The 144,179-nt window shown below is 39.3% G+C and overlaps 1 protein-coding gene across 1 annotated transcript; it reads right to left on the bottom strand.

Annotated features, from left to right (window-relative positions):
* Positions 1–45,440: 45,440 nt before the first annotated feature.
* Positions 45,441–107,153, bottom strand: LOC124711865 (DNA-directed RNA polymerases I, II, and III subunit RPABC2). Its single transcript, XM_047242102.1, has 4 exons — positions 107,019–107,153; positions 92,043–92,106; positions 75,999–76,090; positions 45,441–45,721 (listed from the first exon to the last, which is right to left on the bottom strand). The coding sequence occupies exons 1-4, from the start codon at positions 107,045–107,047 to the stop codon at positions 45,511–45,513; spliced, it is 396 nt and encodes a 131-aa protein (XP_047098058.1). The 5' UTR covers positions 107,048–107,153; the 3' UTR covers positions 45,441–45,510.
* Positions 107,154–144,179: the final 37,026 nt, after the last annotated feature.

Here is a 144,179-nt window from a genome sequence, read left to right as displayed (position 1 = left end):
TCCAACAACACTGCAAAGAGAACTTAGAACGTTTTCACCATTGCAGGCACACGCAAGTTTGATCATGCTTCACATGAGTGTGTATTCCTAATTCAGTACATGCTAAATATGTTATATGTGGACAGTTCTTCTTGAAATCCCTTTTCATTTCACATATGTTAAACACCCTACTCCATACATGTCTTTGTACAAGTGTGTGAAATTTTACATGACTTACTTAAAGAAATTAAAACATGACATACATTTGCTCTTTATACCACACATAAATGTTATTTTAATATTAGCTGAGAAGTAAGGTCTAATACATTTCACATCATTTTCAATGTTTGCATAACAATATTTAGATAGAAGTGAATAACATTTAAGAAATTGTTTTCACCTTCAAAATTCATAAGGCAACATTTCAGTGAGAAGTTGTTTCATCTTAATTCTCATCATTAATGAATCATTTATGTTTATAACTTTTATGATGAGCTAGTAATTTCTTTAACTTTTAAACTAATGATGTAATCCTTGTTTGCATGAATAATTTGGAAAAAATGTTACATGTCAGAAATGAAAAACTAGTATACCTGTATGCAATCTGATGATATGCATGAACTCATCATCTCATTTAACTTAAGTGTTTGTACTTTCATGCTGCTAGCAAAAGAAATGGAGAACTTCATGCTCATATTTCCAACACAAGCAAGCATAACTACACTTTGCCACCTCTCTTTCAATTTTATAAGGAGGTGGTCTAGTAACAAACAGAGAGTTATGATAAGAAACGGAAAGAAACATTTATCATCTCCTGCTAAAATCCATCATTTACACATCACATAATAATTGAGCAAATTCTGAGTGAATGCTTCTTTGTGTTTTGTGGCAAACTGTTTAGTCACTGTTTGCAGTACTATAAATAAAATTCTAACATCATTGTGTCATAAAAGTTTATAAATGTCATTTGCCTAAAAGTATCTGTAATGATTGTACTTCAGGGTACTTAATTTATACTTTTCACTCTGGGATACAGCACCTATTGACTATAATATATGTAAATACTTTGCTACAAAGATTGTGTCAAAACTAATGGTCAAGGAAGGACATTCAGGTAAGCCATTATCATGTGTAATTGTGTCTTGAACACAGCGTTCATATGTGACTTGCATTCTTCAATGTATGGTCTGAACCCCTTTTTTATCCTTTGCAGTAAAGGACCTTGACTTCATTTCACAACATTTTACATACTATAACTTCTTTATATTCACATATAACATTCACCCTATCACATTCATACAGATATTTCAGATATTTATACACACATCAAAAAAAGTTTTGCATCACCCCTGTTCCCAGAACTCCTGAAGAGAGACATTGACTATGGATATTATATCACAGACCCCTTGCCTTGTCACTAAACCTGCCCAAAGGTGTAAACAACCTTGCCTGAGCAGCACCTATTAGACGGAGGCAGTCCAACACCCAATCAGTTCCAGTCATATCACCAAGAAGAAGGTACATGGATTGTGTTGTCTGTAGTTCAACCATGCCTAGACGGTCAATACCGTGGTTCGATCATGTCCGCATTGTTACTTTGTGCCAGGAAGGGCTCTCAACAAGGGAACTGTCCAGGAATCTTGGAGTGAACCAAAGTGATGTTGTTCGGATATTGAGGAGATGCAGAGAGACAGGAAGAGTCAATGACCTGCCTCACTCAGGCCACCCAAGGGCTGCTATTCCAGTGGATGATAGCTACCTACAGATTATTGATCAGTGGAACCACCATGTTGAATAATGCTTTTCATGCAGCCACAGGATGTCGGGTTATGACTCAAACTGGGCGCAATAGGCTGCATGATGTGCAACTTCACTCCCGACGTCCATGGTGAGGTCCATCTTTGTAACCACGACATCATGCAGCATGGTACAGATGGACCCAAAAACATGCCGAATGGACTGCTCAGGATTGGCATCATGTTCTCTTCACCAATAAGTATTGCATATGCCTTCAACCAGATAATTGTTGGCGATGTGTTTGAAGGCAACCCGGTCAGGATGAACACCTTAGACACACTGTCCAGAGAGGGCAGCAAAGTGGAGATTCCCTGATGTTTTGGGGTAGCAATATGTGGGGCAGACATACACCACCTGTGGTCATTGAAGGCACCGTAATGGCTGTATGATATGCGAATGCCATTCTCCAACCGATAGTGCAACCATATCGGCAGCATATTGACGAGGCATTCGTCTACATGGAAGACAATTCATGCCCCCTTCATGCACATCTTGTTAATTACTTCCCTCAGGATAACAACATCACTCATCTAGAGTGGCCAGCATGTTCTCCAGACATGAACCCTATCGACATTGCATGGGATAGATTGAAAAGGGCTGTTTATGGACGACATGACCCACCACCACTCTAAAGGATCCACACCAAATTGCCATTGAGGAGTGGGACAATCTGGGCCAATAGTGCCTTGAGGATTATGGAAATGAAGGAGGTAAAGTAAGGACAACTCCCATCTAAGTAGTTCAGAGAGGCTGGTGTTGGGGAGAAGGATCCATATGGCAGGAGTTATGGAGTAGCAATTGAAATGAGTATGTTGTGCCAGCAGTATGTTCTGTCACTGGTCTGTCAGGTCAGTGCTTGGCCACAGCTGGGAATGGCCATTCTTTCAGGTGGCCAATTAGTTGATGGTCCTACACACATACATTCCACAGAAACTGCAACAGAGCTGGTGTATTACTGAATTGCTTCAACAATTGACCCCACTGCTGATGGAAAAGAATAATCCTGTCAGAGGACTGGAACAGGATGTGCTGGGTGGATGTATCAGAGAGGTCAGGCACCTGTGTCTTCCAAAATCTTTATTATCTACCCACCAATATGACATGCATGATAAGTAATCACATTACATGAATCTTAACACTCCAGTGCAGCAGCTGCAGGAACACTGATACAAGTTTCACAAAGGCAACAGTAAACCAACCATTACCATCGCTAGAAGTATCATTATTAACAATACTAAAATTAAAGTTACATCCTACAAATACATATGGATAATACATCCCTCATTTCTAAGCACAATGATAAATAGCCGAAGCTCTGGAAAAGGATATGGTTCATTTATACCAGTCCAGGAGTATAGTGGGTGATGAGGGAGGGTCAGGGGTATGTAAGCATATGAGATGGAGAATTCGTCTGTAGACTAAGTTTGAGTTTGGAGATATTTCTCTCTCTCTCTCTCTCTCTCTCTCTCTCTCTCTCAGGTACACACACACACACACACACACACACACACACACACACACACACACACACACACACACAGCACCCAGTTAACATCATTCCAAAGTACATCAGTAAAGATATAGTCATACTAAGATCAAAACACAGAACATTAAATTGAACGTAATTTACAAAAAATGAAATTCACTCAACAGTACAATACAACAATTATGATAATACACACTCATGCTCATAAATTAAGGATAATGCTGATTTATGGTGAAACAACACTCTGGTGGGCAGTTTGCAGGTTTAAATCACCTCGGGGTATGACCATGTGGTGCATTTGACCTGTGGTCATCTCACAGTGACGCCGGCAGTAGTCCACATACGCAGAGGTGTGTTGGTGCATGTCAGAGTATGGTGCAGTGAGTAAGTGTGCAGATGTTTTCAGACATGCTAATGGTGACTGTGTGTTGAAAATGGCTCAAAGAACACATATTGATGACATTATGAGGTGTAGAATACTAAGGTGACTGGGGGCTGGTCAAACACAGCAGGTTGTAGCATGGACCCTCCATGTGCCACAAAGTGTAATCTCAAGATTATGGCAGCAATTCCAGCAGACAGGAAATGTGTCCAGGTGCTACAGTATGGGATGTCCCCAGTGTGCACCACCACAAGAAGACCGATATCTCACCATCAATGCCTGAAGATGGCCACGGAGTACTGTAGGTAGCCTTGCTCGGGACCTTACCGCAGCCACCAGAACAGTTGTCTCCAGACACACAGTCTACAGACGACTGAACATACATGGTTTATTTGCCTGGAGACCTGCAAGGTGCATTCCACTGACCCCTGGTCACAGGAGAGCCCTTAAAACCTGATGTCAAGAACACTGTACATGGTAATTGGAACAGTGGTCCCAGGATATGTTCACAGACGAATCCAGGTATAGTCTGAACAGTGATTCTTGCTGGGTTTTCATCTGGCGTGAACCAGGAACCAGATACCAACCCCTTAATGTCCTTGAAAGGGACCTGTATGGAGGTCGTGGTTTGATGGTGTGGGGTGGGATTACGACTGGTGCATGTACACACCTGCATGTCTTTGACAGAGGAACCGTAACAGGTCGGTGTATCGGGATGTCATTTTGCACCAGTATGTCAGCCTTTTCAGGGGTGCAGTGGGTCCCACCTTTCTCCTGATGGATGATAACGCATGGCCCCACTGAGCTGCCATCATGGAGGAGTACCTTGAAACAGAAGATATCAGGCAAATGTAATGGCCTGCCTGTTCTCCAGACCTAAATCCCATTGAGCACATCTGGGATGCTCTCAGTTGATGTATCGTTGCACTTCTTCAAACCCCTAGGACACTTCAGGAACTCCAACAGACACTGGTGCAAGAATGGGAATCTATACCCCAGCAGTTGCTCAACCACCTGATCCAGAGTATGCCAACCCACTGTGCAGCCTGAGTATGTGTGCATTGTGATCATATTCCATATTGACGTTGGGGTACATGCGCAGGAAACAGTGGCGGTTTGTAGCACATGTGTTTCGGGATGGTTTTCTTAACTTGTCACCAATACCGTGGACTTACAGCTCTATGTCGTGTGTGTTCCATATGTGCCTATGCTATTAGTGCCAGTTTTGTGTAGTGTCACATTGTGTGGCACCAGATTCTGCAATTATCCTTAATTTATGAGCATGAGTGTATATCATACAAACAAAAATATATATCCTTTGTAGTGCAGTAATTTTATGAAATTTGTTTTTTAAGCACTGGTATTAATTGTGTTAGCACAACATATGCTACTATGTAATCAGAGTTTAAAACATTTCAAATAGGATTGAAAAAAGGATAAGATCATAAATTTGAGAATATACATGGTCCACATGGCTTATTGCACATCACCCCCACCCCCTCCCAGTGCGAGAGTTTCACTCACATTCCACTGTGAAAGAAAGTCTCACAGAAATGCACAATGTTACAAATTTGAAAAGTAGAACATGCAGTAACACGAGTGTTTACAAAATGATAGGTTTCTGCGATCTGAATAGTTGAAGGTTGGTAAAAAGAGGTGTCCAGTGTGCGCTGAATTGGAGGGTGGTGTCCAATGGTTTTTCACGATCTTTTTTAAGACACAGATCCCGGGGTATTTCCTACAACATTTTACATGTGTCAGCTTCAGAATCCAATGTTCCCTAATTAATTATATGATATATCTCATGAAAAAATTTCAAGATAAACAAGGCTCTCAGAATCTTGATTCCAAAAAAATTTGAAAAGGGTTACTTCTAGCAAAAAAAAAATATTTTAGATTTTGTCAGATGTAGTTATGCTGTTGAATTTGTACAAATACTAATTAGCAATATTAAAAAAAGTACTTATACTAAGACAAAATTGTAAAGCAAATATTAATGTATTAGGGATAGTAGACTAAAACTAGTATTCAAAAATCAGTAAATTTAAACTTGGATGCAGAAAATTATAAGAAAATGATTTGTTCTCTTATACACTTGTCTTCCTAAAGTTACACATTTTTTTAAAAAAGTTAATAGTATTTTGAAAACAGTCTTTTCTGTAACTTTCATCATAACTGTAGAATACAATACCACTTGCAATATTGCAGATTACATACCACTTTCACTACCGAAAAATGTGATACCATATCTCAGAAGCAAATCCTCTGTGCCTTTTTGGCACTACCATGGCTTACAATATCATTTTGCGCTATCAAAAGTTCATGAAATATTGTGTGCAGCATACACACTATGAAAACGTCAAAGCATTTGATAAAATTCTGTGCGCTACATAAGCACTACTCTGTTCCAGCATACTAGATCATGCATATAGTAATTTCAAATATAAGTCCGGTATGCTAACATGGTACAACTTCAATTGGGGATACCAAATGCTAAAATCTGTCACACAACTAAAAGTTCTTTATGACAATTTAAGTTCAAGTCCAGTTGATACTACGTGTTTAAGTGCACACCCAAGTTCACTGTCAATATGGTTCAATTCATGGTTTAGGATACTATACAACATCAATTAAATAACATATATTTATAAGCACTAGTGTCCATATGACATGTCATGTAACTAACACTTAAAGCACAAAAATGAAAATGTCCTCTCCAGATCATTGTGTTGTCTGATATTTACATATCATTTCTGCTTGAAAATTCACTTTAAGTTAGATAAAATTTGGAAATGTCCACTTAGGTAATATACAAAGTTATACACTGTACACAGATAATATTATGTATCAATTTTTTGGGAAACAAGTGCTCACAGATTTCAACAGCTCTCCTGATATCTTTTACACACTTCAGTGAAGATAAGATTTATTTGTTTCAGAGTTCTGTGTATAGACATCTACATAAAATCGCATGGTGCCTTTTGCCTCGTTTACAAGGCAGTCTTTATGGGGTATGGGTATAGTATTCAATGGCAAAATAGACTTGTACCTGTTAGTATCATTCAAGAATCACCCCCATACTCATAGTTGGTTACATAAATAACAAAACTTCAAAGAAAATATGTAATAGCACTAAGATATTTACAAGTCATTGTGTGGGATATGGTTGTATTGAAACACTTAACAATTAGAATTTCTGTACAGATAATTGTTGATCACCATAAGTTTCAATAAGTCACTATATGGTTGTAACACTTGATGCACATCAAGTACAAGACAAATTCAATATAAAGTCTCCCATCTGAGGTAAAATGTTTCAAAAACTTAGTACATACCTCATCATTCCAGCAACAATAAATACATCCCTGCCAAAAGGAGGGAAAAGAACTACAGCAGAAGAAGTCGTATCAAGTGTTGTGGGTAAGCGGAAAACAGTGCCTCCTCTCTGTCTACATGATTTTTTAGTGGAACACAGAAAGACGAAGAAGCCCATGAAACAGGTAGTGTAACAAGTATTATAGCTCCTAACCAAACTGTTCATTCTAAAGACAATAACAATTCTGATCTTAAAATTTGCTACCTGAATATTCAAGGAGTAAAAGACAAAGAATTTATTGTAAATAATTTTGGACTAGAGAACAAATTTGATATTTTTTGTCCGAGTGAACAATGGACACCAGAGAGTGAACTTACAGCCATCAAATTTGATAACTATAAGATAGCAAATTGTTACTGTAGAAAAGTGCATAAAAGGGGTGGTGTGGCATTGTATACTAACTAGTCACTCATCTACTCCATTAATAGGTTGGATCTAGACTATTTGTGTGATGAACAGAATTTTGAGGCCACTGGTATAGTTAGTGACAATTTTAAGTTAGTGACAATAGCCTTATACAGATCACCTAAGGGTAACATTAGTGTATTTTTAGAAAAACTGGACATGCTGTTAGATGTATTTAGAAAGACAAAATGGTTACATTATGACATTGCAATAGGTGGAGATCTGAATGCAGATTTTGATGTAACAACAGCCAAACATAGTGTCACTGAGCTCAAAAATCTTCTGAGACAGTACAATCTGCACTTTGTCAATAATAGACCCACAAGAGATGAAACATGTCTTGACAATATATTTGTCGGTTTCAATACTACAGAAGAATCATGTGATGTGACAGTATTACCATTCTCAGATCATGATTCTGTACCATTACGATTATAAGAGTAGGTTCTGTGCTGGTAAGAGTAACATTGATAAATCTGTCACAAAAATGGTAAACACTAGATCGGTCACAAATGATAAAATTAACAGAGTTTGCAAGTCTCTTACTAACAGAGACTGGTTTGGCCAATGGTCTGGTGACACAAATTATAGTCTATGTAAAGATCTGTCAGCAAAACTAATATTTGAAAGGATTTTCAAAGCATTTTGGACACAATTTAATGACTGCATTCCAATAAAGAAATGCAAAATAATCAACACAGGCTCCAAAGGCAAGGGTATAAACAAACAAAACCCATGGTGCACTGCACAACTAACAAATCTGAAAAACTAAGTTATGTTGATGCACAGTATACATAAAAATCTGAAGCTCGACCATGCCAGATCAGCCTATGTTCAACATAGGAATAAGTATAAAAAAGCCATCATGGAAACCAAAAGAGCACACAAATTCAGCAGTATTGAGAATTCCACGAATAAATGCAAAGCTGCATGGAAACTAATAAGTAATGTTACTAAAGATGAAAGAAATAAAAAAATCAGTATATGCCCTCAGAAATTCAATGATTTCTTTATTAAATCAGTACAAGAAGTAGGAAATGCTATCACCAAACCTGTCATTAGCTCATCTGAGATTCTTTCAAAAAATGTCTGTAAACCACTAGCAAATACAAGTATGTTTACCTTCTCTGAGGTCCCACCTAGTCTCATCCTAAAAATAGTTAAACATCTGAAATCATCTGAGAGTGTAGACATATATGACATTTCTTGTAACATTCTAAAAAAATGTAGTAGATGAATACATGTATATCTGAGGGATATTTTCCTGATGAGCTAAAAGTGTCTAGGGTAGTCACAGTATAAAAAAAGGAGATATTGACTCACCTTCAAGTCACAGACCAGTTTCCATAGTCTCAGCTCTCTCTAAAGTGTTTGAATGTGTAATATACCAACAGTTATCCATGTACTTTGAAAATGTAGGAATAATTAGCGAATCACATTATGGTTTTAGGAAAAACTTGTCAACTGTTGATGCTACAGACTCAGAAGTCAAACACATACATCATGTGTTTGAGGATAAAAGATTTGCTCAAGTTACCTTTGTGATCTAAGTATGGCTTTTGACTGTGTAGAGCATAAAATACTCCTAGAAAAAATAGAGTACTACAGCATTGGAGGTAACAGCCTCAAACTATTAAAATCATACCTACAGGAACGCAAGCAAGCTGTTTTTGTAGGTAAAGAAAACTCCAGTATTGAATTGGTTAAAACAGGTGTATCACACGGATCTGTACTGGGGCCTTTTATGTTCCTAATAACGATTGATGATCTGCCATCATTCATCGAGTCCATGACAGTACTATACGCAGATGATACAACTTTCCTTCATTGTAGTAATGATTTCAGTAGCCTCAAAGCTTGTGTTGCAGAGACAATGGCTCAAGTATCCTGTTGGTTTAAATCAAATGGCTACCTACTGAATGATAACAAAGTGCAGAAAATGGTTTTTAGTCTAAAAGACAAGCCTCCATCAGATGATCCTAGTTGCATTAAGTTTTTAGGGGTATGTATAGATGAAAAATTATCCTGGGGTCAACATGTCAACACATTAGTGGTAAATTGTCTAGAGTGATGTATTTGCTACAGCAACTTATGGACTGTGTACCTTAAAATTATTTTAGAACATCGTATTTTGCATTTTTCCGAAGAATCCTAATATAAGGTATTATTTTATGGGGGAACTCGAGTTCAGTGTGTGACATCCTAATACCACAAAAGAAAACCATTAGGATAATTACTGGTTCTCCATATAAAGCACACTGCAAACCATTGTTCTGTGAACAAAAAATCATGACTGTAATAAACATATATATTTGCTATGTTTCACTCCATACAAAAAAGAAGTTACTGGAAGCAAAATGTAGAGAAAATATACATTTCTACAACAAGAGAAGGAACAGATGCATTTATACTCCTTACCACAGACTTTCAAAGTCACTCAACAGCTATGAACAAATGGGGCACAAATTATTTAATAAGCTTCCACAATATGTACAAGAACTACCTGGACAAGCATTCAAACAAAAACTGTACGAATGGCTAGTTGCTCATGCATTCTATGACATAAATGATTATTTCAAATGTAATATAATTTTGTAGTATTAATGACATGCCTCTTGTTTTCTTTGAATTAACAGTTATATTGTATTATATGTATTATATGTCTGATGTTGTCTTTTGCTGTAATGGCTGAATGACAATAAAACTACTATTATTATTACTATTATTATTATCATGTTTTCAGAAAAGTAACAAAATAACTCCCATCTCTCATCGGATTTTCAGAAAAAGTAACGAAACAGTTATATGTTTCAAGTATATAGTCTGATACAATAAGTAGTTCAATTCATATAGCCTTTTGAGTACTGAATACATCAACCATCAAGTGTTCAGATGTGTCATTCTGACTTACCTTGCATGATTCAATGTAAGTACAAAAAATTTCATAAGATCAGAAGTAAACAATTTTCACTTCTCATTTCCTTTCAACAGTCTATAGTTGTTAATTCACTAAAAACATTCTCCAGTTTACTTCCTACTTTCAAGTGTCAAGTCCTTCACATTAGTTACTAACAAGGTGCTTAATCACTTTTCAGTGTACAGATTACTAGCAAGGTGCCTAATTACAAAATACATCACACTTCACATAGAATCAACCTTTCTGCATAAATAGAACTGAGTATTTACTTGCATCTGTTACTTCAAATTAAAAACAACTTGTATTACAAACCTTGCTGACTGCGTGTATTTCATAAACTTTCTCCACAGTAAGAAAAGACAGGTTCCCTAACAAGTCCATACCTAACATCATTCTCCTCATTACATCAGTAATACATCAATACTTCATTAAATACATCAAATATCTTCTCATTGCATCTACATAATTACTTCACCTCATATCCTCATAATATCACCTCATTACTCCACTAAATACTCCATAATAGCAGTCACCTAAGAAAAATCACCTGTTTCATCTTACACAATAGATCAACCTCACAAAATAACACCACATAGCAGCAGACCTCACAACTGGTATAGCTTTTCTTCTAAGAATAGAAACAGACATTACACTATTTACATTTTATTATTTTACTGTATGTAATCATTGCATTCCTTGCGCAACTCATTAATGTATACTATCAAATTACTTCACTTAAGGGTCAGAAAGGTAACACTCCCTACAATCAATTCATTACTTTCAAATACACTTCACTACGCAACTGTACTTTCACTTGTTATATTATACGAACACTTTGAAAACTAAAGCATTACACTAAATATCTCAGGTGTACTCTTCCACTAATAGCTATATATACCATATACTTCCTCAAAACTCACCAAAAATTGCATATACACTGTGTACTAATCTCATTACTCCTTCAGTTATATAATCTTTGCACTTAAATGTTTACTGATTACTCACAGTTTTCAACATAATTTGATATAATTGAATATATTGTAAAATTCCATTCCTTACCTTTTTGGTATAATCAAAAAACTTTTCCTTTTTTTTTCACTATCTAACTTTTTACAAACTAATGACAGGATAGGAAGAAGAATAGGTGACATTGCCTCTGAAGTGTCCCAGACAGATCTTAGGACCCCCTACTTATCTTCTGCAAATTCTGAAAACTAGGTTTTTTGGTTGTAAGGTTTCAAGACGGTAATATTTCGCAAACCTAGGAGTTTTCTAGACTTAGGTTATACCAGTCTGTATGCACTGGGGTGGGGGATTTGAACTACTTCAAAGGGTCCAATGTAAATATGGAAGAATTTCTTAAGTGCAGAAGTGAGTAATTTTGATCTTTTGTGAGTCTTAACAAGGGCCAAGTCACCAAGATTTATCTGAGTGGTTTTTACTTTGTTGTCATGTGTCTTTTTCCTAGCGTCACCTTGTTTCTTCATCATGTTTCTAACAATTTTTTCTCTTTCCTGGGCCAAAATGAGCATACAAGTTGGGAAATCTATGGATTCATTTATGAGATTTGGTGGCTTCCTATTAAACATAACTTCAAAAGGAAAAATCCCGTACTTGAGTTCTGTGAACTATTTATAACATCTTCAAAATTTGCAGTGTGTTCAATCCAGAATGTATGTTTATGGCTACAGTATGTTCTATACAATCTCCCAATCTGTCGCATGCTTCTCTCTTCTGGGTTACTGGACAGATTATAGGCAGATATTAAAATGTGTTTGATTTTTGTTCTTTGAATCATATATCTCCAATTATTTGCAACTGTAGGGATATTACTGCAATTGCATGGCTAGTGGCTTTCTTAAGAGGGTAGAGTTTAATAAATTTTGAGAAAATGTCTACCATCACCATAATGTAATTTTATCCTCCTTTTGATGTGGGAAGGGGTCCATAAAGATCAACAGGCATGAGACTTAATGGTTTTTCAGGTAAAATATTCTGCATTAAACCTTGACTAGTTTGGTTACTCACCTTTACTCTTTGGCATTTATCACAACTAGCAATAATTTCCTTAACATGTTTTGTCATACTATAAAAATAAACATTTTCATGTAATTTTTGTGGACATTATTGTGCACCAAAATGTCCATAGCTCTGATGAGTATAAGTAACTAATTTTTCAATAAATTGTTCTGGCCAGCATAATTTCCAAACATCTGATTCTTCTTGGGTTCTACAAAACAGTATACCTTTGTGTACTTTGTAAAATTTTGCAACTTTATCTTCACCTGGCTTTCCTAATAGGCTCTAATTAGATTCCATTTATCATTATTTTGGTTCCTTCTGATGTCATCACAAATAGCTTTAATAGTTTTCTCACCTTTTACTCCTTTCATGTACATAAGTGTAAACTCTTTCTCTTCCTCTTGGTCATAAATTATTTGGTCATTACTTCAGGTAATCAGATAATGCATCTGTAATTTTGTTATCTGAACCTTTGATGTGGCTTATTTCATAATCAAATTGTTGGAGAAACATAGCCCATTTGATTAACCACCTGTGGTACAACCTACATTCTTGCAAGTAACGCAGTGACTTATGGTCAGAAAACACTATTATTTTGTGGCCTAGAAGGTAAGTCAGTTACTGTGTATTTACGCTCATGTTTTAATAGGATTCTACTTGCAAACGCTATTGCAAAACACTTCCTTATTCCATTTTCTTCGTGCATTTGAAATAAATGAGCTACTAAGCCATAGTCACTTGAGTCAGAATATAAACAAAATGATAGAGAAGTCTGATCTAATTAGGATTCTATCGTTGCATCGGGTTGGTTTGATCTTTTCAAAAGCTACCTGACAATTTTGATCCCATTTCCAAATTACATTTTTCTTAAGTAGGCTACTGAGACAGCATGTGTTTAATACTTGGTTGTCTAAAAATTTTCAGTAAAATCATACTAAACCAAAAAAAGATTTCAATTGCTTCCTATTCCTTGGGGCTGGTAACTTAGCAATGGCTTCCATCTCTTCAGGATCAGGCAGAATACCTTCTTCAGAAATGTAATGACCTAAAAATTTTATTCCCTTCATTCCAAAATTACATTTAAAGCGATACCCCCTTCCCTTAATTTTGAAAAAAAATTCTTTCAACAATCAGTAATGATCATTCCAATTTGAGTTACATACCAAAATGTTCTGGCGTTCTACGGATCAGAGGTAGGTTAGAAAATTTAAAAAGGGAAATGGATAGGTTAAAGTTAGATATAGTGGCACTTAGTGAAGTTCGGCGGCAGGAGAAACAAGACTTTTGGTCAGGTGAATACAGGGTTATAAACACAAAATAAAATAGGGGTAATGCAGGAGTAGGTCTAATAATGAATAAAAAAATAGGACTGCGGGTAAGCTACTACAAACAGCATAGTGAACACACTATTGTGGCCAAGATAGACATGAAGTCCACGCCTACTACAGTAGTACACGTTTATATGCCAACTAGCTCTGCAGATGATGAATAAATTGAAGAAATGTATGATGAAATAAAAGAAATTATTCAGATAGTGAAGGGAGATGAAAATTTAATAGTCATGGGTGACTGGAATTCGGTAGTAAGAAAAGGGAGAGAAGGAAATGTAGTAGGTGAATATGGATTGGGGCTAAGAAATGAAAGAGAAAGCTGCCTGGTAGAATTTTGCACAGAGCGTAACTTAATCATAGCTAAAACTTGGTTCAAGAATCTTGAAAGACCGTTGTATACATGGAAGAATTCTGGAGATTCTAGAAGGTTTCAAATAGATTATATAATGGTAAGACAGAGATTTAGGAACCAGGATTTAAATTGTAAGACATTTCCAGGGGCAGATGTGGACTCTGACCACAATCTATTGGTTATAAACTGTAGATTAAAACTGAAGAAACTGCACAAAGGTGGGAATTTAAGGAGATGGGACCTGGATAAACTGAAAGAACCAGAGGTTGTACACAGTTTCAGGGAGAGCATAAGGGAACAATTGACAAGAATGAGGGAAAGAAATACAGTAGAAGAAGAATGGGTAGCTTTGAGGGATGAAATAGTGAAGGTAGCAGAGGATCAAATAGGTGAAGAGATGAGGGCTAGTAGAAATCCTTGGGTAACAGAAGAGATTCTGAATTTAATTGATGAAAGGAGAAAATATAAAAACGCAGAAAACGAGGCAGGTAAAAAGGAATACAAACGTCTCAAAAATGAGATCGACAGGAAGTGCAAAATGGCTAAGCAGGGATGGCTAGAGGACAAATATAAGGATGTAGAGGCTTATCTCACAGGGGGTAAGATAGATACTGCCTACAGGAAAATTAAAGAGACCTTTGGAGAAGAGAGAACCACTTGCATGAATATCAAGAGCTCAGATGGAATCTCAGTTCTAAGCAAAGAAGGGAAAGCAGAAAGGTGGAAGGAGTATACAGAAGGTCTATACAGGGGTGATGTACTTGAAGACAATATTATAGCAATGGAAGAGGATGTAGATGAAGATGAAATGGGAGATATGATACTGCATGAAGAGATTGACAGAGCACTGAAAGACCTAAGTCAAAAGAAGGCCCCGGGAGTAGACAACATTCCATTAGAACTACAGATAGCCTTAGGAGAACCAGCCCTGACAAAACTCTACCATCTGGTGAGCAAGATGTATGAGACAGGCAAAATTCCCTCAGACTTCAAGAAGAACATAATAATTCCAATCCCAAAGAAAGCAGGTGTTGACAGATGTGAAAATTACTGAACAATCAGTTTAATAAGTCATGGATGCAAAATACTAATGCGAATTCTTTACAGACAAATGGAAAAACTGGTAAAAGCCGACCTCGGGGAAGATCAGTTTGGATTCCGTAGAATTGTTGGAACACGTGGGGCAATACTGACCATACAACTTATCTTAGAAGAAAGATTAAGGAAAGGCAAACCTATATTTCTAGCATTTGTAGACTTAGAGAAAGCTTTTGACAATGTTGACTGGAATACTCTCTTTCAAATTCTAAAGGTGGCAGGGGTAAAATACAGGGAGCGAAAGGCTATTTACAATTTGTATTGCAACCAGATGGCAGTTATGAGTCGAGGGGCATGAAAGGGAAGCAGCGGTTGGGAAGGGAGTGAGGGTTGTAGCCTCTCCCCGATGCTATTCAATTTGTATATTGAGCAAGCAGTAAAGGAAACAAAAGAAAAGTTTGGAGTAGGCATTAAAATCTATGGAGACGAAATAAAAACTTTGAGGTTCGCCAATGACATTGTAATTCTGTCAGAGACAGCAAAGGTCTTGCAAGAGCAGTTGAACGGAATGGACAGTGTCTTGAAAGGAGGGTATAAGATGAACATCAACAAAAGCTAAAATGAGGATAATGGAATGTAGTCAAATTAAGTTGGGTGATGCTGAGGGAATTGGATTAGGAAATGAGACACTTAAAGTAGTAAAGGAGTTTTGCTATTTGGGGAGCAAAATAACTGATGATGGTTGAAGGAGAGAGGATATGAAATGTAGACTGGCAATGGCAAGAAAAGCATTTCTGAAGAAGAGAAATTTGTTAACATCAAGTATTGATTTAAGTGTCAGGAGGTCATTTCTGAAAGTATTTGTATGGAGTGTAGCCATATATCGAAGTGAAACATGGACGATAAATAGTTTAGACAAGAAGAGAATAGAAGCTTTTGAAATGTGGTGCTATAGAAGAATGCTGACAATTAGATGGGTAGATCACATAACTAAGGAATAGAATTGGGGAGAAGAGGAGTTTGTGGCACAACTTGACTATAAGAAGGGATCAGTTGGTAGGACATGTTCTGAGGCATCAAGGGATCACCAATTTAGTACTGGAGGGCAGTGTGGAGGGTAAAAATCGTAGAGGGAGACCAAGAGATGAATACACTAAGCAGATTCAGAAGGATGTACGCTGCAGTAGGTACTGAGAGATGAAGAAGCTTGCACAGGATAGAGTAGCATGGAGAGCTGCATCAAACCAGTCTCAGGACTGAAGACCACCACCACAACAACAACAACAACAACCAAAATGTCATCTCCATAGATAGCTAATTTAGATCTCAGTTCTTCATCCTGTACACTGTCCAATGCCCTAACGAATTCAGCCAATGACACAGTTAAACCAAATGGTACAACCTTTTACTGATAACACTTACCATTGTACAAGAAGGCAGTATATTTTCTAGATTCTGGTGACAGAGGTATTTGATGAAAACCTGATGTTAAATCTAGGGTACTCATCAGCTTTGCACACTTGAATTTATATAAGAGTTCATTCCTATTTTCAGGGTGGCCATTTTCTCTTTGTATGTACTTGTTCAACAGCCAAGAGTCCAGAACAATTCTAACACCCCACATCTTTTAGAAATAATGACTATCAGGTTGTTGTATTCAATTTTACTCGTTTCTATAATCACAAATCTTTCAAGTTTTTGTAACCCTTTTTCTACTGCTTTTCTCTTAGAAATTGGATCATCATATGGTTTTTGAAAAAATGGGGTATGACGTTTCATCATTAAGTTCACATTCAAAATTCTTAACTGTGCCTGGTACATCACTAAAACATCATAATACTCGTAAAGTAAGGATTTAGTTTCACTTTTCTGTCTGTCATCTAAATTGTTTGCATTTGTGACTTTTTCATTAATAGTCTGTCTGAAGTCGTCATATATACCTCCTTCCTCCACATACACTGTTATAAAAACTCCCTCTTCAATGCCAGTTAATCTATTTGCCTTACATTTTAATGGCGAGTCCCCTTCCTGCAAGAAAAGTACTTGTATGATTTTATCATTATGGCCTAAAATAAACAAAGATTTCTCCTTCCAGTTAATTACTGCATTTGTTTTATGTAACTAATCAACCCCGAAAATTCCATGCTCATTCAAATCCCGTATGAAAAGAAACTCATGAATAAATGTAGTGTCTCTAATTTGGAAAGATAAGTAAGCCTGGACTTTAATTTGTATACAATGTCTGCCAATTGCTCCTCTAACCTTGACCCCCACAACAGGTGCTTCTAAACAGTTAGGATTTTGGCTGAGTTCTTTACTCAAAGTTATTATCCAAAAGGCACCTCCCTTCCCAGTTCCCAGTTCCAAATTTTTAGATTAATATAAGGAGTTTTGATCTGATCATGGGTATTATGCTCAACAGGTTCAGTAAGTAAGTCTTGTTCTGTTTCATCAAAGCTATTCATGTCAACCTCGTTATTTATTAGCTGTGTAGCTGTCCGATTGCTAAGTTTACTTACTTTTTTTACTGTTACTATCTACTTCACATAAATCTAGGATTCCTGCTCTAGATTCCTTATCATAACAGTGTGTTTTGTTCTGTACTTTAGTTGCATTTTCCCTCAGCATCACTTAAGTCTTGAACATGGCTGAGCAATTCTAATACTTTAGTTTTTAAACAACTTAAATGTTCTAGAAAAACCCCTTTTTTACCATTAAGTTCAATTGATTCTGAAAATTCTCCATCATTATCATCACAACACAACTTCACTTCTTCCTTTAAACCAACAAAATATTTCACATCTCCAGCACTATCATCATTAGCTTTTAACTCATTATAATCACTAAGATCACAATCAGCATCATCAACATCTGCATCATTCAGAACATTATTGTCAATAACACCATCATTTTCAGAACTATAAGTTACACCATTACCCTTGGTATTATTACTCTCTTTGGGCTCAAATAGATTTTCGAGAATATTATTTTCACTACAGCTAGTATGCTCATTCACAAGCTACTGATTAAACAGACAAAACTCATTGTTTACCTCCTTTGAATTAGTCTGATTCATTTTATGATCTTGCCGAAACTTGTACCAATACCTCTCATCTACTGGTATTTTATTTACCTGAAAAATATTCCTATTTTGAACCTGTCTTATTTTCACATTGGTTATATTTGGTCCTTACCTTGTCTTATTGGGTATCTCTCAGATTGTGCACTGCCAATTGAGAGGATTTCAGTTTAACCTGTCACCCCTACTATAATTAGATCTTACATGTGGGAAGGGAGGGGGGGGGGGGGGGGACTGGTATTATTTGTCCGCTGTCCACCTCTATTTTCAAAATTCCTATCACCATTTCTGTTCCCATAAACCTGTTGGTCCCCATGGTTTGGTCTTACGTCCTGATAATTTCTCAAGTTATTTGGTTTCCTGTCATTCCTCCCCATGGTGTTGTTGTTATGTCATTGGTTAAAATTGTCATTATTGTTTGTATTTCTATTATGATTGAGATTACTCCAGTTTGGCATCCTGAAATCAGTACTATGTTGGCCAAACCTGTTATCACCCTGTCCAACTTTTCTACATATTTCAGGAACTGGTCTATGGAATCATCAAGCCAATAAACTAACCCCATTTGAATTCTTTCTACTAGCCTTCTCTTAAGTGCATCTATTTGAGTTAATTCATCAAAAGGTTGGTCTAAGTGAGCAAGTTTCATGATCTGGTCTTTGCAAACTTCTTTCATACCCCCTCTCTGTTCCCTGTACATCAGACCATTTAAAAATATAATAGATGGAAACATTCCACGTGGGAAAAATATATCTAAAAACAAAGATGATGAGACTTACTAAACAAAAGCGCTGGCAGGTCGATAGACACACAAACATACACACAAAATTCTAGCTTTCGCAACCAATGGTTGCTTCGTCAGGAAAGAGGGAAGGAGAGGGAAAGACGAAAGGATGTGGGTTTTAAGGGAGAGGGTAAGGAGTCATTTCAATCCCGGGAGCGGAAAGACTTACCTTATGGGGAAAAAAGGATGGGTATACACTCGCACACACACACATATCCATCCGCACATACACAGACACAAGCAGACATTTGTAAAGGCAAAGAGTTTGGGCAGAGATGTCAGTCCAAAAGGATGGGTATACACTCGCACACACACACATATCCATCCGCACATACACAGACACAAGCAGACATTTGTAAAGGCAAAGAGTTTGGGCAGAGATGTCAGTCCAACTGACTGACATCTCTGCCCAAAGTCTTTGCCTTTACAAATGTCTGCTTGTGTCTGTGTATGTGCGGATGGATATGTGTGTGTGTGCGAGTGTATACCTGTCCTTTTTTCCCCATAAGGTAAGTCTTTCCGCTCCCGGGATTGAAATGACTCCTTACCCTCTCCCTTAAAACCCACATCCTTTTGTCTTTCCCTCTCCTTCCCTCTTTCCTGACGAAGCAACTGTTGGTTGCGAAAGCTAGAATTTTGTGTGTATGTTTGTGTTTGTTTGTGTGTCTATCGACCTGCCAGCCCTTTTGTTTGGTAAGTCTCATCATCTTTGTTTTTAGATATAGACCATTTAAAAACTTACTCTTTATCCTTGCCTGTTCAGTGTCAGACTAACACTTTTTCAAGAAGCACTTTTCAAATTCATTTATGGATAAATTGCTTCAGTCAAGTTGGTTGGCCCATGGCAAGGCTTCCCTTTCTAATAATCTTTTAATAAACTTAATTTTTAATTCATCACTCATACCAGGGAGAAAACTATCAAGGCAATGTTGTATAAAATCAACTTGATGAAAATGTTTGTCACCAGGGAAATGCTTTAGTGGCATAGTAGGATATCTTGGGTGTCCTACATTACAAAGTGTTTTTAGATAAGCCCCTTCTTGTAAATGTTGTACTTGTTTTTTGATAATGGTGACATCACTATGTAAGTCTGACACATCTGAGTCTGTTATCTCAGCTATTTTCTGAACCTTTTCATCTACATCTGAGGCAACACTGTCTATTTTTTCATTTAGCTTATTTATAAAGGTTACAGCTTGTTTACTAGTGTTTCCAACAGCATCTTTACATCTAACTTCAGCAGCACCTATATCAAATCTGAGATCCTTGTCCACTTCCCCTATTTTTGTCTCTAATGATTGTATTTTGGATTCGGTAGCCTCTACCTCCTCCCCTAGTTTTTTCACACGTTCATCTGTAGCTTCCACTTGAGAAAATGCACTAAGTAAGCCCTTTTTAATATCTAAAATTTTTGCATTAAGCTCTGCTCTAATGAGATTAGATTCTGAGACTACTGATTTTTCAAGTTTTTTCACTATTTTTTTCTATTGATGACAGTTTTTCACTATTTTTTCCATTGATAACATTAATGCAATAAACATGTTGCTCAGCATTGTTTCACTTATGTGCGACTGTACTCGTTTCTCATGGTCTGGACTTGAATATAACATGCTACTGTCTAAAAATCCTGAGTGTGCACTGATTTCATTTAACTATTTAGCTTGACTATTGTCTAATATGTCCTGAAATATGTCTTTATCCGCTATGTCCTGTTTAAAGTAACTAGTTGAAGCTGGTAGGTTCGGCATATTTATTTCATTGTTCTGATCATGATACATTTTTTGTAAATTTGTTCATAAATTATCAGTGCAAGAAAAAACTTGTCTAAATGTTCACACAACAGTGCACTGCACTGAACCTCCAGAAAACTTTACATTTCTCCTTCCTTCCTTCCCAACACACACACATGCAAACCAACCGCACCCAGTTAACACTGTTCCAAAGTTATCAGTAAAGATATAGTCAAACTAAGATCAAAATGTAGAACATAATTTACAAAAAATGAAATTCACTCAACAGTACAGTACAACAATTATGATAATATATATCACATAAACAAAAAATATATATCTTTCTATAGTACAGCAATTTTATGAAATTTGTTTTTTTATCACTGGGGTTAATTGTGTTAGCATGAAATATACGCCTATATAGTCAGAGTTTAAAACATTTCAGATAAGATTGAAAAAAGGATAAGATCATAAATTTGAGAATATATATGGTCCGAACGGCTTATTGCACGTTACGATGTGCATACAGAAGTTTTAAATGCTGTAGCTCCTCTTTCTGGTCTTCTAACAAACACTCTGATTCACTTAACTTTGCTTGTACTAGTGGCAGCTCCATATTTCTTTCATGGAACTGTTCGTCTTTTTGTACATTGCTGAACAACATACCTGAATAAGGCAAATGTACTCTAATGTCTGTACTTGGCAGAGGTCTGTTTTCTATTGTACTGGTTCTGATTAAATCTACTGATAACCTTGCTCATTAACTACAGAGAAACACTTTCCCTATCCTGTGTCAATCTGAACCTCATACTGTCGGAAGATACCCATAACAATCAGACAATTAACTAAAAGTTTTTTCACCACTAGAAAAATGCATTTTAAAGAAAAATTTTTGATAATAAAAGCTTGATGTTTCAACCATTTAGATTTGCTCCCTAGTGCAATCAAGATTCAACAGCTTTGCACAGGGAACATTTGTGTGTGTGTTCACTTTTGTAACTCCTTAAATAAATCTTGTGAGATAAAGTTTGTCACTGCACCTGTGTCATCCTCGATCTGTGAATGGGGCCCTATTGCAACCTGTTTTGGGTTTCCTGTTTAGTCAGAAGTTGGGGGGGGGGGGGGGGGGGGGTGAAGATGGGGAGTAATCTCTTCATTCTGGGTAACCTCTGTTATATGCACAGTATGGTCTTGACTTCACCAATTTGTCTCTTTTGATGCCTGTGAACTGAATTCTCTTTGACCTTGACCCCCAACCTGCACATAATCGTCATTCCACCAGTTGTAGCTACCAGGAGGGGGCAGCCTGGCTGTCTACCACCAGTCAAACCTTGCCAGTTATTATATTGGTTACTACTGCCTCCCAGGGTTACATTTTGAATCTTTTGTCCAAAACACCTATGTTCGGTATATGCTACTCCATTGTAATTAGGGTTTTGGTTTCCTTTAAAACCTCGTTTGTGTCCTTGGCTTCCCCTATTACCATAGTTACCTCTTGTGTGATAATTATTACACAGGTGCTATGTGCATCCACCATATTGATTGCTTCCACTCTTATTACTTTGCAGGTCACTATTTCACAGATGTTCACTTTGTACATTTTTGTTCTGGAGTTGTGATTGCCCTCTTTATATATCAGGCCAATCAAATCAAGAATGGATAAATCCTCATTCTCGGGTACTGTGTTTAATTTTTCCTTGATATGTACTGGTAAGCAAATTCTGAGTATTTTTAATACATCCTTGTGAGAGACTGGATCTGTCTAAGACCTTGTTTTGTTCAGTAATTTTTCCAAATACTTCTGTAGTCTCCCATGGTTACTACTGAATGGTGCTGGGCTACCTCTCACTATTGCCTCTCTTGGATTGCTATGGACCAGAATTTGTACAAGAAGGCATGCTCCAACTGTTCGTAAGTATGGCACCACTCTGCCATATCAGTTGCCCATAATAAAGCATCGTCTTGAGAGTACCTCGCAATGAACTTGATCCTCTGAACCTCAGTCCACTTGGTTAGTAATACATTACAGAAGGCTGTGATGAATACCACAGGAGTTCATTATTATTGATTTAATGTGAAAGGGGCTTCTGACATTTAGGGACTCTAGGTGGTGGGATCCAAGACTCTACCATAGCACAAAAATTGGAACGATCATTTACCTCAAGATCAGAGATCCCAGCCGAATCTGAGTCTTTTAGTACTTCATTAAGCCACAAGCTTCCAGTCTTGTAGCTTTTAACCAATGAGAAGATCTTCGTAAGCCTATTGTTGTTCATTCTTTGTAGGTGCCCTTAGAACTTGAGCCGCCCACGTCACATACTGGTGTTGGCTGGCTCTAACTGTTGATACAGTTCAGAATTAGACTTCAATTGGTAGGTTCCACCTGGGAGCAATCTTGGGCCATGAATTTTTCTGAGAATATGTCTTTCAGCTTTCTCCAGGTCATCTGCCGTGCCTTTCCTGTTCATCAAATGGGTCTCTGTGGCATACGGAAACTGTGGTTTGACAGTAGTTCTGTAATGACAGACCTTAGCATTCTTCGAAATGTATTTCTTGTTGTACAGATTGTGGATCAGATGGTATGCTACACTGAGTTTGTTACACCTTTCTAAGATGGAGGCACCATCTCTACCATGGGGGTGGACCCATTCACCAAGGTAATGAAAGTGACTGACCCTCCCAATCGTTCCATGTATAGTCGTCAAAGGTGTGTTACTGGAGTGCCAGTTATCAAAGTATTTGGTCTTGTCATAAGATATTTGTAACCATGACTTCACCACTGTCTCTTGAAGGGCTTGGACAGCAAGCCTTCATGCCTAGTAAATCCCTTTACTAGTTCACACACAATGATAAACAATGATGCAGATGTCACAGGAGTTCATTCTTTTACCCTCTGTAGTAAAAATCAGAAACTGACTATTCCGGAGTAACCCTACACCAACTAAAAGAGTAGACAGGCACGACGTACTGTCTGCTACTGCCGTTGCATTGTTCAGCTGCATATCGGTATACTACATGTATGCTGGTGCAACTGGTATTGACATTGGCAGCGCCTGTTGTGTTTTATACTCCCCTTCCTCTCTGCCTAAAGGACTAGTGGTAAATAGCAGATAGGTATTGTAGCTCTCTATTCTGTCTTACTGCACCTGATTGCTAGCGATTTGTGGCTCCTTTGTGATACCAGTACCCCTAGTTAAACTGTTCCATAACTTTTCTTCAACTGCCTTTAAACCCGATTCAATCCTGGCAGTTAGTTCATTTTCCTTCTTCTTAATTAGCTCTTCGACCTCTTTTACATAGGTCTTATGCTCTTTTGCTACCTTCTGTGCTGGTGTTGTACCCGTATCTTTGAATTATTCAACTCTACGGGTAGTTTCTGTCCTTCCACAGGCAGATCTTTACATATAGTTGGCTACACAGTAGTAGAATCTTGCATCTCCTTTACACTTATATTAAATTCTGATTTCGTTCTCTGCATTTTAATGTGTGTGTGTTGCTCGCATTTTTCAGCTTATCTGCCATTTCCTCCTGTGCCTTGTCAACATCCAACACCTTTTTGTCTAGCTTATCTATTTTCAGAGACAGATCTTTGAATAACTGCACCTTTAATTTTTTTTTTTTTTTTTTCTCTTTATGGACAACTTACATGTTAAATCATTTGACAAGTCGGTACGCAACTTTTTACTTAGCTCATCAAATTTTTGCATTCACTCATTTGTAATTCCTGAAAATTTTGTCACATGATTCCTAATATTAAATGTTTATGTTTGTTGTTTTGAAGACTCTTCAACTTTTTGTGTTAAACTATTAAATTTTTGTGTTAGATCATTAAAGTTTTGTGTCTGTTAACCCTTCAAGCCGGTAGTTTCCGGGCACTTGCCTAGCCTACTGGCGGTAGTTTATATGGCTGGCTGGCCCCAGAATGCAGTGTTTCAGTGAAACTGCTCTAGGATGGGAATTACTTGTTCAAATGTTACAAAAATTTTAGGAATTGGTATCAATAAATATTTATTACGATAAAAACATACATTGGCACTTAAAATGAATTCTGAGTGTGGTATATTTTGAAACAATCCTCGAAACAAAGTCCTACACCACAGTCCTTGCACCTGAACGATGTTTCCTTACGTTTCCCCGTCTTCTTGCAGCAGACTGCACAACTCTTTGTAGGCTTACTTTTCTTCTCTGTGGGTGGGATCTTCTCAATAAAATGCCTTGCTGTGAGCTATTCAGGCACAGGAATTTTTGAAGGTCGCCCATATCGAAGTGAAGTTACATTCTTCCCGTGAATTTCCAGAAACTGTATTATGAGCAGAAGACTGAAATTTATATGCGTTTCTTCTGTTGTTTTTTCGCTAGCATTGTAAACAATACAAGCATTGTGCACTGTAACATTCATCATCCTTCTAAACATTTTCTTATACCACTTTACACCTTCCTTCCTTTCCATGAGAAAAGGTTGTAGTTACTGATTCTTCAAATCTACACCACCCATAAAACTATTGTACTCTTTTATGCACTGATGCTTTCTTACCTTGTTGCCCCTTTTGGTTGCTGTAACAACTGCATCATTATGAAATGTAGAAATTAAGGCAGCTTGCTTTTTATCCATCCATTTCAGTACCATTACACTGTGTGAATGATATGCTATGAGGTCTCAAGGCATTAGATACATTCTTCCTGTTCAGTCGAAGTGTGCCAGCTACATTCATACCTCTTTCCTACAAAAAGTGGCACAAAAGGATGCTGTTATAATAACAGTCCATCCAGGGCATATGGCCTAAGTTGAAAAGAGGCTCAACAAGCTTCACTACAATCTGACTGGTTTTCAGGGTATCTGCAGAAAGAAATTTAGTTTCTATTTCTGTGGAACTTCCTGCATAAATAATAAATTGCCATAAATAACCTGTGGAAGATTCGCAGATCTCACAGGACTTTAAACCAAACTTTGCTGATTTTAGAGGTAGACAGGTTTTTATTGCCAGCCTTCCTTTCCATAGCGTAAGAGATTCATCAACAGAAATGTTTTCTCCCATGTTGTATGTATTTCTAAATGTATCATTCAAGTGCTGAATGATGGAACCCAACTTGAACAATCTCTTATTGCCTTCAAATGTATTCAGTTCTTCATTGCTTACAAAATGAAGGAATCTGCAAAGTAGCTCAAACCCGTCTTGTTGCATACTCTAGTAAAAAATCGGTGTGTTCAAATGCGGATGCTTGCTGAAATATGACTTTATGGATGGCTTCTGAATAATTCCCATCACCATCTGCAGTGCTTACGTAGCCTGGAATGAGGTTGTAGAACAGTCTGTTTTTGTGTGCAGTCTGCAGCATAACTGTTAGTTTCACACACGATTGTTTCTGCGATGGTTTCACCGAAATACAGATTGAAAGCTTCAGCTGCAGAATTTACCTGTATCACAAGTCCATATTTACCAATGAATGGTGTTTTCAAAGAGACATAAGAGCTATCAACTTCTTGCCATTTCCAGTCTTCTTCATTCCGTGCACGTTTCACTACTGCACCTTGTTTGATGTCATCATCACTGTTCGCCATTTCTTCTTCACTTCTTTTGGGTGTTTCTTCCAAACAGTCAAAATCATTTTCATCGTCAACATCTAGATCAATCCCGCTGTCATTTATACAGTCTAAACCATTTGTCGGTTCATTGAGAATTGCGAGAATTTGCTCTGAAGTAAGACTGCACGAAGTGTTTGGCTGCATCGTTTTGCATTCGAGAGTGTCGCTAGTGACAAAGATCTTCGAAGCAGAGCAGCCCAGATATGTCTGTAGTTAGCTGACGAAGTAGTATCGGCTGTCATCAACAGATTGCAGAACAATACAGTTTTACTTCTGAGACTGCAACTGGCGAGTACTTGGTTGGGATACCGCCAGTGCGGACATTCGCAGCACACAAGTATGTACTCGGGCTCCCGGCTTGAGGGGTTAATTAAATTTTTGTGTTGGTTCATTCCTAAAACAATTAAGAGTTTTCATCATCCCTTGCAAATGCAATGTTGGGATATCATTCTGAACACATACTGAGTTGCATCAGATTACATTTGGGTCCATTTCACCTAATGTGCTACTGCACCTTTCACTAGCCTCATGTGAAAAAATGCTTCCCAGTGATATTGATGAAAGTAGTCATATCATTAATCACAACATTGCTTTCTTCAGTTATAGTTGAGCTTAAGTAATACTCACGGTTGCTGTCTGACTCACCATCATGTTGACACTCACTATCATTTGTCGTTGCGTTAGTTGTGATAACATTTTGTGCTTATACAATATTTACTGAATTGTCAACAATGGTTTTATGTGCTGTATCCATTTCTGTCCTTGTGATTTACTAATTGCAAAATTTTAAAATCAATGTCCTTTTCTTAAACACTGTGAGAAAATCTTCTAAATTATCTTGTGACATGTTGCGAACATATACTGCAACTCATTGTAGTTGCACTTACATTCACTCAAGATTCATAGCCAAAAAATTATTTTTAATAAATACACTATTTTACAACACTTTAAAATGCTCCAATTTTTACTACTACAACTACTACTAGTACAACTACAACTAAAACTACTACTACTATTAGATACGAGTGAGATGCTACCACGCACAGCCATGCAAGCTATAAGTTAGAATTTTCCTAACTTCTTGATGGGTTTCACAATTTTTTTTCTGGTAGTTTCCATACATTTTATTCTGTGTCCATGCATATCCTTCTTTTGTGATCCTTCCTCTCTTTCTCTTTGCAATATTATTTGTTCATGTAACAAAGAAAAAGGATAATTAATACAATGGAAAATTTTTACAACAGGTATTATTAATTACTTCAGTTATCTATACCTGGCACCGTCCTGTCACAATCACCAGTTATACTGGTATTTAACTACTGGTTCCATAAGGAGGTGGGAATAACATGGATTATTTCGAGGTGTATGCCTGGTGGATACTTTCACTAGCAAGAATTCACATGTCCAAGTTCACACCTCCATTCTCCCCCTGCAATTACCATTGAAACATTCTAAATTGATTGCTATATTCACTCTTCTTTGAACAGAGTGATAGTTACCTCTTCTTTCTTGAAGAAAGGGAAGCACTGACCATCACTGTGACCAAGAATGCAATGTAATACAGTCATAGATAATGTCACCTTGTATATCTGAAGATCACAGGCTGTGGTGCATCCAGGTATCATTTTCAGGATGAAGAATTTAGAAATTGAAAGAAACTACCTCCCTTTTCAGAAGCCACACACACACGTCCATCGAGAATCACAGATGGAAAGAGACAGACAGTTGAAGAGTGAAAAACACACACACACACACACACACACACACACACACACACACACACACACACACACACACACGTCCATCGAGAATCACAGATGGAAAGAGACAGACAGTTGAAGAGTGAAAAACTTGATATCAGCTTAAGGAAACATGAGAATATAGATATGTGTTTGTCTTTCTTTTTGCACATATCTCTTTTGGCACGGGCATGCTTATATAATATCCACTCATTAATTCTCCCATGGTAAGTCTCTATTCCTTCAAAAGTTGTATGGTTTTCACTAGTGCTGGATCCCTCTGTTCAGTAGCTGTGTGACAAAGGCTGAAATTTTATCCGTGCTGTCGTGTTCTGCCAAAGGATTCCTTGAAAGACAGTTGGCATCCTTGGGTTGTGTGTCCACTTCTATATACCACTGTGATGATATACTCCTGAAACCTCAATTCCCATCTTGCCAGTTAACCCAGTGGACCCTTCAGCCAGCACAGAGAATGGTGATCCATCACAACAGGGAATTATTTGCCAAATATGTACGACTGGAACTTGCTGATGGCGGAAATAACTGCAAGAAACTCTTTCTCAGTTGTAGAGTAGTTCATTTTGAACTTGGACAGTATACTGTAAACATAAGCTACCACATTTACAGCACCATACTGAGTTTGCACTAGAACTGTAACTATCCCATAACCACTAGCGTCGGTGTGAAGTTCTGTGTTGGCATGAGTTTTATTTCATAACAGTGTTAATTTCTAATGAATTTCTTGAATGTACATAATTTCCATAAAACAGAGTTTAAAAAATGCTGCTATAGAGCATTTTTACATGGTACATGTTTCTGCTTACAGTCACTCTCTTCAGGCACTTGCTATGGCAACTGCAGCTTGGCATGAAGAATGTCATTCACTGCCTAGGGAACTCAGAGCTGGCATTTGTCTGCTGGCAATATCTCTTCATGTAAAAGTTACTTGTGTGACAGTGAACTGACACCCACTCTTTGTGTGCTCTCCATTTGAATAAATGTCCTGTCTGTCTGCAACTGGTCTTCATATTATGTTTATGACATACTGCATGTTATAAACTAATGTCAAATTCAATGTTGCAATTATTTTTGTGACTCTTTCTTAATTTACAGAAACCAGTGTGTTACAACCATTTTATTGAAGGGTTACACATAAATTGTGATGACTGCAGGATTTTAGAAAACATTATTATACGAAAAACTACAAAGGTTAATTTTCCTAGGTATCTGATACCAGACACACACATCATTATGTTGTGCAGTGTTTAGCACTGTATGTCATGCAGACAGTCACACAATAATAAAAAATTCATTCAGTGTTGCATTACACAAAATCATCAAATAGATGCATTTGACGCTTTTTATAAAAAGTGCTTTCAATCACCTACTATTGACTCATCTGTTAAAAGATAAGCACAGAAGCTTTCAGCACTGGCTATTCTACTCAATACACCTGCAGATTTTCTTGGAGCAAATGACCGAATGCATTGTCTCAAGACTGACATCCTCTTCTTACAAAGTACTTGCAGAACTGCTCTAGTTCTGCCACTATAAGAAGCTTATCTTCATAATTAATTAGATAAATCTACTATTTGAATGTATGTTTTATTTATGTGCATGTATCATGAAATGGATAGACGCAGCGTATCTGCAAGCTAAGATGACAATAAACAACATAACATGTTCACAGTACCTGCTGGTTGAGCGGTTTATTCCATGACGTCAGTTCCTGTCTCATAGACATAGTGCTTGGCATCGAGGAATAGTGGCTGTGTCAGTGCCTACGATGTCACGGGGACAAGGGAAAACTTTGTTATATACTCACAAAGATGGAATCTGTTAATAAGACAGACCATTTCTGAACTGGTAATTCATATCAACGTATTGTGATGTTCCGCATGACAAAGCAGTTTTGTATCACACAGTCATGTAAACGAGAGTACAACATATGATATGATGTTTGTCAGAAGCATCACATTTATTTTTAGAATTTGATGTTTGATTTGTATACTTCACTTCTAACAGTAGTGTGCAAACAGAATATGGTGGCCAGTGGGTGTGCATTCAACGGGGCACACTTAGGGAGAGTGGTAGTGATGGGGAATGCGGGCAGGTGCTGTAGGAGAAATGCCAAGTGCTGGAGGGAAAGTGCTGTTCAAAATTGAAGCCTACAAACATATTTTTTGCAAATATTAAGTGGAGCCCCTCCAGGTCCACATTTGAATCGTGACCATTCAAAAAGATCCACTGTCACCTCTGCTTTGGTTAGTATCTAAAAAGAACTCCATTGAAAATGTAACACAAGCAACAATTGATTTTTGTCTGGCTTGTTAACCATTTGTAACTTTCAGACAAACATCATGAGATCGGAATTTTCAGTGAAAGGTACATTTCTCTTGATGCTATGTTAAAATTTTTGTTTCTTTTGCCAAAACACAGTGGAGTTTATACAATGTCACCTCACTAACACATTGTGCAGATGCAATTGCGAGAGAATTCTGAAACAGTGGTTTATTATGCGAGGAACTGAGGAAAAGTAAGATCAATAGCTTATAAAGAGGTAGATACATGTCTTCACTTACACTGTTCCAAAATCCACAGCACTACTTGTTTCACCAGCTATCGGTAGCCTTTAAAAATTACATAATTTTATCAAAAAAGTCTGTAGTTAGTGAATAACACAGTAAATAATGACACTGTGCCTAATAACCAAACATCAAAATACTCTCCTCGTTGTTTGCTATCATTTGTCAAAGTCTCATTTCGAATCTGAAACTGTTCATGAAATATGAGGAGTGTTGTGGATATTTTATCCTTGCTTTATAGTTGGTGCATGCAATCGCATTTGAGTATGTTCCATTTTCTCGAGACTGGTGACAGACAGAGACCTCCAACCAAGTCTAAAGAAAAATTTAATATGTTAGCTAAATTTCATAAGCAGCAACATAATAAATATAATATCCATCAGACTCAAAATTATAGCGACCCATATTTTTCATTGCAAACGTTTTTAAATTTTGCGTTGTTGTTGTTGTTGTTGTGGTCTTCAGTCCTGAGACTGGTTTGATGCAGCTCTCCATGGTACTCTATCCTGTGCAAGCTTCATCATCTCCCAGTACCTACTGCAACTTACATCCTTCTGTATCTGTTTAGTGTATTTATCTTTTGGTCTCCCTCTACGATTTTTACCCTCCACGCTGCCCTCCAATGCTAAATTTGGGATCCCTTGATGCCTCAGAACATGTCCTACCAACCAGTCCCTTCTTTATGCCAAGTTGTGCCACAAACTCCTCTTCTCCCCAATTCTATTCAATACTTCTTCATTAATTATGTGATCTACCCATCTAATCTTCAGCATTCTTCTGTAGCACCATATTTTGAAAGGTTCTATTCTCTTCTTGTCCAAACTATTTATCGCCCATGTTTCACTTCCATACATGGCTACACTCTTACAAATACTTCCAGAAACAACTTCCTGAGACTTAAATCTATACTCGATGTCAACAAATTTCTGTTCTTCAGAAACGCTTTCCTTGCCATTGCTAGTCTACATTTTATATCTACTCTACTTCAACCATCATCAGTTATTTTGCTCCCCAAATAGCAAAACTCCTTTACTACTTTAAGTGTCTCATTTCCTAATCTAATTCCCTCAGCATCATCCAACTTAATTCGCCTACATTCCATTATCCTCGTTTTGCCTTTGTTGATGTTTATCTTATATCCTCCTTTCAAGACTCTGTCCATTCCGTTCAACTGCTCTTCAGAGTCCTTTGCTGTCTCTGACAGAATTACAATGACATCGGCGAACCTCAAAGTTTTTATTTCTTCACCCTGGATTTTAATACCTACTCCAAATTTTTCTTTTGTTTCCTTTACTGCTTGCTCAATATACAGATTGAATAACATCGGGGAGAGGCTACAACCCTCACTCCCTTCCCAACCGCTGCTTCCCTTTCATGCCCCTCGACTCATAACTGCCATCTGGTTGCAATACAAATTGTAAATAGCCTTTCGCTCCCTGTATTTTACCCCTGCCACCTTTAGAATTTGAAAGAGAGTATTCCAGTCAACATTGTCAAAAGCTTTCTCTAAGTCTACAAATGCTAGAAATATAGGTTTGCCTTTCCTTAATCTTTCTTCTAAGGTGAGTCGTAAGGTCAGTATTGCCTCACGTGTTCCAATATTTCTACGGAATCCAAACTGATCTTCCCCGAGGTCGGCTTCTACCAGTTTTTCCATTCGTCTGTAAAGAATTCGCATTAGTATTTTGCAGCTGTGACATATTAAACTGATAGTTCGGTAATTTTCACATCTATCAACACCTGCTTTCTTTGGGATTGGAATTATTATATTCTTCTTGAAGTCTAAAGGTATTTCGCCTGTCTCATACATTTTGCTCACAAGATGGTAGAGTTTTGTCAGGACTGGCTCTCCCAAGGCCGTCAGTAGTTCTAATGGAATGTTGTCTACTCCCGGGGCGTTGTTTCGACTCATTTCTTTCAGCGCTCTGTCAAACTCTTCACGCAGTATCATATCTCCCATTTCTTCTTCATCTACATCCTCTTCCATTTCCATAATATTGTCCTCAAATACATCGCCCTTGTATAGACCCTCTATATACAGGGTGATTCAAAAAGAATACCACAACTTTAAAAATGTGTATTTAATGAAAGAAACATAATATAACCTTCTGTTATACATCATTACAAAGAGTATTTAAAAAAGTTTTTTTTTCATTCAAAAACAAGTTCAGAGATGTTCAATATGGCCCCCTACTGACACTCGAGCAATATCAACCCGATACTCCAACTCGTTCCACACTCTCTGTAGCATATCAGGCGTAACAGTTTGGATAGCTGCTGTTATTTCTCATTTCAAATCATCAATGGTGGCTGGGAGAGGTGGCCGAAACACCATATCCTTAACATACCCCCATAAGAAAAATTCGCAGGGGGTAAGATCAGGGCTTCTTGGAGGCCAGTGATGAAGTGCTCTGTCACGGGCTGCCTGGCGGCCGATCCATCGCCTCGGGTAGTTGACGTTCAGGTAGTTACGGACAGATAAGTGCCAATGTGGTGGTGCTCCATCCTGCTGAAATATGAATTGTTGTGCTTCTTGTTCGAGCTGAGGGAACAGCCAATTCTCTAACATCTCCAGATACTGTAGTCCAGTTACAGTAGCACCTTCGAAGAAAAAGGGACCAAAAACTTTATTGGCTGAAATGGCACAGAAAACGTTCACCTTAGGCGAGTCACGTTCATACTGAGTTGTTTCCCGCGGATTCTCAGTGCCCCATATACAGACATTGTGACGGTTGACTTTCCCGTTAGTGTGGAAAGTTGCTTCATTACTAAACACAATCTTTGAAACAAAAGATTCATCTGTTTCCATTTGAGCAAGGATAAAATCATAGAAATCGATTCTTTTAATCTTATCAGCTGCAGACAGTGCTTGAACCAATTTCAGACGATAAGGTTTCATAACTAACCTTTTTCGTAGGACTCTCCGTACAGTTGATTGTGGAATTTGCAGCTCTCTGCTAGCTCTGCGAGTCGATTATCCTGGGCTGCGAACAAATGCTTGCTGGATGCGTGCTACATTTTCATCACTCGTTCTCGGCCGTCCAGAACTTTTCCCTTTGCACAAACACCCATTCTCTGTAAACTGTTTATACCAACGTTTAATACACCACCTATCAGGAGGTTTAACACCCTACTTCGTTTGAAATGCACGCTAAACAACTGTCGTCGAATCACTTCTGCCGTACTCGATAACACAAAAAGCTTTCTGTTGAGCGGTCGCCATCTTAGCATCAATTGACACTGACGCCTAGTCAACAGCGCCTCAAGCGAACAAATGTACAACTAAATGAAACTTTATAGCTCCCTTAATTCGGCGACAGATAGTGCTTAGCTCTGCCTTTTGTCGTTGCAGAGTTTTAAATTCCTATAGTTGTGGTATTCTTTTTGAATCACCCTGTACTTCTTCCACCTTTCTGCTTTCCCTTCTTTGCTTAGAACTGGGTTTCCATCTGAGCTCTTGATATTCATACAAGTGGTTCTCTTTTCTCCAAAGATCTCTCTAATTTTCCTGTAGGCAGTATCTATCTTACCCCTAGTGAGATAAGCCTCTACATCCTTACATTTGTCCTCTAGTCATGCCTGCTTAGCCATTTTGCACTTCCTGTCGATCTCATTTTTGAGACCTTTGTATTCCTTTTTGCCTGCTTCATTTACTGCACTTTTATATTTTCTCCTTTCATCAATTAAATTCAATATCTCTTCTGTTACCTAAGGATTTCTACTAGCCCTCGTCTTTTTACCTACTTGATACTCTGCTGCCTTCACTACTTCATTCCTCACAGCTACCCATTCTTCTTCTACTGTACTTCTTTCCCCCATTCCTGTCAATTGTTCCCTTATGCTCTCCCTGAAACTCTGTACAACCTCTGGTTTAGTCAGTTTATCCAGATCCCATTTCCTTAAATTCCCACCTTTGTGCAGTTTCTTCAGTTTTAATCTACAGTTCATAACCAATAGATTGTGGTCAGAGTCCACATCTGCCCCTGGAAATGTCTTACAATTTAGAATCTGGTTCCTAAATCTCTGTCTTACCATTATATAATCTATCTTGTACCTTCTAGAATCTCCAGGCTTCTTCCATGTATACAACCGTCTTTCATGATTCTTGAACCAAGTGTTAGCTATGATTAAGTTATGCTCTGAGCAAATCTCTACCAGGCGGCTTCCTCTTTCATTTCTTAGCCCCAATCCATATTCATCTACTATGTTTCCTTCTCTTTCTTGGCCACAATAATGCGTTCACTATGCTGTTTGTAGTAGCTTACCCGCATTCCTATTTTTTTATTCATTATTAAACCTACTCCTGCATTACTCCTATTTGGTTTTGTATTTATAACCCTGTATTCACCTGACCAAAAGTCTTGTTCCTCCTGCCACTGAACTTCACTAATTCCCACTATATCTAACTTTAACCTACCCATTTCCCTTTTCAAATTTTCTAACCTACCTGCCCGATTAAGGGATCTGACATTCCACGCTCCGATCTATAGAACACCAGTTTTCTTTCTCCTGATAATGACATCCTGTTGAGTAGTCCCCGCCCGAAGATCCGAATGGGGGACTATTTTACCTCCGGAATATTTTACCCAAGAGGATGCATTCATCATTTAACCATACAGTAAAGCTGCATGCCCTCAGGAAAAATTACAGCTGTAGTTTCCTCTTGCTTTCAGCCGTTCGCAGTACCAGCACAGCAAGGCCGTTTTGGTTAGTGTTACAAGGCCAGATCAGTCAATCATCCAGACTGTTGCCCCTGCAACTACTGAAAAGGCTGCTGACCCTCTTCAGGAATTTTGCGTAGTGCTCTTAAATATATATATCACAATAACTAAGACCTTTAATGAAAATGAATTTTTTTTTTCAGAACAGTTTTTGTAAAATTGTTTTAGGAAGATTGCGGGGTATGGACCTCAATTCTGTCATCGCAGCACATAACCAACCTGCCAAAAGTGGGCAAACATTGTCGGCCTCCCCCTCTAAAAAAATGAACGAACCTGCCCAGCGCTTTAGACGAAAACTGGTCGCTGAGTGTTGGCCACTGTATCCTGCACAGGCTCTAACTGCAAAACTTTGAGAAAAGAAGTTTGCTCAGGACCAAGATTAAATAACAGGAAGTCCTAGTTGCCAGTCAGATTTTATTTCACCACCTGGTAGCATGGTAAAAAAACACTGAAAATCACAGCCTCGAGCCAATCTGATATTTACAAAATACACCACATGGCTAATCTTGCTCAGTGGACAACAACGTGATGAGTGTCAAACAACTTTTGTAAATCTCAAAAGACAGGATCTGACTTGTCACCTTCATTCATTATTTGCAAAATGTTGTGAATGAATAAAGCAGCCTGTATCTCACATGATTACTATTCCTGAATCTGTGGCAGTTCTTTGAGAGAATCTTTGTTTCCTCATGAGAAATCAAAATGTTTTTAGCTTAGAATATTCTCTAGGATTCAACAATTGACCGACATCAATATATTGGGCTGAAATTCTGTGTGTGCACTCTTTTAACCATTTTGTAGATAATAGAGACCTACAGTCTTTTCTAGACTATTTGGTGCACAGGAGTTTCTCGATACATATGAGCTAAAAGGGGAGTTATTTCTGCACTGTATTCAGTCACAATTTTAACTTTTTCATCGACAATATCAATGTGGAAGTATGAGGATGGGGGAAGAAACTATCCATATTATTTTCAAAGAAATCATTCCAGCATTTACCACAAAAAATTTAGAGAAACTATGGAAAACCAAAACTTAGATGACCAAACACAGATTGAACCTCAATCCTCTCGACAGAGTCCAGTTGTTTATCCAGTGTGCTACCTGACCTCACTCGATATATTGTTAGACTAACATGGGCATCTCCAGTTAGAATGATATGGACATCACTATGTGCTTCAAAACAACAAACTTTACACTTTTATGAAAAGGAAAGTTGCTACTCACCAAATAGCGGAGATGCTGAGTTGCAGATAATCACAATAAAAAGACTGTCACAAATAAAGCTTTCGGCCAGTAAGGCCTTCGTCAACAATAGACGACAGACGCACGCACACACGCACGCACGCACACACACACACACACACACACACGACTGCAGGCTCAGGCAACTGAAACCACACTGCGAGCAACAGCACCAGTGACCAGTGCAGTGCATGACGGGAGTGGCGACTGAGTGGGGGATGCCACTAGCAAACTGTGGCTGAGAAACAGGTGGACCACTCAGTTACTAAGTACACTGCGAAACATGATATCCTTCATTCCAATGACTGCTTCACAGTCTGTGCTATATTAATCCTTCCCACCAACACCAGCTTTTCTGAACTGTGCAGGTGGGAACTTTCCCTGCAATACATCCTACGTTCCCGTAACCCCCTGGCCCCAACCTTTGTTAGTCACTGTCCTCACCCATCCAGCCCCTTCCCTGTTCCCATTCCAGCACTACAGCACTACACAGCCATCACTCCACCATCATACCCAGTCTTTTTACTTCTCTCCTTTTCTGTTACATCCCCCCCCCCCCCCCCAGCCCCCTGCAAGCTAGCCTATAGTGGCGGTAGTTCTTCATCAAGCAAACGACTAAAGAGTCGTAACCGCCATACCCGAGAGGTGCCACAGGTTACATAAACAATTTGAGAGAGATTCTGAGACAATATTTTCCAGTGCAAAGTATTTCCACAGGCAGATACGGTAAAGAACTAAATCTAAGCAATGCCATTGGAGTAGACAGCATTGTCCCAAAATTGAGACTCATAGAAGAGATAGCCATGACAAAACTATTCTGACTGGTGTGTATGACATATGAGGAAGGCAAAATGTCATCAGACTCCAAAAGAATATAGTAACCCCAGCGCCAAATAAGGTAGGTTCTTATAGGTGTGAATATTAGCAAGCCATCAAATTGAGAGGCTTTCGATAAGCAGTGCAACACAGCTTCTTTTTCAGCCAGTTTCAGTCAAAAAAATGTGGAATTTGTTGTGGGACATTGTGGAATATTCTCACTCCAGTCCTTTTAGTTTCATGAAGTTGCAGCCCTATATGTCACCTTCAAATCGGCAACTGTAATGGAGGTGCCTTCCAAGCAAAGAGCTGTCACTGAATTTCTTTCAGCATAAAACCAAAGCATCATAGATATCCATAGGCACTTGTAGAATGTCTATGGAGAGTTGGCAGTGAACAAAGCAGTGCGAGTCGCTGGGTGAGGTGTCTGTCTTTGCAAAGAAGCCGCATAAACCTGTCTGACCTCCTACATGCCAGCAGGCTGCATGCAGCTGTGACTCCTGTGATGTTGGAATGTGTGGACATTCTCATTCAAGATGGTTGATGGATCACAATCAGACACTTCACTGCCCAACTGGACATCTCTGTTGGTAGTGCCAACACACACGTCCACCAATTTGGGTACTCAAAGGTGCACTCCAAGCGGAAAACTATCACCGACTTTCTTTTGTCATAAACTCAGAGCATCATAGATATGCATAGGCACGGAGACCTGGCAATGAACAAAAGCACACTGAATCATTGGGCGAGGCATCTGCATTATCACAGCGCTGTCGTGCAAACATACCCGATCTCCCACATGGCAGTAGGCTGCACACAGCTGTGACTATTGCAGTGCTGGAACACGCTGACACTCTCATTTGAGGCTATTGACGAATCACAATCAAACACCTCGTTGCACAACTGAAATATCTGTTTTGGTAGTGCTTACACACTCATCCACCGGTTGGGGTTCTCAAAGATGTGTGCCCACTGGGTTACTTGCTGCCCAATAGAAAATCATAAGAACAACAAAGGACCACCTGCGCGCAGTTGCTTGTGCCTTACAAGGTTGACTGTGACTTCTTTTGTAGGACACTGTCACAGGTGATGAAACATGGGTTCATCACTTCGAACTGGAAACAAAATTGCAATCTATGGAGTGGCTCCACACCACCTCTCCTCTGAAGAAAAAGTTCAAGGCCACACCCTCAGCTGGTAAAGTCATGGCGATGGTCTCCTGGGACTCTGAAAGGGGTTATTCTGTTTGATGCCCTCCCTCATGGTGCAACCATCACCTCTTTAGCGTATTGTGCTACACTCAGGAGAAGTAATTTGACCACATTCATCACCATAATAATACAAACAAACTTCTCCCTCTCCATGACAATGCAAGGCCTCACACAATTCTGTGGACCTGAGAGCAGTTCACAAAACTTCATTGCGCTGTTCTTCCTACAGCCCGGATCTCGCAACTTCCCACTTCCTCCTGTTTGGCCCAATGAAGGATGTACTCTGTGGGAAGCAGTATATGGATGATGGGGAAGTTTTTAATGCAGCAAGACATTGGCTCTGATGTCAACCAGTAGACTGGTACTCCGTAGGTATAGAGGCCCTCCAAATAAGCTGGCATAAGGCCATCACACTGAATTGAGATTGTGCTGAAAAACAGGGTTTTGTAGCCAAAAAATTGGGGATAATACGGTGAACTGGAATCCTAAATAAAACCAAACTGCTTTCAAAAAAAGGATGTGTTGTATTACTTGTTGAATGCCCCTCGTAATAAATCCTGGTTGCAAAATACTAACACACATTATTTATAGATGAACGGAAAGACAGGTACAAACCAACTTCGAGGAAGAACAGTTTGGATTCTGAAGAACTACAGGAATCAGTGCAGCACTACTGACGCTATAAATCTCAGAAGACAGGATGAAAGAAGGCAAACCAATATTTATAGATTTGTGCATTTACAGAAAACTTTTAACACTGTTGACTGGAATAACTGCTTGAAATTCGGAAGGTAGCAGTGATAAAATACTGGGAGCAAAAGGTTATCCATAACTTTTACAGAGAACAGACTGCAGTTATGACGTGAAGGACACAAGTAAAGAAGGAAAATGAAATTATGAGTAGTCTGAGAACTTTCAGGCCATGTCAAAAGTATTACTTTTGATCAGTTGAATAGTGAACCAAATGATAGCACTAACCTGTGGATGGATAGCAAGAGAAACTTATAAAATACATTGAATTAAATAAGTTACAAATTTTTTATGTGAATAAAATTAACTATGTATTGTATTTCCTACTTGATTCAATTTGTGAAAGATGATAAATGTTACAGCAAATATTTTCTGAGTGCACTTTTTCTGTATATCTTCTTTAGTCAGTTTTTGAATTCTTTGACACTATTCTGCAACTGTTTCCATCTCATGCCTTTTTTTTTCTCATACCTACTCCATTCAGTATCCCCAATAGATGGTTTACTAAATGTACTACAAACCTGCTCCTTCATCTGACAACAATCTTGTAGAGACTTTTTTCCCTCCTTAGTTCTCTTCAATTCATTCTTCAACTTCGAACTTATTATTTAACACAATTCTGCAGCAATGCATTTAAAATTATTCCAGTTGTTCTTCCTCCAGTTTTTTAGAGTGTACATATTTCTGAACTAGCTATCCAGAGGGCAACATTCTTGTCAAGCTACTGATACCAGTAGATTTCATCTCCTCCTATCTGCTTCATGTCTCATTGTTCCATCTTTCTTGTATAGATTAGTTTCTTAGACAGCAAAAGTCTTCTGCCATTTTACTGTTGTCTCTCACCCAATTTTGCCACAGTAAAGCTTGTGTTCTATTATAGATAATAATTTTAACCTTTATTTTGCTACAATAATGGAAAATCTAGGCTCTACTAAGAAAACCTGTAGCCTACTGATGTTTGAAACATTTAAACACAACAGGATAACAACATAATAAGCTATTTAACTGCCACATATTTTTGTGTGTAATTCACTTTCTCACTCACACAGCCAACGAAATGCATCCATCCGCAGAAATACTGACTGGGTAAAAGTTCAGATATAATGAAAGGCACAACAAAGTGAGAAAGTTGATTCTCAAAGGAAATATTAATATGAGGACTGCTGGTTAGTTGTCACTTCTATACAGAATGCTAAATATAAATTGCAGTATAGCTAAAACATAATGTTGTTGATATATTTAAAAACAAAGATGATGTGACTTACCATACGAAAGCGCTGGCAGGTCAATAGAAACACAAACAGACACATACATACACACAAAATTCAAGCTTTCGCAACAAACTGTTGCCTCATCAGCCTTGCATCTCAATCCTCCTTAAAAAACCTTAATCCTACTCCCAACATCACAACTGCTGAAGCCCAGGCTATCCGTGATCTTTCCTCTTTCCCGATGAGGCAACAGTTTGTTGCGAAAGCTTGAATTTTGTGTGTATGTATGTGTCTGTTTGTGTTTCTATCGACCTGCCAGTGCTTTCGTATGGTAAGTCACATCATCTTTGTTTTTAAATATATTTTTCCCGCGTGGAACGTTTCCCTCTATTACATTGATACATAATGTTGTTGCTTACACAAGTGACCCCACTTTTAATATGACAGGAAATTTCTGTAAATGGACTGTTCTAGGTGGGGTGGGTGGGAGTCTAGTACAGGTCTCACAACTGTGTCATCCACCTGTATGGTGCAGGGGAGGGAGTAAGGTTGGCATTAGAATGGAAGTGGAATATTCTATAGGTTTGGTAGGAGATGGAATACTATATTGGGTGAAGAGTGTTCTGGCTTTGATGAAATACTTCCCTTCTCAGGGCACAAGGAGAATTAGTCACAGCCTTGGCAAAGACTGACTATTTTCTTCACGTCCTGGGTGCTGATGGGTGCAATGATCAATGATTGGTTCATAGTGGCTCCTTTGGCAGCATAAAAGCTACTACTCATTATCCAGTACAAGTGTGTTGTTACACATGACTGTGTCCACACCAGTTAGCTCTATGTGTGATTTCCCTTCCCTAAGTTTTGCTTATACTTAAGCTTTCTTCTATTTTCCTTGACTCAAATTCTACCTTCTTACTGTTGAAAAGCAGGTCCATGTCAGGGGGATTCTAACGTTGATATCCGTTTCCACTGCATTTTCATTCCTTGTACAAAAGTTTCCTTCACTTCTGTCATTCCTTCTTCAGCAGCCAGAAACACCCTCTACCAATTGATCACAGAATTCAAACATCTTAAGACATACTGTAAATCCACCCATGCTGTGAAAGTGGGTTTTCTTTTTATTACTTCCTAATTGCATTATCAGATCTGTTTCTCTGGTACCTTTCATTTTTGTGGAACAAAATTGATCAACAGCAGTCTCTCTTTATATTCTCTAACCCCTATCATGCTGCATTATATCATTCCCATCAAAGATTATCAATGTGCTCCTATGATACACCTGTCTTTTCTCAAGTATATAACAAAGGCTTCCTATTTGCAAGTTGAACAGATAAAGTAACAGGATGGTACATGAAAAGCAAATTCACACTTGAAGTCCTGTATTACATTGTGTACAGTGAAACTTTGGCATTTCTCTTCCAACACATCACTTCCTGCAGTATTCAACCTCCTCGAGTCCTGACCTTAGACTTTGTAAAGGGAGGGTCTACATTGATGGCCAATTAATTTTTGTAGGGCAAAATAAGTCTAACATTAAAAAAAAAATTTAAAAATTGTTGTAATTCACCAAACTATTAGGCCATGTAGCATGTATACTCAAATATATTTTTATCCTAATAATTTTCAGGTGTTGTTCTGATTAGTCTCATATAAAAAGGAAATGTTCTCACTGACTCATTGACTGACTCATCATTGCCAAGCCCAAACCACTACAGAGAGAGACTTGGAATTTACAGAGGGTGTTGATCTTATACTGTAGGTATCGTTTGGGAAGAGATTTTTCAAAATTGCACCCCTAAGGGGATGAAACATTTTTTGAAAATATGTTGCTGTTAAGGCAATTTTGGAGCTGGATCTAAGGAAACTGGCATTTGGTTTCTCAACCTGAAATAAAGAAATACATGTCTCAGCATTTTTAGAAATATAGCCCCTATGGGGGTGAAACTTTTTTGGAAATAAATTATTATTAAAGAACTACTAAAGTATTTTTAAGGCCACATCTATGAAAATTGGTATGCGACTTTTCAGTTAGAAATTACAAAATATGTGTTTCAGTGGTTTTTTAAATTCATCCCCGAAGAGGGTTTTAAGCGCCTTCTTGCCTTCCACTGTTGAAGAGTAATTCAGGGATGGCGATTGCATCTTTCAACATGATCAAGCACCTGTTCATAATGCCTTTGATGGAGTGGCTACACAACAATAACATCCCTATAATGGACTGGTCTGCATAGAGTCCTGACCTGAATCCTACAAAACACCTTTGGGATGTTTTGGAACGCCGACTTCATGCCAGGCCTCGCCGACTAACATCGATACCTCTCCTCAGTGCAGCACTCCATGAAGAATGGTCTGCCATTTCCCAAGAAACCTTCCAGCAGCTGAAGGAATGTATGCCTGCGAGAATGGAAGCTGTCATCAAGGCTACGGGTGGGCCAACACCATACTGAACTCCAGCATTACCGAGGAGAGGGCCACGAACTTGTAAGTCATTTTCAGCCAGGTGTCCGGAAACTTTTGATCACATAGTGTTTGTGTGTCATTGCTTTTTGGGAATCTAACCACTAACTGGGTGAAATAGGGCCAGACTGATCCACTGACACATCATGACTGAGTCCAAACTGTCAAGGACAGACACTTTAAATTTGGAGAGGGTGTGAATTTTATACTGTGGGCACTGTATACGAAGGGATTGTTCAAAATTCCACTCCTAAGGGGGTGAAATAGGGGATGACACGACTTTTGAAAATATGTCGCTATAAAGGCAAGTTTGAAGCTAGACCCCTACAAAAATTGGTATTTGGTTTCTCAGTCAGATAAAAAAACTTATTTCAGCATTTTTGGAAATTCAACCACTAAGGGGGCAAAATCTGGGTGAAAGCTTTTTTGAAAATAAATTGTTATTAAAGAACTACTAAAGCATTTTTAAAGATATGTATATGAAAACTGACATTTCACTTCCTGGTTAGAAATAAAAAATGTGTTTCACTGTTTTTGGCAATTCAACCATAGGAGTGTGAAATTGGCAATGAAAATTTTTAAGACAATATTTCATAATTTTAAGAAATTTTTAAACCTAATCCATGAAAATTGGTATTTCACTTCTCGGGTAGCTAAAAAGAAAGGGGATGGAAGTTTCAATGGAATATCACCACAAGAATGCAAAAGACATGATTAACAAAACCTTGGACTCCAGCTACCACAACTGCTTTTTGGTCAGTAGTTCACTCAAAAAAGACCATGCTTATGTGGCTTTAATTAGCATAAAAAGTTTAGAAGCTTGTGCAGTTTGTGAGCAAAATACAAATTTTTTACATAAAAATTTGTTAAAAGAAAAAAAAATCTGTGCAGACCATACAGACCATGTAAGCAATGCAGCAGGCAATAAGCTAGTTTCATTTAAAAACTAACAACTGAAACACACAAATATGTTTATCTAAGTACCACAAAAGTTATTTCCTTACTATTGCTGAAAATTGTATCAGAAATTTCATCATTCTACTATTTTTTGTAATTGTAAACATCTGTTCTTTTTCTCTGAAACCAATCTATTATGCATTTTGTGCAATTCACAAATGTGAAGCCCTTAAATCAACGCAACCTGTCTTTGAAACAACTTTTATAAATTTCATTCAATGTCTCAGGAAGTTGTGCGGCACGGAACATCCTTGCTGTTGGTGACAGCATGAGCTTTGGTGTTAAAGTTCATTTCCTCATTGGAACTGCATCGTTTTCGTCTTCATTCCTTTTCTTCTTCACTCTCTTCTTTCTCTTGCATTCTCTCTTGTAAATGTGAAACTATAGGTCATTGCAGAATGTAGAACCAGTGCCACAATGAAAAAGAACGCATTGCCATATTGTTGAGAGGAAATAATCATTTATTTGATAATATAGGGTATATTAGCATATTTCAGTATATGCTAAACCTGTTCTAGTTCAATATCATTAAAAACACACAGAAATTGCTTTTATTTCTTGAAGAATTCCTGACACTGCAGTAAACAGATTTATTCAATCAGCTGCTGAAACCTACTGAGATCTTTCAGAAACAAAGTGCCATAAAGTACTCACTATTATCAGGAACAAGTTTATTCAATTGCCTCAGCAAGGAAAAAAACTGGATGTAGCATATATAATACTAGGACAGAGGAGATTAATGTGTTTTCCAACTTTACATACTTTTACAATACACTTGCATTACTAATGCAAATTGTAAAACATCAAAATTGTATCAAATTTGTGAATCCCTAAGAGTACTGAATGCAGTCAATTTCCAGTGTAATTCCTCACCAATGAAATGTGAAGAAGGAAATAACAATGGAATATCTGAATTTATGGTGGTCGTGACACTGGTTTTAGGAGCGACTCAATTTATTTTGACGAAGATATTACTATGGTTTAAAAATATAGCAAAGATGTTCCTGTGTTTAATGAGGAAATTTAGTATGAAGGAGGGAGCTGGGTGTTCATGGCAAAATACATGTTTGAACTACAGTTTCCTTAAATTTCTGTTCTTTTTGAGCATCGTTAGTGATTCCAATGCAGCAATACCCACAGAAACACATTTGGTATGTCAGAATCCTTGGCTGTTGTTGTATAAAAGTAACTACCTGCAGCAAGATATTGAAGGAATGGTCCCCTTTTTTTCAAATTTTTATGTAGTATTTTTCTCTTTTCTGATAATTTAAGTTAATTAAGCTTAATTTTTTGGTTTTGCTGATTTTTTTCTGTAATAACTTTTATCATTTACCAATTATATCATTAAACACTTCTGAAAGGCAATTTGATAGCCAAAGCCACAAACAAAATTCTACTAGTTAAAAAATTACAATGGATTCAAGCAGTATTACTTTAAACAGGTTTTCATGTGTATAAATTATAAGAAAAGCAGACTAAAAACCACTTCTATTAAAAACTTTTAATTAAACATTTTATACAATAAAAGTAAAGGAATGAATACAAAGAATTATGTACTAGTGGTCAATTATAATCAGTTCATCTATTCCCCAATCTTCATAACTGTTATCTGGAAGATATCGTCTAATAATAATGGGTATTTTCCGCTGCTTCAATTCTTTCATTGCAATTTGCAATGGATCTGTTTCACCATCCAACTCCACCATCACGGGAGCACACATGGCTATTTGTAGTGCTCGCGTCCCCAATACTCTTGCTCTCTCATACCTGTTGAAAGACAGGAACAATACATAGAGGTTACTGCTAATGAACATAATTATTTCATGTAATTGTGCTGAGAGACTGGTGAAATATGAAATTACATCTTTTATTAATAATAATAATAATAATAATAATAATAATAAACCCCGTGGAGGCCCGGGAAAAGAATAGGCCTCAGGTATGTTCTGCCAGTCGTAAAAGGTGACTAAAAGAACAAACCACTAATAGGGCTAACCCCCCTTTTAGTGTGATTAGTTGGGTCAGGACAGAACTAATGAAGCCTCGGACAAGCGCTGTCATGGTCGGGGGTGACGCTTGAACCCTATGCCCATCCACAATGGTAACGACACTGCTAGCCAAACGAAAAATGATTTAAAGCCAAATAGAGGTGTTTTGCAGGAGGTGCTTCCTGTAACCACTCTAGAAGGAAAACAAAGGCAGAGGATGAGATGGTCAGATGAAGTTAACCGACACCTCATGTTCTGTTATTACCAAGCAACAAACTTAGGAACAAACACAACTGGATACAGATCACAAGTATAGACAACATTCATTACCAGATAACCAGAATTAAAATTTTTAACAGAACAACAACTAGCGGATCAGATCCGTGTAATAATAAAAAATAACAGGATACCCCAGTCAGAATTAGAAAACATCAAACAACAAGTACAACAAATACTAGAACAAAATAATGTGCAATCAGAAGAAGAAGAAAATACAGTAATGGACTCAAACATCCCTGAGCAAACAAACCAAGAACAACACGCATCAATTAAACGATCAGAGGAAAACGAAATCTTAAGACAGTCACCAGAACAAGCACAAATAGAACACGAAGTGACACACATGTTAGATATAGAAGAAAAATTTCAGCTGACATATATAGAATACAAAGACACAAATACAGACATTAAACCATTCTTGCATAGACCACCAAATAACCCACAAGTCGAAACAACAATAACAACTATCAACACAATCATACACAACAAAATAAATGAAAATACAACTATGGAAGAGTTACAACTACTGATTTATATAGAAGCACTCGCTACACTAAATATACACACTAGACAGAGATCAGAACCAACCAACACACAGAAGAAACCCACAAAACCAGCATGGCAACACAGCCTACAGATCAGAATAGAAAAACTGAGAAAAGACATCGGACAGCTAACACAATTTAAAAGAAATGAAATATCAGACAAAAAACGAAAAAGGTTGGTAAAATATCACAACAAGAAGTGATAGAGCAATTAGATGAAAAGAAGCAGAAATTACAAGCACTGGCCAAACGACTTAGAAGATACAAAAAAAGTGAAAATAGAAGGAAACAAAATCAAACATTCAACACCAACCAAAAAAAATTTTACCAGACAATAGATAACACTGACATTAAAATAGACAATCCACCAAACATAACAGACATGGAACATCTCTGGAGCAACATATGGTCAAACCTGGTACAACATAACAGGCATGCACGGTGGATAAAAGCAGAAACAGACACATACAAGATGATACCACAAATGCCTGAAGTGATAATTTTGCAACATGAAGTCACCCAAGCAATTAATTCTACTCACAATTGGAAAGCCCCTGGAAAAGATAAAATAGCAAATTTCTGGCTAGAGAAGTTCACCTCAACACATTCACATCTAACTAAATTATTTAACATACATCCAAAAACAAAGATGATCTGACTTACCAAACGAAAGTGCTGGCAGGTCGATAGACACACAAACACAAACATACACACAAAATTCAAGCTTTCGCAGCAAACGGTTGCTTCATCAGGAAAGAGGGAAGGAGAGGGAAAGACGAAAGGATGTGGGTTTTAAGGGAGAGGGTAAGGAGTCATTCCAATCCCGGGAGCAGAAAGAGACACACACACACACACACACACACACACACACACACACACACACCCATCCGTACGTACATACACAGACACAAGCAGACATTTTTAACAGTTACATTACAGTTATTTAACAGTTACATTGCAGACCCATACACATTCCCTGATACACTTACACATGGAATAACTTATCTGAAACCTAAAGATCAAGCAGACACAGCAAACCTAACTAAATATCGCCCCCTAACATGCCTACCAACAATATACAAAATATTAACTTCAGTCATTACACAGAAATTAATGACACATACAACACAGAACAAAATTATAAATGAAGAACAAAAAGGCTTGTGCAAAGGAGCACGAGGATGTAAAGAGCAACTGATAATAGATGCGGAGGTGACATACCAAGCTAAAACTAAACAAAGGTCGCTACACTACGCATACATTTATTACCGAAAAGCTTGTAATAGTGTACCCCACTCATGGTTACTACAAATATTGGAAATATACAAAGTAGATTCTAAATTGATACAGTTCCTAAACATAGTAATGAAAAATTGGAAAACCACACTTAATATCCAAACAAATTCAAATACTATCACATCACAGCCAATAAAGATTAAGTGTGGAATGTACCAAGGAGACTCATTAAGTCCTTTCTGGTTCTGCCTTGCTCTGAACCCACTAACCAACACGCTAAATAATACAAATTATTGATATAATATTACTGGAACATACCCACACAAAATAACACATTTGCTATACATGGATGAACTAAAACTACTGGCAGCAACAAATCAACAACTCAATCAATTACTAAGATAACAGAAGTATTCAGCAAGGATATAAATATGGCTTTTGGAACAGACAAATTTAAGAAAAATAGCATAGTCAAGGGAAAACACACTAAACAAGAAGATTACATATTGGATAACCACAGCGACTGCATAGAAGCGATGGAAAAAACAGATGCCTATAAATATCTAGGATAGAGACAAAAATAGGAATAGATAATACAAATATTAAAGAAGAACTAAAAGAAAAATATAGACAAAGACTAACAAAAATACTGAAAACAGAATTGACAGCAAGAAACAAGACAAAAGCTATAAAGACTTATGGTATACCAATATTGACCTACTCATTTGGAGTAGTGAAATGGAGTAACACAGACCTAGAAGCACTCAATACACTTACACGATCACAATGCCACAAATATAGAATACATCACATACATTCAGCAACTGAAAGATTCACATTAAGCAGAAAGGAAGGAGGAAGGGGATTTATCAACATAAAAAACCTACATTATGGACAGGTAGACAATTTAAGAAAATTCTTTCTAGAACGAGCAGAAACTAGCAAAATACACAAAGCAATCACTGATATAAATACATCGGCTACACCACTGCAATTTCATAACCACCTCTACAACCCTTTAGATCACATAACATCAACAGATACGAAGAAAGTAAATTGGAAAAAGAAAACACTACATGGCAAGCACCCGTATCATCTAACACAGCCACACATTGATCAAGACGCATCCAACACATGGCTAAGAAAAGGCAATATATACAGTGAGACTGAAGGATTCATGATTGCAATACAGGATCAAACAATAAACACCAGATATTACAGCAAGCATATTATTAAAGATCCCAATACCACAACAGATAAATGCAGACTTTGCAAACAACAAATAGAAACAGTAGATCACATCACAAGTGGATGTACAATACTAGTAAATACAGAATACCCCAGAAGACATGACAATGTAGCAAAAATAATACATCAACAGCTTGCCTTACAACATAAACTTATAAAACAACACATTCCCACATACAAGTATGCACCACAAAATGTACTGGAGAATGATGAATACAAATTACACTGGAACGGAACCATTATAACAGATAAAACAACACCACATAACAGACCTGACATCATACTCACCAATAAAAAGAAGAAATTAACACAACTAATCGGAATATCCATACCCAATACAACAAATATACAGAAGAAAACAGGCGAAAAAATAAAAAATACATCTAACTGGCTGAGGAAGTCAAGGACATGTGGCATCAGGATAAAGTTGACATCATACCAATTATACTATCAACTACAGGAGTCATACCACACAATATCCACCAGTACATCAACGCAATACAGCTACATCCAAACGTATATATACAACTACAGAAATCTGTAATTATTGATACATGTTTAATTACACGAAAGTCCTAAATGCAATGTAACATTTACCGTACAGTTAAAAGGAAGTCACGCTTGATAAAGGTCCGCATCACTTTCCATTTCTAAACAGACATAACGTCTGAGAAAGGGTAATAATAATATACTCTTGTCATCGTACCTCTTCTGCAAACCACATCTCTGAAGTCATTCATTAATTCATTCATTCATTCACGACCAGACATTAAAAAAATTGTTCAAAGATAAGAAAAAGGTTGTAGAGAGTTTCAGGGAGTGCATTAGGGAACGATTGACAAAAATGGGGGGAAAGAAATACAGTAGAAGAAGAATGGGTAGCTTTGAGAGATAAAATAGTGAAGGCAGCAGAGGATCAAGTGGGTAAAAAGGAATCCTTGGGTAACAGAAGAGATACTGAATTTAACTGATGAAAGGAGAAAATACAAAAATGCAGTAAATGAAGCAGGCAAAAAGGAATACAAACGCCTCAAAAATGAGATCAACAGGAATTGCAAAATGGCTAAGCAGGGATGGCTAGAGGACAAATGTAAGGATGTAGAGGCGTATATCACTAGGGGTAAGATAGATACTGCCTACAAGTAAATTAAAAGAGACCTTTGGAGAAAAGAGAACTACTTGCACGAATATCAAGAGCTCAGATGGAAATCCAGTTCGAAGCAAAGAAGGGAAAGCAGAAAGGTGGAAGGAGTATACAGAGGGTCTATACAAGGGCGATATTCTTGAGGAAAATATTATGGAAATGGAAGGGGATGTAGATGAAGATGAAATGGGAGATATGATACTGCATGAAGAGATTGACAGAGCACTGAAAGACCTAAGTCGAAAGAAGGCCCCGGGAGTAGACAACATTCCATTAGAACTACAGATAGCCTTAGGAGAACCAGCCCTGACAAAACTCTACCATCTTGTGAGCAAGATGTATGAGACAGGTGAAATACCCTCAGACTTCAAGAAGGATATAATAATTCCAATCCCAAAGAAATCAGGTGTTGACAGATGTGAAAATTACCAAACTATCAGTTTAATAAGCCATGGCTGCAAAATACTAACACAAATTCTTTACAGACGAATGGAAAAACTGGTAGAAGCCGACCTCAGGGAAGATCAGTTTGGATTCCGTAGAAATATTGGAACACGTGAGGCAATACTGACCTTACGACTCACCTTAGAAGAAAGATTAAGGAAAGGCAAACCTATATTTCTAGCATTTGTAGACTTAGAGAAAGCTTTTGACAATGTTGACTGGAATACTCTCTTTCAAATTCTAAAGGTGGCAGGGGTAAAATACAGGGAGCGAAAGGCTATTTACAATTTGTATTGCAACCAGATGGCAGTTATGAGTCGAGGGGCATGAAAGGGAAGCAGCGGTTGGGAAGGGAGTGAGGGTTGTAGCCTCTCCCCGATGTTATTCAATCTGTATATTGAGCAAGCAGTAAAGGAAACAAAAGAAAAATTTGGAATTGGTATTAAAATACATGGAGAAGAAAGAAAAACTTTGAGGTTTGCCGATGACATTGTAATTCTGTCAGAGACAGCAAAGGACTCTGAAGAGCAGTTGAATGGAAAGAACAGAGTCTTGAAAGGAGGATATAAGATAAACACCAACAAAGGCAAAACGAGGATAATGGAATGTAGGCGAATTAAGTTGGGTGATGCTGAGGGAATTAGGTTAGGAAATGAGACACTTAAAGTAGTAAAGGAGTTTTGCTATTTGGGGAGCAAAATAACTGATGATGGTTGAAGTAGAGAGGATATAAAATGTAGACTGGCAATGACAAGGAAAGAGTTTCTGAAGAAGAGAAATTTGTTAACATCAGGTATGGATTTAAGTGTAAGGAAGTTGTTTCTGGAAGTATTTGTAAGGAGTGTAGCCATGTATGGAAGTGAAACATTGATGATAAATAGTTTGGACAAGAAGAGAATAGAAGCTTTCGAAATGTGGTGCTACAGAAGAATGCTGAAGATTAGATGGGTAGATCACATAACTAATGAGGAGATATTGAATAGAATTGGGGAGAAGAGGAGTTTGTGGCACAACTTGACTAGAAGAAGGGATCGGTTGGCAGGGCATATTCTGAGGCTTCAAGGGGTCACCAATTTAGTATTGGAGGGTAAAAACCGTAGAGGGAGGCCAAGAGATGAATACACTAAGCAGATTCAGAAGGATGTAGGTTGCAGTAGGTACTGGGAGATGAAGAAGCTTGCACAAGATAGAGTAGCATGGAGATCTGCATCAAACCAGTCTCTGGACTAAAGACCACAACAACAACAAGAAAAAGGAGCTGGGAACAGCAGTAGTATTCAACACAATTACTTAAGCGAAGTTATTCTGTCAAAAACTGACATTCTGAGCGTGTGGCTGGGTACAAAATATAGGTTGATGCTTATGTAGTAGAAAACAGATAATGCTATTTATTTATTTAAATAGTGCCGTTACCAGTTTTGAACCGAAAGGTTCATCTTCAGATGGCTAATTCATGTTAAGATACATTTTACATTAGCTTTCACTTCTTGTTTTCTCAACTGACAAAATTTCCTTGGGGCTGGTAGTGCACTATAACCAAAACAAAATGTGATACAATGTTACTTTAACTGTAAACTGTGCCTCACAAGGATTTTAAGTGATGTAAACAAATTATTAAAGGGATGAAATTTCACTTACGATGAGAAGCCCATGCCATTATGTTCCAGTGCAGACTGCTCATGATCTTGCAGCAGCGAAAACTGTGAAACTGTGTGATGTACTTTTTTATGTATATGTATGCACATAATCTATAGCACCATTCACACAATAAGAAGTTTCACCATGTGGAAGTATGTATACAAAGGTGGTGATATTACAAACTTAACAACGTCAAAGACTTCCACTCTCACAGGTATTTCGTCACATACATATATGTGACAGTAGGGATTTACAAATTACTAAGGTTACATTACTTGCTATTTACATTAAAAGAGAACTGATTAAAATTAAGATAAACAAGTAGAGCAGTTAGTCCGTTATGAAGTGTCACTGCAGTGATATTATGTAAATATTATGGTATACACTGTAACCAAAGTAAATCATAAGGGACAGACATACTTAAATAACTATTACAACTATGGACATTGCATTGATATTTTTTTCTTATATAGAAACAGCTAGCTGAATGTGTATTATTGTATATCTTTAAAAAAATCAATGAAATGTTCGCTGTTGTAATATTTATTTATGTACATCCATCCCAAATCATTTACTGTGCTTCCAATGTATACTATAATATTTACATAATATGCTCAAAGTTGTAATATTTACTTATGTACATCTGGACCTTATCATATACTTTGGTTACAATGCCTACCATAATATTTACAATATATCACTGCAGTAATACTTTATAACAAACTGACTGCTCTATTTGTGTATCTTAATCAGTTCTCATACAGTGTAAATTATAAGTAATGTAACATTTGTAATCTGTTAATTCCTACTGTCACATACATGTATATAATAAAATATATCTGAGAGTGGAAGTCTTTGATGCGCTTTGGATTATGTGCATACATATACATAAAATGCTTTAGATTATGTACATACATATACATAAAAAAGTGCATCATACAGTTTTCACTGCTGCAAGATCAGCAGTCAGCACTGGAATGTAATGGCGTGGATTTTTCATTGTAAGTAACTGAAACTTCTTCCCTTTAATAATTTACTTACATCAGTTAAAATCATTGTGAGGCACAATTTACAGTTAAAATGACATTGTATCACATTTTGTTTTGGTTGTAGGGCACCACCATCCAAAGGAAATTTCATCAGTTGGGATGCAGACAGAAGAGAGGAATGGCCTCTGCTGCAAACCAACCTCAAGGGTTGAACACTAAAATAAGAAGAAGAAGAAGAAGAAGAAGAAGAAGAAGAAGAAGACAATCTGCAGTTCTTTAAGATGTTTTGCTTTTTCTGAACATGAGTGTATTTTACAAGACACAATGGCATCGACATATGTGGACAGATGAACGAAGCTCCAAATAATATCAGCAGCATGACCGGAAATGGTCTGTAGTTAACCTGAGTGTTCTCTTAATGACTTGAGATAATTGAGTAATACGGCAGACACAAACACAATCATCTCAACAGCTTCGGCAGCATGTGTAAGACTGTTTACATCCAATTCGTTTAGTACTTTTGTAAAGCATGCCCAGCGAAGATAACCGAAAATTTATAACCAAATAATAACACTATTCATTTAAAACTAACCTTTTGGTGGTCTTATTAGTATCAGTCATTGTTATCTGGGTGAGAAACCTGCACCTTTCCTATTGTAAAAGAATAAAGTGCTGTTGATGAACATCTAATCTGTCAAAGAAACATACTTCAAAATTATGCCAGTTTACTTTTGATGGAGCACGACCTAATTTTTTTTAGTAATAACTTCCTAGTCTGTATAACAGAGTAAAAAATCATTAAAATTTGAATTAAAGTGCTATTAAAGTAATAGTACAATAATTTAAATGCAAGAACAATGGCAACTTAAAACTCCATTTTTCCAAACTTTTCATTTCATGGTCGATTTTGTGTACGTGTTCCACTGCATGCTTAGTGTCATTTTAGTGTTGCTATCCCACTAGCTGGAAGTGTACACCAGAATCTGTGTTGTTTTATGCTGTAGGATGACTTGTACCATGACAATGTTCTGAATAGCAGATTTGCTTGGTTGTTGTAAGCTAGTGTTTGCCTCTACCCTGTACAATGGTCCTCCACTGTCTGAAGAATGTATGGCTAGGGAAACAGAAGACACTCATTTTTATTTTTTAAAAGAGTAAACTTCTATCTGACTGTGTATTATATATGTAAAAACAAAGATGATGTGACTTACCAAATGAAAGTGTTGGCAGGTCGATAGACACACAAACAAACACAAACATACGCACAAAATTCAAGCTTTCGCAACCAACGGAAAGAGGGAAGGAGAGGGAAAGACAAAAGGATGTGGGTTTTAAGGGAGAGGGTAAGGAGTCATTCCAATCCCAGGAGGGGAAAGACTTACCTTAGGGGGAAAAAAAGGACACGTATACACTCGCACACACACACGTATCCAACCGCACATACACAGACAAAAGCAGACATTTGTCAAGGCAAAGAGTTTGGGCAGAGATGTCAGTCGAGGCGGAAGTACAGAGGCAAAGATGTTGTTGATAGACAGGTGAGGTACGAGTGGCGGCAAATTGAAATTAGCGGAGATTGAGGCCTGGCGGATAACGAGAAGAGAGGATATACTGAAGGGCAAGTTCCCATCTCCGGAGGTCTGACAGGTTGGTGTTAGTGGGAAGTATCCCGATAACCCGGACAGTGTAACACTGAGCCAAGATGTGCTGGCCGTGTACCAAGGCATGTTTAGCCACAGGGTGATCCTCATTACCAACAAACACTGCCTGTGTCCATTCATGCGAATGGACAGTTTGTTGCTGGTCATTCCCACATAGAAAGCTTCACAGTGTAGGCAGGTCAGTTGGTAAATCACGCGGGTGCTTTCACACATGGTTCTGCCTTTGATCGTGTACACCTTCCGGGTTACAGGACTGGAGTAGGTGGTGGTGGGAGGGTGCATGGGACAGGTTTTACACCGGGGATGTTACAAGGGTAGGAGCCAGAGGCTAGGGAAGGCAGGTCGGGAGGGTAGTTGCGTGATGCGAAAGCTGTTTTCAGGTTGTTGGTGTAATGGTTCAGGGATTCCGGACTGGAGCAGATTCGTTTGCCACGAAGACCTAGGATGTAGGGAAGGGACCGTTTGATGTGGAATGGGTGGCAGCTGTCATAATGGAGGTACTGTTGCTTGTTGGTGGGTTTGATGTGGATGGTCGTGTGAAGTTGGCCATTGGACAGGTGGAGGTCAACGTCAAGGAAAGTGGCATGGGATTTGGAGTAGGACCAGGTGAATCTGATGGAACCAAAGGAGTTGAGGTTGGAGAGGAAATTCTGGAGTTCTTCTTCACTGTGAGTCCAGATCATGAAGATGTCTTCAATAAATCTGTACCAAACTTTGGGTTGGCAGGCCTAGGTAACCAAGAAGGCTTCCTCTACGCGACCCATGAATAGGTTGGCGTACGAGGGGACCATCCTGGTACCCATGGCTGTTCCCTTTAATTGTTGGTATGTCTGGCCTTCGAAAGTGAAGAAGTTGTGGGTCAGGATGAAGCTGGCTAAGGTAATGAGGAAAGAGGTTTTAGGTAGGGTGGCAGGTGATCGGCGTGAAAGGAAGTGCTCCATCACAGCGAGGCCCTGGACGTGCGGAATATTTGTGTATAAGGAAGTGGCATCAATGGTTACAAGGATGGTTTCTGGGGGTAACAGACTGGGTAAGGATTCCAGGCGTTCGAGAAAGTGGTTGGTGTCTTTGATGAAGGATGGGAGAATGCATGTAATGGGTTGAAGGTGTTGATCTACGTAGGCAGAGATACGTTCTGTGGGGGCTTGGTAACCAGCTACAATGAGACGGCAGGGATGATTGGGTTTGTGAATTTTAGGAAGAAGGTAGAAGGTAGGGGTGCAGGGTGTTGTTCGTGGGGTCAGGAGGTTGATGGAGTCAGGTGAAAGGTTTTGTAGGGCGCCTAAGGTTCTGAGGATTCCTTGAAGCTCCGCCTGGACATCAGGAATGGGATTACCTTGGCAAACTTTGTATGTAGTGTTGTCTGAAAGCTGACACAGTCCCTTAGCCACATACTCCCGACGATCAAGTACCACGGTCGTGGAACCCTTGTCCACCGGAAGAATGACGATGGATCGGTCAGCCTTCAGATCATGGATAGCCCGGGCTTCAGCAGTGGTGATGTTGGGAGTAGGATTACGGTTTTTTAAGAAGGATTGAGAGGCAAGGCTGGAAGTCAGAAATTCCTGGAAGGTTTGGAGAGGGTGATTTTGAGGAAGAGGAGGTGGGTCCCACTGTGACGGAGGACAGAACTGTTCCAGGCAGGGTTCAATTTGGATAGTGTCTTGGGGAGTTGGATCATTAGGAGTAGGATTAGGATCATTTTTCTTCATGGCAAAGTGATATTTCCAGCAGAGAGTACAGGTGTAGGACAGTAAATCTTTGACAAGGGCTGTCTGGTTGAATCTGGGAGTGGGGCTGAAGGTGAGGCCTTTGGATAGGACAGAGGTTTCGGATTGGGAGAGAGGTTTGGAGGAAAGGTTAACTACTGAATTAGGGTGTTGTGGTTCCAGATTGTGTTGATTGGAATTTTGAGGTTTTGGGGGGAGTGGAGCTGGAAGTGGGATATTGAGTAGATGGGAGAGACTGGGTCTGTGTGCAATGAGAGGAGGTTGAGGTTTGCTGGAAAGGTTGTGAAGGGTGAGTGAGTTGCCTTTCCGGAGGTGGGAAACCAGGAGATTGGATAGTTTTTTGAGGCGGAGGGTGGCATGCTGTTCTAATTTGCAGTTGGCCTGTAGGAGGATGCTCTGAACAGCCGGTGTGGATGTGGGAGAGGAAAGATTGAGGACTTTTATTAAGGATAGGAGTTGACGGGTGTGTTCATTGGCTGAGTTGATGTGTAGGTGAAGGATTAGGTGGGTGAGGGCAATGGATTGTTCAGTTTGGAACTGGTATAGGGACTGATGGAAAGAAGGGTTACAGCCAGAGATGGGAACTTTAAGTGTGAGGCCTTTGGGGCTAACGCCAAATGTCAGACAAGCCTGAGAAAATAAAATATGGGAGTGTAATCTGGCTACGCCGAAGGCATGTTTGCGGAGGGAATGTAAATAAAACTTAATGGGGTCGTTGTGGGGATGTTGTGAGGGTGACATGGTATTAGAAGGTGGAAAGTGTAAGATGAGGCTGAAATGAAAATGAAAATAAAAATATATGGGGAGAGATAAAGGTGAACTAGAAAGCAACTGGAGATCTGGTGTGAAAAAAGGCGAAAAAGTGTTGGTTATAGCTGGGCTATGTTGATCCTGTGGTGAACTTGGGTTGGTAGACAACGATGTGCACAAAGGTTAGGTGGTTGTGTTGCCACCAAAACACGTTAAAGGGTGGAGCAATTCGGGAAAATTTCGAAAAAAACTGCGTGTAAATATATTAAAAGGAGTGGTTTTGTGGTGGCAGATTGTGAAAATGAGGCTAACAATTGTCTGATGAAATAATGACGTAAAAACCTGTGGGAAGCGGCTAAAAAAGATCAGTGATGTGGGAAAAACAGAAATGGAAAAAAAGCGAAAGTTATTAGAACCAGCCGAAATGGCTGTTTAATAACTGAAAGGAACTGTTCATGAACTGGAAACGGTGGATTTTATAGCAGTGGTAGTGCTGAAAGCGGAAAAAAAATTTTTTGGTTATGATTTGGAAGTGGGTTACATATTATTGAGCATATATGGGCGGGATAAAATATTATGGTAGATACGGTAAAGAGGAGAAGGTGAATACAAAGTGAAACTACTTGCAAAAACAGAAATAGAAAATAAGATGACAGGAAAAATTTCCAATGCAACAGTGACAATAACAAACGTAATTGTTGGGTTCATTATATATTTATCTTTTGTATATTTATACATATTTGGATATTTTATATATTTATCTTTTGTAGTATCCAGATTTCACCTTTTACGTCATTACCAAGTACAATGCTCATGGCTGTTAGACCATTATTAAATCACTGATCTCCTTAAGAAACGTTACATAAACCAAGATGATCCTTTACTGTAGAAGATGGTGGCACCCTGGAACTCTGGCATGTACAAGATGCTGGAAAACCATAGGGGCGATAGAGACCTTTAGACCCTGGAATAGGTCAGTCCTAATCCAAGGACTAGGCACCATCTTAGGAGGGATGTGGGAGAAATATATGGGGCACATTCCATTACGCAGAGATAGAGATAACGGCAGATAGAAGTGAGAAGCAATCCAACCGGCAATCCCAACCGTGGGTGTTTATCAGGAGGGAGACATTCCTCGTTTGCAAAATTGCGATGGTCAGGGAATTGGCGAATGGTGATTGTGTAAGAAACCAGGAGTTGGCTCCATAATATTTGTATGGGGGAATCCCCACTTCTGTCAGGAGACTGTCAACAGGACTAGTACAAAAGGCACCAATAGCCAGACACACCCCATAATGGTGAACAGATTCTGAGTGGCAGGAGCTGCTGAGCCTTAAACCTGACTACCATAATCTAGTATGGACAAGACCGGAGCATGGTAAAGATGGATAAGAGTGGCACAGTCTGCACACAAAAGACGTATGGGCCCGGAGGTGGAGAACATTAAGCTTCTGCATGCACGTAGTCTTTAGGTGGCAAATATGGGGTAGCCATGTCAGCTTTTTACCAAAAATAAGCCCCAAGAAATGGGACTGTGCTACCACATCACAGAGCTGGTTGTCTAAATACAGTTCTGGATCGGGGTGTACTGTGGGTTGATGACAGAAATGCATAACCCGCATTTTGGAGGGAGAAAACAGGAAGCCACAGGCCCATCGGATGGAGCCTTGGAGCTGTCATCAGCAGTTTCTACCGATGTGGGAGACTGTTCTCCTGAATCTGAGAGACAGTGCAGGGTGTATACGTGGACAAGGAAAAAACAATTCCCAGATTTCACAGTTAAAAATACTCTTTCTCCTGGATGAAAACACACTTTTTCCATGTTAAGTGACAGTATATTTTCCCTCCTGTAAAACTTATCAATCCTTTGAATGGTTATGGTATCATACAAGGGCGCAGAATTTCCCGGCACTTTAGAAAACGAAACTCAGGAGGAAAAAACATGTTTTGGATAGATCTTTGATGTGCAGCAACATGTACACTTCATATTTTCGTACTACGAAAGTATAAATTTGAATTCCACCAAACACCACATGTTACTTTCAGAAGCATTGAAATCGAGATTGGGATGCGCTTTTGCAAGCCAGTCATAGATCATGTCACATGATCTCAACAGCCGATGACAGCGGATATTCAGAGCATATGTGATGTAGTCAACCAATAGCAGAAACACTGTTAAATAGTGCCAACACACAGACAGGAAAAGTAAATGGTTTAAGTTAATATACATAGTGTTGCTACATGAAAAGCAAAGCTTTCACATATAATATTTGTCTTTAAGATTAATAAGCTACAAGAGAAGCTAAGCTTTCACATGTAATGTTGATCTTTTTTGTGCATGTTACACTTTCTAAGATGCATTAAACAAATGTGCCAGTAAAATTTTTAATAATGACATGAATGTCTGATCATCTGAGTTTGAAATTCTTCTAATTGGCTCGTCGTCAAAGAGCTGGTTTTTAAATGAGAGTAAAACACTCTGTGATTTAAGAAATTCATCGTACATTCTCACACATAGTTCAACTCGCGTAAAAGGGAAGTTTACTTTGAAAGTAACACTTTTAAAACCACCATTTGCAACATTTTCCTGTGATCTGTTAGAAAAGGGTCATTTCAGTAGTTGCCGGAGAGCGGCAGATAACAGGTGCCACCGCGCTTGCACAACTACGATGACGTAGAAGGCCCGTATGTGTAAACCATTAAAAGACCTTACGTCATGTCATAAAAGAAACAAGAGATCAGAAGATACTCGAAGGGCATTGGAGTTTCGTGAACCATACTAAAATGTGCACATTTAAAGTGCATACTTAAAGTGCACATTCGTATGTCCAGATTCCCAATGAAGTAGGCCTCGAACTGATATTAAGCTTTTCAGTGTGGTTTTTGGGATGTAAATTTTCATGTAGTGCCAGTACTGTATTATCTCCATGTTTGGTTCTTTATTATGAAATAATGCCATGTGTACTAGAAGATGAAAACGTGCACTTGCAATGCAGCGAACAGTTGAAAATAGCCAATAGTGAGGAAGTAAACACTTTGTTTTAAATACACCGACTGCCTCAGCGGAAAAGATTAATGAAAGACAAATTTCTTTAGCAAACTGACAAAAGTAATTTTATTGTTCTGCACGGTGATTAATGCTAGACTGTCAGAAAGATGGAAATAAAATAAAAATCTGAAACTAATACCATATTTTAGACTTCTTTAATTATGTGAATGTAGTTTAATTCACTTGATAGTTCCCAGCCACAGAAATCCGTTTTGTTTTCATTTGACGTGAGAGCAATAAACAAAGAGAAAACAGCAAAGTCACTAAATGTAAACAAGGATCACGTGGAGACTACCCACTTCCCCACTATAACTCAGACTTCTCTGCAGATCAGCCTCGGATCTACAATATTTCCGAACCAGGGCAATACTAAGATAATGGCGGCCCCCACCCCCCTTCCCCCTCCCAGGACCCCCTTCCTCGAGTGTTTGAGATACGGGGTCAAAAATTTAAGAAAATCAAATTTTTGAAATTATGTTCATTTTGTAACACACATCTTTCTGAAGAGTCTGATACATAAACATATATGTTCGAGGAAATGTGACATGTTATTTGGTCTTAAAGTGTGCCACAGTGCAGTGCCACCCCTCTTCACACAGCATTCTTCTTTCCCACGTCATATATTTCGCTCCATGGAATTGAAACATGTATATTTTGTCCTGGGTGCCATCAAACTATATTCAGGACAGTGGAAATTAAAATGTCCTGTGGTGCCTCTCCTGCTCTTGGTCGGCCGGTCTGACATCCCGCCCCTTGGTTTTAAGGGGCTCCGGAACGCCCTATACTTGCAATGTTAAAATAACGCTTATAAATTACATCTTTCCTCACAAAGTATTTGAGGTAGGAAGTTGAACTTTTTACAGATTATTTATTGGAATATGGGCTACAACTTAACACAGGGATTTTACAAAATTTTAGTTCAATTGTAATGAAAATTCACAACATTTTCTTGCAATTTTTTATTTATATATTCAAAAATATACAGTTTTTTGGAAAAAGGCTGTGTTAAATTATGCAGAAGGTACTGTGTAACATTTACTGAAAGTTTGAAACAAATAGGTTTGGAAGATCCTTAGAAAACATGTAATTAGTATGAGAAAATAAAAGTTTTGGGAATCGAGCGACAAAGATTGGATTAACTTTTTAGTGCATTCCAGGTCCATAGGATGGATTATATTCATCCTCTGCAAACTCCTCCAGCTTCCTCTTGTTCCTTTTCCTGTTTACTCTTGCTTGTATTTCTATACTCTTTACAGCCCTGTCTGCAGCCCAAAGGCGTTCCTTGTCTAAAGCAAGCATCGCTCGTTGTTGTGTTCGTAGATTTTGCTACCATTTCCTTCAGTGGCAGTTACTGCAACACTGTTCCAAAAGGTGGTCATGTATGAACACTTATCACATTTCAGTTGTATTTCACTAGCAGGTCCTACGTGCTTTATTATGGAGAGTTCCAGACCAACTTCACTACAATGAATACATCTTACACAGTTTGAAAACATTCCTTTGAGAATCGACATATCAAATATTTCATTCACATCCAATTCGCCCATAAAACATTCATAGTTTTCACTCATTGAACCAAGCTTCTTCTGTGAAGTATTTTCTTTCCCACTTTGACTGCTATGGGCAGGTGTACTTGAGAGGTTAGGTTCACTCACTTGGTTATCGTCTTTATTGTTTACAGTAATAACACATACCTTTGGCTTTCCAACATTTCTCCTTTTCTTAAAAGCCTTCAGAGGATTTCTAATAACTTTACTTTTACTCATTATTATACTTCAACAAAACAGAGACTCAAGAAACAGAATTAATTACGAATATTTTCGAGATAACGACAGAGTAAATAAACATGAAACAATCGACAATCACATCAGCGATATATATTGAACTATCACAGGTTAGCCACAACACATACTTTATCTCACATCACTAAAATGTACCTGATGAACACGGACGTTAATAATAACACCATTTGACAGCAGTTTAACAGCGCCACAGTGGGTCACGCCCATGTAGAACACATTTCAAAAAAAATTTAAAAATAGTTGTAGTCTTCGGAATTGAATAAATTATATATCTATTAAAAGGTAATAGTCTGCAGATTCAGAAAACGCAAAAAAGTAAAAATTGAACTTTTCATGATTTTGAGCCTTTTCGGAGCCCCTTTAGATGTGGGTTTTAAGGGCGAGGGTAAAGAGTCATTCCAATCCCGGGAGCATAAAGACTTACCTTAGGGGGAAAAAAGGGGTATACACTCGCACACACACACACATATCCATCCGCACATACACAGACAGGTGTGGAATGACTCCTTACCCTCTCCCTTAAAACCCACATCCTTTCGTCTTTCCCTCTCCTTCCCTCTTTCCTGATGAGGCAACAGTTTGTTGTGAAAGCTTGAATTTCATGTGTATGTTTGTGTGTCTATCGACCTGCCAGCACTTTCGTTCTAAGTCACATCATCTGTGTTTTTAGATATATTTTTCCCACTACACACACACACACACACACACACACACACACACACACACACACACACACACACACACACAAAAACCAAGGGGCGGGATGTCAGACTGGCCGACCAAGAGCAGGAGAGGCACCACAGGACATTTTAATTTCCACTGTCCTGAATATAGTTTGATGGCACCCAGGACAAAATATACATGTTTCAATTCCATGGAGCGAAATATATGACGTGCGAAAGAAGAATGCTGTGTGAAGAGGGGTGGCACTGCACTCTGGCACACTTAAAGACCAAATAACGGATGAGGTTATTTGTAAGCAGGGGAACAAGAGTTCTTCAGAAAATCTGCACTCTTTATTGCTATTTACTGTGACAGAAATATAGGATACATAAAACCAGTAGAGGCAAGAGACAAGCAAGACAGTATACATTTCTTTAATCCTTAGCTCTTAGGATTATTTTCTCTCTAATCTTGCTTTACATGGCGTGCTTTCCTTTGTGCGAAATAATCTATTACCTCATCAAAGTTCATCAAACGTTTCGCTACACGAAAAATCGAAATGTCATTGTCTAATACTGAAAAAGCTGTTAATACGCCAGTACCCAAGGCAGGAATGGTTTTTCGAGCTAATTATGTCTATTTTGTCATTGCCTGCTAGATAAAACAAAATAGGCCTTTCTAATATTGCAGGAACTGTAACACCTTTACAATATTGCGGAAACTGTAACACACACCAAATAAACGAGACTGTTTTGGCACAAATGGTCATTTTTATAACGCGACAGAACATAATTCATGAAGTGCCAATATCAAATGCCTATTAGGCTTGCTACAAGCAAAAGGCTTTATGTTAGGAAATAGTTTCACGTTTCATTCATATGTTCCAGTTTCTCAAGCATGAGATCGAAAAGTAGTAGCAGGAAATTTTTATATAAATTTGGAATTGTCATATTATTCAATAATTTGTGTGATGTCCCTGTTTCTTCTCCTTCCGGGTCAATCCAAATGAAGTGGTCCAATAAAAATTATATTGGTTACTTGACCATTTTTAAATATTTTAAATTTTTTTATATGTGATAACCCTATAATTGAGAACTTCAAAAGAGGTTTTTTTTTTAAAAAAAAAAAATTACCTTTATGTTAGGAAATAGTTTCACGTTTCATTCATATGTTCCAGTTTCTCAAGCATGAGATCGAAAAGTAGTAGCAGGAACCAAAGTTTGGTATCCAAATGTACGAAACTCCACTTTTTAGGCCCAAAAATAATAAACAAGGAGTGATTTATGACAGTCTATTTTTTTTCCCTATAGTTACATATCATACAATACTAGCCTCATAGAGGAAGAACACTTACAAATGTTTCCTTAATTTTTTATGAATTTTTGAAATTTGAAAATTTTCATTTTTTGTAAAGTTTGGGTTTAGTTATCTAGGTGGGACTGAATATAAAAATATGATTTTTGCACAGTTAGTACACCTATATGATAGCAACGTACAGTAAAAATTTCAACATTGATATTTGACTGTGAACAAAGATATGAATTTTTGAAAATGAGGAGATTTTTTTCCTTCCTAAACCTAGTGGTGAATGTTAACAACACTTATTTCTTCAGACAGCTTCTGTGATGTAGAATAAGACCTCCCAGTTGCTGTGGTAAGTTCAAGCACTGAGAGTTTCCTTAAAACACTTTTCATTGGTATCCAAACTTTGTCACTTGTAAATTTCTTGAATGATGTTCTTGGGAAAGCAGGGTGGTAAAAATGCACAAAAACATCATTGTTTTCCAAACTTATTCTTTCAACCTCTGCAACCCACCACTGTCCATCGTACACGCAGGTCACTATATCATTCCACGTTAAAGACAGCTGTAATTTTACTGACACAATGATCCTCATAAATTTCGGTTTCTGATGTTATATAGCATTGAACTAAGTTTTCTGCAATGCCAAGGAATTCGTGGAAATGCCTTGTTCCTTTTATTGCTATACAGTTTTCAAATCTGGTTTGAAGTGTTGTTTTCATATGCAGAATCACTTCTTTCCTGATCAGAAAGTAGGTAATGCCTTTAATATTATCCTTGCAAAAGACAGGCATGTCCTGTACTGTGAAAATTTGGTCTGTGGTTGGTCTTTGTAGGCTGGCTTTACTTACTTCATGTTTTGTTGTACCTTCTACTCCATCACATCCATTTTTACCATGGCAAGATGCAAAAAAGTGCCATTCAGCCTCCAACTCAAAGTCTACTTTGTGGTTGCACAAATTTGAAAAATTCTTTTTGTTCTTATACTGACTACCACTTCCATCAGAAAAGCATATCCGCTTCTCAACCTTGGGAAAATTTTCTTTTATGTAATTTATTACATACTTTTGAAACACATGTACAGCCAAAGTGTTGTGCTCCAAGTAGTCGCTTAGAATGCAAACTGAAGAACTGCAAACTTTATCTTTCTCATTTTTAAAGTAGAGAATAAATGCCTGGTCATTGACCCAGTGGTACCCTTGTATTGCAACCTGAATCACAAATGTAAAATTTTCTGCAAAAATCAGCTAGCACTATGCATTCAGTTTCATGAAGTTGTGCTTTTTTGTCCTTCAAAAACTTACTTTGGATTTTAGAAACATAGTGGTGACTTTTGAGTTTTTGTAAGTTATCAATTAAAGATTCCAAGTACTCTTCCTGAGATTTAACCACTGTTATCATTTCTGCCCTGTCAGTTGTGACCCACTGTTTGAAGGTAATACTATCTGGCATTTCCTCATCATATTCGTGAAACAATTCACTAACGGTTTTCTTACAAGGTCATTTATTACACAAACTCATCATGCAGTCATAACTGTTAGTGTCTCAGACATTTGTAGTTAATATCACTGAGTTTTGCACCTGCAATCATCAGTTTGACATTTTAATGATAGAAACAAACACATATGGAGTGTGTCCCTTAGGATCCAGCCAAAATACATCACTTAGTGCGGAGGTCACAAAATTTTGGCCTTCCAATTTTGCATTCTGGATGAGAATTTTTGAAAGATACGTAAAGTTCTTATAAATTTGACAGCACTAATCATTTCTGTTTTGTTGCTTTAACTCCATTTATAACAACTCTTTTGCTATTTTTGCAACCTGGGCACATTCTACTGTTTTCATCATCTTCAAAAAATTGCTGGATCTTTTTAATTGTTTCTTCACTTATACATACTCCTTTCTTCTTTCCTAAAACTGGAAGAATGCCTTGCTCCTTCACTAATTTTCGGGTTAGTTTAACCAAATAATGAGAAACGTTGAATTCATGAACTATTTTTTTTTTTCTCTTGGCCATGAATCATGGAGCAAACTTAAAATTTTAACTTTTTCCTCTTTAGATGTCACTGAACATTTAATTTTTAATTTCTCTATTAAACTCAAATATTGAGTGTTAGATGATGCTGGTGGTAGGTTTTCTTCTTCTTTGGAAATAATGTTGGTACTATATTATTAAAGCATGATTCCAAGTCTTTTCTAATTTGGTCTGAAATTTGTTGTACCTTATTTTCAACAACTTCTTTTCTTTTTCTGCTGCTTAGTTTTATTTTTTTCCAAGCAGGAGATACGTCTAACTTAGAACAAGCAAAATCCAATATGCTAACAGCTTCCTCATTAGATATATGAATGTCATTAACAAGGTTTCATGATTCTGGTTCTGGATTCACAACAAATATTTTTGGGTAACAATTCGGGCACAGGGAATTTCCAGGAATCACATTACGTTTCACTTGGGAAGCCGTTTCACTCTCACATAACAAGAACAAATGTTGAAGTTTTATTTCTCTCAAACCTTTAGTAATAGGCTTTTTATGAACGTTAAGTGGATCACAGCACTTTCTTTCAAAAATGTGATTGTACTTCAAAATATATTTCTTCTCATGATACTCACACACTGATGTTACAGAAGAACTTACTCGAAATTTAAAGAAAGTTTGTCTAACTTCATCAAGGTCATTGACATTTTTCAATTTTTTTGAAACTGAACCGTAAACTGTTTTGTGACACACTTCACTTGCTATCTGTCCAACAGCTATGTTATTGCATACCAGTTAATCTCTCAAAATTAATTACAAATCACACACAGAACAAAGCAAGTAACACATTCTATGAGGGTAATCCCAAAAGTAAGGTCTCCTATTTTTTTTTAAGTTCATAGACCTGTTTATTTCTACAATGGTTTACATCACTTTACAGCTTGAACATTTATCTGTTTTTCGACATACTCACCATTCCTGTCGATGCATTTTTGTAGACGCAGCTCTCCGCCATGCTGTTCAGAAAGTTATGAACCTCTTATTTCACCTCGTCGTCAGAGCTGAATCACTTTCTGGCCAAATGTTGTTTGAACTTAGGGCACGGGTTATAGTCACTGGGTGCCAAGTCAGGACTATAGGATAAGTGGGTGATTATGTTCCACTGAAACTGTCGCAGGAGAGCAACGGTTTGCCGAGGGATGTGTGGGTGAGCATTGTCATGGAGAATGTGTACGTCCTTGCTCAACATTCCTCTTCTCCGTTTCCGAATTGCCCATTTGAGTTTTTTCAGAGTCTCACAGTACCTGTCAGCGTTAATTGTGACCCCAGTGGGCATAAAGTCGACCAACAATACTCCTTTCTGATCCCAAAAAAATGGTTGTCATGACTTTACGAGCAGACTGTATTTGTTTGAATTTCCACGGCTTTGGCGAAGAACGATGCCATCACTGATCGCTGCTTGGTCTCAGGTGTAAAGTGGTATGCCCATGTTTCGTCACCCGTGACAAGTGAGTCCAGAAAGTTGTCCTGTTCGGCTGAAGGTGGTGAAGAAATGCGTGGGAAGTATCAACTCGTTGCCGCAGGTGGTTCTCAGTCAGGTTGCGTGGCACCCATCTTGCGTACATCTTCTGATAGTTCAATGTTTCTGTTAAAATACTGTGAGTGGTGCTTCAGGAAACCTCAGGAACAAACATGTAGAGAACATCCAAGGTGATCCGCCGATCTTCATGCATGCTTTGCTCAACCTTCAACCCTGTCTCTTCAGAAATTGATGGTCTCCCACTGCTTTGTTGGTCGTGAATTTCGGCCCGACCAGTTGCAAACTCTCTACACCACTTACGAACATTTTAGACATCCATGCACGACTCACCATACACTTCCGTCAATTGGCAATGGATTTCAATTGGTGCAGTGCCGCAATTCGCACTTGGCGGTAACATCCAACAGGAGCTCCATTCTCAATGGCTGCCAAGCCAAGACTGAGTGCCTCAGTGCGGCATGCACATGTTTCACACAGCACATGAAGCACCCTTCATAACAGTGTGACGAGCTGCAATACAAAAAGAGTTCTGTACTTCTAAAAAATAGGAGACCTTACTTTTGGGATAACCCTCGAACACTCTCGACGAAGTATGTACATCCACTCAAACAGAGGTTTCAGAACAGACTGACTATAACGATTCCCACCCAGAAATAATGTGCTTCTACAATGACACACTCAGCAATAATGTACTTCTTTATTGACAATAAAACTAAACATAAATGGGCATTTTTATTAACATAGAACAAAAGCAAAAGCTCCTAGTGTTTAATATGGCATTATTAAAAATAAATAATTGGGTGATAGTATTAACTAAATATACATCACAGTTATATTTTATTACAATGAAACAATAAACCATTCAAACAGGCAACAGTCATAAGATCAGTTGTAATGTGAATTATTTCCTCATTTTCAAAAATTCGTATCTTTTTTCACAGTCAGATATCAATGTTGAAATTTTTATAGTACATTGCTATCTTATAGGTATACAAATTGTGCAAAAATCATATTTTTATATTCAGTCCCACCCGAGATAACTAACCCCAAACTTTACAAAAAATGAATATTTTCAAATTTAAAAAATTCATAAAAAATTAAGGAAACATTTGTAAGTGTTCTTGCTCTATATGAGGCTAGTAGTCTATGATATCTAACTATAGGGGAAAAAAATCACTCCTTGTTTATTATTTTTGGGCCTAAAAAGTGGAGTTTCGTACATTTGGATACCAAACTTTGGAGGTCATTTTGACTGGAGGGGGGAGGGGGGGGGGGGGGGCGGGGTCCTTGTCTGCAGCAGGGAAACAATAGCTTCACTGAAGGAGGAGGAGGTTAGTGTTTAATGTCCCGTCGACAACAAGGTCATTAGAGACGGAGCGCAAGCTCAGGATGGGAAAGGATGGGGAAGGAAATTGGCCGTGCCCTTTCAAAGGAACCATCCCGGCATTTGCCAGGAACGATTTAGGGAAATCACGGAAAACCTAAATCAGGATGGCCGGAGACGGGATTGAACCGTCGTCCTCCCGAATGCGAGTCCAGTGTGCTAACCACTGTGCCACCTCGCTCGGTAGCTTCACTGAAGAGTGCTCACTGTCACAAAGATCATCAAGGGGTGCCCAGTGCAAAGAAGTTATGAGAGCAGGGGAAGAGATCGTTAGATTGATAGCAGCAAAGGTGCCATGAGCAGCACTGAAGTGGGTAGGGGAACCGTCACTGAGGAGAGAGAAATCGAAGTATTTAATAAGTTGGTCAATTAGGAGACCCCTATTCATTGAAGTGGCACTCCCCACAGTGGGTGTTGGGCACTGAAGTCCCTGAGGAGGAGAAATGGGGACAGGATTTGCTATATTAAGGTAGACAGTTCAACATAAGAAAGTGGCCTACCTGGAGTGAGGTACACACTGCAAATGATTATTGCCAGAGTCATTTGCACTCTAACCACTACTGCTTCCAGGTTGGTATGAAGAGGGATCCAGTCACTAATGACATCGGAGTGAACCAAAGTGCAGACCCCACCAGGTGCTACCCCGGCACTGGCATGGTTCTGTCAGAATGCCCGATAACCACGAAACATTGGAGTATGGTCAGCACGGAACTGTGTTTCTTGAAGAACAAGACAGAACACAGAATAGGAGGAAACAAGATGTCGTATTCCCGGTTGGTGATGATAGTATCTGTTGCAGTTCCACTGGATGATTGTGGGGCGAGAGTCCTGGTTAGATATAAAGAAGGCAAGAAGAGGTCATGGCACTCTGTCAGTGGCTGTCCCTGACAAGGATCAGGTGACATCCATAAATAAGATGTCAGACTCATATTGCGAGAGGGAGATAGCATCTGGGGGAGGGGTTCCCCATCACCGGCAGGTGCAAAGAAGAGGGGGCACTTCTTCAGCCGAGGAGGGGAAACAGCTCCTGGAGGAGTGGTCATGGGAACTGGGGGTGGGGGGTGGGGGGTGGGGGGGATGGAGAGGGTGACAGGGCTGGGATAACGAAGAGATAAGGGAAGACAAGAATGTAAAAGAGGCAAAAGTTGAAGAAAGTGACTCTGGGTGGAGTCAGTCATGTTTTTGGCAAGCCTCAGCATAAGACAGATGATCCCGGGACTTGTACTCTTGGATAATCCTTTCTCTCTTGCAACCTGGGCAAGATGGTGAGTGAGTGGAGTGGTGGACATGACAACTGACACACACAGGTGGCGGAACACAGGTGCTTCGCTCATGGAGTGGGTGTCCACAGTCACACAAAGAGGGTCCGCTGTACAGCAGAAAGCCATATGTCCAAATCACAAGCACCCAAAGCATACATGGCATATATGGTTTCATGTCACATCTGTAGCCCCTAATGTTGACCTACTCTGGGAGGGTATCCCCATCAAAAGCCGGAATGAAGGCGCCACTATCGTTGGATCATATTCAGAGATTGGTCAGGGGCAATAGAACTGGGATACTGCCAAGACGTACACAAGCACGATGAGCTGCAGATTGGGCGGCAGAAGTAGCTTTGATCAACAGAGAGCCCAATCACACCTTACTGAGAGACTCCGCTTTACCAAACTTTTATTCAATATTCTCCACAAAAAAACCATGGCTTTGTAGAGGTGAATGTGTTCCCATCCATTCTACTATAGACGAGATAGTGGGGAAAGCATTCCATCCCAAGACTGTGGGCCTAGCTCTCCTCCCATGGTGTACCCAGGGATGGGAAGGCTGCAGGGTCATACGAAGCAGCATTCAATGACCCTTCACCATTCGAAGAGACAGCCATTTTAGAGTGGCTAGATTTTCACAGCATGATATGCTTCATGCAACAAGCATCCACTCTGAAAGCATCCACTCTGATACCACCCACTCCAACCAAGAGCTCTCCCCATGGGCGCCACCCAGCCACAGCAAGGTCCGCCTGGCATGGCAACTGTTGCCGGGAGTTCCGATGCTCCAGGAAGACAAGCAATCATTCCTTGACAGACATGGGGAGTGAACAGGTCATGTATCAGTAGTGTGAACCATGTGTTGTCAAGCGGTGCAGCCTGATGGGTACATAACAGGTCCAACGCACGGACTGACTACACATGCTGGCGACCTAGCAGGGCTGGAGAGGGCCTACAGCGGAGAAGGAAGAGAGGAAGGAGGGGGGAGAGGAATCCACGCTGTAGACACTAGGGAGGAGTTCTTCCTCAAATAGCTCACACTAAAAACAAAAAATTTAGAAGTGATAGACCTGAATGCCAAACAGGATGAAAGAACAGCAGAAGGAACAAAATTGCAAGCAATACAGGGAACCAGGTGGATAGCCAGGTCACCACAAATCAGAATACCGAGAGAGGGGAAGGAGGGGGCCAACAGGGAAGGAGAGAGGATAGGGAGAGAGGGGCAGGGTGAAGGAAATTCAGACAGGGAAGGAAGAATGAGCTGCAATAGCTTGGGGCCCTGTGTACACCACGCACATACTCACATGGAGAGGGGATCCTTTTGGAAATGCTACCCACAAATGCAAAAAGGCACGAATGCCACCTCATTATTTTTGTCATTGCCCAATTCATTGGTTGTCGATAGTGGACTGCACATCTCATCTGTCTTCCACAATAACCATTCTGCCCCAACAAAAGGTGGCTTCAATCTGGGCTAACTCAGAAGACTACCCCCCCCCCCCCCCCACTCCTCATCACACCCTCTCTTTCCCCTCGTTATCATCCACTGTCTCCATTGAGATCCGCACTTTTAGCATATCTGGCAGTTACAAGTAACATTAAAAGTATCAGAAGCAGAAGTATAATCTAATCTAGATTCTTCCCCCTTTGGAGTGTTTCTTCTGTTTGTGAATTTAATTTGAAACTCTTTCTCGCTTGTATGAAAACTATCTGAATCAGCAAATAAGGATGTGTGCTTCAGACTGTTGTCTGGCACAATATAATCAATCATGTTTGATTCCATTAAATCTTATCCATCTCTATTTTCTGATCGGATTTTTTCTCGAACAATGCATCTGAGAAGAATCTTCAATGCTTATTAGAAAATTCCAATAATTTACTGACAAATGGGGTATTTAACTGAAAATTACTGGTACAAAAGTTGTTTTTCTAACTCTATCCTTACTTTGGGATTAAAAAAATACCCTTTACTATCACGTAATGGGATTTACTTTGTTCAATGATTTTCTGAACTAGCATATCCACCACCCCCAAACTTTGCGGCTTTTGGAACTTACGAACTATAATTCCTCCAAAAACAGCTTTCAGAGGCCTTGGAATGTAGCTCCTTAAAGGGAAAGAAATAATGTTTAAAATAGTGACGTAGGAACTTCGGCAGCTTTTTTAAAAAATAATGGGTTCGTGCTGATGACGTTGCAGTTCTGTCAGAGATAGAAAAGCAGTTGACTAGAACTTTTAGGGTCTTGGGAAAGAGGCTATAAGATGAGCATTAGAAATAAAGCAAATATAATGGAATGTAGCTGAATTGAATCACGTAATGCTGAGGGAATCAGAATATGATACACTAAAGCTGAGCTTCACTACTTTGGCAGTAAAACAACTAATGACAACAGAAGTGATGACAGAAGTAGAGAGGATACGAAATGCAGGCTGGTGATAATGACAAAAGCATTTCTGAAAAAGAAGCATTTGTTAACACCTAATATAAATTTAACAATATTAGGTAAAGATAGTTGCTACTCACCAAATAGCGGAGATGCTGATTCAAAGATAAGCACAACAAAAAGACTGTCAGAAAGTGAGCTTTTGACCAACAAGGCCTTCGTCAGAAAGAGACTACATATACAAACGAACGCACGGGCCCGCCCACCTGTGTGCGCGCCCCCACACACACACACACACACACACACACACACACACACACACACACACACACACACACACACGACTTGTGTTTGTGTTTGCATGCGTGTGTGTGTGGGAGGGGGGGAGGGGGGGGGGGAGTTGACTATTTCTGACAAAAGCTGTGTTAACCAAAAGCTCACTTTCTGACGGTCTTTTTGTTGTGCTTCTCTACTATATGGTGAGTAGCAACTATCTTTTTCATACCATTGTTACATTATATATGGGTTTTCCATTGTTTAACATAAATTTAAGTCCCAGTAAGTCTTTTCTGAAGGTATCTGTATGGAATGTACCAGTTTACAGAAATGAAACATGGACAGTAAGCAGTTTGGACATGAAGAGAATAAAAGCTTCTGAAATTGGTGCACCAGAAGAATGCTGAAGATTAAATGGTAGACTGAATAACTAATGAGGAGATCCTGCACTGATTTGCAAAAAAAATTATGGCATAGTTTGACTAAAAGGAGGAATCTCTCGGGGAGGGGGCGGGGCAGGGGGGGGGGGGGTGGTTCACACACACACACACACACACACACACACACACACACACACACACACGGGGATGCATCTATAAATGAGTAAATGAGTTTTTTTAATTAAAGTTTGCACATTTTACATAATACATAATTGGATTTTTAATTTTATACAAATGATATTAAGTGGAAATACAAATATGTTTTTTATTGGCACAGTGCACCCCAACCGCATAAAACCATCCTGAGAGCACATATGTAAACTCTACTAGCTGACAATGGCTCGTCTGCAAAGCTGGGGAGCTGAATCCGAGAAGAGGGAGTGAAACTTGACATTCAATTCAATTTAGAAGAGAGTCCGACCACCATGTGAAGATGTGCATGGAGATAAACACAAAATAAGACTAATGCAACTGACTTAAAACTAGCATGCGGAAACAGAATGGCATGAGGCAAAGGTCAGGTCTGTGGTAGTTACAACCCGTGTTAAGAACTGATGGGCTCTGGCCTATCACTGCCAACAGGTTGGTTAACTTCTGTGTCAATGGTTCTGTCTATACAATGTTCTGTGCACGCCATCTGTGACAGCTTACCGCACTACTCTCCCTCAAGACCCACGGCAACTCGTCTACATCCATATCGACATCACCCATATCGACATAAACCCATCACCCATATTGACATCATCCATATTGACATCATCCATATTGACATCCACTGCCTGGGATACTACAATTTCTTTTGCATTGTTTTACTGTTTGAGGTACTCTATAGGTGGCAGTTGGAGTTTGCCAGCAGACACCTTTACTTCACAATAAGTCTGGCACGGAGCTTCCAACCCCGCACAGCCTGCTTAAGGAGAGCCTTTGAATAGACTATGTTAAGATTCGCCAATGAAGAAATCCAACAACAGAATTACGAAAAGATTTTGTAAAGTATCGGCAGATCATTTCAGAGGGTATTAAGAATATTTCCACTCTGAAATGATATTTGTACATGACTGTATAATAATTGTTCATAGTTGTACAATCCAATGGAAAGTTATTTAAAGAGTACAGAAGAATACTAATGACAAATATGGAAATGAAGTGCCATGCTTCTTTACAGAGAGGAGGGGAACGATGCAAGAGACCTGCACCGTCGTACTACGCAAGGTCCTAATGGAGGTGGTTTGCCTTTGCCTTCCTCCGACCGTAATGGGGATGAATGATGATGATGATGAAGACGACACAACAACACCCAGTCATCTCAGGCCAGGTGAAAATCCCTGACCCTACCGGGAATTGAACCCGGGACCCCATGCTCGGGAAGCGAGAACGCTACCGCGAGACCACGAGCTGCGGACAATGACCAATATATTGAAACTAAATCTACATCGAGACTTATGTGATTTTGTCACCAAGAACTGGGGTAAAAATTGTAGAGGGAGATCAACAGAGAAATATAGTAAGCAGGTTCAAATGGTTGTAGGTTGCAGTAGTTTCTTGGAGACGAAGAGGTTTTCACAGGACAGACTAACATCGAAAGCTGCATCAAATCAATCTCTGTGCTCAAGACCCCATGATAAGAAATGAGGATACACTTCATTACTGCCAAAATATAAATAAAAAGTAAAAACCAAGTTACTGACAGCACAGGGGCCTCAGATCGAATAGCTAAAAAATGTAGTCTGGAAATTCCACTGATGCAAAGTTGTGGGAAAAATACAGCTGCATATATCTCATAATATTGGAATGACTCTTTACCCTCTCCCTTAAAACCCACATCCTTTCGTCTTTCCCTCTCCAACCTTGAGTTGCTAAAGCTTGAAATTTGTGTGTGTGTTTGTGTTTTTTATTGTGCCTATCAACATACCAGCACTTTCTTGTTTGGTAAGTTACTGCATTTTTGTTTTTTATATATAAATAAATAAAACATTGAATTGCTAAAGAAGATATCGAACCAAGTAAAGACTTAAATTTTCTCCAGGGACCTAAAAGTACACTTATTACTAGCAAAAAGCATGATAGTGAGGATACAGAGTTCTCTTTTCTCTTATTTACTATCCAGTATGTACATACCTATTCAAAACTTTACTTAAAGAACAACACTTTTCTGCTATATTTCAATCAGGTTCTCTTTTATTTTAAAGCCGTAAAGTGTAACACATAAATGATACATGAAAATTATAAATGGCAGCTTCTGTCAACCTTATATGCATGCACTACTATTAATTTTCATATTTGTGTAGTAGACAAAACACAGATCAATGACTTACTTTGTCATGTATCTTGTAGTTATTCTCTTTGATTTTTGCACACCACCTTTTGCATCTCCAGGTGCCAAAATATCTATGTTCTCTCCTTCATCCTAAGAGACAGAATTGAGACGGTCAAATGGGAATCAGAATATTCTCAATTACACAACATATTATTTATGACAATACTACTGTTCTTCCCAACAATTAAACATAAGGGGACAGGAAAGCATTCTACTACCTCTGAAAAATTAACATAAGCAACACTGTGAATTTACGATGTTGCTTTAAGCATTCACGTATTATCTTTGTACTACTTTTGCTGGTGACAATGGCTGTTTCACAACTCATTTATGATATATCTGCAAATATTTGAAAGAGTGACTTTATACCTTGACACACTCACTGCATTAAACCGAAACTTCATGTACGAGCCCTTGACAGCATGATTAGTTAAAAGAGGAGGAAGTCTTAAAATAATCAGCAGTCAAAGTAAAATGACAAACTTATTCTTTTGCATGATGGCAAGCATTCATCCACCCAGTAAAGAGAAAGGAGATTTGAATTTACTATGTCGGGCGACAAAGGGACATTACAGACATACTAAAGTTAAACTTATGAAAATTGTATTTGAAGTACTCTTTCATTAACAATAGATTATTGCCATTTTTTTTTGGTAAAATGAAAGCTACAAGATATGCTGACACCCTAACGTGAAACTTTCAATGGTTTATGAACACATGAATGTGATACTAGGTACTTGCAACTATGGGATTTGTTGATAAAGTGGATGGAAACCATAAGAAATATTTATGAAGCAATACATAATTTAAGGGGACTCAATTACAGGGTTACCAATATGTCCATCCCCATTTATCTAGCGAAGAGAAATAAAATGAGAGAATGTTTATAAGTTTTCACAAATCGGGAGCTACACTGTTGTTGAGGATTAATACCAGAAGAGTATATATCTACTAATAGTGATAAAATTATTACAGCCAGTTGGAGGTCTTCCTGGCGCTAGCACCGGTACCAAGAGACACATCACTCACCTCGCCCAACATCATGCATACAGTACCTTGGGGAGGTTAAACCTAGAAGTTCTGCAGTATGTCAAAATGATAAAAGATAAATAGTATATGGCACATAGAGACTGACAGCAGTAAAAGTTGTTGCATGTGTCGGTTCAGGGATGGAGTATCTGGAGGCTCCAACAAGCCAGAACTGGAACAAAAATCACTTCTTGCATGCCCACTCCCTGCAGTGCCCCACAAAGTGAAACCATTAAATTTTGTTAAACATGTCCACTTTCTTGCAAAAAATGTAAAACATGGCTCCCAGATGTTTTATTATTGGCTAGTATCTGAGGGACCAACACATTCAACTTCAGTTAACGTTGCACTTTTGTCCAAGTGGCTGCTTCGAACGCACAAACACATACACTCTTTAAGAATAAGCTTGTTGCAGGATGGATTCTGTGTAAGTTGTTGTGGCTGATGTGCAAGTGACAAAAGGCGATGGCTTTCTTTTAAGAGGCTTGTGAGTGACGTTGGCCACTCCTTAGTAGTTTCTTTCATTTCTCACAATTTGTTGGACTGTGTGGTACTTTGCTATTCCTTTCCTAAGCCTTCATAATACAGTGTCATACGTGTGTCCTTAGGTCAAAGCTTGAGGTTCCTAGGTCTAATACAGCCATTGTGTTTGTCTTCCTAGTCAGTTATTGTTTAGCATGTTCACAGGGTTCAATGTTCAAATGAAAATTATGGATATTCCAGCTTCGTGTAGATGGTACTGTACCAATAGGTTCCACGAATTTTCTTGTTCTGTTGCTTGCAATTCACTCACAGAACAAGTGCACAAAAGGAAGTTTTACACTGTATGAGTTTTGATATGACCACAGAGAGGGTCCCTCCATACTACCAGGCAGCGGACACTCATGAGGGAGCCACAGATTTGGTTTTCCTTAAACAAATGAAGGGAATTTGTGGTCACTAAGTAGGGCCTCAAGTTACACCTCAGAGAATCTGCCTGTTCGGAGATCATTTCTAAGCAGCTGAATACTTGTTATTGTAACAGAATGTGGTAACCAGTGTATTTGGACTTCTGGCTGATCATGAATGCATAACTGACCAGCAGTTGCTGGCATCAGACTCGCAACATTGAGATCCCCGCTTCTGCAAGAAGATTGTCATCTGGACTTGTACGAAAGGCTTTACATGCTAATCTTACTGCAATATGGTGTAAGGATGGTGTTGCTGAACCATGGGAGACACATCCATATTCTAGACAAGATAAAATTAAGGTGTTGTAAAATCTTAGTAAGACTTGTTGCGCTACTGCCCTGGAGGTATTGCCACAGAAACAGGGAGCATTACATTTCTTCAGGCAGTTCACCTTGCATGGTAACCATGACAGTCTGTTGTCAAATAGTACACCTAAAATGTGAAAGTGTTCAACTACCTGTTATCAGCTGATCTAACAAGGGAATGGTCCAATAAGACCTGTCGAAACCTACCCTGAAATTTTTTTACAGAGGAAGAAGACAATGAAAGAAATGCACTATCAAAATTTTAGCTGCTAAGAGGCACTGCAAGTATTCAAAAACAATAGCTAAAAATTGCCAAATTTGTAGCATGCCACACGCAGCCAAGGTCGGCAGTACATTTCTAAATAGGAAACACGACACAACCCGGTCATAATTTGTAAAGGACATTTCAGGTTACCTTTCACTGATAGTTCCTCTGACACTACAGTACACAGTTAGTATTCACTTGAATTAGCCACTCACATAACATCTATTACAAATTATCAGTTGCTTTTTGCAATATTGGTAAGTACTAACAATACAGATAAAGCTGAATTAATATTTATTGTGCTTTCGTAAGGCCTGTCTGCTAGTAGTAGTACTTTTTTTTCCTCCTTCCCATTTCACAGTAATGTGGAATCCAATTAACATTCTCAATTTAGCAATGATGAAATATGAATAATGTGGTTTCCAGTCAAAATCACTTACTTCTCCTGAGGATGTATATATGTGTAATTTGTAGTTGATTTCCTTGACATTCATTCGAATGATAGACATTTTTGTTTGAAATTGTGGATATGTTATAAAAAAAATAGGAAATAACTGTGATAATTCCATGAATTGTGGTTCGGGTGATGTCAGTTGTGCCAGTAACAGTTCTGAAGGAGAAAACCTTCCAAGCCCTTTTTTTTATTTTTTATTTATTTATTTTTATTAAAAAAGAAACACTTACTGAAACAGCTTTCAATGACAAAGAAAAGGCAGTGAAATATTGGTTAAATGAAGGAGAGAAAACATTCAAGTTACGCAGTATGCAAAGGCATTTTCATTCCATAAAATCGGAGTGTGAGCTGTACAAATAAAAGAATGAATTACATGAAGCAAGAAACATGCACCAAATGGAAACCTGAAACCATCTGAATGAAAAAAGTCATTAGAGGCTATGCACCATTACCAATAGAGATCTACAAGACTGCGCCCTCCGAATTGCTTCTGAAATAAACATTGATAATTTCCAGGCTTCGTCCACCTGGTTACGCAGGTTCCAGAAATTGTAAACGTATGGAGCAGCCGCCAGTGATACACAAGGCTGTAGAAAGTAGAAAAATTCATAGCTGACATAAAGATGAAATTTGCTGTTATCCCCGCAACTGATGTTTATGACACTGATGTGTCAGGTTTCGTGAAAGAACTGCGTGCACACCACACTTTATAATTTCAGGGTGAAAAAAAGATGGAGTTGGCTGCCCAATCAATGATACAATGACACATTCACATATGATAATGCAAGCGATAAGTATGAGTGGTTTATTGTTTTCGCAGCTGTATATCTGTCTTCAAGAACCGCAAGGCAAACTAGGACCAAAAATAAAAAATGGACTGTTTAGTTGCAAAAATCTTGTATTCAATGTATCAAAATCTGGAAAAATAGGAAATAATAATTTTCAACATTTCATTCAAAATGTATTCCAAACAGCTCCAGAAACTAATTCATTGCTTTTGTTGGATTCATGGTCTGGACATAACGCCTCAGTTTTTGTGGAGGACAACCAAAAATTTGTAGATGTCATGTGGATTCCGCCTGGACCTACTAATGCGATTCAACTCCTTGATAAAGAATTTTTTCGGCAGTGGAAAGCATTTTTCAGAAAATTATCAGACAACATAATTTCCGATACCCCTCTCTCATTTCAAGCTTATCAGTGGAACAGTATTCTTAAGATCCAGTCATTTGTGCAGTTTTCTTCGCCATGTTTTACGAATTTGATGAAGTATGCCTGGTACGCAACGCAATATGCGTACCTGACTGCATCATTTTTCCTTCCCTTGTCCAGTGTACCTGGTGTAAGAAAAATGTTTGTTTTGTCATTCAATAGACACTTCGCATTTTTGTGACGACTACAGTGAATAAACAAACAACTGTTTCACTGATTGTCAAATGTATAACATTCAAACATTATTATAAGGAATGGCCTACATGAAGTGTTATAAAATGTAGTACTGCAAGACACATTCATTGCAACAAATTACAAGTCCTCATTGATGGAAATATTCTGTGCCATCAAACACTGCCGTGACAGGGTGTATACGTGGAAGAGGGGGGGGGGGGGGGGGGAAACAGATTTTTCGCGGATTTCCCAGTTAAAAATACACTTTTTCCATGTTAAGTGATAGTATATTTTCCCTCCGGACTGTAAAACTTATCAATCCTGTGAATGGTTAAAGTTTTATACACTGGGGTAGAGCTTCCCAGCACTTTAGAGAGAGAGAGAGAGAGAGAGAGAGAGACTGCATATTTTCTTCATATATTCGTATTACGAAAGTATAAATTCGAATTCCACCAACCACAGCACATTTGTTTCCAAAGCATTGAAATCGAGATTGTGACATGCCGTTGTAGGCCAATCATAGCTCATGTCACGTGATCTCGCCAACTGATGACAGCAGATATTCAGAGCTTAGGCCACATGATGTAGTCAACATAACTGTTAAGTAGCCCAAACACAAATTGGAAACGTTTATGGTGTGAACTAATATAGATGGTGTACATATAGTATACACATAATATTGGTCATTTTTTTTCGTGTGTCACACTTTTAAGATACATCACACAAATGTGCCAACAAAATTTTAAATAATGAATAAATGTCTGGTCTTCTTGGCTCAATATTCTTCTGAGCAGCTGGTCCTCAAAGTATTAAGTTTTAAATGAGAATCAAATGCTCTGAGACTTAAGAAATTCATCCAACATTCTCACATGTAACATAATTAATCCGGCATAAAAGGAAATTTACTTTGAAACATTTATTTTCCTGTGATCTGTTAGAAACAGGTTCATTCCAGGAGTTGCCAAACAGTGTCAGAAAACAGGCATTACTGTGCGTGTGCACCTACAATGACATAGCAAGCCAGTATGTTCGTACGAACTTACATTACGTCATAAAAGAAACAGGACATCAGAGGCTACTACAAGAGCATCGGAATTTGGTAAACGATACAAAAATGCTTAACTCGGCTTAAAGTGCACATTTGTATGTCCAGATACACAATGAAGTAGGCCCCAAACTGATATTAAGCTTGACTGTGTGGTTTTCGGGACGTAAATTTTCTTGGAGTACCATTATTGTATTATCTCATGTTAGGTCTTTATTATGGCTTAATACCATACATGCCCGAAGATGAAAAAGTGCAATTGAAATTCAACGAACAACTGAAACTAGCTAACAGTTTTGGACTGAAACACTTCATTACAAATAAATGGACTCCCTCTGCGGAAAAGATTAATAAAAGCCAAATTTCTCTAGCAAACCAACAAAAATAGCTTCACTGTTCTGCAAGGTGCTTAATGCTTGACAGTCAAAACTGTGGAAATAAAATAAAATCAGAAAACAAACTAATAACAATTTTAGCCTTCCATAATTATGTGAATGTGTTTTAATTCACTTGATAGCTCCCAGCCACAGAAATCCGTTCTGTTTTCATTTGACGCAAGAGCTTGAAACAAAGAGGAAAGAGCAAAATCACTAACAGCCACACTTGAAGTAGCCAGAAGCTGGAGAAGGAACTGCTTGTACGCGACCCAACTACACATACGGCTGAGCCCTCTGGTAAGTGCTCAAACGAGCCCAATGCAAACAATTGTGACGTCATGCTCATCTTAAGCAGTTTGTTGTTATGAAGTATTGCACAGTCTTCGTCCTAAAGCCTTTGGCCCATTTTGCTGTTGACAAACATTAGAGTATCAGTTCTTATCAGCCAAAATTACAAACAGTTAACTGAAAACTAGAACACTGAAAAATTCCTGGTATTCTAAAAAATTCCTGGGTTTTTCCAGTTTTTCTCCCAGATGAAAAAATTCCCAGGTTTTCCCCAGATTTCCCGGGGTGTAGACACCCTGCATGACTATTTTCTCTACTAGCCTCTTTTCTCAGAATTACACGTGCAAGAATTGAACTGTCGATATGAAGTTATTCAAAAAAATGTTTGTATGGTTTAAGCCAAGTTTTCACCAGAGCTAACAAGCTAACAAGCATGAACCAAACAGAATTATGTCTGGTGTACCCGATAGGCCTCTTCCGGGTCTTTCAACTGGATGCCACTGCAGCTACTTACGTGTCCCTAACCTTCCCCAGATACCTAATCGGAAAATGTAGACCTGCAGTTAATGTGGAAACTGAACTACATGCCTTTTGTGGCCACTACATCTGTGAGAAGTGAGTGCTCGGTTAAAAATCTTAGTGAAAAAAGTTGTGGTCTGAATGGGATTTGATCCCACACACTCTGCGTCACGAAGCACGTGCTTTGCCACTAGACCATTTTTGTTTTAGGAAAAAAAGGATATGACCATTAGAGCTTACACGCATAGTGGAAACACTAGCTGTGTCACCTTTTGAGATGAGGCTCGACATCGGTAATTAGTCTTCTGTTTATAAATTTCCCCTCAATGGTAATGAGAAGCCAGGGAAAAATGGCAACCAACATACAAGGAAAATTCTGAATCAGTGCTACGGAGAGATGGAGATGCAATTCCGTGTAGAGTGCACGATCCCCATGCATGTCACACTTCCTTTCCCGTGCCATTTTGCATACTGTCAAGAACAGTGCACTCCCCATGCAAAATAATCCTCACTGAATAGCAAAGTTTCACATTGTGGTTCATAGAGTTGTATCCTGTATGCTGAATATTAGCTCCAAAAACTAAAAACTGATAACACAGCGTTCATACGCAATGTTCGCTACCTCGCATTCTCTTCCATTCCCTCTAGTATAAATGATTCTACCCATATACAAGCGAATGGTAGTGAATTTTCTGCAAATGCTGACTCGCAAGTGTTTGCTTCCATTCACTCCATTGTAAACCAGACTTTAGGTGCTTAAAATTGGTGTCTGCGAACTCGAGATAATTCCGCTACATGGCGCTGCGTGAGTGATTCGCTGAGTCGCACACTAGGCACACAGGGCTGTACAAACCGCTGTTAAAAGCTGTTCTTCGCACGGTAAAAAAGTGTAACTTCAACATTTTTTACAAAATACTTGCAGTGCCTCTTTAGCAGCTAAAATTTTGGCAGTGCATTTTTTCATTGTCTTCTACCTGTGTAAATAATTTCAGTGCAGGTTTCGACATGTCTTATTGGACCATTACCTTGCAAGTTAGACGCTTCACAAACAGTGCTCCACAGGCGCGAACACTTCAAGCGCACTCCTGCTTTGTGCTACAAGTGCAGCGGTTAGTGCAGCTGAGGGTAAGGGAAGGAAGGCTTCAGCTGGACACCGCTAGAGCAAGACCGTCATCTTGAGACCAACCAAGCACTTTGCTAGAAATACTACTTGTGTTAAATTGGATTTACATTCTGCATTAGCAATACTAGGGTGTCTACGCACTTGTCAAAAAGAATGTCGAGGAGCCACATTATTCAATGTGGAATGGGAATTGCTTATTTTTGATAAAATTTGAAGGCCATACAAAGTGCTTAACATGCCATCACACTATTATGAGTTGGAAAAATACTCACTGAAATGTCATTACAAAACCAGCCACAAAGATATGATGCACTTAACTTCTGACAAACAAGACTGAATGGTGGCTAAACTGAAGGCAGCCATTAGGGAAAAACTGAATTAAAGCTAAGTAGAGTAGTGACAAAATCTTTTATGGCTGACATCACAAATTATCTGAATTCATTACGTTTCTTAATGCATGGGAGAATCACTTGGTAACACATGGGGAACAAAACTGATGCTATCAAACAAAAATAAATACGACGGAAAACTATCAAATTCATGACATGGAACATTTTCCGAAACTCAAGGTGATCATTTGTGAACCAAGTATAAGTGACAATGTTTCAGTATTAGAAATATTTCATTAAGACCTTGCACAGAGATTCTAAAACAATGCTTGACTGAAGATTAATTTAGGCTATTTGTCACACTGTTCTTGGTTTTGACTGCTGATTCATTTCATTACTTCCAACTTGAGCTGATCTACATGCAGTGTAGCATCTGGCTCAAGACCTGTTCATCCAATCTAGGGCCGATATAAAATGTTGCCCCAAGAGCAATATCTTCGACTGCACAGACAAGCCGATAAAGTTATTTCAACGTCTGGTGCAATATAGGTGTGCCAACTTTTTTTTGTCTATTATGAAACTGATAATAAAAGTCCCATTAACTTCCAGGTTTAACTGATTTTAACCTGCATAGCTCCATGTGTGACTGTATCACAAACCACAGTTCTGCATGCATTACATATTTTAAAACCTAAATGCATATAAATTTATGAACAACAAAATTTAATTAACTGCTTTTATGTGAAAGCTTTGTAGTTCTACTCAATGTATTAGCACTATCTAGCTCACTGCATTAGCGCTATCTAATGTACTCAATTAAGTGATAAAGTCATTGCTAAGGTAGAAAATAAAAAACTGAAAATAAACACTAGTGATAAACCATGTTATTTTAAATTGCTAGCAACCATGGTCAAATTTCCACATTTTGGAAGAAATAATCCACACTGGCTGTAGAATACTTTAAGCAGAAAGTCACAAGCAGTTTTGCATCACTTAAAGACATAACCTCAAGTGATCTGTACAAATCATAAGGAAAAATTCTTTTATAAAGAATCCTTAACAATGGGGGAAGGAATAGAGGGACACTGAAAAGTAGTATTATAGATCTGTGCTTGAACAGTACTCACAAAGATTCTTTCTAACACGTCATTGTCGGAGAGTAACTGCCATAGAGACACTTCCCATCATTCTGTCAAGTGGCAAACAAATAGCAGGTTAAAAGCAGTAGTCCATAATTAAAATGAAGAGGATAGCAGGACCTATAAAAATAAAATCTGGATAAAAACTAAATGGGTCAAACTAGGCTGTAGACTATGCTTTTTAGTTAAGAACTGTGCTTTCACACATAGTTGTTTGAATAAATCGTGTTTATGGCCTTTGAGCACTCATCTATGTTCTCCAATGGCCTCCGCTATTTATGTTTCCATTAGGGTAGGCCCAAAGAGATGCATCATATTATGGTAGCAGCAGCAGTAGCATCTTACACCACAATGATTGCTTCCTCCATGTCAATGTTAAGTAAAGACTTGTTAGCAGACTAGTCTAAGATACAAATTAGTTTTCGCTTTGGTCAGGTAAGCGTAGAATAACTGGAATGCAATTTTTGTCGCAGAAGTCTCCATGAATGTTCCACTGAAAGGCTTGGGATGCATAATGTGTGATCTGCAAGAGTGTAGGTACTGTTGGCAGCATTAACCCTTCTATGCATGACCTATATCTTTTGTACATTTACATACCCCCAGGTCTATTGGACCCATTATGTGTAATACGAGATTTTAAACAAAAACAAGTATTTTTTGGATATTATCATGCATTAATATTTTGTTTTAAGGTTTATTAAGACAGCTGAGATCTTTTTTAATAGTTTTATTAAGTTAAAGAGAGTTCATTTTTAATCCTGAATAGTTTTCTTAGAATAAACAACATTATGAACCCTTCATCTGGTTATGAAATTTTACAATCTCGGGCTTCTGTTTTGGATGTTGTTCATCTAGAATCATTGTGATGCATAGTACATAGCAGGATTACACACTTGTTTTTCTTTGGTGAAAAACTAACCACAGAATTTCTTTTATTCATGCTCTTAATTTCCACAAGAGTTATGGTTTTACTCAAGATATGTTCTATAAATAGTGCACTTGGGAAATAATTATCTACAGTAACATTACTGGGTATACCAGCAATATTGCCTGCAAGGGATGGCTCAGCTGGTTTTCTTACTGTATTTGCAATCACATCGATGACGTGTCCAGTTTCAGCTTCGTACATCCCAAGTATTTTTCATTCCAGACTTTCTAAGTTTATTCGGCATATATTGCACAAATCCACAATGGCCCTAAATGGAATTAGTTGTTCCTCCACTGTAACATTAATTTTTGGTACCATTACTTTCCTGGACTGTCCTATAAATATTTTCCATACATAAGATACAGCAGCAAGATTATCATTTTGTAACCTGGCCTCTCTTGTCCTTTTGTCATCAAATCTATTGAATCTGGTATTTTTTTAAGCTGACTCACAGACATTAGAGATCTATGTTATGGAGTGGAAACTTGTCCCAGAAATAGTTCCTGGATTGGAACATCCCAGCCTTTATCTGTTACAATCTGTAGCAAAATTCCCCAGAAGGCAAACATTTCATCTCTAGTTATATCATGCCAGTTTCTTTTTCTCGGTACAGAAACATTTCATGCCTCTAGGTTTGTACATTTCATGATGTCATCTCCAGTGGGTAGCGCAATAAATAAATCCCAAGCATCTTTGGTGGTGCAGGTGATTATGCCACCTGCTGGTAGTAGTATTAATTGTGTGCATGTATTTCATTTTGCACTGCAGGCCTTTTACATCAAAGCATACTATTTGGAGGAATATGAATGTTATTAGTTTCACTGCTTATTTGTACAGAGACATTAATACCACCACCACCACTGCTACCACTACTACTACTACTACTACTACTACTACTTTGTCAGCTACCCATTGAGTAACAACTGATTCAAAATTTGGCTTGAAAAACATCTGTTATCTTCTTTCCTGTACCCTTTTTAGAAGTAGATATTGACATTCTATAAGAAAAAGAACGATATACTGCAATATTTCACTCTCTTACTTAACACAGGAAATGCTATCTGACAGCAGAACAGAGTTTCAAGGTGTAACAAAGTATTTTCTGCTATCACAATAATGCATAAGTGTGCCAACAGCATATTCCCTGAATTCCAATAAAATATAATTGATTGCAAAGCTTTCTAATTTAATAACAATACAACATAAACCAAGGGATCCATCGAACACAGTTTAAAATGTGGTATAAAGAAGAAAGTATACGTGTCACTTAAAACTAACGACAAAGATTTCTGATAGCTTTAATGTGTTACTGAATATTGCATGACAGTATACCTGATGAGTGGGGCTGTTTTAAGTTCTTCATATGGTAATTAAAACTCTCTTTGGGTCCATTGGACCCAGGGTAAGCATAATACGGTTAAAATGCGTTCAAATGCATGTGTTTAGCTAGAAGAGCTCAAGATGCTCATATCTGTCCCTGACAGAACATTAGGACCAGCTCAGATGGCTACTCTGTTCCAGTGCTAGTATCTAAAATGTCAAAGACCAGTTAAGTTGTGGGCCATTTTGCCTCAGAAGAAGATACAACCAAATTGGTGCATGCATGCTGGGTGGGGTGCAACATCATACTGATAAATGGACTCATACTGTTAAATTTTGTAAATCACTGAAATAACATAAAAACCTTCTCCACCTGTGAAGTTTCATTCTGTTTCCTGCTTTCCTCCTGGGAGCTTCGATTTTTTTTGTCAGGCAACAGGGCCCATATATATTCTTTTTATACTCACCGTCGTCATCGAGTCCGTATTGCTAGCTGGGTAGAGCTATTTCAAATCATTTGCCTCCGCCTGTTTCTGTCTTGGCAGATTTCCTCCCTCACCACTGCATCCCATGTCTCTTTTGTTTCAATGTCGTCTTTGATTTGGTCCTACAATCTCTTTGTTGGGCATCCAACAACCTCTTTGTTCTGGCATATTTCTTTTCTGGTACCTCCAGAAAATTGGGTTAGCCTTTCCTGCATGGGCACTACCACTTGCAGGTTTCTCCTTATGTAAACATTTCTGATCCTACCTCTCCTTGTCTTTTGTAAAGCAGACACAGGAATTTCATTTCACAAGCTTGCTAGCAACTTACCTGTATTCTGGTTATAACTCAACTCTTCAGACTAAGACATAATGGGCAGAAGAAAAGTTTTGAACATGGCCTGTTTAGCCCTTATGGGAAAATCTTTATCCCACACTAGTCTTGGTATTAAATTGAATCATTGGGCCACCAATTTCAGAACCTCACGATTTGCACTCCATCACTTGCCAGATAAGCACAATTATTCATATTCTAGAATCCATGGAATGAGTGCTCTACTCATTCACATTGCCACTTTTTGCATACACTTAACCAACACTCTTTGAATTTTGTGTTACACAGATACAATTTCCTCTATTCCTCCATGTTGGTTTTACCACAAATGGTGATATCTGCAAATACAAGAACATTTAGGTCTTTTTTAATTTCCTTGATGTCCTTCATTGCAGTAGTCCTTAATGTGATTACAATTAATGAGGAAAGGAAACAATCCAGTTGCACATCTCTCTGTTCTAAACCATTTCGACTTTCCATTTTTTATTTGTACACTGCCATCACAATATCATGCGGCATCTGAATTTTTGTAATTAGTGAGTTGGGGACATTTCATTTTTTCCATGAAGTACAATATTTTATAAGTCTGCACACCTTCCCCAATTCTTGGAACACTTTTATTGGATCTTTTCCTTTCTCCAAACATTTTTCTATTAATAAATGAAAAGTGCTAGTTTGCTGTTGTTCTACAGTGTTACTTTTATTGTGCTAACCAGTTTTCAGCTTAGAAGGCCACCTTCAGACATTTACTGGAAATTGTTGCCAAAGAAGTTACAATGTTTGTAAACAATATTGGAAGGGAAGTTACACATCTAGATTGAAGCGGAAACATACAGTAAATAACATCTCTGGCAGTGTGGTGGTGATGCAATGAAAAAAGTAAAAAGCTGAACACTAAATAAATATAAATGGAGTAAGCATGAAAAAACTTGAACACAAAACTGGAACAGCATGCCTACATTAACCATTTACATTAATAAACAAAACCAATAAAATAAAACAAAATTAATACTTGACAAGGTTATTTTAGGAGGCATAAAAGATGGAGAGTGATAGACAAATCAATTAAAAGAAGAAAGACTTGTCAATGTAACTACAGAATATACAAGCAATTTAAGCAATATCAATAAGATAAACAGAAATGAATAAATGCAGGAAAACTGAGGAGTATTAGAGAACATACAAAAAATGCCATCTTTGAGAGTGTGATGGTACTGCATTTCAAAAAATAAAAAGTTAAATAAATGCAAATACAAAAGAAGCAAATAAGAAGAAACATTAGCACTAAGTAGAATAAAAACAGTATTGTACAACTACAAGTTGTATTAAACATGCAAAGTAATAAAAGTACCAGTTAAAAGAAGGACTTAACAACTGTAACTACAGTCTATATGGATTATACAGATAATTGCAATGAAATAAAGGAACTCAATGAATATAGGAAAATGGGGGAATATGTAGGAACAGACAGTGTGTAAGTAATGAAAAACAGAGAGAATTATGTGAAGTTTAGGAAAAGGGAAGAGTTAAGCTGTGTCTGGCAATTTAAGATTAGATCTGGACTGTGAGCTCAATGTTTGTTAGTTTACAGAGCTTCCAGCAGGCTGAGTTTTTGGTCTTTGTTTGCCAAGTGAAGGACATGGGACTCTGGCTGGTAGTTGTGACTCTCACTTAGCACATGCTCAGCAAAAAATCAGAGTTCTGCAACCTCCAGCTGTTTTCATGTTCAGCCAACCAACTTGCAATGTCTCTGCCTGACTGATCAACATAAAACCTGTCACAATCAGAATAGATAATTTTGTTTACCCCTGTTAGCTAGTAACTGGACCTTATCTTTGGTAATGAAAATACACTGGGCTGTGGTGTTCTTAATGTAGTAGCCTACACTTGCAGGATATCAGTGTTTTTGCTACAATCTGTGATACCTCTCCTACATATGGTAACATACACCACTTCTTGCAGACAGTGGTAGGGCCATTTTCAAACAACGTGTATGTGTACTGATATCAACGAAGAGACCTAAGAAGTTTATGGATTTGTTTCCAATCTCCATTGTGAACTAAATATGTTTATGTTGGCTGTTTAGGTTCTGCAAAAATGTGCTGACCTGTCTTGTACTGCCAGTTCACACACACAGCATCATCTACATATCTAAACCAGTATTTAGTATTTGCACTCAATGGTTCTTTTTTCTGAAAACGTTGTTCCACATGATCCTTGAATGTTTCAGCCAAAGTGGACTAAGAGAGGAACACATAGCTAAGCCATCTAATTGTTTATTATACTGTTGTTCTATCACGAACTGACAGAAGATTCAGTTGACATTTTCTATTACCAGTCAGAACAGAAATAAGGTCAACTGTTTCTCTGCTGGTCTTAAATCCATGCCACAGTTCTCCAAACAGATTCTAGGATAACTCTCAACCTCTTTTCCATTATTTTTTTCAAGATCTTCAGGTACTGTGCTAATAAGTTGATGCCTCTGTGGTTGGTACACAGCTCCCTAATCATCTTTGAATATTAGTATTATAATTTCCCATTTCCAGTCACTATGTATGCTATTTTCTCTACATATCATAGCCAGATATTTGGCGCAACCACCATATACCACTGATTCCTGCAACTTCTATCGCATTTGCCGTTAACCGATCATTATTGCTTATTTCAAGTTTCTGGATGAGAATATCTAATCTTTTCACTTTTTCTTCCCTCATGAAACTTTTTACCAGAGTTTCTTACGTCTGAATTATTGCTCAAGTCTGGCTATTTTTTGTTCATCTTGTGGCATAAGACCGTTTATTTGATTTTCTTTTTCTGTAGCTTTTTTCCTTTTTCCACATTTTTGATCCTTCACAAAATTAATGCTTTCATTCCAACAGTTCATTTTTTCCCTTTACTTTGCTCTTTTTTGGCCATGTACTTTGATAGCACAACTGACTACCGTTTTCAATAAATTCCATTCTTCAATATTTCCTGGCTCATTCTTTGGCTATTTTTGCCTAATCAAATTTTGGGAGACACTCTAAGTCCCATTTTGTTTCCCTAAATCACTTCTGGCAGATTCCAGAACAGTTTCTTTGGTATGGTTGTTGTCAATTACATGACTATTCTTCCCAAATTCAAGCTTTTGAACAGTTCATGATCATTCATTTTTAGAGATATTTATTATGTTTCTGTAGATGATAATATTTCACAAAATATATCTTTATTTACTTATTTTGTCCTAATTAGCTTTGAGGTTTGAGCCATGCTCATTAAAACCATCCTTAAACTGCCTCCATATAATCAGACATATGAAAGAGTTATGCTTTACGGCTATGATGTGGGGCCCTGTGGTTTAGTTGTAAATGGTGGGCCTTGAAACAAATAATGTGATTGAATCTCTGTCAGACCATGGATCTTTCAAGTCTGCCTTTAACCAGCCATTCACCTCTTAATGATGTGAAGGTTCACCATAAACAACACGTGGTTTGAATTCCACATTAAAGTACAAATCCCTTCCCTCATTTGCGCGCAACTGAGGAACTATCATTATCAATCATTATTACAACTGAGATCTCGTAATGAGACTTGTTATGATGATAAATGAGATTTATTTCCTGAAATTTTGTTCTCAGTCCCTAGCAGGAAAAACAGCGTGTTACACCCTAGATTTCATGTCTAACACCAATAACTTAAAAGCTAAAAGTACCTATAGAATTCTGCTACTCTAATTTTCCCATCTACCATACCAAAAATTCATGATTTTACTTCCAATGTAACTGTTACCTCTTGCTGATCAATTTCCTCAAGATTCTCTTCTTCATCAACATCATCAAAGTCAGCTGCACCTCTGAAAATGAAACAAATATTATACACAATTATTCACATGACATATGTTAGAACACACAAGGCTGCACATTTATTAAACAGCAGAATTGGTTCAAATGGCTCTGAGCACTATGGGACTTAACATCTGAGGTCATCAGTCCCCTAGAACTTAGAACTCTTTAAACCTAACTAACCTACAGACATCACACACATCGATACCCGAGGCAGGATTCGAACCTGCGACCGTAGCGGTCGCGTGGTTCCAGACTGAAGCACCTAGAACCGCTCGGCCACACCGGCCGGCACACAGAAGAATTATTCGAGTTCAGTCATGTACATGATTTTAAAAATCATAAGGGCAATTGTAGTGGACCATATCACTTTTTTGAAGTGATGTGCTGTATAAGAATTTTTCGAACTTACAAATGATTATTTGTATTGTTTTGTTTTGTTTTAGGGCACAAAAACAACTAGGGTCATTCACGCCCGCATCAGAACGGTAGAACACAAAGACCAAGAGAGGAGTTAAAAATGATTACACATTAATCCCAGTCGATGGATCAGAAGACAGTTAAAAAACAAGGACATGGTAAAAGATCTATCAAATATGCCATAGACATACAGATGTCATGAACTAAAAATAAAATGTGTTCACCATATTGCTACAACAGATAAAAACTAAAACACGGTTGACACCCCGGGTGTCATTCACTAACACAGCCAATAGCTCAGACGGCAAACACAAACAAGAACGTAAGTGGTTAAAAAAAAGGGCAATCGGCCAGGAAATGGCAGACCATCAAGTGTTGAGTGCAATGAGTAAGGTGGTGGGGGAGCACCACTTAAATGGCAATGGCTAAAAAGACTGTGCCCCATACACAACCTAGCTAAAATAATCTCCTCACAGCGAGAGAGCCGAGAGGAGTTTGTCCAAGCTGCTGGGAGAGGCTTAATAACCCAGAGCTTGTTCCCATGAAGGAAGAACTCGTGGCAATGCCAAAGTGACATCACCTGCTGACAGACGACAACATAGAGATCATCTGGGGGAATGGAAGAGCCAGCGGGCCAAGCTACCAGGACCGCACACTTGGCAGCAGCATCAGCAGCCTCATTTCCCGTTATACCAACGTGATCAGGAACCCACAAACATCACAGTGGCTTCATCAAGAGCGAGCAAGTGACAGCTTTCCTGGAGCCGTTGCACAAAGGGATGGATGGTGCACAGCACACAGAGGCTTTGAAGGGCACTAACAGTGTCGGAGCAGATAACACAATTGAAAAGCCTGTGTTGCCAGATGTACTGCATGGCCTGATACAGGACAAAGAGATCAGCTGTAATATTAAGCAGTGTTCCGAAAGCCAATACCAAAAGAAGTTGGTGCCAATGACGAAGGCACACCCGACACCACGCTCAGTCCAAGACCCATCAGTGTACACAAAGGTATTATTGCGAAGTTCCGTGCAAAGGTAGTGAAACTTATGGCAATTGAGCGAGGCTGGAGTAGTGTCCTTGGGAAGTGAATGAAGGCCAAGGCGAACATGGGCCACTGCACGAAGCCAAGGTGGTGAAGGGTTTACACGCACAGTGAAAGTTGCAGGTAGCATGAAGTTAACCTGCCGGAGCATGAGCCAAAAGCGAACACCAGGAGGTACCAGAAGAGGGACACACCCCTAACTGGTGATCAAAGGATTCATTGAAGGAGGAGGCATACGATAGGTGGCCACGCATGGCAAACAAACAGCATGCATATCTGCTGAGGAGAAAGTCACAGTGGTAGGACAGCGGTAGTTCAGCAGCTTCTGCATACAGACTCTCAACCGTGCTAGTGTAAAATGCGCCAGTCACTAAACGGGTGCCATGATTGTGAATAGTATTGAGACAATGTAAGAGGGACGGACCTGCAAATTCATAAATGAAACACCCATAGTCTAGTTTCGAACAGACAAGGGACCAGTACAAACAGAGGAGTGTTCCCCAGGAAGTACCACTGAGGACAAGTAGGATATTGGGGGACCTTGTACAGTGGGCTGTCAGATAAGACGTTGAAGGACCAAGAAAGTTTCCTATTAAGCATCAGCCCCACGAATTTTGTAGTTTCAATGAACAGAAGAGCAACAGGTCCAAGATGTAAAGACAGAGGAAGAAACCAACTGCACCATCCAAGATTCATGCAAACGGTTCTGTCAGTGGAAAAATGAAAGCCATTGTCAATGTTCCGCGAGTAATGACGCTTGAGACATCGCTGAAGACGCCGTTCAATGAGACAGGTTCACGGAGAACTGCAATAGACGGCTAAATCGTCAACGAAAATGGAGCCAGAGATGTGTGGCAGGAGTCAGGTCATTATAGGATCAATGGCGACAGCAAAGACGATGACACTCAGGACAGGAAACTGAGGCACACCATTTTCTGGATAAATGTGTCCAACAAGGGAGAACACATACATACCTTGAAAACTCTGTGTTTTAAACATTTCTCAAGGAAATGATCGTCCAGTGGTTAGTAAACGGCAAGTCTCGAGCCACCATACCAGCCAGGCATGAATCTTAACATTACACCACCTTCCAAACACAGTTGTTTAGAGAAATGGGGCAGTAGCTAGAAGGAAGGTGTTTGTCCTTACTGGGCTTAGGTATGAGTATGACAGTGGCTTCACACCAGAGTCTGCAAAACTTGCCCTCTGGCCAGATGCGTGGTACATATGAAGCATAAAGTGTTTGAACACAAGAGAAAGGTGCTGTAACATCTGAATGTGAAAGCGTCTGGCCCTAGGGTGGAGGATCAGGATGAAGTGAGAGCACGATTTAGCTCCCTCGTAGTATAGGCACCATGTTAGCACTCACGATTCTGAGAAGAGAAGGGTATTGCCAGAGCCACCTCAGTTCGTTTCCGACAGAGGAAGGCAGCGGGAGAAGCTTGAAATGTCTGCAGAATGGCGGCTCAAGGTATTGGAGATAGCAATTGGGTCCACAATGACATTGTGTGCTACTACAGGGCGGAAATTGGGGAATGGACCTTGGTCCCAGAGAGCTGTCAGAGGATGGCTCACACAATGGAAGAGGGAGTGGAACTGTTAGAAAAACTAGCGAATGAAATCCAGATAGCCTTTTTTCTATCCCGAAGAATGTGACGTCACTGTGCATGCAACCTATTTATAATGACTGCAGTTTGCCATCATACGATGAAGGTTAAAAACTTGGAGAGCACATCTCCGTGTGCGAATTGCATCATGGTAAGCCTCAGTCCACCAAGAGACCAGGACATGGCATGATAAAGTTGAAATGTGAAAAACTGAACATTCAGCGGCAGTAAGGATAACATTTGTAAGATATTCCACCCAGTCATCACACTGGGGAAATGTTGTTCATTGAAGGTCACCAGGGTGGAGTAAAGCCTCCAGTCGGCCTTAGTAAGCTGCCGTTTGGGTGTGCACGTAGGTGGGGTAGGAGTCAGCAAATGGATAGCATACGGGAAATGGTCGCTCAAGTATGTGTCAGAGAGAAAGAACCACTCGAGACAATGGGCAAGCTGGGCAGTGCAGAAGAACAGGTCCAAACAGGGTAGGTGTATGTGGAGTCTGAAAGGAATATGGGTGCTCCTGTGTTGAGGCAGAAAAGGTTAAGTTGATTGAGAAGGTCAGCCAAGAGGGCACCTCTAGGACAGGTTCTGGGAGAACTCCAAAGGGCACGATGCACATTAAAGTCACCAAGCAGCAGGAAGGAGTGAGGCAGCTGCCCAACAAGCTGCAAGTAGTCTGGCCTGGTGACACTGAATGACAGAGGATGTAAATGGTACAAAGGGAAAGGTCAAGAGAAGAAGGAAAAGGTGAACTGCAACAGTTTGAAGGTGGGTAGTCAGGGAGATCAACTGACTATGAACATCGCCCTGTATGAGCATAATGACTCCCTCACGTTCTCAGGGGAGTGGGGGTGGGGGGTGTAGGGGTGTGGGTGGGGGGAGGTCAACACAGACCAGGAAGAAATGTACGAGCTCAAAGCGGTCATGATGATGCAATTTTGTTTCCTGAAGGCAGAAAACAAGTGGACCCTGTGATTCTAAGAGCAGCCGTAAATCCTCTTTGTTGGATTGAAGACTACAAATGTTCCACAGCCACAATGAGGAAAAAAAATGAAGGTGTATCACCTCATCAACTACCGAGTGTCAGCCTTCAAAGACTTGCTGCTACAGGTCACAGAGGCAGGAGGATCCTGCTCCATGAGGTCTACCGAAGTGTGAGCACTCTCTTTCTGCCAGCCTGCAGAGTCCAGGGCAGAAAAATGGTTGGTGGTGTCTGGTGCACACTGGCAACACAGAAGTCGGCCAGGTGAGGGTATCACGGTGTGACACTGTCGAAGAGGATCTTCGAGCTGGCGGAGGAGAATACCTTTTGCCTTTGTTTGACTTCTTTGAGCCTTTCCAGTTGGCAGAGTAAGACTCAGATGTTGGTTGACTGAAGGACATAGGAAGTCTTTGTGGGAGTACCTTCTGTCTTTCTGACCTGCCGGTTGTGCAACTGGTGACTTCGTCCTGCAATGTGAAACTTTGGTGGTGTGTTGCAGAGGTGGAGGAGGAGACAGGGACGCTACTGCGACGCTGTGCAATTTCACAACCGCCGTGCTAAATTTGAGGTCACATGTCTGTGTGGATATATCATCCCGCAGTATTTCTGACTAGCCAACAACTTGCGAGCGACCGAGTAAGACACTTTTTCCTTCACCCAGATCTCCTGGGCAGCTCACCCATCGAGATACACAAGACACTCGCAGGAGGGGGCGGCATGATCGCCATTGCAGTTGATGCAGCTTGAAGAAGCAGGCGAACGTTCTATCACTCTCGTGAGCATCCCTACCACAAGTCACACATTTGCGGAATGACGACACTGGTGGCAGCGCAACAGATTCAGAATATATAGTCTGACTGTGATAACTTCATAACCTGCTTTGATCTTTGATGGAAAAACCACTCCATCAAAAGTGAGAAAGATAGTATATGTGGGCATAAGGAGCATATGCTTTTTTCATCATCCGATGGACTACTATGACATCCTGATCAGAGGTACGGATTTCTGCCTCAGTCAGACCATCGAGCAGTCTAATGTAAATAACACCACAGGAGGAATTCAGCGTTCAATGGCCCTCGACACGAACAGGTCAGCCATGCAGAAGTGAAGCTGCAAGTAGCTGCTGTGCTTGAGAATCTGAAGTAGTCTCCAAAAGCAAAGTGGCACTGCGTAAACAAGAGCAGGATTTCACATGGCCAGCAATTGAATCGCCATCTTTCTGAATAATAAACAGATTGACAGTAGCAAAGAACTGACTGTCTTCAGTATGTGAAACCACAAGGAACCATGGTGCAGCTGGTGGGATGGTCTTTGAACTGTTAGCCTTATGTTGTTTACGTTTTGTAGCTGCTGACTGTGAAGATGATTGGCTGATTGTGAGAAAATCCCCCAAGACTATAAGCGTCTCCGATGGCGCACTCCATCCACCTGGTGGCCCCTTTCAGAAGGTGTCGCACTCACCTTAGGTGATTGTTTACACGACATTCCGAACACCTGACAAGAGGGACCAATCAGGAATTTCGGAACGTAGCAGCTCAAGCAATCACCCCTCCTTGGGCCTGGCTTGGACCAGGGGGTACGTGCAGACCATTCCTGTCAATCCAGGGCTGGGAATTACACATTACCCTGTCACCTGTTATGCATCAGATGTGTGGGATGGCCTTCAGGAGCACAGAGGGAGGAAGGAGAAAAAGAAGAACTCAAATGCCGAAGCAGAGTAATGATAGGATTACGTGAATGGAGAGAGAGAAAAAAAAAAAAGGAATGAAAAACAGTGGAGAGTATTCTGGTACTGACTAACAAAAATGCAGAATACATTTCCAAAAACAGTCCAGACATGTTCCCCAAGGGAGGGGAAAAAGAACAGCAAGAGGATAGACATGCAACATGGAAGGGAAAAGAAGCTGCATAGGCTGGGACCCCGTGGTAGCCAAACATGAACCCACCTAAGAGTGGCAAGCCCACTGGGGGTGGCATTCTAGATTAATGAGCAAGTAGTTTGTTAGCATTTCCTCCATTCATGAATTACATTTCCTTAAGATTCTTCCTATGAATCTAACACTGGCATCTGCTTCAGTTAGTCTTGTTAGGATGGTTAGGACGTGTGCATCATGTGTGCAGATGCAGAATCAGCTGGCTGCAGTTCGCAAAGAGCTGAATGTGCTTTTGGCTTCAGTCAGTCATTTTCAGGCTGCTGCCTCAGAGTATAGTGGTGTCAGGGATTCTGATGCATCACATGGGACACCTCAGCTATTGCTTGTTTTGACCAGGGCTCTGCTTCGGAGGCACATCCTAGTGTACCTGACATGTTGTATCCACTCTCACAGAAGGTTGAGTGAAGGGTGGTAATTCATTCGCGTAGCTCAAAGCGGAGGGCTGCCTGGCCCCAAACATTCATACTCAGAGTGGAAAGGTGGCTGCTCTTTCAGAAGGGTCTGAACAGGCACAGGGGGAGTAGAGGTCCACTAGTTATCAGGAGGTCCAATATTATGCACATTATGGAGCCCCTTATGTTCAGGGTTGGACAGAAAGCCAATGTGCACTCAGTAACAGCAGCAGGGGACTTCATCCGAGATGCGGAGGCAGGCTTGCCTGCTGCTACTGAGTGTGCAGGGTGCCGTTGCCTGCAAGTTGTGACTTACATCGGCACTAACGACGCCTGTCGAATGGGTTACGAGGACATCCTCAGTTCATAAAGGTGGCTGCTGGAGATAGTGAAGACTGCTGGTCTCATGTCTGGAGTGCAAGCAGAGCTCGCAATTTGCAACATTGTTCGCAGAGTTGATCAGGGTCCTTTGGCAAAAAGCCGAATGGTGGGTCTCTGTGACGGTCTTGGCTGCAGATTTCTAGACTTGTGTTATCATGTGGGGATTTGTAGGACTCCCCTTGATATATTAGGGGTGCACTACACAAACGAAGCAGCCACTCGGGCAGAAGGGTACTTGTGGAGTGCACATGAGGATTTTTTGGGGCAGGACAGTAGTTTTGAGGTGCTCTGATGAACATTCGCCAGTCGATATGTAGTACGGGAAGTCAGGTGGCATTCAGAGTAAAGACACTCCGACTGTCAAAATTTTATCAGTAAACTGTCGAAGTATTCGTAATAAAGTTCCCGAATTTACTGCCATCCAGGAAAGTTCTCGCGCTCAAATTATTCTTGGGACCCAAAGTGAAAAGCTCCGAGATATTTAGTGAATCTTGAAAAGTATATCATAAAGACATATTACAGGTCACTGGAGCGCAGGACGTTCGTTGGAGATAACAAAAATATTGTCTCTATCAAAGTCACAGCCGAGTGTGACAGTGAAGTTATCTGGTCATGTATAACATGGGAAGATGAAATCAAGATAATTGTTGGATATTTTTACTGGAAGCACGGCTCTGCTGTGACAGTTCTAGATTCATTCAAAGAAAGTGTATAGTCAGTAGTGCAGAAATACCCAGATCATGCAATACAAGCTGGAGGTGACTTTAAGCTACTATGTGTAGACTGAGATGTCTATGGATTCATTGGGGGATGGTGGGAGGTACAGACAGACAGTCATGCGAAATACTTTTGAACACATTTTCTGAGCAGCTCGCTTAGCAACCCACATCAATGAAAATATGTTACATCTTGTAGCTACAAACAGGCCAGACCTTATTGTAAATGTCAAAAAGAGATCAGCAATTATGACATCATTACAGTAACTATGGCTACAAAAGTTAATAAATCAGTCAAGATAGCTAGAAGAGTGTCTCTGCAAGATAGGTGGATAAGCAGTTGTTAGCATCTCAGAACTGACATAACTTCGTTCCAGTAAGAGGGACATAGACCAATTATGGGGAAAGTTTAAGCAGAATCTGGAGAGTTATGCACCTAGTAAGTGGATAAATGTTAGTCCCACTATGATTTAATACCAAAATTCAGAATATGCTAAGGAAGCAGCGGCTGTTGCACACTTGGTTCAAAAGAGAACGCGCAAATGATGACAAGCAAAGGTAGATTTGTGCATCTGTGAGAAGCATACAATTACCACCATCACACCTTAGCAAAAGATTTGGCAGCGAACCCGAGAAAAATCTGGCCCATGTAAAATCACTTAAGTGGGCCTAAGACTTCAATTCAGCCCCTTGTTGACCAGTATGGTGTGGAAGTGGAGGATAGCAAAATACAAAATGAAGTTTTAAACTTCAAGTTCAAGAAATCATTCACACAGGAGAATCGTACAAACACACCACAATTTGACAAACACACAGACTCCTGTGTAGACAATATAGTAATAAGCATCCCTGGTGTAGAGAAACAACTGAAAGATTTGAAAACACATAAAATACCAGGTCCAGATTGAATCCAAATTAAGTTTTACGAAGAGTACTCTACAACACTGGCCTCTTAGCTAACTTGCATTTATTGTGAATCTCTTACCCACCACAAAAAACCCAAGCAACTGGAAAAAAGCACAAGCGACTTCGGCATATAAGACAGGTAAAAGAATGGACCCCCAAAATTACAGCTCCATATCCCTAACTTTGGTTTGCTGCAGAATCCTTGAATATATTCTCAGTTTTAATAAAATACACTTTCTTGAGACTGACAAGATTATGTCCACGAATCAGCATGATTTTGGAAAGCACTGCTCATGTGAAACACAGGTTGCCTTTTACTCATATGTTAGACTGCGAACTACGGATGAAGGGCAACAGGCAGATTCCATATTTATAGATTTCCAGAAAGCATTTTACATGGTGCCCCACTGTAGGCTGTTAACGATGGTATGCGCATGCGAAACAAGACAACAGTTATGCGAGTGGCTTTAAGACTTCTTAAGTAATAGAACCCAGTATGTTGTCCATGATGGTGAACGTTCATCAGAGACTCTGTCATAATTAGGAGTGTCCCAGGGAAGTGTGATAGGACCGCTGTTGTTCTCTATACACATAAATGATTCAGTAGACAGGGTGGGCAGCAACCTGCAGTTGTTTGCTGATGATGCTGCAGTGTATGGAAAGGTATCGAAGTTAAGTGATCATAGGTAGATACAAAATGACTTCCACAGAATTTCTAGTTGGTGTGGGGAATGGCAGCTAGCTCTAAATGTGGAAAAATTGAAGTTAATGCGAATGGATAGGAAGAACAAACCTTTAATGTTCGAATGTAGTGTTAGTGGTGTCCTACTTAACAAAGTGAGGTCAGTTTTCATTTTAGTTATGTCATGTTCCGTAGATCATTTTCCCAATTATTTTATCGATATGATGTGGAACAAGTCAGATTGCAAGTTATGTATACACACATGAATAGTGCTAAGGCCCGCCTCCGTAGCACAGCGGTAGCGTTACTGCCTACCACGCAAGGGGGGCGCAGGTTCAAGTCCCGGCAGGAGACTGGGTGTTGTGTGGCCGTCACCGCCATCATCATCATCATCATCATCGACACGGAAGTCGCTGAAGTGGCGTCAACTAAAAATACTTGCAATACGGCGGCCGAACCCCGAAAGGGACATGCCGGCCAATAAATGCCATACAATCCTTTCATTTCAATAGTGCTAATATCAATATTACTGAAATTTTTTGTTCTACACATGCAACTACATTTAGAGGTACAATTTTTTTTACCATTTCTGAAACAGAAACTTGCCCATGGAGTAGAAAGAGTTGTCCAAAAGAAATGATTTTAAGCTAAATTTAAAATTTGATCTGCTACCTGTCAGACACTTTACGTTGTTGGGCAAATGATCAAAGATTTTTGTTGCTGAATAATGTACTCCTTTTTGAGCAACTGACAACTTCAATAACAGATAGGAAAGGTCATTTTTCCCTCTAGTGTTGTATGTATGAACATCACTATTCTTCGCGAATTGAGATGGATTATTTGTAACGAATTTCATTAGTGAATATATGTTCTCTGATGGTGCAGTTAAAATAGCTAACTCCTTGAAAAGGTGCCAACATAATGTCCTTGGGTGAACACAACTAATTATTGCCAGTGCCTTCTTTTGTGCAATCAATACTTTATGTCTAAGTGGTGAGTTACCCTAGAAAACCATTCCGTAAGACATTATTGAGTGGAAATATGCAAAGTACGTTAGAAGGCTGATCTGTTTATTACCAAGACTAGCAATTATATGAAGAGCTAAAGAAGGTGAACTTAGTTGTTTGAGAAGCTCAGTAATATGCTTCTTCCAGTTCAAGTTGTCATCAATGTGAACACCCAAAAATTTGGTGAAATCTACCCTGTTAACTGAGCCCTGTTCATATGCTACATCAATTGTCGGTATGACTATTCGGTCTAGAGAACTGGATATAGCAAGTTTTTTTCAAAATTAAGGGAGAGTCCATTTTCTGCGAACCACTTAATAATTCTCTGAAAGACATCCTTAACAATATCTTCAGCTGCTTTTTCTGGAATGGAATTTATTATAACACTCGTGTCATCAGCAGAATGTACTAGTTCCGCTTGCTGAACTTTAAGTGGGAGGTCATTCACATGAATAAGGATCAGTAGAGGACCTGTGGGACTCCCTTTGTGATAACTCCCCATTCACTAGAATTTACCACCCTCACAACATTATTTGTGCTACTCAGCACAACTTTTTGATTTCTGTTCATTAAGTATGATTCAAACCAGCTGTGTGTATAGCCTTCAATTCCATAAAACCTGAGTTTTTCTAAGAGTGTGACATGATCCACACAATCAAATGCCTGGGAGAGATTACAAAAAAATACCAACTGGCGATAATTTGTTATTTTGAGCTTATAATATTTGATGGGTAAATGTGTTGATAGCATTCTCAGTAGAGTAACCCTTCTGGAATCCAAGCTGTGATATGCTGAGTAAATTATTTTCACTTAAATGTGAGACTACTCTTGAATACATAACTTTTCCAAATATTTTAGAAAATGAAGTCGGCAATGAGATTGGTCTATAATTATTTAAGTCACTCTTGTCCCCTTTCTTATGAAGAGGCTTGACAATTGCCTTATTTCTATCTGTCTGGAAAAATTCTCTGGGCCAGCGAAGCATTACATATATCGCTAAGGACTCCACTTATTAAACTAGAACAACATTTCAAAATTCCATTAGAGACCCCATCAACACCACATGAGCTCTGTTTTCAAGTATATTTATAATTCCCTTAATTTCAGTGGGGGATGTTGGTGCTATTTCTAAAGGCCTAAAGTCCTGGGGAATGACATTTTTAACATATTTTTTTGCTTTTTCAACTAAACCCTTTAACCCTATTTTTGCTGCTACATTCAGAAAGTTATTGTTAAAAATACTTGCAACTTGTGAATTGTGACTCACAACATTATCATTTAGCTTTATTGCTATGGTATGCAGCGCACTGTCAGGCTGACCCGTCTCCCGTTTGACAACAGTCCATATAGCTTTAATCTTATTATCCGCATTATTAATTTCTGTCAGAACATGCAAGCTTCTCGACTTCTTAATGACTTTCCTTAAAATATTACAGCATCTTTTGTAGTAAGCAAGTAACGTCAGATACCGACTTATTCTGGCCTGTCCATATATTTCCCTCTTCCTCTTACATGATATCTTAATTCCCTTAATAACCCATGGCTTAAATTGACTTTGTAATGGCTTTTTTGGATATCATTTCAGGAAAGAAGCTCTCAAATACTGAGACAAATTTACACTGGAATAAATTGAATTTGGCATCAGCATCATTTTCTGTGTATACTTCATCCCATTCTGCCTCTTCTAGGCTGCACTTAAAGCTCTGTATCCTGTTCGCATTAATAGCCTCCCTGCCTTGTATGAACCTGCCTGAATCCTGTAAGGTGCTATATGTGTTATTTCCATTAACTGTGCATCATGATCAGATAGCCCATTAACAACTGTGTACACATTAATTATTTCTGTCTGAGCACTGTCTATGAAAATATTATCGATAAGTGACCTACTATCCTGCTGCACACAAGTTGGAAAATTTACAACAGATACTAGATTGAAACAACCAAACAAAGATTCTAGCTCATTTTTCTTATCCGTATCTTTTATAAGAAATGTACATTAAAATCACCACAAACCACTAAGTGCTTCTAGAATGAGATTTGCACTCTACAGCGGAGTGTGCGCTGATATGAAACTTCCTGGCAGATTAAAACTGTGTGCCGGACCGAGACTCGAACTCGGGACCTTTGCCTTTTGCGGGCAAATGCTCTACCAACGGAGCTACCCAAGCATGACTCACGCCACGTCCCACAGCTTTACTTCTGCCAGTACCTCGTCCCCTACATTCCAAACTTTACAGAAGCTCTCCTGCGAACCTTGCAGAACTAGCACTCCTGAAAGAAAGGATATTGCGGAGACATGGCTTAGCCACAGCCTGGGGGATGTTTCTAGAATGAGATTTTCACTCTACAGCGGAGTGTGCGCTGATATGAAACTTCCTGGCAGATTAAAACTGTGTGCCGGACTGAGACTCTAACTCAGGACCTTTGCCTTTCGCAGGCAAGTGCTTCTTTTTCTCTGACAGGTAGCTCAATATTGCCTCAAGATTTTTCATGAATAGCTGAAAGTTACCTTGAGGGGATCTGTAGATTGTTGCAATTTCTATAGAAGTATATTGCAGTAGCAACTCACAAGCACATGCTTCAAGGATCTGATCTACACAAAAACTATTTGTTTCAATATTTTTGACTTTGTGTCCAGTTTTTATATAAGTTGCAATGCCTTCTTTTTCAGTAACACTCTACATGAATAAGATGCTAATCTGTAATCCCTTAAATTTAACTTCTCCATCCCTGTGGTTACGTGGTGTTCAGAGAGACACAAAACATCAATACCTTCAGAATTAAAAGGGACTCTGCCACACCTTTTCAAATGAACCATTCCAGCATTTGTCCAGAGCCATTTAGGGAAATTATCAAAAACATAAATCTGGATGGCCGGACGCAGACTTGAACCAAGTCCAGTGTGATAAAACAAATGCGGCCCCTTGCTCGGTAATCTACTGCGGTCCCTTGGTCAGTAATCTCTGTAGAACCTACCAAGTATCTCACCTGCTCCATATGCCTTTCCACAACTAAGAAAGTGTAGAACTGCTTTTCTATTCCACACTCCCTTATCTCAATACCTGGCGCTTCAGTGTTCGTGTGATGTTTGAAACATGGGATAATATTAAGATCATCCGTTGTGAAACCATTTCGGAAAACTGAATTTAGTATTTCAGCTTTCTTTTGGGATGCCCCAGGTTATGTTTCCCCATTCTGAAGTTAGTTGCCTGTTTCAGTCTATCAACGAGACACTACCAGCATTTTATGTTACAAAGCACTATTTCAGGAGCCAACAAAGGCATTCACAAAGTCACAAAATTTACCAACAAGATAATTTCTCTTGTTTGGTTCTGCTTGTAATTCGTTTAAGATACTTTTTATTGGATTCTGTGTGGTGAAACCTTTTAAGAAGCCAAATTTTAATATAGTTAAAAAGCTATGGCCAGTTAAAATAAGTTTGATAGAATTCCACCACAGGCGACATTTTCAAAAACTTGTGAAAATACTGCATTCAGGGAAAGAGGAAGGTAGTTAAGAGATACTTTGTTAATCTTATTTAATAGATGAGTGTTATGACAGCGTATTTAGATCTGCCAGCAAATGCACCCTTAGACATGGACTGATTAAAATGAAAACTTGAATCTAATCCTATCAAGTCAGCACAACATTATAATACTCCACAACACCAGCATGGGCATCAGAATTACTGCCCATTTTTGTATATAATTAAGACATATGAAATTGTTGCCATGCAATTATAAGCATTCTGTGCACTGTACACAACTGAAGACCCAACTTATCTTTTATCACTGTACAAAATGACCCAAAGATCGATAAATATTCTCATATAAACGCTGACATCCTAAGGTTTGCAAATATCTCTTAAGAATGGTCTGTCACTTAGCATGGTGATAGTGTTTGAATACCAGAATGAAATTGGCCCATGGCCCCCACTTTGAGATGGAAACAAATGCATGTCTTTGCGTACTATCAATGTCTTGAGGAATTTAACTACAAAAGTCAGATGTAAGATTAAGTGCAAAATTTAACACAGTAACCAGAGTAGTTGAAGAACATCAAAATGAATAATACATATATCTCTTATAGTTCATTGGGCCTCCCTGCTCGTCCATAGATGCAGCACTCTGATTTACATCATATCAGTGTGCAAACAGAGAGACCGACTAATCTTGTCAATGATCTGAGAGACAACAATGATCCTGGAGACAACATGTGCGCTTCCAGGTGTGACTGATTTAACTCCAATTACTGTTACATTTGTTTACTTCATTGTACCTAAAAGTTTCTACACAATATAGTTCGTTTAGTAACAGGACTTCACAGCAGCTCGGCTTCTAATCTCGTCAGTTGCTCTCTTCACACGCAAGACTGAAGAAGAAAATTAATGCAGACAAATTGATCTACTTAAACTTCCATTATTAGCCCTCAAAAAGTATAATAATTCTGTGTCTGAAACTACATGCCATAGGATTTATAGTGCGAATTATAGGTCAAGCAACATGCATGCGAAGTTGTAAGGAACACGTATTTATCACACGATGTGTGCATAAATGAAAACACTCAAGCACTGTTTCAGAGGCAGTGTGTGGCTACATAAAATGTTTAAAAAACGAACCATCGTATCGATGATTAAGAAAACATTCGCGTTATTTGTATAAAATCAATGAGCTAATCACAATTCATAATGACTGTTCGATGCTGAATCAACTCCTAATTGATTCATGAATACCATTGACTACATGATTTCACGAAATGTTTTTAATCCATTAGGTTTCTCTCTCACTCGACCTGCGAGCAAAACTTAACAATCTTTCACGCAGATTCATTCAGAAATAATTTTGTTTTGACTTACTCATCTCCCTCATACTCCTCATCAGCCATGCTAGCAACTAGTTAGTAGTTATACACCAACAAGCGTGAACAATCAACAAAGTTGAGAAAATAGAAACAACGCGAAGTTACGACTAAATGTATTCTTTGGGCATAGATAACTTAAGTCGGTAAATAATAGCAGTCTCGACAACGTATATATTTAAGGAAAATAATTACCAGCGAAACAGAAAGTTAACGGAAAAGCAGCATCATTATGATGGAGGAAAAAATTATTACGGCAACGACTGATGCTGTAAGTATTGCCGCATATTTCGTCCACTTGTTTAGTGAATGAATGAATGAATTGTTCGAGTACAGCGATAATTCATTTTTTGTTTTAGAAAACTTAGTTGAAAACGAATATAGTCTTACACAAAATATATTGTACATAATCTCATGTCACAAGACATGTTAAACGCAGCGAAATGTTTTAAGGTCATTCTTATCCTACATTTGAAATCCATTTTTTCAAAATATTATATGCAATATTAATCCTTTGTTATCCGCGGAAATATTTTCTTCCAAGATGTATCCGATTTCATTGAATTTTCACTTCCCTTGTCATTAATAGCCGTTGAGGAGAGGGTAATTATCCGTCTAATTGCACATCCTTGTGGGCAATACTGCCATACGATAATTTCATTTTTTCCGTCGAATAGACAATTTTGCATTTCCGTGAAGTACAAGTATAAGCCTAAACATTTGGGCATAAAAGATACATATAAAAAATCCTCTGGTTCACGGACTCGAGAAAACTTTTTTAAACAGCTGGTGGATTATCCACGCAGTGAAGCAGCGTTTTTACTGCTGTCATTAATAAGAGAGAATCGAGAATGAAACCATGTGCTGCCACGTAGCCGTCTCCTCTCGTAACCACCGAGCAAAAAGTCCATTTTTGATGGATGAATGACAAGCAAGAGTATCACCTGTCCTCACACCAAGTGTTTCTGTGAAGCGGCTTTACATTTGCGGAGAACAACGGTGACAAAATGTGGTGTAAAAGAAACAAAAATAAATCCTGTGCAAATTTCGAATCCATCTACTTTTGTATGCACTTAATTTCAGTCATTTGTGATGGAAAAAGATTACAATCCATTTTCGCATGAAGTTAGACTCAACATTTAAAAGGTGAGGGGAGCATGGCAGCAGAAAGACGTGTTTACAGGGCTATCATCCAGTCAACGGCGCAAATGTATACAGTGCAAGCCATATCGTCAAGGAGAGGAAGGAAATCGCTCAAAACAAATATTTAATGTACCGGTATTTCACTGTTTTGAAAGTAAATATACGATTTTCTAAAAGAGTAAAAAGTGCAACACTAGCAAATTGTATACAAAATGTTTAGCAAATAATTATGAAATTGTGCAGGAGATAACTGATGAAGCGCCTGACAAGATCATAGGGCGGGAGTATGTTATTGAGAACCTTTTTTTTTTTTTTCATCTGGTTGTAGCCTTTTGCTGTCTCATATCTTACGCTCGAGTGCTTGATAAGTTCGCATAATCGAAGACATAAGGCTGACAGGGTACGATGACCACTTTCAGTGTAATAAAAGATATGATGACCACTTTCAGTGTAATAAAACGGCATCAAAACGTATATACGTAGTTACAGAATTTCACGGTTGTAAAGTATGTGAGAGGTAATCCTAACATAAATCCACACTGATCCAGAAAACACAGTTTTATTTTCCTTATAAAAACACCTTTTACAACGAACAGCTTACAACACATACAGAGAACGTGAAAAATAGTAAATGAAGAGAGAGAAACAAAATAACAATCACATGGATTAAGTTAACTTGTCCTTGTCTCGCAGATAGCCGCTAACTTACCGTTGTGCCACCACTGATGGCTACAGCTGGAAGCGCAGGTGGTGATGGTAATGCCACATGGCGGAACGTTTGCAAAGAGGTCGCAGAGTCTTTCTGTTTCGCTGTTAACTTAGGTGTAGCCTGCATATGTGAACTCACAAATGCTAGGGGGGTGGTCTGATGCTGTGGCGCCTGTTTCAATATTTCCATCAAGACTGTTTCCTGTTTTCCAGGCCAACCAATGGTGAACTTGTTATTGCACTAATCAAGTACCTTATACGGAACTGAATATGGCAGTCATTTTGCAGGCCTTATAATGTCAACATAGGCCCAGATGTGACAAGGTGCACACATACTTATGGACCAAACTAGGCTTCTCTCTATCTAGTTATGGCAATTTTGGCCGAAGCCAAAAATGTTTTGGCTTGGAAAATTGAAAATTTGAGGACGTCCACATCGAAACTGGTATCAGTGATATAACTGCTTAGGCTTCCGAGGGAGAGTCAGCCAACATAAAAGTTTTCTGGGTATGGTACCACGTCATATTGGATAAAACTACTGTTGAAAAAAACCAACGTTTCGACCACTGTTGCAGTGGCCTCCTTCTGGGTCTAGTGGTGCGTTCTAGCTATGTAATGCCCCTTATATTTTGTTACTACTGTTCACTGTGCATGTTTCCTCTCTTTCTTCCGTAAGTGACCAATGAAATGAACTATCTTTTTAAAATTATGGCTTAATGCCATGCGCAGTGAACAGTAATTACAAAATATGAGACACTGCATAGTTAGAACGCACCTGTAGACGTCCTAGAAGGTCGAAACGTTGGTTTTCTCCAACAGTTGTTTTATACAATATGACGCGATATCATAGCCAGAAAACTTTTATGTCGACTGGTATAAGTGATCATGATGTGGTTGTGGCAACAAAGATTACCAAAGCACAACTGAAACAAGCACAAAGACATTTACGTCCAGTAAACGAGATAAAAAATCATTAGTGTCATTTCTCAAGGACGAACTTGAAACTTTAAGCACAGGGCAGGAGAATGTGGACAAACTGTAGCTCAAGTTTAAATGAATAGTTGACCATAGACTGGATAGATATGTACCTAGTAAAACAGTAGTGCAGAGTCACTGTACAGAAACTTCTAAGGAAACAGAGATCACTGCATAATAAGTTCAAAACAAAGAGTAGGGCTACAGAAAAAGAGAAGATGAATGAAATCATAAATGGCTGTCAAGAGAGCATTCAATGACTACCGTAGCAGCATATTATCAAATGATATTTCACAAAACCCAAAGATCTGGTTGCATGTAAGGGCTGTTAGTGGCACCAAAGTTAGTGTTCAGTCCTGAATGAATGAGACAGGAACTGAAATTGAGGGTAGCACAGCAAAAGCTGAAATGCTTAACTTCATTTTGAAACATTCCTTTATAAAGAAAAACGCAAGAGAATTGCCCCAATTTAATCTTTGTACCTCTGAAAAGATGAATGCAATAAGTATTAGTGTCAGTGGTGTTGAGAGATAGCTGAAACCGTTAAAACTGAACAAAGCTCCAGGCCTGAATGGAATACCTGTCAGATTTTATGATGAATTTGTGGCTGAGTTAGTCCCTCTTCTAACTATAATCTATCATAAATCCCTCTAACTAAAAACCATATCCAGTTCTTGGAAAAAAGCAGCATGTCACACCCTCTACAAGAGGGGTAGTATAAGTGAGCCACAAAACTACTGTCCATTATCCTTCAAGTCGCCTTGTTGTAGAACATTAGAACATTTTCTGAGCTTAAACATGATGAGGTATCTTAAACAAAATTATCCCCCCCCCTTCCCCCCAGTGCCAACCAGCATGGATTCCAATAGCCTGAAAACCAGCTCGCACTTTTCTCATATGACATACTGAAAACTTTGGATCAAGGCAGTGAAGTAGATGCAGTGTTTTCCGATTTTCGAAAAGCATTTGACTCAGTAACACACCTACACTTATTGTCAAAATTACAATCATGTGGGGTATCAAGTGAATTTTGTGACTGCATTGACTTTTGGTAGGGAGGACACAGCATGTTATCTTGGATGGAGAGTCATTGTCAGATGGTTTTCAAAAGCATCGATCATGCAAAGCCCAAACTGCACTTTTCTCACATGACATACTGAAAGCTTTGGATCAAGGCAACCAGGTAAATGCAGTGTTTTTTGATTTCCAAAAAGCATTTGTCTCAGTACCGCACCTATGCTTACTGCCAAAAGTATGATCATATGGAGTATAAAGTGAAATTTGTGACTGGATTGAGGACTTCTTGGGAGGGAGGACGGAGCATGTTATCTTGGATGGAGAGTCATCATCAGGTGTATGTTGGGACCCTTGCTGTCTGTGTTGTTTATTGATAATCTTTCAGACAATATTAACAGTAAAGTCAGGCTTTTTGCAGATGATGCAGTTATCTACGGGGTGTACATAAAGCCTGGGAACACTTTCAATTATTTAATGCACAACAAGCAAACATTGTTTCATGTATAGCGTCACAGCGTAGTTCTGTAATTTGCCAATAGTCAGTGCTGGCCACAAACATGGCAAGTTCAGTTGTGGAGCGAGCTTTCTGTGTGTTGGAGTTTGACAAAGACAAGTGTGCTATATCTGTTCAACGGATGTTTAGAACCAAGTATGGTAAGAAGCCACCAACAAGAAAAGCCATTTACCACTGGCACAACAAATTCGTTATGACGGGTTGCCTGTGCCCGGCAAAGAGAAGCAGACGTTGCAGTGTGATTGAAGTGAATGTGTAGCGCGTATGAGAGACATTCATAAGGAGTCCAAAGAAATCAGTGTGTCATGCATCCTGTGAACTCAAAATGTCTCCAATGACAGCATGGAAAGTCCTATGTCAGAAGCTGTCTATGAAACCATTCAAGTTGGAGCTAGTGCAGAAGCTCAATGATGATGACAAAGACAAGTGTTTTGAGTTTTGTTCACAGTTGCAACAATTGAATGAGGTTGTGGATGGCATTGTTGATCACTTAATTTTTAGCAACGAAGCCACTTTTCACATTAATGGGAAAGTGAACAGGCATAATTGTCGAATCTAGGGTACAAAGCATCCACATGAATACATTGAATTTGAGTGTGATTCCCCAAAGGTAAATGTTTTTTGTGCCTTGTCACGTCGAAAACTGTACGGGCCATTCTTCTTCACCGAGAGCATTGGACTTGTTGCAACAATGGCTGATCTATCAAATGCAATTGGACTCTCCATTCATTTTTCTATAGGATGGTGCTCCACCCCAATTTCATCGTAAAGTTTGTGGGTACCTGAACACGGAACTGCTGCATCGATAGATCGGCCGTGCTTACTAAAGGGGACAACCGTTTCATGAAATGGCCTCCCCGATCACCAGATCTCACTCTGTGTGACTTTTTTCTGTGGGGAAACATTAAAAATCTGGTGTATGTACCACCTCTACCAAGTGATGTTGCAGAGCTCCAGGAGAGAATATGGGAAGTGACTGCCACAGTCAATGATGCCATGCTGGGACAGGTATGACAAGAATTTGATTACCATATTGACGTTTGCCAGGTCACTCATGGTTCGCATATTGAATGTTTGTAAAAAAAAAAACTTTCAGAGTTTTTCTTCAAAATGCAATATGTATGACATCTGTACAGTGTTTAGTTCTTGTGCAATAAATAATTGAAACTGTTCCTGGACTTTATGTACACCCTGTATAATGAAGTACTATCTGAGAGAAGCTGCATAAATATTGTCAGATGTTGATAAAATTTCAACATGGCAACTTGCTCTAAATGTTCATAAATGTAAAATTGTGGACTTCACAAAATGAAAAACTGTAGTATCCTATGACTATAATATCAATGAGTCACTATTGAAATCGGCCAACTCATACAAGTACCTGGATGTAACACTTTGTAGGGATATGAAGTGGAATGATCAGATAGGTTCAGTCATGGGTAAAGGAGGTGGCATACTTTGGTTTATTGGTAGAGTACTAGGGAAGTGAAGTCAATCTACAAAAGAGATTGCTTACAAATCACTTGTGCCACCCATCCTAGAATACTGCTCAAGTGTGTGCAACCTGTACCAGATAGGACTAACAGGGGATATTGAACATATACAGAGAAGGGCAGCACGAATGGTCACGGGATTGTTTAATCCATGGAAGAGTGTCACAGAGATGCTGAAGGAACTTTAATGGCAGACTCTTGAAGACAGATGTAAACTATCCTGAGAATGTCTGTTAACAAAGTTACAAGAAGCAGCTTTAAATGATTACTCTAGGAATATACTACAACCCCCTTACATATCAGTCACACAGGAATCGTGAGGATAAGATTAGCTTAATTACTGCATGCACAGAGGCATTCAAACAATCATTCTTCCCATGCTACATACATGACTGGAACAGGAAGAAAAGTAACCTCAGACATTTTGCAGATGATGCAGCTTTCTATAATGAACTACTGTCTGAAAGAAGCTGCGTAAGTACTCAGTCAGATATTGATAAGATTTCAAAGTGGTTCAAAGATTGGCATTAGCCCCCTATGTATCACTCACATGGGGATTGTGAGGATAAAATTAGAATAATTACTGCATACACAGAGGCATTCAAACAGTTGTACTTCCCACACTACATGCATGAATGGAACGGGAAGAAACCCTAATAACTGGAACAATGGGACATATCCTTTGTCATGCACTTCACCTTTATCACGCACTTCACAGTGGTTTGCAGTGTATAGATGTAGATGTAGATATAGAAGCTGAGCCATTCTGTGTTGTAGCTCTAATTGAAGGTCGCTGTCTTCTCATATGTTGGGAACTGCATCAGTTTTGCAGAAATGAATTCTGTTGGCAGCCGTAATTTTTTGCTGTAAACCACTTGGACTGCTGAACACCCTTGTTCATCCTTAACCACAGTTCGTAGACCCAAGAGAACCAACAGTAGTGTGTTTGTCTAGTTCTCGACAAAGACTGCATTAAGGGTTCTTGAAACCTTTCTATCATCCCATTTTTGGGGGGGGCATAGCTGATGGTTCTTAATTGTGCACAGCCACACAGATGTAAATGCTCATGAAAAAGCAGAGATTCAAACTGCCTTCCTCAGTCCTTGTGTCACACCAAATATTGCAGTTCAGCCTGTCACTAAGGACTGTGTAACTGTTTCTTTTGCCATGTTTGATATTTGGAAGGCTGCCAGCCAGTGTTTGAATCTGTCAGCCACTGTCAGTATGTAGTTATTTGCAGGCAATGAACTGGTATGCCAACAAAATGCATGAAGTGAGCCATCCACATATGAACGGTTCCCAAAAGTGCTGACACATGTCAATCAGTATTGGGTTAGCAAGATTGCACTCAACAGCAGCAATCTCTTTTCATTCCTGGCCACACAACTTTCTTCACAATAACCATCATGGTAGCCTGCATGCTAGGATGTGCCACGTTGTGAAAAGCATCAAAGACAATATACCAGTATTTCTTTGATATGGACACTGCTGTACGCTATGTGATGATTTGTCATGCTAAAAAGAAGTTCTGAGCTCATGCACAAAGGCTGGTGACAGATTGAGGCTGTGTGCACCATCTTAGTGCAGCCATTTGGAATTGCTATCAGTTTCTTGTTCCACTGCAAGTTGTTGCCAAGAGTTATGCTCATGCAGCAGCACAAAGGTTAATCCCCAACCACATTGTTGCTGCCACTGATATGCCATATGTCAGTTGTGAATTGTTATATATACTCTGCTCACCGACATTGCTGGGGCAACTGTGTTCTATTACCTTGATAAAAAAAAAATCCATCAGGGGCACACGGTCAGTAAACACTGTAAAATGTTTCCCTTCTATGGAGCCTTTGAAATGTTGAATGGCAGTGCAGATAGCATAAAGTTCCCAGCCAATGACAATCCATTTCTACTATGTCATTGTAACTACAAACAAAATGCCAAGGGCTGCCACTTGCCATTGACTAACTGTTGTAGCAGCACACTAATGGGCTAGCTTCCACCATTAACACCATATGTGCATCACACCTTGGAACGGGTGAGCTCAGTGGCATGAGCCAAATATACCTTCTTGAAAATTTTTGGTAGTTGTGGTGCCCATTTTTCTTTTCTTCGACCTAATGTATAGTTCCCTTTCAATAGGTCCATCAGTGGAGCCCAGATTTCAGCTGACTTTGCGAAATGTCTGTGGTAGTAATTGATCATTCCCACAAATCTTCTCTGTTCTTTGAATGTTTGTTTCCGAAGTTGGTGCAGTGCCCAAAGCAGACATGCTGAAACCCAAAACATTCACACTGTATTTGCTTAATAAACACTTCTCTGGGTTTATGGTATTGCCAGAGTGCCAATGACATTGACACAGTAGTTGGAGATGTTTTTTGTGTTGGTTCTGGGACTCTTGAGAACACCAAAATATTGCCCACAGAGCAGAAGAAGAAATCCAAACCACAGAGAACTTGAGCCACAGGCATTTATAAATATGCCTTTTTACAATCAATGATACTAAAAGTCTGTGCCTGGGGAATAGCATTATTAAAGTCTGCTGTTTGAGGAATTTGATATTTATCTGTCACTGTACAAGCAAAAAGAACAATATTGTCACCACATAGGCACCATGTAGTGTTCTTCTTTAATACCATGTGTATCAGTGAAGCTCTCTGGCTATCGGAGAGTGCTACTACACCTCCTTGTATTTACCTCTCAGTGTCTGCCTTTGCCATCAAACATTTTTCTGGTGTTGGTCTTCTTGACTAGCAGCAGCTGGTGAGCCTGATGAGGTCCAAAAACGATGCAGCTTGTCATCTCCAATGTGATCTCAAGAAATTCTTGAATGATGTGCTTGAAAGTGAGTCAATTCAATTTGCAGTGAGTCAGCTTCTGACAGAGGTCTGCAGCCAACCGAAAATGGTGTAGGAAATCAGCTCCTATAAGAGACTCAGTGAAATCCACCATGATGAGATTCCATCAAATCAACAACTGGTTCAAACCAAGGTTCAATTCAATACTTTTTTGTCATATGTCTAAATGCTAAATGGTGGTGGTGGTGGGGAGGGGGAGGGGGGGTGTTGGAGGCTAGCAACGCTGTCTCCTTCAAAGCAATTCCATGGTAGCATACTACAGTCAGATCCTGTGTCAACCAGAATCGCAATTCCATACAGTTTTTCAGTCACAAACAGATGTCTTGAAACTGTTCTGTACTCTCTATGTCAGTGAAGAATCACTCATTGCCTTCTCCATGTCAGCTAACCTTAATTTTTCAAAGCTGTGATCCACCATAAATGAGATGCAGTGGCATTTAATCTTTCTTGTTATAGATATTTGATCCTCTAACGTAACCTCTGAAACCATAACTGGTGTGAAATTGACATTGTAAGTTCTGGAATGGTTATAACTTCTCTGAATTGTTGACAATTGCCTGTGTCGACTTCCTTTGCAGTCAACAGAACATTAGTGTGATGAGACATGTTAAGGAACATTCTGCTTGATAAAGTTACTGTTGCCATTGTTGCAGTACCAAAAATTTGTCTATTTGGTACTGTAGTCAGTGAAGCAACAGCTGGTATGTTCATGAAAATCTTCTCTGTTGAACAGTGAAGGGATATATGTGACAAAAGTACTGTAGAAATCCTCTTACGTAGTGCATCTCCATGCTCTTCATGGGTCATAATGGAAGCATATATGTTTCCTTGATTACCGGCTGGTAGGGGGACAGGGGAGGGGGGCAACTTAATCTTGGACAGCCACGTGCACCCTTTAGAGGCCATCAGATACATTTTGGTTACTGCATGGTGCAACCCATTTCGAGCTATGGTGCCAAACCATTGTTGATACCACAACCAGCCGTGAAAATCTCATCTCTTCTCATAATCTTGCTCAGTAAAAGATAATGACCTGTTCCTAAAATGTTCCAAACTTGCCTTGGTGCATTTTAAAGCCATTATTGCGGTGTGTAGTGCCTTTGCACTGGCTGACAGTTGATTGGCTATTGCTTCTTGTACATTGTAAGAAATGCACGACTTGGAGCAGCTGGGTGGCCAATTGCCTTTGTTGGCTTCCTTTGCAGTCTGCAGAAAATTAGTGTGATGAGAAATATTCAGGAACATTCCGCTTGATAAAGTGGCTGTTGCCTTTGCTGCAGTACCAAAAATTTGTCTGTCTGGTACTGTAGTCAGTGAAGCAACAGCTGGTATGTGGATATTTCATCTGGGACCAGCTACCTTACTGCCATGCTCTACAGTTGGCAAACATTATACTGTAAGGTATTGGCAATGGCTTCTGTCTCATCAGCCAAAACATTGAGCTGTAAATCCATATGAGCCACTAAGACTGTCCTAATATTGGGCAGAAGGTGTTTTAGCCACAGCAAGTGTAAGTAATTTTCCAGCAATAAGTCACTTCCCACAAGGGACTTGAGTTCTAGTTAAAACCTGTTTCAGTAATTTGTCTCCCAATTGCTTGTCACATATAATTTTCTGAAGCCATAGCTCCAGCATGAGATAAGTGTTTGATTAGACTAGTTTTTAATTCCAAATAACGTTGAGTGTGAAATTCGGCCTCTGCCTCAACTATCTGCATTTTGTTGAGATGGGCCACCATACAGTGCAAATGTTCTGTAGGTTTGTGGATGCCACACTGCTCAGAAATGCTCTTGACTTACGTCAACCACAAATCTGACCTCGTCGTCCAGAATGGCCATGACTTTATGTGGATGATGTTGCAGGTAAATTCTAAGCAGTCATTACAAGTGAAGAACCTGCATCTGGATGCTGCGTAGTTGTGAGAGACTGCTGTGGTTTCTCTCAATTGATTGTAAAGTCAGAGTTGAGGTTATTCATTGTAACAGCTCAGAAGGTATTCACTATTTGCAGGGTCACCACTGTAGGATTTTATGTTAGCTAGGAATGTGAGAGGTAATCCTAACTGAAATCCACGCTGATCCTGAAAATCATATTTATTTTCCATGTAAAAGCAACCTTTACAACAAACAAGTTACTCGGGCAATGTGCACGAAAAACAGTAAACAGAGAATGAGGAACCAAAGATCAAACACATGGATTAAGTTATCTTGTCCTTGCCTCACAGACTGATAACTGTGGTGGCTAAATACATTCCAGAAAAAATGAGGTGCTCCAGCAAAAAGGTTAAAAGATTTGAAATATAGCAAAAAATGGCATGAAAAACAAATCAAGAAAATTAGATTTCTTTAATGGTAGATAATGAACTAATAAAAGATAGCCCAAAAATTGCATAAATTTATAACAACATTTTGGTGCCAGTAGCAGATAATTTAGTTTTGAACACTTCCTTAGCATTTAGTGTACAGTTCCTCAGAAAATCCTCGAAAAACAAGTTTGATAAAATTCAACTTTATCCTGCACCTCCCAAATAAGTTTTTATTGTTATCAACACTCTTAAAAATCCATAGTAAAATAACAAAACGTTTTTCAGCTGAACTTAGTAATGTATTGTGTTAGGTAATGAATGTTATGAGAATGGTACTTTCCCAGAGAGACTTAACTGTGCTCTTGTTGAGTCATGTCACAAAAAAAGAAGACAAAACACAAGTACAGAATTATTGACCCATCTCATTACTGCTAATATTAAAAAAAAATCAAAGATAAGATAATGAACCTACGATGGACTTTATACTCTCTTAGTAGTGGAAAATCTGCTCAGCAGCAAACAGCTTGGATTTTAAAAATGACTGAACAGGCCATATTTAACTTTACAGATGATTTACTACAGTCAATAAATCGAGAAAACTATTACCCTCGGACATATTTTTGTGAATTGACTAAGACTTTTGACGGTGTGAATCATTATACCCAGATACAAAAGTTAAATAAAGTGTCATAGTGTGCTAGGCACAGCTAGTTCAAGGTTTTTATCTTACTGGACTTATCAAAAGAATTTTGTATCAGTTCCATGTCAGTCACATAACATTAAAAGCCTGCAGGATAAAATGATTTGCACTCTCTTTCAAGACACACATTTAGCTTGACTTGGCAAAACATCAGATAATACAACCAATAAAATGATTTGCACTCTCTTTCAAGACACACATTTAGCTTGACTTGGCAAAACATCAGATAATACAACCAATGTTGAACAGGAATGGACTGCTCTTAAAAAACACTATCAAAAACCCTACAGAAAAGGCCATTGCTTATGATGAAAAGAAGAGAAATGATTGATTTAATGACAGTAATGAAGTGATTAAGAATCTCATAAGTGTCAAGTGGGATGCTTACCCATCCCTTGCTCAAGATCCATCCACCATGGAAAAGAAATCATGTTTTCAAGCATAAATGTCAAACACTTAAGGACAACTGGTGGCACTAAAAAGCCAAGGAACTACAACATCTGTCAGATGCAAGACACTTGCAGAATTTTTACACTGGACCTGTTTACTCATCATCAGGAACCCTTAAAGCTACCAACAATATCACCATCCTTACCAACTGTCAGGACATTTTGAGTCACTGGAAAAAGCACTTCAAGTCACTCTTAAACCATAGTTCTACTGCTGCTGACAACTTACTCAAACATGTCCCACAACATCCAGCAAAACCATGAATGGAAGTTCCACTGATATTTCATGAATTTAGGAAGGCTCTAGATAGCTTGAGCCATTGGCCTTTTTGCAATGGTAACACTGTTTCCTGTCAGATCACCAAAGGCAAGATCTGTCAGTTTGGTGAGCACTTGGATGGGTCACTGTCCAGGTTCACTGAGTGCTGTTGGCAAGTGGATTACATTCAGCCCTTGTGAGGCCAATTGAGGAGCTACTTGACTGAGAAGCAGCGGCTCCAATCACAAAAACTGGCAATGGCTGGGAGAGCAGTGTGCTGACCATGTGCTCCTCCATATCTGCTTCCTGTGACACCTGTCGGCTGAGGATGATACTGTGGCTGGTTAGTACCACTGCACCTTCTGTGGCCTGTTTGGATGGGGGAGAGGGGGGGAGAGAGAGCTAGATAGCTTAAAACTGAGAAGGCACCCAGACCTGACCACATCCCTTTGGAGATCATTGAAAGTGATGATTTGCCTCCAAAAACCACTCTCTTCTCCCTGTTTCTTCTAATGTGGGAAGCTCACAGGATACCAGCTGATATGAAGAACTCCACAGTTGTCACCATCTTTTAAAAAGGCAACCAAAGCAACTGTGGTAATTACAGCAGCATATCTTTGCTCTTTTTGGCTGGTAATTTTTTTTCTAGAATTTTGTTGAGTCACCTCCAGACTCTTGAAGAGACTATACTTCTGAACATCAGTGTGGATTCTGGCCTCCAGAGGCACTGCTGATATGGTCTTCTGTGCATGCCAACTGCAGGAGAAGTGCAGGGAACAAACAAGCCTTTACTGTTAGTGTTCTATATCATAGCAAAGGCATTTAATATTGTGCCCAGAGAATCTATGTGGAAGGTCTGAAAATGTTTTGGCTGCCCTGAATACTTTGTTGGACTGATTAAAGCTCTCCATGATGACATGTCTGGACAAGTGCTATTCCATAATGAAACACCTGATAATCCGTAATAGTAATGGGTGCAAAAAAGGATGTGTCCTTGCACCAACATTGTTTGCCCTGTACCTTGCAGCCATGCTTTATAAGACATCTGTAAGGAATGCACATATAGAAATTATATACAGATTTGATTGGGGACTAATTAATCAGTCCAGACTCCATTCTAAAGTGTCACCCAGATAAATGAACTGCAATATGCAGATGACAATACTTCACCAACTTATACACCTGGAGAGCTGCTGTTGTCTGCAAATTGTTTCAGTAGTGCCTATAAATGATTTGGCATGACCAGCAACATTCCAAAAACAAAAGTATTCACACAGCTAGCTCCTGGAACTGTTTTTCTGGATTTCAACATCTCTATTTCCAGAACACCCTTGGAACAAGTAGATCACTTCTTCTATCTGCAAAATATATTATCAACAAATCGCTCACTGAAAAAGGATGTGGAGAATAGAAAACATTCTGCCCATGCTGCTTTTGAACATATCACACATCGAATCTTTCTGAATAAAGATTTGACACTATGCACCAAACTGATGGTTTATTGAGCAGTTGTTGTTTCTACCCTGTTATGTGGCTGCAAAACCTGGACACTGTATCACCACAATCTTATGAAACTAGAACTTTAACCAACAGAAGCTAAGATACATTACAAACATCAAATGGTATGACCTCACATCAAACTCAAATGCTCTTGAGAAGGCGATGTGAAGTATAGAAGCCATCGCCACTGTTCAACAACTCAGATGGATTGGACATCTCTACAAGATGAGAAATGACAGCCTCCCTCAACAAATTTTGTACAGTGAAGTGAGCACAGGTAGAAGAACCCATGGTGCTCCTATGATTTGCTATAAGAATCAATTCAAGAAGAACCTAAAGAATCTGCACATTGACTGAAATCATTTGTGCTTCATAGCAGAAGATCATACTTGCTGACTCACAGCTACTTCAGCTGATGTTTTGTATTTTGAGCAGGAGCTCTGAAAACTGGAAAATGAGAAATGTCAGAGATGCAAGCTTTCCCAGCCATGCCCACCAGTCCCTCTGTTATGTGTGATCTATGTGGTTTCATCTTTCTTGCCATGAATGATCTGCTAAGCCATCAAAGGCATCTCCATACCTGAATTGTGATGGAGTAAAGAAAATACAGTGGAAAATCAAAAATTAGCCAGTGACAATGTAATGATAGGCTCTCAGAATTTGAAGCAGTCACGTTGGTTTGGTTTTGGGTTCACTGTTGTTTCTGATATATACAGGGTGGAGAAAAATTGTGTCACAATATTTTAACCCTGGATAGCTGATGCCAGTAGGAACCAAAATTACTAATGTTGTGTAGGTCGACAATGCACCATTTTTAAACTATGGAAGCCTGGCGCCAAACACTCCGATTGGCTGTGGTTGCCATTCGTTGGTTGACGAACAGCGCTATGGCTGTCAGTTCACACCTACAAACATCCCTCGCACCATCACTGCTCCAACATGATATGCTTATGTGTCAAATAAGACTTGCTGTTTGTCTCCACATCACGTCAGGGACAGTCACACGTAAGCTTTGCTTTTGAGCACACACACATCACCTGTGATTTAGTCATACAGTAAGCATGGCGGCACACTATTCATCTGAAGAACAATGAGATATGGTTTTTGTTTATGGACTAGCCGACGGTAATGCACATGAAGCTCGACAGTTGTATGAGGAATGCTACCCAGCAAGATGCTACCCACACCTGCAAATGTTTACAGCAGTTTGCCGGTGACTTCGCAAAACAGGCTTGTTAGCATAACATCACGGTGTTGCTGGAAGAATGCGAACATGACAGATGCTGCATTTGAAAAGACTGTTCTCGAGCACTTCATGGAAGCACCTACAACAAGTACTCGAGTGGTTGGACACGATATGGGGATCACTCATTGGTTAGTCTAGGAGAATTTGAGGGATGACGACCAGCATCGTTTTAGTTTTCACCCTGTCCAAAACTTAAATCCTGTGGCAGACTATGTACACAGGCTAGGGTTTTGCCAGTAGTTTCTGCAGTGTGTTGCATGAGATCCTGACTTCCCTGCCATTGTGTTGTTTACCGATAAGTGCGCCCTCCATCAGGATGGCCTTTACAACACTTGAAATGTTCATTACTGGGCAACGAGAAATTCTCAAGTCACATCCATGGACACCAGAAACGATTTTCGATCAACATTTTGGCAGGCATTGTGGATGACCATCTGATTGGGCTGGTCCATCTACCTCCTCGACTTACCAGTGCAAACTACCTTCACTTTTTACAAGAAACTCTACCTGGCCTGCTGGAAGATGTTCCCCTGGACATACGGCTATGTATTTGGTTGCAGTATGATGGGGTGCCCGCACATAACATTCATGCTGTGCGCAGATATTGAAATGAGTTCTTCGACAGCCTGGTATTTGGCAGAGGTGCTCATAGGACATGCCCCCCACCCCTCCCGATCACCAGACCTCACAACACCAGAATTTTTCCTGTGGGGATTCTTTAGGGTTCTAGCCCACCCACCCGTATGCGAACCATCTAAAAATGAAGAGGAATTAATGGATTGCATTCAACATGCCACCAGTCACATCAGGGCAATGCCAGGAATCTTTGAAAGAGTTTGGCAAAACACCGTTCGACATTACCAAGCTTGTGTCATGTCAGAGGGTCACCAGTTCGACCAACTGCTTTTAGTAAACAATGTCCTAGCTACAATAAAGGCCCTTTTCAGGGCCAACACAATTTGTAAAAGACTTTCTGTATGTGAACTAACAGCTGTTTACAGGTTTGATCCCAGTTTGCCTTCTCATGAAACTAGGATGGATGTGTTGTGACCCTGGTGGATTCACCCGCACGCCCCCAGAGTGGAAGGCTGGCGCACTACTACCGAGTGTGTGGGCCACCTGGGATACATTGCAATTTCTGGCAGGCAAAGCATTCGTGGTCATGCACTGTCCAGAGCATCCAGCAACAGGGTAATTTTGCAGCCAATCGGATCATGTGGCGCCAGGTTTCCGTAGTTTAAAAACTGTGCACTGTCGACCTACACAACATCAGTAATTTAGGTTCATACTGGCATCAGCTATCCAGGGTTAAAATTTCATGACACAATTTTTCTCCACCCTGTATAGATGATCTCGCACTGGCAGTTTCATAGGATGCATATTTTGTACTTTTCGCATTTAATACTCATATAGGAATTACAAAAATAGTACCAGTTACCATACTGAAAAGGCAGCTAATGAAATATTAAGAAAAAATCAACAGATCATTCAGGGTAAAGGGATTATCATTAAACTTTGACAATACACAGTACATACAGTTCAGTACTTGTCACAGTGCTCTGCAAGCAATAAAAATAACTTTCTCAAACAATGAAACACAAAAAGCAGAAACTGTTAAGTTGTGTATGAAATCCCCAAACCACCTTCCATACCCTCTGTCTCCTACCCTTGTAACTGTCCCCAGTGTAAAACCTGTCCCATGCACTTTCCAACCACCACCTACTCCAGTCCTGTAACTCGGAAGGTGTACACGATCAAAGGGGCAGAGCCACGTGTGAAAGCACCCACATGATTTACCAACTGACATGCCTACACTGTGAAGCCTTCTATGTGGGAATGACCAGTAACAAACTGTCCATTCGCATGAATGGACACAGCCAGACAGCGTTTGTTGGTAATGAGGATCACCCTGTGGCTAAACATGCCTTGGTTCACGGCTAGCACATCTTGGCACAGTGTTACACCGTCTGGGTTATCTGGATACTTCCCACTGACACCAGTCTATCAGAACTCCGGAGATGGGAACTTGCCCTTCAATATATTCTCTCTTCCCATTACCCACCAGGCCTCAACCTCCGCTAATTTCAAGTTGCTGCCCCTTGTACATCACCTGTCATTCAACAACATCTTTGCCCCTGTACTTCCGCCTCGACTGACATCTCTGCCCAACCTCTTTGCATTTACATATGTCTGCCTGTGTCTGTATGTGTGCGGATGGATATGTGTGTGTGTGCGCGAGTGTGTACCTGTCTTTTTTCCCTCTAAGGTAAATCTTTCCGCTCCCGGGATTGGAATGACTCCTTACCCTCTCCCTTAAAACCCACATCCTTTCGTCTTTCCCTTTCCTTCTCTCTTTCCTGATGAAGCAACCTTGGGTTGCGAAAGCTTGAAATTTGTGTGTGTGTGTTTTGTGTTTTTTGTTGTGTCTATCTACCAGCGCTTTCCTGTTTGGTAAGTCACAGCATCCTTGTTTTTATATATATATTCTTTGTCCTTACCAATATTTCTCTTTTCACATAAAACAGTGAAAAGCATGAATATAACACAAGGACCAAAAACAACCTCTACAAAGACTTCCAAAGCTTAACATTTATCACATACATGGGTGCACATGTATTCAGAAACCTACCAGAGCACATTATGTGCCAAGTAGATATTTTATTTATTAGTCCAGTAAATCTTATACATGGTAATTTTTTCCACCGTGTACAAACTCTAGGGATTGATCAATGAGAGGATACAGAACAAAAAAGGATTAATGAACTTATGTTAGGAAATGCATGGTTTCCATGCTAGAGACCATTTATTCAGTTTTAGTTTGTTACAGAGACTGTGGTCTAATATGCACTGTCCCATGCAGCCACAGTTACATTATGCATGGTTTCCTTCTAGAGGGTGGTACCGTTCCTCATATGCCGTGTCCTAGCACCCTCTCTTGCCATAGTAATTCGTAATGTTGTATCTGATTCATTTCTCATGCTGACTCACCTTGTAGCAAATATGATACAGTGTTGTACACAATGGTTCCGTATTCAAATCGAGAGCTTGCCAACATGGTGTTTACTTACTGAAAGGCAAATGGCAATGGGTGGTGGGGAGCGAGGATGTATCAGGAGCCCTATGCCCAATGACTACAAGCACGGCATTCAGTATCTGCAACAGTGTTTTGCCATTTGTCTAAGACAAGTCGTTTCAGGAAGTATAAAACCAGGAAGGATGTACCTGAAATGTTTGGACACCAGACTTGGAGGAAAATATGATTAACATTGTGGGAGGTGACTGCCATGTTAGTACCAGGTAGTTGGCCTGCCAGTACAGGGAAAGCCAGACAACCATGTGGAACATTCTCCATGACAATTGTTACTTACCCTTATCACTTACAGCATGTGCAGGCCTTACTAGCGACGGAATCTCCACATCAGAAGCAGTTTTGTCACAGGTTTCTTCACACGGCAACCATGATTCCAGGATTTGTCTCTTCATTCTATTTACAGATGATGCCACCTTTACGTGGAATGGTATCTGCAAATGGGATAGTGTGCAGAACCTCCATGGTATGGCTAGTGGCATTTCTTGTGGGTGACTTTGCCTCCCCTGCTGGAAGAACTGCCATCGATGATTCGAAGGGTTATGTGGCTGCTACATGATGGTGCTCCAGCCCACTTCGCCGTTAACATCTGGACTCATCTCCATTGTGTCTTCCCTGGTCAATGGATCAGATGAGGAGTCCAGTTGCTTGGCCTGCTCATTCACTGGATCTCAAACTGTGTGATTTCTAGTTGTGGGGCCATCTCAAAAGTATCATGTACACAGAGCCCATTCTGGATTTGGAGACACTGGAGCACCATATCTATGCTGCCTTTGACACTGTTTGGGTGCAGCCTGGCTGTCTGGATGCAGCCTGGCCCATGTGAACATGTGAGACAGAACATGCTGTGACACGTTCACACATGCATTGAGGCACATGGAAACCTTTTTCAACACATACTGCAACTGTGACTGCATGGTTCAGTGCCTACTAGACCACAGTCCCTGCAACAATGTATGATTGACTACATGGTCTCTAGCAAGGAAACCGTGCATTTCCGGACATAAGTTCATTTGACTTTTTTTGTTCCCTGTCCTCTCATCAATCAGTATCTAGAGTATCACAGATGTTTGACATATTTTACAGTACTATAGTCATTAGGAAGCTAATCTACTTTGTTACTCATGTAATCTGGCAATCTGTAAAAACAGTTATTTAATGAAAAGGTTTTAGCAACTTTTCTGAGTGCATTTATATATTTGGTACTCTTTAATAATTTCTGGCATCTTATTGTAGATTGTTACTCCAGAGTGATAAGCACCCTTTTCAGATAGACTTGTACTGGAATAATTTACATAGATATTTTCCCTTATACTAGTATGGTGCTCATGCACAGCAGTGTTTTGGATAAGGAGATTCTCTTTCTTCATCATACTACTACTGCTACTACTACTACAAGCTTACAGGAATTTCTATTGTTTGCTTTTTTTATTATTTGGATTATTCTCTTTTGCTTCCTACATGTTATTATAGTGGGAGGAGAGTTTCCTCAAAAGATAGTGAGTGTATCCAAGAAAAATACTCAGGTGTTGCAGTTTTGAGATTTGCATTGCTGGATAGTACTTCGATTACATACATTAGTTTAGAGAGCAGGGACTGTAAGGATATTATGTGACGGTCCCATTTTAGATTTTGTTACTGGCAAAGGCCTAGAAACTTTGACATTCTGAATTTCATGATTGTTCATTTGAATTGCTGGCTTTTCAGTACGTGGGGCTGAAAGTGTAACCATTTTTTGTGCGTTTCAAACAAGCATTTCCCTATAGAGTCATTGTGAAACTTCTGGTATCATCTGCAGATAGTACTGCTTCTGCATTCTTTACATATGAGGGGAGATCATTAATACAAGAGAGCAGTTAATATATACCGGTACTAGAAAATGATCCTAAGACAGCCCTGTGGCATACCATATGTCAGTGAGGTTGGAACTGAAAGGTATTCTGTGTAATGTTAGTGTGTCTGTATTAGGCTTCTGGAAGCTGAGATTGATAACTTAAGTAAGATTTCAGCCACTCCTTGCACACCATAATGATCAAGCCCTTTTCTTTTCTTTTTTTTTTAAAAAAAAAAAAAAAAGAGAATTGAATGACCTCTAACATCAGAAGCCTTTGTTAAATCTAAGAAAATACCCGAAATTTTGGAGTGATTGTCCGTTGTACTTAAGATGTTGTTGACAAGATGAAAGGTAGCAGTGTCAGTGGAATATTGTGTTCTGAAACTATGCTGGAACGCTGATAGTATATTATTCTGACTTGTTAGTCAAGCTAGGAAGAGCTGTTCTATAATCTTTGAAATAGCAGTGTTACAGGTCTATAATTTGACATTTTGTGGGAGTCACCTTTCTTATAAAGTGGCATGACTTTAGCAGTTTTGGCATATCTGGGAAAATGCCCTATGAAAGTGAAGAATTACAAATGTTTAACAATGGTGTGAGAATAAAGTTTGTTGAAGGTTTTATTATATGATCAGGGATCTCATCAACATCTGCTGAATTGCTATTTTTTAATGAGCTTATGATTTTTCCTACCTCATCTTGACTAGAAGGACTGAGGAACATGCTTTTTTTATTGTTGTTATTGATATTGAGGTTTGCAAGTGTCTGGGTGTCCTTCACATCTAGTTTACCAAACTTTTGTTCGCTAAATCATTTGCACTTGTAGCAAAGTATGAACTGAATAGATCTGCAACTAACTTTGAGTCGATAATAAGGCTATCATTACAGGATAGAGCAATATTATTATGTGTTTCCTTCTTCTCACTAAGTTTCTGCAGAGTTTTTCATAATGCCTTTGTCTTTTTGGTGATTCCCTGACATATTGGTAATTTTTTCTTAATTTAGCTTCTTTTATGCCCTGATTCAGAAATGATTTATATTTTTTGAAATAGCTCTCGAAGAGAGTCCTGTTACAGGAGAGACTAATTTCTGTTGTAACCCAGTTTTTTACTTTATTCAGTTCCTTTTTTGGGAAAGGCCTTCTGAAAATATTCACTGAATTTTATTATGATATGGTAGAAATTATCATTTGTATTAGATTTACTAAGAACATTAACCCATTAAGTTTAAGATTAAGTTAAAGAATTTTTTGTTGGGCAACTGATTCTGCTCAGCTGAAGAGTATCTTCACAGAAATTCTTACATTTAACTTTTTGGTTAGTTTATAATTTGAATTAACACAAGTCCATTAGCACATGACTTGTGATTTCTTCCAACCATTGTGCATAATTTTCTGTTCAGGAGGTCTGCAGTATATTAAGGGTAAAATTGGAGCTAATTTGGTTTCAAATTCTGCAGAGTATCTCTGAAACCTTGTTTAATTTTAGAAATTCCAGCTAGTTTCTGAACACCCATGAGACTAATATCTCTGTCACTCATATTTAGCACATTCATACATGACAACTCTCTCTCTCTCTCTCTCTCTCTCTCTCTCTCTCTCTCTCTCTCTCTCTCTCACACACACACACACACACACACACACACACACACACAGACTGTTGTCTCTTGGCACTGACGCACAACTGCAGTGAGTGACAAAATCTCAGATGGGGCGGGTAAGAGGACTACATAAGAACTGTATGATGGAGAGAGAGAGAGAGAGAGAGAGAGAGAGAGAGAGAGAGAGAGAGGGATATCAGGTTAGTGAATGTGGAAATATGCTGTAGTAGTGACTGTGAGAGCGTCCAGCGAAGTGGCAAGGACTGGATGGCAGGCTGCTAGATGCTGCTCGGGATGATGTGCTGCAGGAATGGATGAGGTGGAATGGAAGCAGGAGGAGGGTAGGGATTAAGAAAGAGTGAGGACAGGGCAAAGGGTTATGGGAATGTAGGATACATTGCACAGTTCAGAAAAGTTGATGTTGGAGGGAACAGCTATGAAGCAGCCACTGAAGTCAAGCTCACTATTTTGCTCAGCATTTTCAGCGACTGTGTGATCCAGGTGTTGCTTGATCACAGTGTGGCAGTGGCCAATTGTGCAGACAGACAGCTTGTTGTGGCCCTGAAAGTTGAGTTCTTAATTTTATGTATATTTTGTATTGTGTGGCATGTTTTGTAACAAAAACCTGTTCCTAAACACATTTTATTCTTTGTAGATATTTTTTTCCAAAATCTGATTTATGCAAGCTTGTGTTTCTGCAACTGGAATGTTTGTCCAACTGTACTTCATGAAGACAATGTTGTTTATTGCTGACAATGGAGTAATTATCCATTTGTAGACTTGCGAGCAACCACCAGCAGCAAATTCACCTAGTTTATATATAGCATTTTGTTTAGTCGTTTGTAAAGTGTTTTTGTGAAAAAGCAGTCAATAATTATTTATCTGTTTGAATAACGTTTATGATTTTTTTCAAGTGTATCCATACTTTTTGAGCGCTAGTGTAATGTGAGTTGACTTTGAAGCATAGAACTTTAGTCCTTGGCATGGGTCAACACTTAGTTGCATCATTTGTGACTAGAGCAAGAAAGAGAAAGGTGAGATGTGTGACACTGGTACACGAGTACCCTTGACCATACACCGTGAGGTAGATGTAGAATTTAAAGTTTGCATCATTTGTGACTAGAGGAAGAAAGAGAGAGGGGAGAGGGGTGACAGTGGTGACCATATGCTATGAGGTGGTTTGCAGTGTAGATGTAGATTTTAATGTAAAAATTCCCAATCTCTGTAACTACCATCAAACGATTGGCAGCTGCTGCAAATCAGCGTTGGAAGAGCTTCCGAGAATCATGTACCTGTGGTACTGGTACCAAAGGTACTTCAAGTACTAGTCTCTCCTGTGAGTCCTGTCTTCTCTGTAGAAATATGTGACACGTCATTACTCATCGACTTGACTGTTAGTGGCTTGTCAATGGTAGGTCTAGGCATCCTATACAGGGTGGATGGGGACCAGGGAGGACTCAGGGTGTTATACTGATCCACCTGACCAACAGGTTCGAGGTGCTGTCTTTCACTGAAACTGAAGCTGAACCAGTGGGACTCACTCTGCCTGTTCTGCGGAAAACTGATGAGTCTGGTATCAAGAGGAGGAAAACGCAAAAGGGTAGGTCTGTTAATTATTGGCAGTTCAAACATATGCAAATGATCACACTCTTCAGAGAAATGGCAGCAGAGGGCACCAGGTGCACTCAGTGTGTATGCCTTGGTGCCTCATTCAACATGTTGAAGAGGCTATTCCAGCAGCCTTTGAGGGAACAGTATGCAACCAACTGCAGATAGTGACACAAGTTGAAACAAGTGATGCCTGTTGTCTGTCTTCCAAGGTCATACTTGGATCATTCCAGTGACTGGCAGAGAAGGTTGAGAAGACCAGCCTTGCACACTGAGTTTCAATAAAGCTCACAGGCTGTGCCATTGTCTCCAGAACTGGTCGTGGCCCCTTGGCTTTGAGTCAAGTGAAAGGACTGAACCAGAGACTTTGTAGGTTCTGTGACAAGCTAGGCTGTATGATGTCCTAGTCTTGTGCCGTAGGGCTGAGAACTGTAAGCTCCACCTAAATGGGTCAGGTGCACATTACAAATCAGAGGCTGCTCTCCATGTAATTGACTGTATGTGGTGCACACAAGGATTTTTAAGATTAGGTGATTCTCCATCCAATCCAGATAGTGATAGCTGTGCAAAACCTAGAAGTATAAGAGTAAGATTGGAAGAAATGCCTCCAATAGGTGAGAGTGTTAAAATTCGAGTGGTTAACTGCCAAAGTATTTGCAACAAAGTGCCAGAGTTTAAAGTGCTCCTGAAAAGTAGTAAACCTGAAATTGATAGCAGTGAGATTTTTTGGGGAAAAATTAAGTGTCTACTGAAAGGATAGGCTAATGGGAAATGGAGGTGGTGTGTTTCTCACAGTAGACAAGAAACTGAAATCCACCGAGATAGAAACTGAAGCTGCATATAAGACTGTTTGGGCAAGACTCAGTATCAGGAGTGGGCATAAAATGGTAATTTGATCCTTCTGTCACCCATCAGACTCATCTCTGGTTTAACCGAAAACTTTAGAGAAAACCTCAGTTCAGTTGTACATAAGTCCCCCAATCCTGTATCATGGAGCCTTCAATCTGTTCCGACGTAACAATAAGTGCTGGCATGAAGGTGAAGAACGCAAGAGCAGTTTTCTGCTGTGAGACAATGTCGGCCAATAACTTGCTGACTAGGAGTGCACCACAACTGGAGTAGCCTCTAACGGAAGAGAATTTAAGCGCCACTTCTGCCAGCCTCAGCCGGACAGTAGTAGACTGGTACTAGCAGACCTGGACAGTAGAAGACTGACACTAGCAGAGGCAGTAGCAGAGAGGACTAGAAGAGCAGTGATATTAACGATAGCAGTGACTTACGAGCGAGAGTGAATAACTTGCATGGACTTTGTAATTAGCAGAGTAGTAGTAGTATGGTATTCCACCTTACGACAGGTCTTGTCATGGGTTAAGCCTCTTCACTTTTGTGTGTCCATTACCAGTCTTTTAATTTTTGAATATATGTCTCCTTTGATATTTTCCAGCATTTGATATCTTCTTTTTCCTCTTCCCCTTTTTCCTTCCACCATTCCTTCTATTCCTTCCTTCAATAAACAGTCCCTCCTCAATCAATGTCCAATCCAGGTCCGTTTTCTCTTTCTGATGACTTTCAGCGTGTTTCTTTCTTCTCCAACTCTTCTTAATACTTCTTCATTCCTTACTCGGTCTTCCCATTTCACTTTTTCCATTCTTCTCCATATCCACATCTCTAGTGCCTCCGATCTTCTTTCATCCTCCTTCCTCAATGTCCAGGTCTCCGCACCATACAGTGCAATGCCCTAGATGTTACACTTGGCAAGTCTTTTCCTCAGATTTTTGTTTAGTGGTCCAAAAAGTAATTTGTGTTTCCTCTTGGATCCTTCTTATGCCATTGCAATTCTTTTCTGAATTTCTGTTGCACAATACATATCATCCATTATTCCCAAGTAATTGAAGTTATTCACTTGCTCTGTTTCCTCTCCCCCTATTTTCAAACAGGATTTTCTCTCCTTTCCTCCAATTACCATGCTTTTTGTTTTCTTCTTGCTAATCTCCATTCCATATGCTTCTAATTTTGTGTTTAGATCATTTATCACTTGTTCCATCTCTCTTGACTCTCTGCCATCGCAACCATGACATCTGCAAATCTTATACACTCCACTCTCTGACCCCCTACACAAACTCCTCTCCTTCCATCAAAACTTTCATTAATAATTTCCTCCAGATAGATATTGAACAGTGTTGGTGATAAACAACAACCTTGTCTTACACCTCTTCCCAGTTCAATTTCCTTACTGGCTCTGAGCACTATGGGACTTAACATCTGTGGTCATCAGTCCCCTAGAACTTAGAACTACTTAAACCTAACTAACCTAAGGACATCACAAACACCCATGTCCGAGGCAGGATTCGAACCTGCGACCGTAGCGGTCACGCGGTTCCAGACTGAAGTGCCTAGAACCGCACGGCCACACCGGCCGGCCAGTTTCCTTACTCATCACACCTCCTATTCTTACTCTTGCTCTCTGGTTCAAATATAAATTTCTAATTAGCCATCTATCCCTCCAGTCAACTCCATGTTTCCTTAGGATTTCCATCAGTTCGTCCCATCTGACACAGTCACAAGCCTTCTCAAGATCAATGAACACAACATACACCTTCCTTTTCTTCTACTGTGCCTCTCCCCTATCACTTTCAGTAGCACAATGGCATCCCTAGTTCACACTCCTTGCTTGAAACCAAACTGTCCATCTGCTATTAAGCAATTCAGCTTTCCATATAGCCTTCTGTTGAGCATCCTCAGCAAGACTTTGGCTCTATGCGATATCAGGCTCACTGTTCTATGTTCCTCACACTTTTTGCTTTTCTTTTCTATAGGTATTAAGATACTTCCTGTAAAGTCCTTTGGCCATTTTCCTGTCATGTATATATGATTACACAATTCAATTAACTCCCTTTTCCCTTCTTTCTACAATGACTTTAACAGTTCTGCAGGAATCTCATCAATTCCCATTGCCTTTCCATTTTTCATCTCCTCCATAGATTCTTCAATCTCACTAGTTAGTATTGCATTTCCTTTGTCATCATCTGCAACTTTATCTTCTTCTTCTATCCCCAGGTCTTCTACACTTGGTTGGCTGTCTGCAGTGTATAACCATTCTGTATATTCTTCCCATCTTCTCATTATTTATTGGGGTTCACTCACCATTAGCGGAAGACATTGATTATATACATGTCGCCCATCGCTTGCAAAAAATCGTAAACCAAAGTTAAGTATTGTCAATCTACTATATTGTAATAAAAACTATTAATGTGATTCGCTTGAATTGTTGTATAGCTATCTGAGAAAGCAGCATCCTTTAGGCACTCTATAAGAGATGGGTGGCAGGACCCCACACAATCATCCAATCGTCAGTTGAGAAAATACAGTTTTGTTAGAGGTGAATGAGAAAAGACATCCTTTAAAACATTATTAAATGCTTTCTCTGAAAACTACTTAGAACAAGTAGTTTGGAACCCTACTTATGATGGAAATATATTGGATCTCGACCTGATCTCTTTGAGGACATCCACTTCGAAACTGCTATTAGTGACCATGATGGGGTTGTGGCACCTCAATAGAACAATTCTTAATGGAAGGAACCCTCCATGGCATATGGTCACTGTAAAGAACTTCTACAGAAACAGAAACTACTGTGTAATAGGTGTAAAACAAAGCATAGGACTACAGACAGAGAAATGCTGAATAAAACGCATTTGGCTGTCTAGAGGGCAATATGTGAAGCCTTCAATAACTGCAACAGCAGAGAGTAGCTAAATGATCTCTCCTAAAACCCAAAGAAACTCTGGTCATATGTAAATGTTGTTAGTGACACTAAAGTTAGTGTCCACTCCCCAGAAAAACAGATGGGAAGTAAAATTGAGGGTAGCAAAGCAAAAGCCTCAATCCTGTTTTGAAATGTTCCATTACAAAGGAAATTTCACGAGAATTGCCTAAATTTAATCCTCGTGCCACTGAAAAGATGAGCAAAATAAGTATTAGTTATCTATAATGAAGTACTGCCTGAAAGAAGCTGCATAAATATTCAGTCAATTCTTGATAAGATTTCAAAGAGGTGCAAAGATTTACAACTTGTTTTAAATGTTCAGAAATGTAAAATTGTGCACTTCACAAAACAGAAAAATGTAGTATCCTATGACTACAATATAAATGAGTCACAGTAACACTTTGTAAGGATATGAAATGGAATTACCACATAGGCTCAGTTGTGGTAAAGCAGGTGGTAAACTTTGGTTTATTGGTAGAATACAGGAGAAGTGCAGTCAGTGTACAAAGGAGATTGCTTAAAAATCACCCGTGCCATCCATTCTGTAATATTGCTCAATTGGACTAACAGGGGATACTGAACATATAAGAGTAGGTTTGTTTGACCCGTGGGAGAGTGTTACAGTTATGCTGAAGAAACGGAACTGGCAGGCTCTTGAAGAAGATAGATGTAAACTATCCTGAGAAAGTCTACTAACAATGTTTTGAGAACTGACTTCAAATGGTGACTTTAGGAACATACTACAACCTGCTACAAATTGCTCATATACGGACTGTGAGGACAAGATAATAATCAAAGCACACACAGAGGCATTCAAACTGCCATTCTTTTCATGTTCCATATGTGAATGTAATGGAAAGAAACCCTAATAATTGGACAGTGGGTTGTACCCTATTGTCATGCACTTCATGGTGGGTTGCAGGGTATGGTTGTAGACATAGATAAAGTACTCATCTAGGCCTTCTGATTTGCTAGTAGGAAGGGCTGTGAGTCTTTTTGGTAGGTCATATGTAGCTTCAGCCCAGCATAAAGTGCATTTTTTTTCATATGTAGCTATTTGTGGCTATTCACATGGTATCTGAATTTTTGTCTGTGAAATCTCAACGGCACCGACCCACCACCATGTCGTCCTCTGCAAACAGGCCTCACTGGATGCAGATATGGAGGAGCATGTGGGCACCATACACTGAGCTCCTGGCCATATCAGTTTACGAGACTGGAGCCGTTACTTCAATTAGATTAGATTAGATTCAGTTTTAGTTCCATAGACACAAAAAATGAGATGATTCTTGTGGGTGTGGAACATGTCAGTCACGCAGTCACGTAGCTCCTCAGTTTGCCTCACAAGGGCTGATTGCACCCTGCTTACCAACAGCACTCAGCAGACTGGATGGTCACCCATCCAAGTGCTAGCCCAGCCCTCAGTGCTTAACTTTGGTGATCTGACGGGACCATGATTCTACCACATAGTTTAAATTTGACAACAATAATGAATGATACAGTTTTTAATGCACACATGTCCTTACAATATTTTCCAATCATGGTTATGGCAAATATGTTTTTTGAAAGTTTACAGGCTAAGGAATCTGTATGCATGTCCAATTTTCCTTTTTTACAATGTAATTTTGTATGGATGATTTCATAGCAAATTCTATTTGTTTCCTGATGTTAAGTTCTATTGCTGCAGTCTTTGAAGCACCTACATTTAGATGGTTTTCATTGAAATACTTGACTATTTGATTGGTTACATTGTTACACAGCACCTCCAGACTGTTACAGACTCCATGTTTGCACACAATTGATGTATCATCTCCATACAATATTTTTTAGAGTTAGAACAGAACTGAATATTATTAATGTAAATCGAGAATAGAAGGAGTCCCAAGACAGAACTTTGAGTCACTCCATATTTGATATAAGTAATCTTGGATTTGAAAGACCCACTGCTCATTTTAAGCAATATATACCTGTAAACTGTTTTCTGTTGCTCATATCTGATTTTATTAACTCACAGCCAATTTCTCTAATACCCATGTTCCACAACTTGTCAAATAATGTGGTGATGTTGACACAATCAAGAGCTTTTTCTAGATCAAGGGACACTCCAGTAACATACTCCTTATTCTCTATGGCAGTTATTATTTCGTCTATTAATCGTGGTGCAGCTACAGAAGTTGACTTGTTTTTCACAAAGCCATTTTGATTTTCAAATATTAAACTCTGTGGCCTCAGGAATATTATTAGTCTTTATACAACTTTCTCATCTGCCTTAGGAAATCCAAGTAAGATTGAGATGGGGTGGTGGTGCCACTCACGATATAGCAGAGATGCTGAATTGCCAATTGGCACAACAAAAAGACTGTCACAAATAAGCTTTCAGCCAGCAAGACCTTCATCAAAAATAGATCTCTCTCTCTCTCTCTCTCTCTCTCTCTCTCTCTCTCTCTCTCTCTCTCTCACACACACACACACACACACACACACACACACACACACACACACACACACACACAACGACTGCAGTCTCTGGCAACTGAAGCAGCTCCAGTGCATGATGGAAGTGGTGAATGGGTAGGGGTAAGGAAGAGGCTGGGGTGGGGAGGGGTAGGAACAGCAGGTAAGGGGACAGTGAAATGCTGCTAGGGAAGTCGCAGGGACGAGGTGGAGAGAGGGTAGGCCAACTAGATGCAGTTGGGACGTTAGGCGGAGGGCATGGGTGAGGGGATGGGGATGGAGGTAGCAAAAATGAGAGAAGTAAAGAGACTGGGTGGAATGGTGGAATGAGGGCTGTGTAGTGCTGGAATGGGAACAGGGAAGGTGTTGGATGGGTGACGTCAATGACTAATGAAGGTTGAGGCTAGGAGGGTTACGGGAATGTAGGACATATTGCAGGGAAAATTAACACCTGCGCAATTCAGAAAAGCTGGTGTTAGTGGAAAGGATCCATATGGCACAGGCTGTGATCAGTCATTGAAATGAAGGATGATGTGCTGGGCAGTGTGCTTAGCAATACGATGGTCCACTTGTTTCTTGGCCACAGTTTGTTGGTGGCCATACATGCAGAGAGGCAGCTTGTTGGTTGTCATGCCCACATAAAATGCAGCACAATGATTGCAGCTTAACTTGTAGACCACATGACTGGTTTCACAGGTAGCTCTGCCTTTGATGGGATAGGTGATGTTCGTGACCAGACTGGGGTAGGTGGTGGTGGGAGGATGTATGGGATAGGTCTTGCATCTAGGTCTACTACCGGGATATGAGCCATGAGGTAAGGAGGCTGATAATAGAGGTTGCATAGAGATGGATGACTATGTTGTATAGGTTCAGTGGACAGTAGAATAACACTGTGGGAGGGGTGGGAAGGATAGTGGGCGGGGCACTGCTTATTTCAGGGTATGACAAGAAGTAGTCAAAGCCCTAGTGGAGAATGTAATTCAATTGCTCTAGTCCTGGGTGGTACTGAGTTATGAGGGGAATGCTCCTCTGTAGCTGGACGGTGAGACTTTGGGAGGTGGTGGGAGACTGGAAAGATAAGGCATGGGAGATTTGTTTTTGTACAATGTTGGGAGGATAATTATGGTCTGTGAAGGCTTCAGTGAGACCCTCGGAATATTTCAAGAGGGACCTCTCATCATTGCAGATGCGATGACCACAGTTGGCTAGGCTGTATGGAAGGGACTTCTTGGTATGGAATATGTGGCAGCTGTCAAAGTGGAGGTATTGCTGGTGGTTAATAGGTTTGATATGGACAGAGGTACTAATGTTTGAGGTGGAGGTAAACATCTAGGAAGGTAGCATATTGGGTTGAGTAGGACCAGATTAAATAAATGGTGAAGAAACTGTTGAGGTTCTGGAGGAATGAGGATAGTGTCCTCACCCTTGATCCAGATTACAACGATGTCATCAGTGAATCTGAACCATGCGTGGGGTTTAGCATTCTGGATGTTTAGGAAGGATTCCTTTAGATGACCCATGAATAGGTTGGCACAGGATGGTGCCATGTGGCTGCCCATAGCTGTACCAGGGATTTGTTTGTAGGTAATGCCTTCAAAGGAGAAGGAATAGTGGGTGAGGATATAGTTGGTCATGGTGACTAGGAAGGAGGTTGTTGATTTGGAATCCATCGGACATTGGGAAAGGTAGTGTTCCATAGCGGTAATGCCATGGACATTAGGGATATTAGTGTGAAGGAAGATGGTATCAATAGTGACAAGCAGGGCACCATGTGGTAAAGGGACAGGAACTGTGGAGAATTGGTGGAAGAAATGGTTGGTACCTTTTATATAGGAGAGTAGGTTCCGGGTAACAGGTTGAAGGTGTTGGTCAATGAGAGCAGAGATTCTCTCAGTTTGGGCACAGTAACTGGCCACAATGAGGCGTCCTGGGTGGTCGGGTTTATGGAATTAAGGAAGCATGTAGAATGTAGGAGTGCGGGGAGTGGTAGGGGTGAGCAGAGAGACGGACTCTGGGGCGAGTTTCTGTGATGGGTCTAACCATTTGAGGAGTGACTGGAAATCCTGCTGGATTTCTGGAATGGAGTCATTGTGGCAAGGTTTGTAGGTTACTGCCTGGAAAACTGCCTGATGCAGTTATGTAATTTACTGCTGTGGCTACGGCTACAGATATGTTGTTTATGCACCTTTTTATGCTGTTCATGGACAATCCTGCTGCTTTTGTATTGTATAGTGACCTTACTATGTAATTTATTTCCTTGTTTAGTATTTTATCCATCTTCCACAACTGAAGTTGAATATTACAAAATAATCAGCAACTAGCTGCATAATAGAAATTTAATTTCTTAATCAGTTGACATTGGCAAATAATGTGATAGTTATAACCTTCTGAAGATGGGTAATAAGTGCCAGAAACTGGTCAAGAAATTAAATTTCTTTTATGTAAATGGTTGCTCAAAATTTTTATTTTCTTGCAGCTGGTTGGAGATGAGTATATGTTTTGTCTGACTGGGATGCCTGTATAACTATATTGAAGTTGTTGAAATGGTGACTGATGGACTTTCTAGCAGAAGAAAAGTACTCATTAAAAATGTCTACAATCTGATGTTGGCATTTGATGATACTCCCTCTATAGTTTATGGTAAGATCACTATTTGATTTGCCCTTACACTCCCTAAAGCTATTTGTTATGTCTACACACTGCAAATGACTGTGAGGTGCATGGCAGACGGTACATCCCATTGTACTTAAGTTATTAGTGTTTTTTCCTGTTCCATTCATGTATGGAGCACAGGAAGAATGATTGAATGCTTCTGTGCATGCAGTAATTATTCTTATCTTATTCTCATGATCCCTATGTGAGTTATATATAGGGGATTATAGTATGTCCATAAAGTCACTTTGTTAATAAAAAAAATAAAAAAATAAAAAAAAAACTTAAACATTAGTGTCATGCAATATTCTGTGTGATGTAATATCTTGTACAGACATCTTTTATTAACCTGACATGTTCCACATCATTACGAAGTGTCGTATTCATGATCTATGGAACAAGTATTAATCTAATCTAATCTATCTTCAAGAGTCTGCCAGTTCAGTTCCTTCAGTACACTCTGCCATGGATTAAACATGTCTGTGACCATGCATGCTGCCCTTCTCTATATACGTTCAATATCCCCTGTTAGACCTATTTGGTATGGATTCACACAATTTTGCAACATTCTAGGAATGGTTGCATGAGTGATTGTAAGCAGTCTCCTTTGTAGATTGATTGCCTTTACACAGTATTCTATCAATAAACCAAAGCCTGCTTTACCCACAACTGAGACTATGTGATCATTCCATTTCATATCCCTACAGAGTTTTACATCCAGATATTTGTATGAGTTGGCTGATTCCAACTGGAGCTCATTGATATTGTAGTCATAGGATAATATGTTTTGTGAAATTTAATACTTATGAACATTTAAAGCACGTTGCCAATCTTTGCACCACTCTGAAATCTTACCAAGATCTAAATGAATTCTTATGCAGTTTTTTTCAGAAAGTACTTCATTGCATACACTGCATCATCTGCAAAAAGTCTGATGTTACTATTAATATTGTCTGCAAGGTTATCAATATACAACTTGAACAACATGGATCCCAACACACTTCTCTGGTGTACAGCTGAAGCTACTTCTACACCTGACAATGACTCTCCATCCAACATAACATGCTGTGTCCTCCCTGCCAAAAAGTCATCAATCCATTCACAAATTTCATTTGGTGCCCCATATGATAGAACTTTTGAGAATAATCATCCAAACAGCTCAGCCAGTGTTAGTAGAGTTTCTTAACATTATGTCTACATATTTACTTTTTTAGTTTCTTACAGCAGATCTTTACAAAAATCACAATAGTCCTTAAATTCTACCTTTAGCCCATTATTATTGCTATTCTTAAATACTGCTCATTGGAAAAATTTTAGTTTTTCTCTTGCTTTTTTTCACTTCATGTTTTATGCAGTTTTTTAATCTTTTTGCAATCATTTACTGCAAATGTCATTTCTGGGCCTATGACATTGAAGCAATAATAAAAATCTGATGATGCAATTTTGCTAAAAGTTATGCAGTTCTTTTACACCATTGTGAGCTTTTTAGGACACTGCTGGGATCTTTAACACGCCGTCATGAATGGTTCTTTTTGTCACATATTGTTTCTTTTTGCTGCTGGCATGATTTCCAGCTTCTATCTCTACCTGTGCAGCATGGTGGTCAGAAATGGCAAGTTTCAGAATGCATTGCATGTAAAGCGGTACATTTAGTTATAATATTTCAATATGCAAGGGGATTACAATTAAAGTTAAACTTTCAAACTGCTGTAGAAATAACACCTCTGGTCAGAATGATGTCAAATCGCAACAAAATATTATCGGAGAAGGGGGAAAACGTATGGCAGAAGAAAAATAAATAGTTACAAAATGCAGCAATGGATGGCACTGTAAGCATCATAATTTAATAGTGGTTGACTACAAATGACAAATGAATCACACAATAATGCCTAAGGTGTACATTTACATCAAACAAACTGTACACCTCACTGTGCTTGGATATACAGGTGTGATACAGTCAGTTACATAACCCCATCCACCACAGCAAGGTCCCATCACATTGGATGGGAAAAATTGGTTTTTAATCATCCTGAGGCCAAAAACAGCATAAAAAGCATCAATCACATTGGTTTTTAATTGTCTTGAGGCCAAAATCCACATAAAAAGCATTAATCAAAATAAAATTGGGTTATTAATTTGCCTGGCGCAAAACACGTTCAGTATGCTGTCCACCATTTTCTGCAACAAGTTGAAACAGCATGTTCCACAACTGATCGAAGTGTTTCTGGAGTCACGTTCAGAATGTGTTGTGCAATGCTTGCCTTCAATGTAGCTAAGTTGGCAATCGGAACACTGAACACAACATCTTTCAGATAGCCTCACAGCCTGAAGTCACACTGATTAAGATCAGGTGATTGGAACAGTCAGGCTGTAGGGGAATGGCGGCCGATACTTCCAGCATTTCCTAAATGGTGTGCTTCAGCAGCTGCTTAACTGGATTTGCAATGTGCAGAGGTGCACCATCTTGCATAAAAATGATCCCATCCACACATCCACACTATTGGAATAACGTGGTTGCACAAAAGACACTCATAGTGCTTACCAATGATGGTACAGTCAACAGGACCGGAAGCACTGTCTCTTCGAAAAAACTATGGCCCTGTGATCAATGATGCTGTAAAACCACACCACACAGTGACCTTTTCAGGATAAAGTGGTACTGGTTGATTTGCGTGTGGATTTTCCGTTGCCCATATTCAAAAATTCTATGTATTGACATATCCTGTCAGGTGGAAGTGGGCTTTGTCTGTACATGAAATCTTTTACAGCCTATCATTGTCCATTTCCATGCAAGCAATAAATTCTAAAGCAAAGGTATCTCTTGATGGCAGGCCAATAGGAAGCAACTCCTGCACATGGGTAATTTGGAATGAATAGCAAAGGAGGATGTTTTGTAAGATTTCATGCACTGTGCTCACAGGTATGTTCGGGCAATTCTCTGTGTACTACACATTTGCACACCACCACTCATCTCCTCCTGCATTGCTGTGGCCACTGCTTCCACTGATGTCGAATCAATTCGTTTCCTCCCTCTACCAGGTTGCACACCAAAAGAACCCATCTTTTCAAATTTCCGAATCATTTTCTTGAGACCCATAGCAGTCATCAGACCAACACCTTTTTTCAAACACTTCAGTGTCCCAAACTTCTGCAGAGCGACGTGTGCACAGTCATCATTCTTATACTGCAGCTTTACAAGCAGAACGTGATCCTGCATTAAGACAGTCATGGCGAATGTCGCAGATGTGAAAGGAGGAATAGTGTACCCGTCATGTTTATACCAGCTTCAATGGGTCATGGACATGACAGGTGTTTTCATTTACATATTCTAACACATACAGCGCCATCTATTGATCAATTTTCATGCTTTTTTTTTTTCTTCTGTTGTATGTTTTTTCCCCTTCTCTGATAATATTCTGTTGCAATATGACGTCATTCTGACCAGTGGTGTTATTTCTACAGTGTTTTGGAAGTTTGATTGTAATCAGCCAGTATAACTCGATACTATTGATGTTTCTGGTGGACTCGTTTACCAGGAAAGTAAGTTAAATTGAGCTAGTATTAGGTGTAAAACAAAGTGTAGGGCTGTAGATAGAGAGACATTGAATGAAATGTGTTTGGCTGTCAAGAGTGCAATGTCTGATGCCTACAGTGACTAGAAAGAAATTCTGGTCATATGTAAGGACTGTTAGTGGCACCAAAGATAGTGTCCAGTCCCTAGCAGATGAGACAGGAATTGAAATTGAGGGTAGCAAAACAAAAGCCGCAATGATTAACTCCATTTTCAAATGTTCCTTTACAAAGGAAATTTCGAGAGAATTGCACCAATTTAATCTTCATACCACCCAAAAGGTGAATGAAATAAGTATTACTGTCACTGGTGATGAGAAACAGCTGAAACTGTTAAAACTGAACAATGCTCCAGGTCCCAATGGAATCCCAGTCAGATTCAATGCTGAATTTGCAGCTGAGTTATTCTCTCTTCTAACTATAATCTATCGTAGATTTCTCAAACAAAAAACCATGCCCAGTTTTTGGAAAAAGCACAGGTCTACAAGAAGTATAGTAGAAGTGATCTACAAAACAACTGTCCAATATCCTTGACATTAATTTGTTGTCGAATCTTAGAATGTATTCTGAGCTCAAACATAATGGGTTATTTGAACAGGATGTCATCCTCAATGCTTGGATTACAAAAACATTGATCATGTAAAACTCAACTCGCACTTTCCTCAAATAACATACTGAAAAGCTTTTGATCAAGGCAGTCAGGTAGATGCAATACTTCTTGATTTCCAAAAAGCATTTGGCTCAGTATCACACCTACGCTTATTGTCAAAAGTATGGTTATATGGTGAATCAAGTCAAATTTGTGACTTGACTGAGAACTTTTTAGTAAGGAGGACACAGCATGTTAACTTGGATGGAGAGCTATCATCAGATGTAGAAATAACTTTGACGTCAGGTGTATAAGTAACATCGAGTATGCCCGAGGAAAGTATGTTGATGCCCTGGCTGTTCATGTTGTATATTAATGATCTTGCAGATAATATTAATAGCAATGTCAGGCTTTTCACAAATGATGCAGTTTTCTGTGATAAATGCTATCTGAAAGATCTGCATAAATATTCAGTCAGATCTTGATAAGATTTCAACATGGTGCAGAGATTGGCAACTTGCTCCAAATGTTCAGAAACGTAAAATTTTGCACATCACGAAATGAAAAACGTAGTATCCCATGACTGTAATATCAATGAATCACTGTTTGAATCAGCTAACTCATACAAATACAGATACTTTGTAAGGATACGAAATGGAATGATCACATAGGTTCCATCGTGGGTGAAGCAGGTGGTAGGTTTTGGTTTATTGGTAGACTACTCGGGAAGTGCAATCAGTCTGCAAAGGGGATTACATACAAATCACTTGTGCAGCTGATTGTAGAATAGTGCACAACTGTATGGGACCCATACCAGATACGACAAACTGGGGGTATT

This window comes from Schistocerca piceifrons, chromosome 8, assembly GCF_021461385.2.
Source record: "Schistocerca piceifrons isolate TAMUIC-IGC-003096 chromosome 8, iqSchPice1.1, whole genome shotgun sequence".
NCBI classification, from domain to species: Eukaryota; Metazoa; Arthropoda; class Insecta; order Orthoptera; family Acrididae; genus Schistocerca; species Schistocerca piceifrons.
This window is presented reverse-complemented; position numbering and strand designations above follow the sequence as displayed.

Excerpts from the sequence above, each read along its gene's own strand:
- LOC124711865 (XM_047242102.1), bottom strand. The coding sequence starts at position 107,047 with ATGGCTGATGAGGAGTATGAGGGAGATGA. Across the intron at positions 76,091-92,042 it reads AGGAAATTGATCAGCAAGAG|GATGAAGGAGAGAACATAGA; the intron begins GTAACAGTTACA and ends TCTGTCTCTTAG. Across the intron at positions 45,722-75,998 it reads ACTACAAGATACATGACAAA|GTATGAGAGAGCAAGAGTAT; the intron begins GTAAGTCATTGA and ends GTCTTTCAACAG.